The 127,365-nt window shown below is 45.7% G+C and overlaps 3 protein-coding genes across 7 annotated transcripts; all 3 read right to left on the reverse strand.

Annotated features, from left to right (window-relative positions):
• Positions 1-2,542: 2,542 nt before the first annotated feature.
• LOC140716084 (folliculin-like) lies at positions 2,543-38,619 on the reverse strand. Its single transcript, XM_073028780.1, has 12 exons — positions 38,119-38,619; positions 31,857-32,294; positions 31,205-31,351; positions 30,521-30,742; positions 30,029-30,195; positions 25,026-25,117; positions 23,838-24,031; positions 23,015-23,128; positions 17,088-17,211; positions 8,274-8,396; positions 4,337-4,439; positions 2,543-3,379 (listed from the first exon to the last, which is right to left on the reverse strand). The coding sequence occupies exons 2-12, from the start codon at positions 32,094-32,096 to the stop codon at positions 3,172-3,174; spliced, it is 1,734 nt and encodes a 577-aa protein (XP_072884881.1). The 5' UTR covers positions 32,097-32,294; positions 38,119-38,619; the 3' UTR covers positions 2,543-3,171.
• Positions 38,620-52,116: 13,497 nt separating this feature from the next.
• Positions 52,117-60,970, reverse strand: LOC140715636 (G-protein coupled receptor family C group 5 member C-like). Of its 5 annotated transcripts, none has more exons than XM_073028002.1 (4): positions 60,846-60,970; positions 53,807-54,804; positions 52,554-52,651; positions 52,117-52,303 (listed from the first exon to the last, which is right to left on the reverse strand). In XM_073028002.1, exons 2-4 carry the CDS (start codon positions 54,771-54,773, stop codon positions 52,274-52,276), a joined length of 1,095 nt encoding a protein of 364 aa, XP_072884103.1. In that variant the 5' UTR covers positions 54,774-54,804; positions 60,846-60,970; the 3' UTR covers positions 52,117-52,273. The 5 variants fall into 5 exon arrangements, with proteins under 5 accessions (XP_072884103.1, XP_072884101.1, XP_072884099.1 ...); XM_073028000.1 differs by lacking the exon at positions 60,846-60,970 and adding an exon at positions 58,697-59,065 and having other exon boundaries at positions 53,807-54,807; XM_073027998.1 differs by lacking the exon at positions 60,846-60,970 and adding an exon at positions 58,697-59,064.
• Positions 60,971-71,614: 10,644 nt separating this feature from the next.
• On the reverse strand, positions 71,615-121,420 carry LOC140716089 (uncharacterized). Its single transcript, XM_073028791.1, has 9 exons — positions 121,299-121,420; positions 119,304-119,404; positions 118,530-118,640; positions 106,903-106,933; positions 105,887-105,913; positions 94,191-94,217; positions 93,460-93,535; positions 93,207-93,363; positions 71,615-72,108 (listed from the first exon to the last, which is right to left on the reverse strand). The coding sequence occupies exons 1-8, from the start codon at positions 121,372-121,374 to the stop codon at positions 93,207-93,209; spliced, it is 606 nt and encodes a 201-aa protein (XP_072884892.1). The 5' UTR covers positions 121,375-121,420; the 3' UTR covers positions 71,615-72,108.
• Between the last annotated feature and the right edge of the window lie 5,945 nt (positions 121,421-127,365).

Genomic DNA, 127,365 nt, shown 5'->3' on the forward strand with positions numbered 1-127,365 from the left:
GCAGGAGACTGGGACTGAGAGGCAGATTGTATCAGACATGATGAAATGGCGGCGCAGACTCGATGAGCCAAATGGCCCAATTCAGTTTCTTTATGTTATGGCATTATGGTCTCATCTCTGGACGCCTCACGTTTCTGTCTGTGGCGCTTCCGCATATCTCAGTCCTGCTGATTCTCTACCATAATGAAGCTTAAATTGCTCAATCGACGGTGTCGCTAAGCTACTGAGCCCAATGCGCTGGAATCTCATTTGCGTTCCATGGAGCTTCCCTTCCACGGTTGCGAACAACCTAGAATATAAAATCACTTACCGCAAAGCTTTAGAAAACCTGATACTTCTGGTCTTCGAACGAGTGTTTTCCTTTCCATTTTTCTAGTTTTTCCATCTCCTGGATTCTGTAGACAAGAGATTCTGTAGGTGCTGGAAACCTGGAGTAACACACACACGCACAAACAGTTTTTTTTCCCTGGAGGAACTCCTCAAACCAGGCAGAATCCGTGGAGAGAAATAAACAGTCTACTTTTCGGGCCAATTCCAACCACTGTGCATATTTGCACATAGGGTCACGCGGTATCGTAACGGTTAGAAGAACACTTTACTCCACTAGCAGTAGAATTGATCAGGGTTCAGTTACGCTGCTGTCTGTAAGGAGTCTGTGCGTCCTCCCCATGGCCGCGTCAATTTCCTCTGGGTGCTCTGATTTCACCCACAATCCAAAAACGTCCAGGTTAATGTTAGCAAGTTGTGGGCATGCTATATTAGCGCTGGAAAGTTGGCAACGCTTGCCTGGCATTGGACTATGTTGGTCATTACCACAAACTGACGCATTTTACTGTATGTTTGATGTACATCCAAAGTTCAAACGAAGTTCATCCAAATCTTATTTCTAAAAAAAACTTAACTTTGACCTGACTATTGCAAACTCCGCCCTGACCACCAGAGGGTGCGCGTAGCCCGTAGCTCGTTTTAGACTACCAGTGCGAAAAGGAAGCAAACTTTAATGAACCATTGAACACGGCCTCGGTACCGTTTTGAACGACTTATTCAATGGCATATATTAATGTTATTTAGTATCTTATCTAGTATTATACTATATAATTCAATATAATATACTAAATGATTTAATATATTATACTATACATAGATGAGTTATTAACTTCAAACTTTCTGCATAATCACTCAAAGAGTTGACCTGCATGTGCATGTAACCAGAGCTGTATAACTCATCTCCTTCTACCTTAGGCCACAAACTTACCAATCACCCACCTGTGGACGCTTTCTGGAGGTCCAAGTTGTGTATGCTCCATGACCTCTGCACTAAGTGTGTAAATGTATTAGGGGACTATGTTGAAAAATAAACTTGCTCAGTTTTTTAAAATTGACTCCTTTACTACCTTAGGCCACGAACTTATCAATCACCCCTCGTAAGATGATGGAGCTGGCTGAGTCTACAATGGTCTGCCGTCTTCTGCAAGACCTGGAGTTCGGGTTCCATCATCTGTCAGTCCTTGGGGTCAATACCAACTGTCAAAACCCAATGGTCAAAGGCCAAAGTTGGTGAGTTCAGAGTCGAGGCCTTATGGTCAAAACCCTGTGTCAGCATGTACAAGTCTGTCTGATGTCCACAAGCCCTCGGAAGGCCCAGAAGCTGCTGTTCTGAGGTTGGGGACCTGTCTTTGTATTTGAACGGGGGAGGGGGGGGTCAGTGGGAGGGAGGAAAGGGGCATATCTGGCTGTCGTTGACAAGAGAGATTCTGCAGAAACTGTAAATCCAAAGTGACATGCACAAAACGCTGAAGGAACTCAGCTGGTCAGGCAGCATCTATGGAGAGGATAAACAGTTGACCTTCCAAGTGGAGATGCTTCAGTAGGACTGATTTATTATTTAGGATATATTTACTGATTTGCTGTTGTTTGTTGTTCCGCTAAGCACTGTGGTGTCAGAATGTGCAATAACACATTCTTACAAGAGGCTGGTTGCACATGCAAAACAATGCATTTTGCTCTGTGTTTACATACGTAAGACGTAGCAGTCTGCGCAGCACTTGGAGTGGCGGAGTTCGGCGTTCAATTCCAACATCCTCTAAGATGTTTAACATCACTCCACAGTCTGAGCATGGGTTTCTGCTGGTCTCCTCTAATGTACCGGTTGGTAGGATAACTTGGTCATTGTAAATTCTCCTGTGATTAAGGCTAGGGATGAAATTGCTGGGTGGTAAGGCTCGGTTGCGCTGCATCTAATAAATAATTTTTTTTTAAATAAAATGTAATAAATAAATAAATCTGAATGTGATTTTGATGCTCAGATCCCCTGTTGCCTTGTCTTTTCTTCCGGATGTTGCAGGAGTGATCTCCATTCACTCAGGGGATGGTGAGTGTGGAACCAGCTGTCAGCACAAGTGAACTTTGGACAGGTACTTAGATGGAAGGGGTATGAAGGCCCCAGTGCAGGGCAATGGGAGTAGGCAGTTTAAATGGTTCAGCACAGACTAGATGGGTCGAAGGACCCATTTCTGAGCTGTGATTTTCGATGACTAGCAGATATAGTAAAACACTGGCTTTAATAATGAAAATATTAAATACACAGTTAAACACACACTTAAAGCAAAATTGGCATTGAAAACACACATCCAAACTCTCAGTCCCTGTGTTAGATTAAAAGGTGCATCATTAGTATCCAGAACCGAAACATCCGACTTCTGCAGAATGGCCTCAGGAGCCAAAGTTTCCCCAGCTCCCTCTCACTGGCCCTCAGTGACTTGCCTTCCTCCGCACCCTGCGTCATTGACGGTATCCTCATTAACATTGATACAGCTCCCTCAATGGACTGTCCCTCTCAGCGCCGTGTCACTGATTGTATCCGGACTGACATTAATCCAGCTCCCTCACATTGTTCCTCGGAGACCCCTCTTCCCCCAGCCCCCATCACTGACTGTATCCCCACTGACGTTAATCCAGCTCCTTCACACAGTCTCTCAGCGAACCCTCTCCTCAGCGTCCTGTCACTGACTGGAACCCCACAGACATTATTCCAGTTCCCTCAGCGACCCCTCTCCCGCAGAGCCCCATGTCATTGACTGTGTCCCCACTGGTGTTAATACAATTCCCTTCCACCACTCCTCGCTCCTCTGCATCCCCCGCCCTCCTCCTTTGCCCCACTGGGTCCACTCGCTAATTGCGGGCCTCAGTCGGGGGCATGGCACCACCCCGGACGCTGGACAGGAGGTGGGACTTGTAGGTCTTGCTGAGCCCAGTGATCCAGAACTTGAGGAGCTTGACGTTGTCCTCGTCGCTGGCTCCCAGGGCGGCCAGGAGCCGCTGCGTGTCCTCCTTGGGGCGGCTATCAACCCGGGAGAACTTGAACAGCACCTTCACCTTACTGGGGGTGGGGGGGGGGTGGTTCAGGGGCAGTGGGAGGAAGGGGGGATGGGTAGATGATGGAGGAGAAGGGGGTGATAAAGCAGAAAGGGAGGTCGGGATCCAGGATTGGGGGTGGGAATGGAAGGCAAAGGGAAGGAGGCAGTGAGAAAGGGAGGGTAAGAAGGAGGAGAGTGGAAGCGAGTGAGGGAAAAGGACAGGAAATGGCAAAACATGGGGGGGATGGAGGGCAAGTGAAGGAGGGCCAAAAAGTGGGGTGGGGGGAACGAGGGAGGGAAGGCCAAAGCATAAGTGGGGGAGAAGAAAGAGGTGGCAAGAGGGAGTAGGGAAGGAAAGGGGAGCCAAATGAGGTTTGGGAGGGGACAAGAGTGAGAGGTGAAGGGGAAGGAAGATGAGGATGTGAGAGCAAAGGGAAAATGGAGGACAGAAGGAGGGTGAGAGATGGAGGGGAGAGGGAGCAGAAGGGGAGGGGAGAGAGGAAGAGAGGGATGGAGAATGGGGACAACGTTAAGAGTCAATCTTCAATATTACCCCAGGCTGCCCATTCCTCCCCAGCCTCCTACAGCACAGTGCTTGGTGTGTTTCCCTGGCCCATGTATACTCAGACTACCAATGCCCTCTGACCATGCAGACACCTCCCTACAGGGAACAGACACCCCAAAGCCCAGCCCAGCACCAAAGGCTGACACCTACCCCTCCTAACCCTGGGACAGACAGCTCCATGTAACCGGGGCTGGTGAAGACAGAGACAGACAGATTGACAGAGCTCATACACAAGGAGCGCGAATGGGTGAGAGACACAGTCAGGGAGGTACCCAAGCTGATGTGTACAGACCCAGAGGTCTGGCTGGTTAACCATTCCCCACACCCTCCATTACTCACCCCCACTCAACACCACTTCGCATTAACCCTAGCCCTCCCCTCCCCTCCCACCCTACCCTGTCCCCTCGGCACTCACTTCATCCACTCCTCCTTGAGGCAGATGAGACACTGATCCACCACCTCCACCGACAAGCTCTCGTTGCTCAAGGCAGCTTCCAGTTTACTCAGGATGGTGGGACCTGTGGGTGGGGTGGGGGAGACACAGCACAGGTGAGGGTCTGAGCTGGAGAGGCACTCAAAGGGGCGCACTGACCCCGAGTGAGAACACACTTCTCCCCATTGTCGAAGGCTGCATCTGATCTGACTGCAGCCCCCTAAACGCAGATGCTGGAAATCTTGAGCAACACACACAAAATGCTGGAGGAACTCAGGGGAATTCTTTCCCCACCCTCCCTCCTCCTCTCTTTCTCCATTCTAGCTCCCCTCTGACCCTTTCTCCGATCCTCGCCCACCATTCAAGTGCCCTCCTCCTCGCTTCCCATGATCTGTCTGGGTAGCCTCAAATCTGATGCCATGATCATCAATTTCTCCAACTTCTAGTTATTTCTCCTCCTCCCCTTTGGTTTCCTTCCATTCCCCACTCTGGTCCCCCTCTTACCTCTTCACTTTCCCTCACCTGCCCATCACCTCCCTCCGGTGCCCCTCTTACTTCCTTTTCTTCCACAGTCCACAGCCTTCTCCTATTATTTTCCCCCTTCTTCTGCCCTTGACCTCTTCCATCTATCCTCTCCCAGCTGTTCACATCAAACCCCCCCACCACCCTCCACATCACCTTGTTTCATCAATCACTGATCATTAATTCATTTACTTTTATTAACTTCTTAGAGTCCACATGGAATAGGCTCTTGCTGCCTTCAAGCCACATCGCCCAGCAATCCCCCAATTTAATCTGAACCTAATCATGGGACAATTTACAATGACCAATTAACCTACCAACCGGAACGCAATTGAACCGTGGGAGGAAACCCACGCGGTCACAGGGAGAGCGTGCACGCTCCTTACAGGCGGCAGTGGGGATTGAACCTGGGTCGCTGGTACTGTAAAGCGACAAGAGTCTGATCACTCCGCTACCGTGACACATTGCACAGGCGCAATGGAAAACTCCCTTGCAGCAGCGTCACAGGCACGGAGAACCACAGACGCAACATTCACACAGAAAGAAAAAAAATCATTAATCACAACCAACACTCACAAAATGCTGGAGGAACTCAGCAGCCCAGGCAGCATCTATGGTTAAAAGTACAGTCGACGTTTTGGGCCGAGACCCTTCAGCAGGACTGGAGAAAAAAAACTGAGTAGATTTAAAAGGTGGTGAGAGGGGAGGGAGAAACACAAGTTGATAGGTGAAACTGGTAGAGCTGGGAAGTTGTTTCGTGAAAGAGATACAGGGCTGGAGAAGGGCGAGTCCGATAGAAGAGGACAGACAGCAATGGAAGATAGATAAGGGGAGAGGAGCACCAGAGGAAGGCATGGCCAGGCAAGAAATAAGGTGAGAGATGGAAGAAGGGATGGAGAAAGATGAAGGGGGTACTACAGAAAGTTTAAGAAATCCATGTTCATGCCATCAGGTTGGAGGCTACCCAGACATAATGCAAGTTGCTGTTCCTCCAAGTGTGATGTCCACACGACAGCAGAGGAGGCCATGGATTGACGCATCTGTTTGGGAATGGGAAGTGGAATTAAAATGGATGGCTACTGGCAGACTCGGTGAAGCGGTCGCCCAATCTGCATCGGGTTTCACCGATATACAGGAGGTCACACTGTGAGTACCGGACACGGGTGAAGTGTCGCCTCACCTGGTAAGTTGGGGCACTGAATGGTATTAAGGGGGAAGGCGTAGGGGCAGGTGTAGCACTTGTTCCGCTTGCATGGTTAAGTGCCAGGAGGGAGATCAGTGGGGAGGGACGAATGGGCAAGGGAGTCGCGTAGGGAGCGATCCTGCGGAAAGCAAAAAGAGAGCGGGGGGGGGGGTGAGGGATGTGCTTGATGGTGGGATCCCACTGGAGATGGCTGAAGTTATGGAGAATTATGTGCTGGACAGAGGCTGGTGAGGTGTTAGGAGAGGACAAGAGGAACCCTATCCCTGGTAGGGTGGTAGGAGGATAGGGTGAGAGCAGACGTGTGTGAAATGGAAGAGATGCGGTTGAGAGGAGCATTGATGGTGGAGGAAGGGAAGCCCCTTTCTTTGAAGGAGGATGATATCTCCTTCATTCTGGAATGAAAAGCCTCATCCTGAGAGTAGATGTGTCAGAGGCGGAGGAATTAAGAGAAGGGGATAGCAATTTTACAATTAACAGGGTAGGAGGAGGTATTGTCCAGGTATAGTCCGCCATGTCCAAAGAGATCCCACCACCAAGCACACCTTTCCCTCTCCCCCACTTTCTGCTTTCCACAGGGATCACTCCCTACATGACTCCCTTGTCCATTCATCCCTCCCCCACTGATCTCCCTCCTGGCACTTATCCTTGTGCCACACCTGCCCCTACACCTCCTCCCTCTAAACCATCCAGGGCCCTAAACAGTCCTTCCAGGAGAAGCAACTCTTCACCTGAGAGTCTGTTGGGGTCATATACTGTGTCTGATGCTCCCGATGTGGACTCCTGTATATCGTTGAGACCAGACATAGTATGGGAGACCGTTTTGCCGAGCACCTACACTCCGTCCATTAGAAAAAGCGGAATATCCCAGTGGCTACCCATTTTAATTCCACCTCCCATTCCAATTGCGATACATCAATCCATGGTCTCTTCTACTGTTGTGTGGACACCACATTTAGGTTGGAGGAACACAATATATACTATCTGGGTAGACCCCCCACCCCACCTGATGGCATGAACACTGATTGCTCAAGCCTCCGGTAATGACCCCCCCTCTTTCCCCATCCCTTTTCCCTCCCTCACCTTATCTCCTTGCCCACCCATCACCTCCCTCTGGTGCTTCTCTCCACTTATCTTTCTTTCACGGCCTTCTGTCCTTTTCTTTTGAACTCCCCCTTCTCCAGCCCTGTATCTCTTTCATCAACTTCCCAGCTTTTCACTTCATCCCTTCCCCTCCCAGTTCCACCTCACCTTGTATTTCTCTGTCCCCTCACCCCATCTTTTAAATCTACTCATCTTTTTTTCCTCCAGTCCTGCTGAAAGATCTCAGCCCGAAACGTCAAATGGACTTTTCTTCTATAGATACTACCTGGCCTGCTGAGTTCTTCCAGCATTTTGGGTGCGTTGTTTAGATTTCCAGCATCAGCAGATTTTCTCTTGTTTTTAAATCACATTTTTTTTGGAAGAAGCAACACAGAACTAAGAAAGTAAAGTCCATTGCATGCAAAGTTGTCACAGTGTTGTTGTACTGAGGTCGTGATTAAGGTTGTGCCAGTTGGTTCAAGAACTGAGTGGTTGAAGAGCTGGTGGTGTCAGACTTCAGGCTTCTCTACATCCTGCCCGATGGCACCCTCTCTAAAGTTTCCACATCATGAGGCACAATAATCCAAATGTGGCCCAACCAGAGGTTTAGAGTTGCAACATTGCCTCACGGCTCTTGAAGCCAATTAATAAACGCACTACATACCATCTTAACAACCCTATCAAATTGGGCTTAATGAACATGGACCCCAAGTATGGTTTGATCTAAATTTTATGAAGCTGAAATGTTACCTCATGGCTATTGAGCTCAGTCCCCGAATCGATGAAGGCTACACTCCTCTCCTAACTCTAACCCTAACAGTTCCCCCCACATTCCCAAATGCCCCTTTCTCAACTCCCTGACACTCTCCCTGTTGGGAAACAAGTCCATCTGGGATGCTCGCTCTGTTCAAATTCTATTCCCCATCCTAAGAAACATTCCTTTCATGACACTCCTTCCTTATACCTCTCCCCACCCCTCATTCCATCAAATAGCTCCACCCTGCCCCCTCCCTCGTCCCACCCCTCAGCCCAGACACCTCCTCCTCCTCCCTCCCTCCATCCCTTAGGAAACTCAGGTTCGGGGGTGAGGGGAGAGAATGGAGGAAAATTTACCTCGATCGGTCACCATGGCACTGCTGCTGACGGTGAACTCGTAGTTGCCAAGGGGGTCCTGGTCGCCATGGCTGGTGGGCGATGGGGAGTGGAGGGGCCGGACATCCACCACCACACAGAACTCTGCAAAGCCAGAAGGAGGAGAGGGGTCAGCTTGGCCTGTCACCATCCTATGCCCACCCCTTCCACCTCTCTGTTTCGACTGATGGGGGGGGGGGGGAGGGTGGGAGTGAAGAAGACGAGGTGTTACTGGTGTGAGCAACGCTTGATCCAACTATCTTCCAGCTCCCTGGGGCGGAAGGTCAGTGTGTCAATTTTCTAGCACCTCCCTGGGGTGAAAGGTCAGTGTCCCAACCATCTTCCACCACCCAGGGGTGAAAAGACAATATTATTACCCTCTCTGGGGTGAAATGTCCATGTCACCACCAAGAACTGATAGGCCAGTTCCCGAACAATCTCCCAGAGTCCTGAATTGATACTGCAAGTCAACGTCTCCACTCTATCCCACCACCCAGGCATGACAGGTCAACATCCCCACCCTCGCACAACTCCCTGGGGTAAAAGGTCAACATCTTTACCCCGTCCCTCCACCCAGTGAGGGTGCACAAGAGGTTCACCAGGACGCTGCCTGGATTAGAGGGCATAAGCCAGAAGAGGAGGCTGGACAAACTTGGGTCGTTTTCGCAGGAGCGGCAGAGGCTAAGGCAAGACGTATAAGATTATTAGAGACACAGAGCGAGCAAGCAACGGGATCTTTATCCCCCAGAGTGAAAACAACTAACACTGGACAGTGAAAATTCAAGGTGAGAGAGGTGAAAAGCTCAAAGGAGATGTGCGGGACAAAGTGATTTCAGATAGAGGTCAAGTAGCTGGAATGTGCTGCCTGGGTGGTGGTGCAGGCAGATGCAATAGAGGCATTGCAAGGCTCAGGTAGGAACGTGGACGTGCAGAGAGGGATATGAACGCAGAATAGCTCACTTGGATTGGTATCATAATTGCCAAAGAGCCCGCTTCCCCGCCCCCCACCCACACCATGTTGGACTCCTCTTTCGTCCTATAGTTTTTCTCCAATCCACATTTATTTGACCAATTCCACCCACCCCCCCCCACCCCCTCTCTCCAGTCTGGGGGCAGGGGAGGAGAGAAATGAAACATCAGGTATCCACATCCCCCACAGACCCAATTGCTCACCAGTCAAAAATCAACATTCAACCCCTGGTCCCCACTTGCCTCCAAATGCCATCATTTAGAATTAGGCCATTCAGGCTATCGAGTCTACTCCTCCATTTCATCATGGCTGATTTATTTTCCCCTGTCAACGCCATTCTCCTGCCTTCTCCCCATAACTTTCGATGCCCTGACTAATTAAGAACCTGTCAACTTCTACTTTAAATATACCCAGTGCCTTGGTCTCCACAGCCAACAGTGGCAGTAAATTTCACGGATTCATCACTCTGGCTGAAGGAACTCCTCTTGGTCTCTGTTCTAAAGGGGACATCCTTCCAGTCTGAGGCTGTGCCTTCCGGTCATAGACCCTCCCACTATTGAAAACATCTCTCGTACACTCTATCTAAGCCTTTCAATAATTGATAGGTTTGAATGAGATTTCACCTCCCACCCCCCCCCCCACCACTCTGAACTCCAGTGAGTGCAGACCCAGAGCCAACAAATGTTCCTTATACATTAATGCTTCCATACCATGGTGGCGGGGTCGAGATATGTCTCTACCACAGGAGGTGCAAGGCGCTCCTTCCCTCAGTAAGCCTGCAGGTCACCCTTGGGCAAGGTGTAGCACCTGCTTAGCACACTACCTCCCCCCAACCCCGAACAGGGTCACCTGAAGCCATGGGAGCAGGTGGTGGATGGCCGTATGAGCAGCTGGTGCACATCACAAGTCCTGGTTATGCGACCACTGATGCCGGGCAGACAGTCTCCGAAGGATGTTGATAATGGCTGGGGTCACCCATCTTGTAAAGACACTGCTGCCCAGAAGACAGAAATGGCAAACCACTTCCGCAGAGAAATTCGCCAAGAACAATCCTGGTCTGGAGACCACAATCGCCCACATCATATGACATGGCAGATCATGATGATGATGTTGACCTGGAATCGTTCTCATGAACCTCCTCTGGACCTTCTCCGATACCAGCGCATCCATTCTTCAATACAGGGCCCAAAACTGCTCACAATCCTCCATATATGGTCTGACAATGCCTTTTAAAGCCTCGGCATTACACCTTTGTTTTTCTATTCTCGTCCTCTCGAAATGAACCCCCGTTGGCCTTCCCAACTCAGCCTGCAAGTTAACCTTTAGGGAATCCTGCATGAGGACTCCCAAGTCCCTTTGCACCTTCAATTTCTGAAGCCACTCCCCGTTTGGAAAATAGTCTCATCACCAACATATCCTTGCATTTATATTCTAGTCTTCTTCCTACTGGCTTGGGGTAGCTGAATCTGACCACACACCAATATCTCTTCCTCACCACCCCCAAAAGCCAGATCAGAGGCCTCTCAGCCTCAGGAACGTTGGGACATCCCCTGGAGAAGCCGAAACAAGAAGGGAAATCCTGGGCAATGACAGGCTGAACTCCTGAGGAGTGTTTGATGTCCGTGCGATATTGGTCATCGATAATATGTTAAATGATTTTACTTTATTTCGAGATACAGCACAGAAAAGGCATCCCCAGCCCAACAAGCCGCACCTCCCGGTAATCCCCGGATTTAACCCCAGCCTAATAATGGGACAATTTACAATGAGCAACTAACCTACTAACCAGTTCATCTTCAGACTGTAGGAGGAAACCAGAGCACCCAGAGGAAACCCACGTGGTCACGGGTAGGACGTACAAATCCGGACAGGGCCAGATTTGAGCTCCGAGCGATGCCGAGCTGAAATAGTGTCACACTCACCGCCACAGTGCCAAAGTGCCCTAGATTTGTTTGTGATAATGGACCTGATTCTGGTGTCTCTGGACCCGTACCAAGTGGAATTTAGAAGGTTGGCGGGGGGGGAAGGAGGAGGAGTGGGGAGCAGTGGAATCTCATTGTCAGAGACTGACCTTTCCCCATTCTACGTCCTGGGCCGAGGTATTCTAGCGGCTAAACTATATTCAGAGTTTGGGGAAATTTGGTACACCATCAAACACTCTCGCAAATTTCCACAGATGTATGGCGGAGGGCATTCTGACTGGTTGCACCATCGTCTGGCATGGAGGCTCCAGTGCACAGGATTTCCAGAGAATGTAAAGGTTTGTAGGCCCCACCAGCTCCATTATGGACACAACCCTCCCCACCACCGAGGGCATCTTCAAGGGGTGGTGCCTCAATAAGGCACCATCATTAAGTGCCCTCATCACCCGGAACATGCCCTCTTCTCATTACTACAATCCTGGGAGGTGGCACAGGAGCCTGAAGACCCACATTCAACGGTTTAGGAACAGCCTGTTCCCTACGACCAACAAGCGGTCCATGAAGCCATGAACAGTACCTCTTTTACACTCTTTATGTTTACTCTGGCAAAGTAATTTTATGTCTTGCACAGTAGAGCTGGTGCAAAACAACTAATCTTGACGCCCCCCCCCCCCCCTGGGGTTCAAGTGTATTGTGTACAGAGATAACCATACTATTGTCATTGGCAGAATTTCAGATGGTGACGAGGTGGTGTATAGGAGCGAGGTAAAGCAGCTGGTTGACCGGTGTCACAGCAGCAACCTTGCACTCAACGACAGTAATGACCAGATAGATAGATAGATAGATAGATACTTTATTCATCCCCATGGGGAAATTCAACATTTTTTTCCAATGTCCCATACACTTGTTGTAGCAAAAACTCATTACATACAATACTTAACTCAGTAATAATATGATATGCATCTAAATCACTAACTCAAAAAGCATTAATAATAGCTTTAAAAAAAGTTCTTAAGTCCTGGCAGTTGAATTGTAAAGCCTAATGGCATTGGGGAGTATTGACCTCTTCATCCTGTCTGAGGAGCATTGCATCGACAGTAACCTGTCGCTGAAACTGCTTCTCTGTCTCTGGTTGGTGCTATGTAGTGGATGTTCAGGGTTTTCCATAATTGACCGTAGCCTACTCAGCGCCCTTCGCTCAGCTACCGATGTTAAACTCTCCAGTACTTTGCCCACGACAGAGCCCGCCTTCCTTATCAGCTTATTAAGACGTGAGGCGTCCTTCTTCTTAATGCTTCCTCCCCAACACGCCACCACAAAGAAGAGGGCGCTCTCAACAACTGACCTATAGAACATCTTCAGCATCTCACTGCAGACATTGAATGACGCTAACCTTCTAAGGAAGTACAGTCGACTCTGTGCCTTCCTGCACAAGGCATCTGTGTTGGCAGTCCAGTCTAGCTTCTCGTCCAACTGTACTCCCAGATACTTGTAGGTCTTAACCTGCTCCACACATTCTCCATTAATGATCACTGGCTCCATATGAGGCCTAGATCTCCTAAAGTCCACCACCATCTCCTTGGTCTTGGTGACATTGAGACACAGATAGTTTGAGTTGCACCATATCACAAAGTCCTGTATCAGTTTCCTATACTCCTCCTCCTGTCCATTCCTGACACACCCCACTATGGCCGTGTCATCAGCGAACTTCTGCACATGGCAGGACTCCGAGTTATATTGGAAGTCAGATGTGTACAGGGTGAACAGGATCGGAGAGAGTACGGTTCCCTGTGGCGCTCCTGTGCTGCTGACCACTGTGTCAGACCTACAGACTCCCAACCGCACATACTGAGGTCTATCTGTCAAGTAGTCCACTATCCAATCCACCATGTGAGAGTCTACTCCCATCTCCGTTAGTTTGTGCTTTAAGATCTTGGGCTGGATGGTGTTAAAGGCACTAGAGAAGTCAAGGAATGTAATCCTCACAGCACAACTGACCCCATCTAGGTGAGAGAGTGATTTGTGCAGCAAATACGTGATAGCCAAATACCAATGATTGATTGTGGACTTCAGGAAGGGGAAGGCAAGGGAACACACACCAGTCCTCGTCGAGGGATGGGAAGTGGAAAGAGTGCACTACTTCAAGTTCCTGGGTGTCGACACCTCTGAGGATCTATCCCTGGGCCGTAGGTATCGATGCAGCTACAAAGAAGGCACTGTTACGAATGAAGGGAGCAAAGTCGCCCCCCACCGCCCCTTTTCGAGAATCGCAAAGTCGCTATTATTTCGGGTCTGATACCCAGGAAATGAGAGAGATACACATCATGTCAGTAATGAGAGAGAGAGACGCAGGATCACAGCAAAGGCAGTTGTTATAGACAACGCAGAATACACAAGGTTGAATGTCTCCTAACAAAAGCGGAACGGAACCACTGATTACTGCTATTGTCTCTTGGAGAAGGAATTGTGTATTGAGTACTGTACTATTCATTGAAACCCCTTCGGGGGGCAACCAGAGTGGTCTGGTTGAGGGATTGCATCATCCCAACCTGATTGACATCTGAGACCCCGTGAGTGAGGATAAAAGTCGGGTCTGGGGAACACCCCTCCGACGCACCAGGAGAAACGTACGAGACCGGTGGGGGGCTTGTGTGTGTCCATCCTTGCCTGGGTGGCGAGTCCTCCACGGAACGGTCTAGCTAAAGGACTGATACGGATCAAGATCGGAACAAGGAAAGTCAGCAAGTTTTTCTCTTTCTCTCTCTCTCTCCAACAATTGCAACAAAGCGATCAACAACGGCTGCAGCCTGTACGAACTGAAATGAACTTTAGATTTCCATCGGACAATTCATTATCCCCTAGACAACAATAGAGCTTATTTCTTATTGATTATTATTATACCCGCACTTTTAGGTTTAGTATTGACGATGTATATTATCTGTATATTTGCATTGATATTATTTTTTGTGTATTTTTACTAATAAATACTGTTAAAAATAGTATCATCAGACTTCAACGGCTACTCCTATCTTTGCTGGTAAGACACCCAGTTACGGGGTTCGTAACAGCACGACAGTGGCTATATTTCATTAGGAGTTTGAGGAGATTTGCAATGCACCAAAGACTCTCGCAAGTGTACAGGTATCCCGTGGAGAGCATTCTTATTGGCTGCATCACTGGCTGGTATGAGGTGGTAGGGGACGGGAATTAAATAAATCAAAATGCACCGGATCGATGTACAGTTATACCGTGGAGAGCATTCTTATTGGCTGCATCACTGTCTGGTATGGGGTGTTTGGGGGGGCGGTGTGGGGGGGAAGGAAATCAAAATAAGCTGCAGAAAGTTGTGAACTTAGCCAGCTCCATCATGGGCACTAGCCTCCCCAGCATCAAGGACACCTTCAAGGAAAGATGTCTCAAAAAAAAGGCGGCATCGATTATTAAGGACCCCCACCACCCAGGACATGCCCTCTGATTGCTACCATCAGCGAGGAAGTACAGGAGCTTGAATGCACACACTCAATGATTCAGGAACAGCTTCAAACCCTCTGCCATCAGATTTCTGAATGGACATTGAACTGATGAACACTACCTCACCACTCGTTTGTTGCACTACATTTTAATTTATGTATTATATTTACCGTAATTTACAGATTTTATTACAAATTGAAATGAACTGCTGCTGCATAACAAATTTCACAACCTATGCCAGTGATGTTAAACCTGATTCTAATTTAATTTGCTTGAAATTATAAACCATGTTTTACGTAGTTATGGATATGATAATAGTATATTGATGTGATAGTGTTAGAGTCAGGTTTATTATCACTAACATGTGTTATGAAAGGGCGGCATGGTACGACAGGGTCTTTTAAGAGACTTTTGAATAGGTGCATGGAGCTTAGAAAAATAGAGGGCTATGGGTAAACCTAGTCATTTCTAGGGTAGGGACATGTTCGGCCAAAGGGCCTCTATTGCGCTGAAGGTTTTCTATGTTTCTAAGGTAGTGTAGTGATTAGCACGATGTTTTACATTACCAGGGATGCAGGTTTAATACCTGCCGCTGCCCGTAAGGAGCTGGAACAGTACGCTCCACCCCCACCCCCCTCCCGCGTGACGGCATGAGTTTTGTCCCAGTGTTCTGTTTCCTATCACAGTCCACAGACGCACCGGTTGGTAAGTTTAGCTGGTCATTGTAACGAGTCCCGTGAAAAGGCTACAGGAATTGCTGGGCAGTGCGGCGCAGAGGACTGTAAGAGCTTTGTACCTCAATAAGTAAACAAATGAAACAGTTGTTTGGTGGCAGCAGTACACTACAAGGCACAAAAAAAGTAGAAATTACAATAAATTAATGGTACAAAAAGAGGAAAAATCGTGAGGTGGCGTTCATGGACCATTCAGAAATCTGATGACAGAGGGGAAGAAGCTGTTCATGAATTGTTGGGTGTGGGTTTTCAGGCTCCAATACTACCCTCCCCCCAATGGTAGTAATGAAAAGATGGCGTGTCCCAGACAGTGAGGGTTTTTAATGATGGATGCTGCCTTTTTGAGGCATCGCCTCTTGAATATGCCCTCAGTGGTGAAGAGGGTTATGCCCAGGATGGAGCTGGCTGAATCTATCATACTCTGCTGCCACCTTTGATCCTGTGCACGGGAGCCTCCGCACTAGACAGCAATGTAACCAGTCAGAATGTTCTCCACGGCGCATCTGTAGGAATCATTTGAATAAACATTTGCACGTCAAATAAAACAACAAATTTCAGAACATTTTTCAGTGATTCTGATTCTCTGGGTCTGCTTGCAATGGAGCTCCGAAGGACGAGGGTAGGATCTCATTGAAACCGAATGGATACTGTGAGAGGGCTGTAATACCATGGGCTCTCACGTTGTTAAGCAACCTCATGTGCGGCACCTTGTCAAAGGCCTTCCGAAAATCCAAGTCCACACATCTACCGATTCTCCGTTGTCTATCCTGCTTGTTATTTCCTCAAAGAATTCCAACAGATTTGTCAGGCAAGATTTCCCCTTAATGAAACTTTGCTGACTTTGGCTTGTTTTCTCATGTGCCTCCAAATACCCTGAAACTTCATCCTTAGTAATGGACTCCAACATCTTCCCAACCACTGAAGTCAGGCTAACTGGCCCATAATTTCCTTTCTTCTGCCTCCCTTTCTTAGAGTGGAATGACAATTGCAATTGTCCAGGCCTCCAGAATTCCAGCCTCTGGTGATTCTTGAAAGACCATTACTAATACCTCCATAATCTCTTTCAGAACCCTGGTGTGTAGTCCATCTGGCCCAGGTGAATTATCTAACTTCAGACCTTCCAGCTTCCCAAGTACCTTCTCCTTAGTAATAGCAACTACACTCACTTCTACCCCCTGACACTCTCAGATTTCTAGCATACTGCTGGTCTTTCACAGTGCAGCCTGATGCAAAATACTTATTACTTTTGTTTCCAACTTTTTTGTTCCCCCATGGAGAGGACCAGTCCATGACTTGAGTTGGGGGGGGGGGGGGGCGTGTCAAGGAACCAGGGGTATGTTGCCTCAAAATAAAAGGATGAAAAACCAAACACAGAACTCTACAGCACAACATTGGCCTAATTCAGCTCCTATGACTTGCGCCTCAGAACGTCCCCGAGTTAACTTCCACATCATCACTCCCTCCTATGGAGGGGAATAAACAGTTGATGATTCAGGAAGAGACCCTCCTTCGGGGGAAAAAGAATAATCAGCTGGGAACGAATGGCGTTATTCTGCTCCTGAATTTCACGGCGCCACACCCTCCCCCAAACTCACACCGGGGTGGAGAGGCTGGTGGCCCCCCCCCACCCACACAGCAAATCACCAACCTTCATAAACACCCTCCCTCACGAGGATCCCTCCCCCCCCCCCCCACTCACCGGAGGAGGCGATGTGCGAAGGGATCTGCACCTCGGGTCTCAGTCCCAGGAAATTGCAGCGGTAGGCTTCCTCGTAGCAGTTGCTGTAGGGAACCTTGCGGACACAACCCACCGGAAGCATGGTCTGCTCGGGAAATGGAGGAAGGGTTAGATTCTCTTCCCCCGGAAAGGTGCGTCATGAGGCAGAGGGCTGGGAGGGTGGGAGTGCAGGAGGTTGGTAGGTCACGTTGCAGGGGTATGAGAGGCTGGTGAGGACGCACTTGCACACTGTGCACAAATCTCAAGGAGCGACTTGAACATTTCTGACACCCACTGTGTGTTAAATTTCAATGTACATTGTACGATAGTACAGCACAGGTACAGGCCCTTCAGCCCATAAAGTTTGCACCAAACAAGTTAAATTCGGAATCAAATGCCCAACTACTTGAGGAGGCTGAAGAGAGCTGGCCGATGCACGTACATACTCACGTCATTCTGCAGATGCTCCGCAGAGCACATCCTGACAAGGTGCATCACTGCATGCAACAGGAACTGCACCGCTGCAGAGAGCAAGGCTCTTCAACGGGTAGTCAAAACGGCCCAACAGCACCAGCCTACCCCACCCCCAGCAAAGACTCAAATAGACAGAGCGGCCCCCCCACTGCTCAGTGTCAACCATGGATGTCGCGTTCTGTAGCCAGAACAGTACAGTATGGAGAGCAAGCTGTTACCCAAGTGGAAGGACCCTCTCTCCATACAACTAATGAATCCAAAGGAATGGCAGAGACCAATACAGCTGGGCACCAGCAGCCCTGCCAGAATTTCCAGTCAACATTGAACTCAACATAGAACTGCCTTAGGGACTTCAGCTACAGATATTTCTTCCAGGTTTACTCCTGAAGCCGTCCCCATGAGTGGGTACAAGAGCAAGACAGGAGAGGTTTGAGATCAGAGTTTTCCTTCTCTTAGACGGCTGACGAGACCCATCTGTCCGAAGCGACTGGGTTTAAGACGCCAGTAACTCGCCTTTGCCCCTTCTCCTGTCAGTGGAAACGGTTCCACTGGACTTAGTAGCTAAGGCCAAGAGCTGGACTTGGCTGTAGGAAGCTATCTGAGATGCATGGGATCACTTAATACATAGTGGGAGCTTGTCCCCATTACCACCCCCGGCTACGACAACATTAACCATATAACGGGGCTAGAAAAGGGCCTGTAATATCATGAAGGATCCCACCGACCTTGCTCATGGACTGCTTGTCCCACTCCCATCTGGGAGAACGCTACGTAGCATCCACGCCAGGACCAGCAGACTCTAAAAGTTACTTGCCTCAAGCAGTAAGGCTGATCAACATCTCCTCCCACTAACCCACTTTACCATTTCCTATCAGAGTCACCTTCTGTACAGACACTCCTGTTCCTAACGTCACTTATATACATACAATCTATGTATATAAGCTATCTTGTGTATTTATATTTATTGTGTTTTTTATTATTGTGTTCATTACCTTGGTTTTTTGACCTGCATTGATTCAAGAGTAACATTTATTTCGCTCTCCTTTACACTCATGAATGAGAAATTACATGAAACAATACCGAATCTTGAATTAAATTAATCCCTTCTGCTACACAGCATCGAACTCCCTCCATTCCCCACACATCCACCCGCTTTACCAAGATCCTCTTCTCCGGTCCTGACAAAGGGTCTTGGCCCGAAGCATCGACTTTTCTTTCCCCATTCATAAATGCTGCCTGACTTGCTGAGTTCCTCTTGCATTTTGTGCATCGGCAGTATCTCGTGTCTCTGAGAGCCTCTTTAATGCCTCTATCACCACCCCTAGCAGCGCATTTCAAGCACCTGTCACCCTCTGTGTAAAAAACAAAAACTTGACCCGCACATTTCCATTGAACTTAACCGCCCTCACCTTACATACATGCCCTCTGGTACTGGATATTTCCTCCCTGGGGAAAATATATTGCCTAATCTATGCTTCTCGTAATCTTACGAACCTCTCTCAGGTCTCCAATCAGCTTCCACCACTTCAGAGAAAACAACCCAATCTCTCCTTGTAGCTCACGCCCTCTAATCCATGCAGCGGCCAGGTAAATCTCTTCTGCACCCTCCCCAAAGCCCACACACCCTTTCTGTCATGGGTCAATCAGAAATTAGTGCACAGCAGATAGACCCAAGAGTATTCACCAAAAGCTCTTTTGAAATTTCTCCCACTAAACCTTTGCCCTCTAGTACTTGATATTTTCACACTCGAGGGGTGGATGTGTGACTATATCTACACTAGATATAGATAATCTCATAACATTATAAACTTCTGTCATGTCTCCTCCCAGCCACTGCTATTCCAGAGAAAACATTGCAAGTTTGTCCAACCTATCCCTATGGCCTTCTAATCCAGGCAGGATCCTGGAGAACCCCTCCTGCACTCCCTGCAAAGCCTCCACATCCTCCCTGTTACACACACACAAAATGCTGGAGGAACTCAGCAGCTCACGTTAATCTATGGAGAAGAATAAAGTGCAGATGTTTCAGACCAAGACCTCACATCGGGACTGGAAAGGAAGGGGGAAGAACTGGGGCGGAGGGGGTTAAGAGTACAAGTTGGCAAGTGCTAGGTGAAGCCAGATGAAAGGAAATATAGGTGGGTGGGTGAGGGGCAAAGGAGGATGAGAAGCTGGCAGATAGGATGCAAAACTAGGCTGAGAAGTGGCAGATGGATTTCAGCCCAGATGAGTGTGAAGTGGCTCATTTTGGTAGGTCAAATATGATGACAGAATATAGAATCAATGTTAAGACTCGTGGCAGTGTGGAGGACCAGAGGGATCTTGGGGTCCAAGTCCATAGGACACTCAAAGCAGCTGAACAGGTTGACTCTGTGGTTAAGAAGGTGTATGGTATCTTCATCAATCGGGGAATTGAATTTAGGAGCCGAGAGGTAATGTTGCAGCTATATAGGACCCTGGTCAGATCCCACTTGGAGTACTGTGCTCAGTTCTGGTCGCCTCACTACAGGAAGGATGTGAAAGCCATAGAAAGGGTGCAGAGGAGATTAACAAGGATGTTGCCTGGATTGGGGAGCATGCCTTATGGGAATAGGTTGAGTGAACTCGGCCTTTTCTTCTTGGAGTGACAGAGGTTGACAGGTGACCTGATAGAGATGTATAAGATGATGAGAGGCATTGATCATGTGGATAATCAGAGGCTTTTTTCCCCAGGGCTGAAATGGTGGCCACAAGAGGACACAGGTTTAAGGTGCTGGGGAGTAGGTACAGTGGAGATGTCAGGGGTAAGTTTTTTTACTCAGAGAGTGGTGAGTGTGTGGAATGGGCTGCCAGCAACGGCGGTGGAGGCAGATACAATAGGGTCTTTTAAGAGGCTTTTAGATAGGTACCTGGAGCTTAGTAAAATAGAGGGCTATAGGTAAGCCTAGTAATTTCTAAGGTAAGGACATGTTTGACACAACTTCGTGGGCCAAAGGTCCTGTATTGTGCTGTAGGTTTTCTATGGTTGATAGGTGGAAAAGGTAAGGGCTAAAAAGGGAATCTGATTGAAGAGACCAGTGAACCATGAGAGAAAAGGACAGACGAGGAGCATCAGAGATAGATGATAGGCAAGGGAAGGGAAGGGAAGGGGTAGGGGGAAGCCAAAATGGTGAATGGAAAAGGAGAGATGGGGGGGGTGGGGTAACAGGGTAGAAATTACTGGAAGTTGGTGAAATTGATGCTCGTGCTGTCAGGTTGGAGGCAACCCAGGTGGAATATGAGGTGTTGATTCTCCACCTGATAGTAACCATATTCTGGTAGTACAGAAGGCCATGGACATGTTGGAATGGGAACGGATGGTGGAATTAAAATGGTCGGCAACCGGGAAATCTTACCTATTGCAGACGGGGCAAAGGTACTCGACAAAGCGGACCCCCCCAATCTGCATCAGGTCACACCCAAGAACACCAGATACAGGAGATAACCCCGAAAGACTCGTAGCAGAAATGACTGCTTGGGGCCCGGAATGGAGGTGAGGGAGGAGGCAAATAGGGAGGTGGAGCACTTCTTCCCCTTGCAAGCGAGAAGGGCAAGGAGGGAGACTAGTGGAGACTTCCTGTTCGTAAGCTGGTTTTTTGTTATGTCATTTCCTGCGTGGGTTAATTTGGATTTCGACTAGGCGCAAACACTGTAGAAACACATCCATCACCATCCATTCTTTATTTGTCCTTGAAACAGCAATATCCATCATTTCTTAATATTGGTAGATGTATTATGAAGGAACTATTATGTTTATCATTTATTACTATTAAGCTATGGTTGCACCACAAGTTCCCTCTGGTCAACACAGCATAGTTGATACATGATGCATGTGCGTATCATCTCCATTAACTCTGATCGTGAGAATAATCAATAATATTAGTATATTCAAGCGCTCGACAACTCTGTGTTTAATCTAATATGTGTTTTACCTAACTTTCTGCAGTTTCACAAAGTTCTCTCAGTAAAAACCCTGAAGAAAGTTTCCAGCTCAGGTAATTTTTGAGATTGTTTAACTCCCTGCCTGGCTTTGTACACATCGCGCTGGGAGGGCAGTAGACAGAGGAACAAGTGGACAAAAGAGTCACAGAGAGTGAGAGGCCCCTGCAGAAAGTGGAAAGCAGAGAGTGAAGTCGGCGGATGGGGGAGAAGGATTAGGAAAGTACAACACAGAAACAGGTGCTTCACCCCATCTAGTCCGGGCCAAACCACTTAAAGTACCGCCAACCTGCACTGGGACTACAGGCCCAGCCACGTCGTACCTATCCAAACTTCTCTCAAACATTGAAGTCACGCTCGCATGGACCACTTGTGCTGGTAGCTTGTTCCACACTCCAACAACCCGCTGAGTGAAGAAGTTTCCCCTCATGGTCCCTTTAAACTTTTTACCTTTCAACCTTAACCCAAGTACTCTGGTTGTAGCCCCATCCAACCTCAGTGGAAAGATTTAAAGATGTTCAATTTTCCAACATGAGGAAAGGTGGTTTTGGTGGTGGTCTTGCAAAGGGACAACCAGAACTGAACACAGTACTCTAAGTGCACAGTCTGAACAGAGTATTTTTTTTTTTAAAACACCTACAGTATCTGTCACTCTGCTACAGGAAAGATGGCATTAAATGGCAAAGAGTGCAGGAAAGAATCTCGAAGACGCTGTTGGGAGGAGGGGTTCTGAGTTACAGGAGAGTTTAGACAGGTTAGGTCTTTAATCCTCGGAGGGCAGGAGACCAGGTGGTGACCTTGTAGAGGTGTATAAAGTCCCAAAGGGCATGGATAGTGTGAATGCACACATTCCACACTCAGTGGTCACTTCATTGGATGCACCTGCTCGTTAATGCAAATATCTGACCAGCCAATCACACGGCAGCAATCAAAGCATAAAAGCATGCAGACATGGTCAACAGCTTCAGTTGCATTTCAGTCCAAACATGAGAATTGTGAAGAAATTTGATCTAAATGATTTGTTGGTGCCTGACGGAGTGGACTGAGTCTCTCAGAAACTGATCTCCTGGGATTTTCGTGCACAACAGCCTCTAGAGGTTAACAGAGAATGCTGCAAAAAACAAAAAATATCCAGCGGGTGAAAATACTTTGTTAATGAGAGAGGTCAGAGGAGAATGGCCAGACTGGCTCAAGTTGATAGTCACTCAAATAAACACACATTACAACAGTGGTGTGCAGAAGAGCATCTCTGAACGCACAACACATCAAGCCCTGAAGTGGATGGTCAGGTGCAGGAGGCATCTAATGAAGTGGTCACTGCGTGCACTTCGCTGGGTTGTGGAAGCAGGAACTAGAGGGCACAGGTTTCAGGGATTTAACAAGAACCCGAGGGGCATTTGTTTTTTTTAAATATAAACAGAGGAAAAGAGCTGACAGAGAAAGTTACATGGCTCAGAGCTAGAAGATGGTGTGCTTACCACGAGAACATCGATGGCTGATTCGATCAGCTTGCGGTTGGGACCCCTCCAGATGACCTGGTTCCCCATCAACACGTGCCAGGCAAGAACGTGGAAGGACACTGGGGACAGGACCTGGGGGGCGGGTGGTGGGGACAGTGGTGGAGAGGAGAGTGATAGAGAATGTACAGAACACTTAATATTCAACTGCAGCATTAGGCAACATTCCTTGCTACTCACATGGAATAACGAGGCCAAGATGTGACTCCCTCATCCTTCGCCCCCCCCCTTCTCCCTCACCCGTCACCCCCCCCTTCTCAAATTAACACTACGGCAAATGCAGAGTGCGTGGAGTAACAAGGAGAAATTCTGACGTGTGGCTTCCAGAAAGGCAGATTAGTGACGTGGCGGTGCAGTGTATACAGACTAACGACAGGAAATCCTGAGTTGTGGCTTCGGGGGGGGGGGGGGGGGGGGGGGGGGTTGAGCAATGTGGCGGATGCACGGTTCATGGACTAACAAGGGGAAATCCAGAGTTGTGGCTTTGGGAAGTTGGATTAGCAATGCAGTGGATGCCGAGTAGATGGACTGAATGGAAGTCCTGAGTTGGACCTTCAGGAAGGTGAATCAGTGATGTGACAGATGCAGAGTGCATGGACTAACAGGAAATACTGAGTTGTGGCTTCGGGAAGGAAGATTAGCAATGCAGTGGCTACTGAGTACATGGACTAACAACAACGAAAGACTGATTGACCCGTGCCCTGGGGGACGGGGGAAAGGAGTGAGGGCGCAAGAAGGTTGTCACTGGTCGCCAAGACACTGACCACCCCTTGCACCGACCTACCTGCCTCATGTGGCGTAGGGAGCGGAAGACTGGAGATGGCCCAGGGCATAAGGCCCGGCCGTTGCCCCAGGCACACTCAGCGGGGTGACCCAGCTGCGAAGAGCCCAGCGTCCCCTCGTGGGGGCCAACTGCTTCATCGATGGGGCGGGGCGGGCGTTCCGAGTCCTCCCAGGAAAGGGAGTCTTCCTCTAATTCTGTGGGGTAGGGGAGAAGCAATGGGTGAGAGAGGGAAGGGGAGTGGAGGCATGGGTGGGGCAGAAGGAGGGTGGGGAGGTGATGGGTGGGGGAGAAGGAGGGAGGAGAGACGATGGTTGGGAGAGAAGGCGGCAGGTGAGAGAGGGAGGGGGAGGGAGGCAACAGGTGAGGTAGAAGATGGAGGGGAGGCAATGGGTAAGGGAGAACACAGAGGGGAGGTGGTGGGTGAGGGGGAGAGGGAGGGGAGGCAACGTGCATGAGGGACGGTGAGGGAGGTAGCAGAAGTGACGTGTGAGGAAAAGTGGGAGAGGGAGGGGAGACAACGTGGGTGAGGGTCAGTGGGGGGGAGGGCAGCAGAGGCAACGTGTGTGAGAGAGTGTGCAAGAGGGAGTGGAGGGGGCAGGGAGAGAGAGAGGACGAAGGGGAGAGAAGGAAGGTGGTAAGAGATGAAAGAAAGGGAAAGGGAAAGAAAAATGACATGAGGAAAGGGGAAAGAGGGGTGGCGGAATAAGGAGATTGGATGAGCGAGAAAAGGACAGAGAATTAGGGGAGATAATTGTGGGGAGGGGAGGCAGAATGTTTAAGGCAATGGAGGGTAGGGTAGGGTAGGAGTGAGAGGGGGTGGGAAGAAAGAGATACCGTTAGTCACATAACATAAAAACCCCTGTCCATGGTTCTTCAGATATGACCATCTGTACAGGAAGATCCCACTCATTACTCGCATTAGGAGCCAAAGTCCATACTGGGGAGGGGTGGGGAGAGAATTGGGAGAGACATACCCGGATTCTGGCATCCCAGTCCTCGGATAATCCCATCCCAGGGCACTGTTGTCCCACTAGACTGACAGTGGTCGGGCTGGCCACCAGATAAAGAAATCACTGTAGTGGCAGGCAGAATGGCCTTTTGCTGCCTCCCCCAGGTCTGTTCAGCCCCAAATGGACCGCTGGGGAGTCGCGGCATCCCCCCCCCCCCCACTTCTTCGATGCTTCGCACCTGCTTGCTTTTCCCTCTGGACCAGGGTATCCTCAGTGGGGGCACCTTCCAGAAGCTTCTCGGTCAGACGACTTCCGCAGGATTTCAGCAGCCTGGGCAGATGGGGGGGAGATAAGGGGTATTGGTCTCCAGAGTAAACACAGCATATTGACAGGCCATTCAGCCCAAACATCCCTGCTGACCAGGAATCCCTGTCTGAGCTGGTCCCAATCATATGCCTTTGGCCCATATCTAAATCTTTCAAATTTCAAAGTTTAAGTTATTCTCAAAGTACACACACATCACCATATACAACCCTGAGATTTGTTTTCTTGTGAGCCCCACAGTAAATCCAAGAAATATAATAGAATCAGTGAAAGACAGCACCCAACGGGACAGACAACCATGACCAAAAGACAACTGCTAACAGAAAAGAGAGGAAAAATAACAACAGTAATAAATAAATAAATAAGCAATTAATATCAAGAACACGAGATGAAGAGTCCTTGAAAGTGAGTCCATAGGTTGTGGGAACAGTAGTGCTGGGGTGAGTGAAGTTACCCCCTCTGGCTCAGGAGCCTGATGGTTGAGGGGTAATACCTGTTCCTGAACCTGGTGGGTCAGGACGCACCTGGCTGTTGCAGGTACAGAAGAGAGCGTGTCCTGGGTGGTGAGGGTCCCTGATAATGGATGCTGTTTTCCTGCAAGACTGCACAGTGTAGATATGTTCAATGGTAGGGAGGGATTTACCTGTGATGGATTTTGCATGATTTTGTATCCAGGTACCTGTCTGAATCAATTTGAAACATTGTAGTTATACTTGTGGTTCCTTAAGGTTTTTACAGCCAGGGATGGGAATGGGGATAAGCTCCAACTACCTATTAAACGCTCCCAATGACGTGCATCTCAAATAGTCTCCGAGAACCAAGTACAGCTCCTGGCCTTCATTTGCGGCTTAGCTACCAGACCCAGCAGAACCGTTACCACTGACAGGAGGAGGGGCAAAGGCGGGTTGCTGGCCCTTAAAACCAATCGCTTTGGCCAGCTGAGACTCACCAGCCGTGGTTGGCAGCTCATCAAGGAGCAGGGAAACTCTGATCTCAAACCTCCGCTGCCTTGTGACTGTACCCGCTCACGGGGAAGGCTTCAGGAGTAAACCCCAAGGAGGAGTCCGGAGCCAGGGAACCCGAGGCTGTTCCACGTTGAGTTCAACACTGACTGGCAACTGCTGCGACAGCGCAGGTGCCAGACTGTATCGGTTTCTACGGTTCCTTTGGATTCATCGACTGCGTGGAGAGGGGGAGCCTGCTGTGTGGGCAACCGCTTGCTCTCCATATCATACTGCCCTGGCTTGCACATAAGACACCCAGGATGCAACATCCATGGCTGACCCCGACCACAAGATGACAAGACAAAGGAGCAGAAGTAGGCCATTCAGCCCATCGAGTCTGCTCTGCCACTCCACCATGAGCTAAACTATTCTCTCGTCTAGTTCCAATTTCCGGCTTTTTTCCCCATATCCCTTGATACCCTGACTAATGAGATACCGGTCAATCTCCTCCTTAAAAACCTTAAATGATTGGGCCTCCACAGCTGTATGTGGCAACGAATTCCTTAAATCCACTACCCTCTGGTTTAAAAAATTTCTCCTCATCTCTGTTTTAAATGGGTACCCTCTAATTCTAAGACTGTGACCTCTTGTCCTGGACTCACCCACCAAGGGAAACAGACCAACAGAGGCTATCTGTTGTACCTGCCGTTGCTGTAGCTTAAACACTAGTTCTACCTGCCTTTACCCCTTCCTCTGGCAGCTCAATCCATAGACACAGGAAATCAACTGGGTTCTTAAAAGGTCCAAAGGAAAAACCAGCAAACCTGGTTAGAATCTGTCGCTACCACCTGTCTTTCCTATAGTTCCACGGTTTCTGGAAGGATTACCAGGATCCTGAAGAGATACCAGATTAATCCCATCCACAAACCCGTAAGGAAGCTCACATCACAGTTTATCCAGGTCAGAGATGACCTGGGCTCAGGACGGCTGGCTTTTACAGGACTCCCTGTGAATGTTGTTACACCTGTGCCCCCTCCTTTTTGAGAATCGCAAGATCGCTATTAATTCAGGTCAGGAGACCCAGGAAATGAGAGAAAGACGTTTGGAATGTTTGGCCCCTCGGCGGTACAAAGCCAAGGGAAACGACCATTGTCTCTTGGAGACCGAATTGTGTATTGAATACTGTGCTCCATGGAAGCCCTCGGGCAACGTGGGCTGGTTGGGGGATAGCATCATTCCACCCTGATTGACATCTGAGACCCCGTGAGTGGGGATAAAAGAGGGTCTGTGGGAACAGCCCCTCAGACGCACCAGAAGAAATGATAGAAATCCTGTAACAGCGTAATAGCGAAAGCCGGTGGAAAGCCACGTGCGTCCTTTTCCATTTGCCTCGGAATTGGTGGGCCTTGCCACAGAAGAACGGCTTTCGCTAACAACAAAGGCAACAAAGGAGAAATCAGCCCCAACGACTCTCGAAGGATCGACATCATAAAAGGAATGGGCAAGTTTTAATCCGTCTCTCTCTCCAACCAAAAGCTGCAGCTTGAATGAACTTGAGTGACTTTTATATTTCCATTGGACAATACATTATCCCCTAGACGACGATAGTTATTTCTTATTGATTATTATTATACCATGCTTTTAGATTTAGTATTGACGACTTATATTATCTGTATGGTGGCATTGAATTTATTTTTGTGTATTTTTACCAATAAATACTGTTAAAAATAGTACCATCAGACTTCAACGGACCTCTCTATCTTTGCTGGTACGTGACCCAGTTACGGGGTACATAACAATGTGGAGCAGTGTATATCAGACAGACTGGACGCACGGTGGAAACCCACATCAAGGAGCACAGGATGTGTATCTGTTTGGGTTACCCAGAGAAATCAGCGGTAGCAGAACATTGCACTCGCAATCGCCACAGGACTGACTTTGACGGCACAAAACTAGCGTGCCGCACCTTTGGCTTTTGGGACTGCCTCGTGAAGGAAGCCATTGAAATAAAGCTAGAGGAAAATAATTTTATCAAAGACTAAGGTCTCACTCTGAGTAAGAACTGGAATTTGATTGTAAACTGGATGAGGACTAACCAAACAGGAGGACGGATGACAGGGGTATAAATACTACCAGACTAAACCTGCCCAGGCATCATCCCTGATGAAGATGGCTGAGTTTGTCATCCAAATGGCGGTTAAAATCGATACCTGTACCCGGCTGGAAGCACAAAAAGAGTTTATTCGTTATATATGCCGGGAAAGCACTAGATCCTTTTGAGCTTGTCGCATTTGCCTGCCTTGGGCCCATATCCCTCTAGGGCAGAGGTTCCCAACCCGGGAGTCATGGACCCCTCGGTTAATGGTATTGGTCCAAGGCATGAAATAGTATAGGAACCCCTGCTCTAAAAATTCCCTATCCATATACCTGTCTAAGACTTGGACAGATTAGGAGGATGGGCAAAGACGTGACAGATGGAATACCGTGTCAGAAGTGGACAGTCATGCACTTTGGTAGAAATAAAAGTGTAGACTATATTCAATGTCTGTAGTGAGATGCTGAACATGTTCTATAGGTCAGTTGTGGAGAGCGCCCTCTTCTTTGTGGTGGCGTGTTGGGGAGGAAGCATTAAGAAGAGGGACGCCTCACGTCTTAATAAGCTGGTAAGGAAGGCGGGCTCTGTCGTGGTCAAAGTACTCGAGAGTTTAACATCGGTAGCTGAGCGAAGGGCGCTGAGTAGGCTACGGTCAATTATGGATAACTCTGAACATCCTCTACATAGCACCATCCAGAGACAGAGAAGCAGTTTCAGCGACAGGTTACTATCGATGCAATGCTCCTCAGACAGGATGAAGAGGTCAATACTCCCCAATGCTATTAGGCTTTACAATTCTACCGCCAGGACTTAAGAACTTTTTAAAAGCTATTAATGCTTTTTGAGATAGTGATTTAGATGCATATCATATTTTTTACTGAGTTAAGTATTGTATGTAATTAGTTTTGCTACAACAAGTGTATGGGACATTGGAAAAAAAGTTGAATTTCCCCATGGGGATGAATAAAGTATCTATCTATCTATCTATCCTAAACAGGATTCAGAAATCAGAAATGCAAAGGGACTTGGAAGTCCTCGAGCAGGATTCCCTAGCTTTCAGGTCGATTCTGTGGTGAGGAAGGCAAGTGGGCCTTCACTTTGAGAAGATGAGAATATAGAAGCAAGCATGTATTACTGAGGCCACACAAGGACACATTCAGAATTTTGTGATCAGTTCCGAGGCCTAAGAAAGACCACAAGTCCCCTTCCCTTAAGTCTTTATGAATATTTAAGTCAGAGATTGATAGATTCTTGATTGGTCAGGGAATGAAGGGATACAGAGAGAAGGCAGGAGATTGGGGCTGAGGGGGAAAATGGATCAGCCATGATGAAATGGCAGAGCAGACTTGATGGGCCAAATGGCCTAATTCTGCTCCAATATCTTATGGTCTTATGAAATGTATCGAATATTGAAAGGCCCATTTAGAGCGGATGTGGAGAGGAAATCTAGGCACAGCCTCGGAATATGACGTTTCTTTACAACAGAGATGAAAAGTAATTTCTATAGCCAGAGGGTGGTGAATCTGTGGAATTCATAGCCATAGATGTGGAGCCCACATCTCTCGTACCCCCTCTCCCCCTCCCAATTACCCCCTCAGCGGGGAGCTAGCATGGAGGAAGGCCTGGAATTGGAAGAACAAGGACCAAACCACACTTCTATTCTCCCCTGCTCCCTGTAAGCCCTACTCACCCCTCTCCTTATCTCCTTTCCCTCCTTTCTCAACCCTCCCCTCTGCTACACTCACCAGCCCACTTTCCTCCTCTATCCCGTCTGTCCCCTCCCAATCATCCTTTCCCTCCCCTCCCACCCATCCACCTCTCTCTCCTTCCCTACCCCCTCTCTGTTCCTCCCCCTTTCCCCTCCCCGTTCCCCCTCACCAGGCAAAGCTGGTGTGCAGAGAGGCCCAGAGGTTGCCGGCGTTGGTGAGCGACGGCAGAGACCGTGCCGCACTCCCGTTGCGCTGGTGCAGGAAGGCGCCGGGGGTGAAGGCCGTGTTCATCCGGTGGGCCCGCTGGGGGCAGCCATACTGTTCTCCCTCAAACACCTGGTGGAGGAGGGAAGAGGAAAGCGGGGAGAGATGGGAGAGAGCAAAAGAGACGCACGATTAACTCCCCCAACTCATTCCTCCTCCAGACCCCACCACTCACCGCTCTTTCGAACATCCATCCCCTCCCTCCCCCTTTCTCACTCCTCTACACCCTCCGTCCTTCCCTCCCTCATAACCCTCGTAACACGCTACTCCATCCTTCCTCACCCCTCCTCCTCCCGTCATTCACCTCCCACCCCCTCCCTTGCCTCCTCCATCTCCCATCCCAACCCCCCCCCACAACCCACGGGCTAGGTGGGGGTGCCCCCACCGCAGTTCCTACCCTCAGCGCGCTGGCCTGCAGCTGTCCGATGATGGCGCGGACGGCGGCGAAGAGGAAGGGCCACGAGTTGATGAGGTAGAGCCGGTCGGTCATCACCACGATGATGCTGTACCAGCGCTGGAAGCCCCGAGCCAGGCTGTCCTTGATGAAGAACGTGTGGCTGAAGACAAAGCCGTGCTGCTCGTCCCCGAAGAAGATGGGCCCCTCCCGGCCTGGGCACACCTGGGGAGGGGGGCCAAACGTCGAGAGAGCCGGTCACGGGGGAATAGATGTCCCCCTTGGTCAGCAGAAAAGGGGCAGAGAGAGGAGTGCAGATGGCAGGAGACAGCACGGAGGGTGGTGAGACGACAGATAGGGAGAGGGGAGGGTGAGGGGGGAGGTGAGAAGTGAGGAGAGGTCAGAGAAAAGGGAGGGGTGGGGAGGGGAGTTCGGTTTAGGATAGAGTGGCAAGGTTAATTAGAAGGAAGGGTCTGGAGAAGGAGGATGGGAACAGCAAGTATGGGACTGGGGAGGGGTGCGTGTGCAAGGTCCCAGTGCAAATGAAACGCTTCCACTGAAACCACCGCCGCCCCCCCCCATCCCGCCACTGCTGGTACCCCCTAGGTTTTACCTGACCCCTCCCCACCACTGCACACCACCCCCCCCAGCCCCCAACGGCCTGCAGCCCCCTCCTCATGGACCCACCTCACAGCTGAGGCTGCGGACGCAGGCCTGCCGGACGATGCTGAAGAGCTGTGGGCGGGTGGGGTGCTGGTGGCTGACGTACTTGACGGAGGCCTCCTGGTCCAGGCTGACGTAACCCGGGTGGCCGAGAGAGAAGGAGCGGCAGCCCTGGAACACAACAAGGAGAGTCAGAGGAGACAGGGGGGGAGGGGGGGGAGATCGCGAGGGGGGAGATCGCGAGAGAGCAAAAGATAAATAGATAGACATTAGTGAGAGGGGAGAGGCATGTTCCAGGGAGAGGGGGAAGAGGGGCACAGAGAGGAGGCAGAAAACGAGGGGCTGGGGCAAGGGAGAGAACTGGGGGTGTCGGAGAGAGAGGCAGTATAGCGGATTGTATTCATACAGGAGAACAAGGAGTGTACAGTTCTGAGGGTGTTACACATAAGGAGGGGATAAGGAAGGGGTTCAAACAGGAGGATGGGAAGTGTAGGGGTTACAGAGATACAAAGGGAGTGATGAAGGGGTTTTAATAGGAGGACAGGGAAGGGTTGAGGGAAGGGTTTGAAAGAGGAAGGCAGGGCATTAGGGGAGTTACAGAGAGGAGGGTACAGATGTCAGGCGGAGGATGCGGTGGTGAGGGGGAAGGGAGTAGCATGCAGTGAAGCCCATCTACCTCACACATTTCGGCCCTCCTAAGTCCGGGGCTCCCTGAGGCTTCGCTGCCCCCGTCAGCCGGGCTGCGTGCCTGTGCCCCCATCTGGATGCCCCCTTCCTCGTCATCAGCAGCACCACACACCCCCGACTCCCCTCCCATGCCTCCCAGCGGCAGGGCCGAGTGCAGAGCCTGGGTGCAGAACAGGGTCCGGGGACCGTGCAGCTCGCAGAAGTGGCACAGAGCCACGATGGCATTCATCGTCACACCCCTCCTCCTCCTGGCCGGCGAATTATTTTCCTCCTCGTCTTCCCGTCCTCGTTGCTGGGAATGGCCGAGACCCTCTTCCTCCTCAAAGGCAGAGGGAGGGACCCTCCTCCTCGGCTCCTCCTTGCTGAGAGTGGGAGAGGCCCTCCCTCCTCCAATGCTCCTCGGAACGGACGCTCAGAGTGACGGACCCTGGAAGAGGAGGGTGAGACGTAGGGGTCAATGGGAAGGGACAGGCCCTGCTGCCCGCATGGTTCATCTGGACGGATAAGCTAGCTCCCCACCTGCCGCGGAAACTGATGCCCCTCCAACCCCACTGCACCCCCACCCACCCCACCTGCATCTCATTTCCAAACCAGTCAAAGGGGCCAAGTTTGAAACCCCTACCCCTTGTCCTCTGCCTTTCTTACCATCCCTCTCTACACTTTCGTTCTCTCTTTTCTTCTCCACCTCTCTCATCCTTTTCTCCTCTCTGGACCCTCTCTGCCCCTTTATTTTGCTCCCTCCATGAACCAGTCCTTAGAGGTGGAAAGGGTTAACATCTAACTGTTACTATTTCAGAAGACCTTTCCTGGGCCCAGCATGTAAATGCAATAAAGAAGAAAGTGTGGCAGCACCTGTACTTCCTTGGAAGTTGCAGAGATTCAACATGACAGCTAAAACTTTGATAAACCTCTATAGTTGTGAGGTGAAGAATATATTACCTGGTTGCATCACAGCCTGGTATGAAAACACCAATGCCATTGAATGGAAAATCCTACAAAAAGTAATAGATTCGGCCCAGTCTCTCACAGGTAAACATTTCCCAACCACTGAGCGTATCTACACAAAACGTCGCAGGAAAGCAGCATCCACCATTAGAGATCTTCACCACCCAGGACGTGCTCTCTTCTCGCTGTTGCCATCAGGAAGGTGGTGGAGAAGCCTCAGGACCCACACCACCAGGTTCAGGAACAGTTATTACAACAGGTTCATGAAATAAAGGGGACAACTTCACTTGCCCCATCATTGAAATGTTTCCACCTCTTTTCCCCTCTCTCTTTTCATTCCCTCCTCTTTTTTCTCACTCCCTTTTCTCTCTCATCTCCCTTTCATTCCACTTTCTCTCACCATTTCCCTCACTCCCTTTTCTTTCCCTCCTTCTTTCAAACTCCTCTTTTCTTTCACTCTCCCCCTCCCTCTTTCCTTTCATTCTCATTTTCTTTCTCTTCCCATTTCCCCCTTTCTATCCCTTCCCTTTCCTTCTTTCCTTTTGTACTCATTTTTTCTCTCACCTCTTCCCTCACTCCCTTTTCTCTCGTTCGCTTTCCTCTCTCTCCCCTTCTTTCATTCCCATCTCTCTTATCTTTTTCCTCTCCCCGCCCCCTTTTCTCTTCTTCCCTTCCCTCTGCTTTCTCCAGTGCCCTTTCCCCTCCTCTCCCGTCTCTTGAAGTCTTCCGCTCTCCCACCCTCACTTCTCTCTCATCCCCTCTTATCTTCTTACCTCTCCTCTCTCTTTTCTATCGTCCCCTTTTCTTTCTCTCTCCCCTAACATCTCCCTTTTCCCTCACTCCCCTTTCCATTGCTCCTGTGCAGACCTGGATTTTTGCTAGAAATCTACAGTGGCACATAAAATGCTGGAGGAACTCAACAGGTCAGGCAGCTCAACGGAGTGGAATAAGCAGTCAACTATGTGCCTATCTATTGAGATACAGTGCGGAATACATCCTTTGAGCTGCGTCAGCCAGCAACCCCAATTTGAACCAAGCCTAATCACAGGACAATTTACAATGACCAATTATCCTATCGAACAGTACGTCTTTGGAAATCGGAGCACCCAGAGGAAATCCACGCATTCACGGGTAGAACATACGACCTCCTTACTGACAGCAACAAGAATTGAGCTCAGGCCGTTGACACTGTAAAGCGTTGTGCTGACCACCACACTACCATGCCGCCCTTTGGGCCAAGACCCTTCTGCAGGTCTGAAAAGGAAGGGGAAAGAAGCCCAGTGGAACGCGACACACCAACATCCATTTCTCTAATTTCCAGTAATTTCTTCTTCCTCCTCCTCTTTCTTTTTTTCCGTTTCCCTTTTGGCTCCCCCCTTCTCTACTCCTCACCTCCCTCTGGTCTCCCTCATCATTCCCTTTCCCTCATGGTCTACCCTCCTTTCCTATCAGATTCTACCTTCTGCAGCCCTTTACCTCTTCCATCTATCACCTCCCAGCTCGTTACTTCACCTGCTCCCCCATGCACTTACCTTCACCTGTCAGTGTACACCATCCTCCTCCCCCCCAATTTGTTATTCTGACTTCCTCTGAAGACCTGGTGGAGGGACTCGGATTGAAATGTCATCTCTTAAAATTTGCTGTTTCTTCCCTACTCTGATGTTTGGTCTGAACAACACGTGAACCACTCGACCATACTTGCATGCTTTTAGGCACTGGGTTGCTGCCACATGATTGGCTGATTAAATATTTGCATTAACGAGGTGTACAGGTGAACCAAATAAAGTGCAAGAATAAGGAAGAACAAATTTTAAGAGATAACATTTCAATACCTGAAGCATGTGTCTTCAGACTCCTCCCTGATGGTAGTAATGAGAAGCGGGTATGTCCTGCCCAGGGGTGGGGGTTCTGAGCAAGGGATGCCGCTTTTATAGAGGCATCTCCTCTGGAGGGTGTCCTCAATGGTGGGAGCGTTGTGCCCGTGACAGAGCTGACTTGAATCTACAATACCCCGCAGCACCTTAAAATCCTCCATGTTGGGAGACTCCCTACCACACAGCGATGCAACCAGGCAGAACGCTCTCCATCATACATCAGTAGAAATTTGCAAGTCTTTGGTAATGTACCAAATCTCCTCAAACTCCTAACGAGGTAGATCTGCTGGCCTGCCTCCTTTGTGATTCCATCGATGCATTGGGCTCAAGATGGACTCGCTGAGATGCTGACACCAAAGTTCCACCTTCTCACTACAACAACGTAAAGCTGAAGCTTTATAAGGCATTGGTCGGACCGCCCTTGGAGTATTGTGAGCATTTTTCAGCCCCGTATCCAAGAAAGGATGTGCTGGAATTGGAGAGGGTCCAGAGGAGGTTCACAAGATTTAAAGGTTTACTTATGAGGAGAGTTTCATGGCACTGAGCTGTACTCGCTGGAGTTTAGAAGGATGAAAGGGGATCCCATTGAAACCTATCGAAGACTGGAGGGCCTAGATAGGATGTGGAGAGGATGATTCATATAGTGGGGAAGTTCTGACACAGCCTCAGAATTGAGAAATGAGGAAAAGTTTCTTTAGCTAGAGCGTGGTGAATCAGGTGGCTGTGGAGGCTAAGTATTGGGTATACGTCAGGCAGTGGTTGACAGGATGTTGATTAATCAGAGCATCAAATGTTATGCGGACAAGGCAAGAGAATGGGGATGAGCGGGATAATAAATCAGCCATGATGGAATGGTGGAGCAAACTCAATGGGCCAACTGGCCTAATTCTGCTCCTTGTCTTATGGTCTTATGATTTTCTCCTCCAATGGCACATTCCAGACATCACATCTCTGTCTACACTTCTCACTGCCTCAATAATTCAGCCAGCATAATCAAAGACCCCATCCACCCCTAACAGTTTCTTGTCTCTCCCATCCCGTCAAGTAGAAGATACAAACGCCAGAAAGCATGTCCCAACAAGGCTTCTACCCTGATGTAATAAAGCTATTGAAAGATTCCGCAGTACAACATAGTAGACTCATAACCTCACAATCCAGGTGGTGGGATAGTCATATGAGCAGCTGGTCAATATTAAAAGTCCTGCATATGCGACCACTGACGCCAGGCAGACAATCTCTGAAAAGTATTGATAAATGCTGGGGTCACCCATCTTGGAAAGACACTGCCCAAAAAGCGGCCAAGGCAAACCACTTCTGTAGAAAAATTTGTGAAGTCCAATTGACATGGAAAGACCATAATCGTCCACGTCATTCTGTATGGCACATAAACGAACAAACTCACAAACCATCTCGATACAATTGCGCACCTTATAATGCAATTATAAGGTGCAACAATTATGGTGCAACAACAACGGACAAGCAAAGTCAACGTATACCCAAAGAAAGGGCATATAATAACACAAACATTAGTGGGATTTTAGAGGATGGAGAAGCTTTCAAAAACCAACAGAAAGCAACTAAAAAAGTCATAAAGAGAGTGTCAGAGGGCAGAAATTTGTGAAGTTGTCATTACTAGAGAGAAGGTGCTTAGGAAACCAAAGGTAGATGAGTCACCTGGACCAGATGGACTACACCGCAGGTTCTGAACGGGGTAGTTGAAAAGACTAGTAATGATCTTTCAATAATCAATGGATTCTGGCACGGTTCTGGAAGACTGGAGAAGAAAGGAAATTATAGGCCAGTTAGCCTGACCTCAGTGGTTGACAAGATATTGGAGTTAATTGTTGAGGATGTGGTTTCAGGGTATTTGGAGGCACATGATAAAAATGGTTTCCTCAAAGGAAAATCTTGCCTGACAAATCCATTGGAATTATTTGAAGTAACAAGCAGGATAGACAAAGGAGAATCGTTTGATGTGTACTTGGATTTTCAGAAAGCCTTAGACACAATGCAGCACGTGAGGCTGTTTAACAAGTTAAGAGCCTGAGAGTGGTATTACAGGAAAGATACTCAGATAGATAGAGCATTGGCTGATTGGCAGGAGGCAAAGTATGGAACGAAAGGGAGCCTTTTCTGGTTGGCTGCTAGTGACCAGTGCTGTTCCACGGGGGTCTGTGTTGGGACCACTTCTTTTTACGTTATATATCAATGATTTGGATGGTGAAATTGATGGTTTTGTGCAGATGTTAGTAAGATACGTGGAGGGGCAGTGGTGTTGAGGAAGTAGAGAGGTTACAGAAGGACAGGCAAATTAGAAGAATGGGCACAGAAGTGGCAAATGGAATACAGCATCGGGAAGTGTATGGTCTCACACTTTGGTAGAAGAAATAAAAGCATAGACTATTTTCTAAATGGAGAGAAAGCTCAAAAATCCAAAGGACAAAGGGACTTAAAAATCCTTGTGCAGGATTTTATGAAGGTTAATTTGCAAGTTGAGTCGGGGGTGGGTGAGGAAGGCAAATGCAATGTCAGCATTCATTTCAAGAGGATCAGAATATAAAAACAAGAATGTAACGTTGGGCCTTTATAAGGCACTGGTGAAGCCTCACTTGAGTTTTGTGAGCAGTTTTGGGCCCCTTATCCAAGAAAGGATGTGCTGACATTGTAAAGGGTTCAGAGGAGTTTCACAAGAACGACTCCAGGAGTGAAAGGGCTACCATATGATGATTAATGCCTCTGGGCCTGTACTCACTGGAATTCATAAGAATGGGGGGGGGGGGGTCGCACTGATACCTGTCAAATGCTGAAAAGCCTCGATACAGTGGATGTGGAGAGGATGTTTCCTATAGTGGGGGAGTCTAGAACCAGGGGGCACAGGCTAAGGATAGAGGGACATCCATTTACAACAGCAATTAAGAGGAATTTCTTTAGACAGAGAGTGGTGAATCTGTGGAATTCATTGCCACAGGCGGCTGTGGAGGCCAAGGCACCAGGTATACTTAAACCAGAGGTTGATAGGTTCTAGATTAGTCAGGGTGTGAAAGATTGCGAGGGAAGGCGGGAGACTGGCGCTGAAAGGGAAATGGATCAGTCATGATGAAATGGCAGATCAGTCTCGATGGGTCAACTCACCTACTTCTGCCCCTATACTGTATCTTACGGTCTTAATGTCTACCTGGACTGCACTTCTCTGTAAATGTAACACCTTACACTGTGTAATTATCTGACCTGTATGAACAGTATGCAAGATAAGCTTTTTTACTACATCTCGGTACACGTGACAAAAATAAACCAATTCTAGTTTAAACTCTGATACTGTTTTCCATTGAACTACCCCCGGTGTATGATCAGTATGAACGAGCACGCAAGACATGTTCTCACTGTACCTGTCAATAATAAACAAATTTACCAAAGTTCTGTGTTTAAACTTACCCGTCAGTTCAACGTTAAAGCCTCCCAGTTCTCCGGGGAAGCGCCGGCCTTTTCGAGAGCCAGCCGCACTGTATTGAAGGAGCCCCTCACACCGTCAGATGACTGTGCCTCAGTGCGTGAACTCTTGTTGCTGAACAGGGCATTAAACCGATGACTTGAGACCTCGCTTTTGCAATATAGCTAACTATTAAAGGTCTACGTCCTCTCGCTCTCTTCTGCTCCCGACCCCTTCTCTATCTCTCGCCCGCTCTTCTCGCTACCTTTCCGCTCCCCAACTCCATGTTGTGGAGTCGTTCTCTGCACTTGGCCCAGCTGAGTTGAATCATGTGACGTATGCCGTCACCTCCCGGACTCAGTCACGCACTCGTGACGCGTCTCAGCGTCGCAAACAGAAGAAAACCATTTTAAAAAGAAATGGCTGTTTCTGGTTAATGCTTTTATATTATTTGGGAACGAAAACGTCACCTAGAGCAACGGCCCACTCGGAGAGGCGGCCGCTGATGGGGCGTTCACGACCGGATTCCGCCCCCTATCGGCTGGGTGCAGTGGGCGATCCTCCGGTCATCTCCCTGAACCTCTCGCTGGGCAGGAAATGCCCGTCCGGGTCATTCTCGCGACCGTGTTGCATTTTCAGCCCGTGTTGTAATTTCAGGCATTGTGACGTCAGGCGAAACTAGCGTCCCACCCCGAACCCCCTATCTCCATCACCCCATTTCCCCTCCCGCGGCCCCAACCATCCACCCTCCACTACCCCTCCCCCACCAACATCTTCCCCCACTGTACCATGTTACTGTGAAATGCATGCTTTGCATACTGTTCTTACAGATCAAATCCTTACACAGCACAAGCTAAAACAAAAGAATGCAGAATAAAGTGCTACAGAGAAAGTACAGATAAACAATAAGATGCAAGGGCCACGACAAGGTAGCTTGTGAGATCTGGAGTCCTTATCATACTAGGTTCAATAGTCTGACAATAACAGGGTAGAAACTGTCCTTGAGCCGGCTGGTAGATGCTTTTAGGCATTCAGCAGCCCTCCTTCCCCCCACCAACGCCCTTCTTTCCGTAATCCTTAACCCCCTTATCTATCAATCTCTGGTTTAAACACACCCACCACCACCTTCTGTAGCAACAGATTCCACAGACTCATCACCCTTATCTGAGTTTTTAGGGACAACCCTTTATTCTGAGGCCGTGCCATCTGATCCTGACTAGTGGAAACATCCTATCCACATCTGCTGTGATGGGAAGTGTGCTGACTGGCCGTATCACAGCATGGTATGGGAACACCAATGCTTCTGAGCACAAAAGGTAGTGAATTCGGCCCAGTACATCACAGGCAAACCCCCAACCATTAAGTACATCTACATGAAACCTTGCTGTAGAAAAGCAGCCTCCATTATCAAACATCCTCACAACCCAGGCCATGCTGTTTTCCCGCTGTTACCATCAGGTAGAAGATACAGGAGCCTCAGGGATCATATCAACAGGTTAAAGAACAGTTACCACCAGAGTCTTGAACAAAAGGGGATAACTACACTCATTTAAGGACCCTTTTATCTTGTTATATTGTGCTTGTTATTTATTGCATATTTATTTATATTTGCGATTGCAGTTTGTTGTCCATTGATCCTGTTTACAGTTACTGTTCTATACATTTGCTAAGTATGCCCACAGGAAAAGAATCTCAGGTTTGTTTATAGTGACATGTATGTACTGCAATCTGATAATAAATTTTACTTTGACTTTGACTACCCAGCCCTTTCAGTTTGCAGCAGGTTTCAGTGAGATTTCTGCAAATCCACATCCTTCTGAACTCCATACAGTACAGATGTAGAGATGTCATATGTTTTTCAAATGATTCATTCATGGGATTGGTCTTGTAAATCTCCTCTCGATGCCCTTTAGGGCCAGCACATCTTTCCTTAGATATAGGGCCCAAAACTGCTCATGCTGTTCCAAATGCAGTCTGGCCAACGGCTCACAAGGAGTACACCCCCCCCCCCCCATGACCTCTAGAAATGACGGAGGGTCTCGGCCCGAAATGTCGACTGTGCTTCTCCCTGTAGATGCTGCCTGGCCTGCTGTGTTCCACCAGCATTTTGTGTGTGTTGTTTGAATTTCCAGCATCTGCAGATTTCCTTGTGTTTGCTCTTATTTTCAAAGTACAGACATGTCACCATGCACAACCCTGAGAGATGTGTTCTTTTGCAGGCATGCACGGTAAGTATCAAAACCATAATAGAATTTAATTAAAGGCCACATCCAACAGGATGGATAACCAATGTGCAAAAGACAATAAACTGGGCAAATACAAGGCAGAGAGATAATAGAAATACATGAATGAATAAATCAGTAAGCAAGTATCAAGATCATGAGATGAAGAGACCTTGGAAGTGAGTCCATTGGCTGTAGGAACTGTTCAGTGATGAAGGTGAGTGAAACTGAGTGAAGTTATCCCTGGTGGTTCAAGAGCTTGATGGTTGAGGGGTAATAACTGTTCCTGAACCTGGTGGTGTGGGTCTGGAAGCTCCTGTAACTTCTTCCTGATGGTTGAGGGGTAATAACTGTTCCTGAACATGGTGGTGTGCATCTGGAGGCTCCTGTATCTCCTTCCTGATGGTTGAGGGGTAATAACTGTTCCTGAATCTGGTGGTGTGGGTCTGGAGGCTCCTGTATCTCCTTCCTGATGGTTGAGGGGTAATAACTGTTCCTGAACCTGGTGGAGTGGGTTTTGAGGCTGCTGTACCTTTCGCCTGATGGCAGTGGTGAGAAGAGAGCATGACTTGGGTAGTGGCAGTCCCTGATGATGGATGCTGCTTTCCTGCGTCAGCATTCCATGTAGATATGCTCAGTGGTGGAGAGGGCTTTACCCGTGATGGACTGGGAAGTATCCATTACTTTTTGTAGGATTCTCCTGCAAAACTGTTCAAGTTTATTGTCATCTGAAGGCACATATATACAACCAAATGAAACAACATTCCTCACCCACAAAACATATATCACACGCAGCACGTAAACAAAATATTCCAATAAATAAGTTAAGAAAATGTAATTCAAAAATGCACATAGTGCACAGAGCAGGTAAACAGTAATGGTAGTGTAGTGGTTAGCATGACGCTATTACAGCTCGGGGCATCGGAGTTCAATCCCAGTGTCCTCTGTAAGGAGTGTGTACATCCTCCTGTGGAATGTATGTATTTTCTCCAGGGTGCTCTGGTTTCCTCCCACAGTCCAAAGACCTACTGGTCAGTAAATTAATTGGTCATTGACAATTCCTGTGATTAGGCTAGGGTGGGTTGCTGGGTGGCGCTGCTTGAAGGGTCAGAAAGCCCAATTCTGTATTGCATCTCAATAAATAAATTAGGCATTGAACAAATCACTATCCTCGTGGTGAGACCTTGGTGGTAGCAGGGTATTCATTAGTCCCAGCTGTTATGCAGTCTGGCAGGCCTAGTCCTGATGCTCCTGTACCTCCCTCCTGATGGTAGTGGGTCAAAGAGATTGTGGGATGGTTGGTCGGGATCATTAACAATGCTTTGGGCCCTTTGTCTACAAATGTCTTAAATGGGAGGAAGACCCCGGTGATCCACTCGGTAATTTTTACTGTCATCTGTAGGGTCTTGCGGTCTAATGCCTTGAAGCCAGACAGGACATTACTGTAGAAAGTTGATAGAATGGGAGTGGGGAGCCTTGAATGCCTCACTCTCTTCAGAAAATGTAGTTGATGCTGTGCCTGCTTGACTAATGAGGAGGTGAGGTGGGTCCAGGTTATGAATCATGACAATCTTATTTGCCTTCTTTACTACAGACTTACCCTTAAAGTTCAAAGTAAATTTTATTGTCAAAGTACATATATGTCACCATATATAACCATGTGATTCATTTTCTTGCGGCAAATTCAATAAATCTATAGAACCATAACCATAACAGAATCAACAGACTGCCCAACTAAGGCATTCAACCAGAGTGAAGAAGACAATAAATGGTCCAAATACAAAAATACGAAACAATTAATTAATAGGTACATAAATAAACAGGTATAACATGAAATTAAGAATTCTTGAAAACGAGTCCATTGGTTATGGGAACATTTCAATGATGGGGCAAGTGAAGTTGAGTGAAGTTATCCACTTTAGTTCAAGAGATTCTTGAGGGGTAATAACTGTTCCTGAACCTAGTGGTGTGAGTCCTGAGGTTCCTGTACCTTCTTCCTGATGGCAGCAGTGAGAAGAGAGCATGTCCTGGTGGTGGGAGTCCCTGATGATGGATGCTGCTTTTGTGTGACAATGTTTCATGTAGATAAGCTCAATGGTTGGGAGGTTTTTAACCTGCAAGTTCATCTTTTAAAAAATCCTGAACCAGGACTCACAAGTCCCTTTGCACCTTTGAGTTCTGAATCTCCTCCCCATTTAGAAAATAGTCTACAGAATAGACAATGAATTAAATAAAGTCAAGGAGGAGGAAGACACAGTGGATTTCAGTTAATTGGAACACATTGGGACCAGCACATTTAGGCCCAATTAAGCAGCAGCCCTAACTACTGGATGTTTCATCTACTGTAAATAGTTACAAGGGTATTGGAAAAGGACAAACTACTATTTAACTGAGTAACAAATTATGTATGTAAACAATTTACAAAACAAATTAGGACACTACCAATTCTACAGGACTATAAAACTGTGTACTAGTTCCTAATAGTTTTCAACGGAGCAACTCAGCCAGAGTACACTGTCAGGTGCAGATAGTGGGCTGCCTTCGTACAATGCTTTCAATGTTTGCATCCTCCAAATCTTCATTGTTTTTGTAACATTCAAGCCGATTGTGGGGTGTGTCAGGAATGGACAGGAGGAGTATAGGAAACTGATACAGGACTTTGTGATATGGTGCAACTCAAACTACCTGCGTCTCAATATCACCAAGACCAAGGAGATGGTGGTGGACTTTAGGAGATCTAGGCCTCATATGGAGCCAGTGATCATTAATGGAGAATGTGTGGAGCAGGTTAAGACCTACAAGTATCTGGGAGTACAGTTAGACGAGAAGCTAGACTGGACTGCCAACACAGATGCCTTGTGCAGGAAGGCACAGAGTCGACTGTACTTCCTAAGAAGGTTGGCGTCATTCAATGTCTGTAGTGAGATGCTGAAGATGTTCTATAGGTCAGTTGTGGAGAGCGCCCTCTTCTTTGTGGTGGCGTGTTGGGGAGAAAGCATTAAGAAGAGGGATGCCTCACGTCTTAATAAGCTGGTAAGGAAGGCGGGCTCTGTCGTGGGCAAAGTACTGGAGAGTTTAACATCGGTAGCTGAGCGAAGGGCGCTGAGTAGGCTACGGTCAATTATGGATAACTCTAAACATCCTCTACATAGCACCATCCAGAGACAGAGAAGCAGTTTCAGCGACAGGTTACTATCGATGCAATGCTCCTCAGACAGGATGAAGAGGTCAATACTCCCCAATGCCATTAGGCTTTACAATTCTACCGCCAGGACTTAAGAACTTTTTAAAAGCTATTATTAATGCTTTTTGAGATAGTGATTTAGATGCATATCATATTTTTTACTGAGTTAAGTATTGTATGTAATTAGTTTTGCTACAACAAGTGTATGGGACATTGGAAAAAAAGTTGAATTTCCCCATGGGGATGAATAAAGTATCTATCTATCTATCTATCTGATTGTCAATACCTTCAAATTCTTTGTTCCTAACGTGCTGAAGTAGTAAAATCATTCTGATACAATTCTGAATTGTCTTTTGCTTATTTCTCACTAACTTTCAATTAACAGTAGAGGAATTCACCCAGTACAGCACATTCTTTACATAGACTATAAGTGAGCAAAATCTGTGCAGACACTTAGTGCAGATAATGGACTTCCTTCAATGCCTTCCTGCATGAAGTAGTGTCAAAACAATATTATCAAAAATCACTGCTTTTTGAATTGGTGTCTATCGGTCCAAAAGAATAAAATAATACAACTACACACAACCGATGCTATTTAACAACTGTTTGCTCTAAGTATAGTGTTGCACCTAGTGGACACGTGACTGACTCTTCCTTTTCCCAATTAAGTGGTGTAGTGTCCCAAATAAGAGAAGGGAATCAATTTTCTCAATTAGGTTTGTGTTCTTTAGGAATTCTCCCAAATAAGCAGGTTCCCCAATTAACTGAGGGTCCAGTTAACCAGAATCCCACTGTATATTTGAACACTTCACATAGCAGTTTATTGAAGGACACCCTTTACTCTGAGGCTGTGCTCTTTGATCTTAGACACTCCGCTGATGGAAACATTGTCTCTACATCCACTCTATCCAGTGCTTTCTGTCCTGAAGAAGCATCTTGGCCTGAAACATCAACTGCTCTTTCCTTTCTATAGATGCTGCCTGACTTGCTGAGCTCCTCCAGCACTTCGTGTGTGTTGCTTTGGATTTCCAGCAGGTGAATAATTTCTTGTGTTTATAACTTTCACTGAGGTCCCTCTAGTCCTTCTGAACTCTATTTGAGAACGGGACCAGAGTCTTATACACAAGCAAAAGACTTCCTACAAGGCTCTTGTCTCTGAGCCACTGCCTCTTCCATAAGGAAACACAGAGGGGTATGGGTTTACAGCAACCCTAGATACAGTGATCCCTCACCACCCTTTCTCATCACCCTTCCCACAGCACTCCCTCCTCATGCCCTCGCACAGCTCTCCCTAGTCACCCCCTCCCACAGCACTTGCTCCTCAGCCCACTCCCACTGTGCTCTCTTGTCTACCCCACCCACAGCACAGCACAATACAATGCTCCCTCACCACCCTTCCCATAGTGCTCCCTGCCACAATGCCCTCTCCATCAGCACTCCCTCCTCACAGTCGCTCCCAAATATGGCGCTCCCTCCTCACCACCCCTCCCTCAATTTTCAAACATTCAGAGACTACTGCAGAACATTCCCCACCCCGCAAAGAAAGAATCTCGATCTCCATATTCTGGTGGTTACAGCTGAAAAATAACTCCAGGAGCGGGCAGGAATTTTAATGTTTGATTTCTTGTCAGTGAAGAGATGCTTTTAAAATTCATAAGCCTTCAGAAATCTTCCAGCGTTGTCCTGGGGTCATGATGCAGAAGCCAAAGGGTCACCTTCCTTACATGTCCTGGAAGCTGCCTTATTGGAAATGTATGTGTTTAAGAGGCTGGTTGTCGAGATGAAATGTGGGGAGTTGGATTCACAGCACAACCATTAAAAAATAACAAGTTTTTCAGACAAAAACAACAGGAGATTTGGAAGCTCGGGTCTCAGGTCTCCGGATTTGGAAGACCGGTCTCTGGTCTCCGGATCTCAGGTCACTTCTGGACTTGGTGGGGAGGGTCTCACCCTGACCAGCATATAGGCCCGAAACCCCATAGGACATGGAGGACTTGAACTCCTGGAGCCTCAGGGTCAGATGCACCACCATCAGGACCTGGGGAAATGAAAGGGATGGTTAGGAAGGGGCAAGCAAAAGAGACGGCAGATGCTTTGAGCCTGGATCTACAGCGGTGAAAGCAGAGCCTTCGAGACCTTTTCACAGAGCACGACAGCACAAAAAAGGACCATTCGGCCCGTTGAATCCATACCTTCCTGGTCTTCTGCCTAGTCCCATCGACCTGCACCCAGAACTTATCCTCCATATCCCTCCCATCTGTGCACCAATCCAAAACATCTCTTAAATGTCAGAATCAAACCTGCATCCCCCACTTCCACTGGCAGCTGCTCTACACTTGCACAACCCTCTGAATGAAGAAGCTCCCCCTCAGGTGCCCCTTAAATATTTCACCTTTCACCCTTATCATATGACCTCTATTTCTGGTCTCACCCAACCTTAGTGGAAAAAGTCTGTGTGTATCTACCATACCTATGTTCGAGGGAACATTGTATCCAACCTTTCCCTATAACTCAGGTCCTCAAGTCCTGGCAACATCCTTATAAATTTTCTCTGCACTCTTTCAAGAATGTTATCCCTATATGTTGATATCTTTCCTGTACATTCACAAGAATGATCCCAGGAATAACAAGGTTAATGTATGAGGAGCTCTGGGCCTGTACTTGCCAGAGTATTGAAGAATAATGGGGTGGAGGGGGGGGGGGGGTATTCATTGAAACCTATCGAATATTGAAAGGCCTAGATCAGGGGTGTCAAACTCATTTTAGGTCACGTGCTGGATTGAGCAAAATGCAGGATCAGTCGGACGCGTGCGAACGCAGCTTTCGTTGCCTCTGTTTTTTCAGCCTGCTCTCATGTGTCTCAGTCTCTGCTATAACTACAAAGTGTTTCACTTTACAAATTCCGTTTCTTATGAAGAAGACTGCTGAATAAACACTAAAAACCCTGAAAACCTGGTACCTGAATAAACTCAGCATTAGCCATATCATACGCCATAGGCGCTTCGATTACTGGGGCCAGCTTTAATAGTAATTAGATATTATCTCGCGGGCCAAAGATAATTCCACCGCGGGCCGGATTTGGCCCGCGGGCCTTGAGTTTGACATATATGGCCTAGATGGAGTGGACATGGGGAGTTCCCTAAAGGTTAACTTGCAGGTTGCGTCGGTGGTGAGAAGGGCAAATGCAATGTTAGCATTCATTTTGAGAGGACTAGACCAAAAGGGCAAGGTTGCAATACTGACAATTTATAATGCATTGGTCAGACTGCACTTGGGCCCCTTATCTAAGAAAAGATGTGCTGTCATTGGAGAGATGTTCACAAAAATGATTCCAGAAATGAAAGTTTATAACAACAGGGGGGCAGGGATCTCATTGAAACCTTTCAAATATTGAATGGCCTAGATAAGGTAGAAGTTGAGCAGATGTTTCCTATAGAGGGGGAGTCTAGGATCAGAGGGCACAGCCTCTGAATGCAAGTATGTCCCTTTAAAACAGAGATGCAGAAGAATTTCTTCAGCCAGAGGGTGGTGAATCCGTGGAATTTATTGCCACAGACATCTGTGGAGGCAAAGTCATTGGGTATATTTAAAGCGGAGGTTGATAAATTCTTGATTAGTAAGGGCGTCAAAGGTTATGCGGAGAAGGCAGGAGAATAGGGTTAAGGGGACTAACATATCAGCCACAACAAAATGGCAGAGCAGATTCATTGGGCCGAATGGCCTAATTGTGCTTCTATGTCTTATGGTCTAGGGAGGTGACCAGAACTGCACACAATACTCCAAATACAGCCTTGCCAATGTCTTGTACAAAGTAGCATCCTAACTCCTGTACTCAGTGCTCTGATATCCGAAGGCCAATGTGCCGGAAGTATTATTTATGTACTGCTGCCACAAAATAACAAATTTCACACCATAAGTCTGTGATACTAGTCCTGATTCTAATTCTGATTATGGAGTCTTAAAGGTCCAAAACATCACAACAGAGAAGCAGGCGCTTCAGCCCATCTAGTCTGTGACCTGGTCTTTTACCTCATTCCATCTACCTGCAGCCAGAGCATATCCATCCAGACCCCTCAAATTCATGCACTTAGAGTATCTAGTCTCCCTTAATTGTTACAATCAAACCTGTATCCATCACTTTCAATGGCAGCTCATTCCACACTCACACCATCCTCTGAGTGATAAATTTCTCCCTCATATCCCCACACTTCCGCTGGCAGCCTTTCTCTCACTGTGAATGACCATTCCACCGTCTCAATGCCACCTGTCCCAGCCTCACCCCCTGAGATGGTTCTGCCCTTCTCTCTCTCCCCTTACTGGCCCCAACCTCACTAGCAGACTTGCAGACGAAGGCATACAGCATCCCTCCCTCCCTCCCTCCTTGACCTGCTGTGTTCACTGGGCATCCTGCCGGAGTTCAGGAGGCATGGGCTGAGGCAGAGTGACCAGCTGCAGCTGCAGTCCTTCTCTTGAGGTCACTGCCAACTGGGAAAGGGGAAGGAAGGCTGATCAATGGGGGAAGAACAGTCTCTGACAGCTTCTAAGGAGAATTGGGATGGGACAAGTATAGGAAGCGATGGGCCAAGGGCTGGGAGTGGGAACAAACATGGAGGGGAACACCGCCAGCAGCATTTGCAGTCTCTCATCCATCCCAGATCAGCAGCCATTTGCAGTGCAGCAACAGACCCAGACCAGCAGACATTCATAGGGTCCTAACCATCCAAGAACAGTGGCTTTTGGCAATGTCCCATCAGTATCAGACCAACGGCCATTTTGTCCCATTGGTCCCAGACCAGCAGCCATTTGCAGCGTACCATCAGTCACAGACCAGTGGGCATTATTGGTGTCCCATCTGTCTCAGACCAGCAAACACTTGCAATGTCCCATCAAAGACCTGAGACCATTTGTAGTGACCCATCAGTCCCAGGCTCTTGGCCATTTGCAGTGGCCCTCAGTCCAAAGCCGATGGCCATTTGCATTGTCACACTAACATCCAGGCTGGCCACCATATGCAGTGTCCCACGAGTACTAAACAGGCAGCTATTTACAGTGTCCCATCGCTCCCAGATTGTCAGATAGTTGTAGCACCCCATCATGCCCAGAGCAACGGCCATTTCCCACGTCCAACTACTTACCCAGCAGCCAGCTCCAGCTAAGGCAATGATGATGATGGTGCGAGTGCTGTGGACGTTAGCCGAGGATGGCTCCGAATGGATCCACTGCTCCATGATGAACATGCTGAGCAGAGCCCAGACAAATAGCCAGATCACTGTAGGAAGGAAAGAGAGGAGGTGGCATGTCAGAGAGGGAAGGGCGGAGTGGGGGGAGATGCCGGGCATCTGTGGAGGTAGCTTCATTCTGGGCCTGACCCCTGGAGCGTGTGATAGGACAGTGTGGAGGGAGCTTCACTAGACTCTAGAATACTACAGCACAGTACAGGCCCTTCAGCCCTCCATTTTGAGCCTACCCATATATTCCTTCAAAAAAAATTACTAAACCCACACTACCCCGTAACCCTCTATTTTTCTTTCATCCATGTGCCTGTCCAAGAGGCTCTTAAATACCCCTAATGTTTAAGCCTCCACCACCATCCCTGGCAAGTCATTCCAGGCACCCACAACCCTCTGTGTAAAAAAACTTACCCTGATGTCTCCCCTAAACTTCCCTCCCTTAACTTTGTACATATGCCCTCTTGTGTTTGCTATTCGTGCCCTGGGAAACAGGTACTGGCTATCCACCCTATCTATGCCTCTCATAATCTTGTAGACCTCTATCAAGTCCCCTCTCATCCATCTATGCGCCACAGAGAAAAGTCCCAGCTCTGCTAACCTTGCCTCATAAGACTTGTTTTCCAATCCAGGCAACATCCTGGTAAATCTCCTTTGCACCCTCTCCATAGCTTCCACATCCTTCCTATAATGAGGTGACTAGAACTGAACACAATACTGTAAGTGTGGTCTCACCAGAGATTTGTAGAGTTGCAAGAGTAGACCTCTCTTCTCTTGAACTCAATCCCCCATTAATGAAGCCTAGCATCCCATAGGCCTTCTTAACTACCCTATCAACCTGTGCAGCGACCTTGAGAGGATGTATGCATTTGAACCCCAAGGTCCTGCTGTTCATCCACACTCTTAAGTAACCTACCATTAACCCTGTACTCAGCCTTCTGGTTTGTCCTTGTCTGACCCTGGGAGTGTATGATGGGGTGATATGGAGGGAGCCTTACTCTGTCTGACCCCAGCAATATGGGCCAGATGGAGAGCGCCTCCCTTTTTGCCTGAGACGCAGACGCCTTGCCTTTCCTCAGCCGGCCACCCATGAGGCCTAATGCCCCCTTACCTGCTGTCGCCAGCTCTGCCAGACAGATGAGGTGCAGGTACTTTGGCACCTTTATGTATGGCAGGTAGGGATCCAGACACAGGAAGGTGAGGTTGGTGATCATCGTCACAAAGGTACAGAAGAAGAGGAGGCGGCAGATGAAGTTCCTGCCATTGAAGATGCAGACGTGCTCCCCTGGCCTCTCACTCCAGTACCCATAGAGGGCCACCAGGATGAACATAATCAGCGACGACACCTGCCCAGGGGAATTAGGTATTGGTATTGGAATTGGTGTTATTATTGGTATTTGAATTGTATTGAAATGGATTTGGAATTGGTGTTGGTATCGGCATTGAAAATAGAATTTGAATCGGTGTTGGTATTGGATTGGAATTTGTATTGATATTAACATTGATATTCATATTGGTTTTGTACTGGAACTGGAATAGATATTGGCATTGTATTGGAATTGAACTTTGAATTGGTATTGATATTAGTATTGATTGATACTGGTATTCGTATTAGTACTGGTATTGATATATTATTAGTATTGGAAATATTGTCAATATTTGTATTGATATTATTAATAGCATTGATATCGGTATTGGAAACTGAATTGGTATAGATATTGGTATTGATATTGTTGGTATTGGAAATTATATTATTATTGATGTTACAATTGTTTTGATATTGGTTTTAGTAATGGTAATACTCAGCAGAGCCTTGAGATGATCGTGGTTGGTCTGTTTCATTGCTTTATTGGTGCGGCGAGTTTGCAACACTACAATGCTCCATGCGGCCAGTCTAAAATGAGAGTGTCCGCGACGGGACGGTACTTCTGCACCGTGACAGTGTTACGGACGGTGTGTTCACTGTAGGATAATGTTCCAGATGGTGTGTGATGGACGTAACGGGGAACCAGTAGTTTGAGTTCGGTTGGGGGGGGGGGGTGCCTGGCGTCCTATTTCTAATGGGACAATGTTGCAAATGGTGTGCGTGGGACGCAACAGTGCCACAGTCGGTCCCCCAGACTGTGTCTCCTACCAGCAGGAAGAGGCGCCCCTGATTCAGGCGGTCGTGTATCCAGAGCCAGGCCCAGAGCATCTTCTCCTTGGCCCACATTCCTCTCTCGTCCGGTGTCACGCCCGGCTCCTCCCGTCCCGGCCCCATTTTCTGGCTCCCGTCGGCTGGACGAATAACGTGGCCACAGATCCCTCGGGGGAAGTTCCTGGAGTCGAGGAGGTGGGGTAGGATGGGCTCCCACACTTTAAACCCTTTCTCCATCCTCACCTTAGGCTCCTGCTGACGTCAGCGGAGATGGTAACAGAGGCCTGTCGACGTCACGAAGCAGCCCCCGCCCTCCTCCACCGCATCATTGCTCCTCCACTTCTCCCGCCTCAGTTAACCCTCCCCTCTTTCCCCCCTCCTCTCTCTGTTACCACACCCTTATTCCTGCACCTCATCTTCACCCCTTCTCTCTCCCCTCTTCCTCCCCTCATTTATCCCTACACTCCCCTCTTCCTGCCCTCATCTATCCCTACACTCCCACTCCCCTCATCTAACTCCACATCGCCGCCCTCCTCCTGGTCCCTTCACCCACCTCTCCTCTCCCGAACCCTCCACCCTCTCCTGCTCTCCTCTTTATTCCCCTCCATCTTCCTTCCGAACCCTTCCCCCTCCTCGTCCCTCACCATTTCCTGGTCTAACTCTTCCCGCTCACCGATCCCTCGCCCCACCTCCTCGCCACTGCAACTACCTCTCTCCTCTGCCTGTTCGTCCCACTCCTTCTCCTCACCGGCCCATCCCGTTCTGCCCTCCTCTCTTTCTCCCGTTCTGCCCTCCTCTCTTTCTCACCCTCCCTTCACCTGCCCATTACCTCCTCCCCTTCCTCATCGCTTCACCTACCCGCCCGCTCTGCGCCTCCTCCCTCTCCTCAGCATATCGTACACCCATCGATCTAACTCCCACCCCCACTCGTCCCTTCCTCATCCTTCGGCCGCTCACATATCCAGCCCTATGCCTCCCTCTCCTCTCTATGGGAGGCGCTGCCTCAAGGAGTAATATCACAGATTCCCACCGTTCGGGCCGTGCCATCTCTTTGCAGCTCCCATCGGACAAGCGGTGCAGAAACCTGAAGTCCCACACCACTCGGTTCAGGAACAGCTACTCCCCTTCAACCATTCGGTTCTTGAACCAACCTACACAAACCTAAACACTACCTCAGTACAGTGACACTTGGACTGCAATGGACTTGTTTTTTTAAAAACTTTTATTCTGATTGTGTTCTAGCTTGTAAAAGATCGTGTAGAATTTACATTTAGGACATTTTTCTTCTTGTGAACGTTGTGAATCTGATGCTCTGTTCCTGTGCTGCTGCTGCTGCGAGTTTCAGCGCGCAGCGGGTTCCTGAGGCCGAACGTGCTGGCACCGGTTCGCTCACAGGAAGTGCATCCGGTACTGGGGGTTCTGGGGAGGCAAAAGAAGAGAGAGGGTGACTGAAAGGGGGTAGCCGGGATTTATGAAAGGAGGTGCACAGAGAGGGAGAGAGATATGGGGGAGGGAGAGTTGGGGTGGGACAGGAGGGAGAGGGAGAGGTAGATGGAGAGGGGGAGATTGATAGGACAATGGAGGCATGTTGAAGACCCCGTAGCCCTCTCAGGAGTGTGGGGAGGGTATTCTAGGACCGATGACAGCAGAGTGAGGATGGGATACTCACAGAAACGGTGGACAACCGCTGTTCCTGCCGCCGGGGTATGGACTCCAGCTTCAGCATCGCCATCGGCTGGACGTCCTCAAAGCGGGATTTCAATTTCCCTGGAGGTGGATGAATGCAGAACAGCTTCAGGCTTTAGTCCTACTTTATCTTCAGAGCACAATGCACCCTCTACCTCCATCCTCACCTGCCAATCTCACTCTATCTCCCTCCCCCATCCATTCCTCCTCAACACCAATCCCTCTTCCACCCTTCATATCCCACCATCTTCACGGGCCTCTCCTTACCTGTCTTCTTAAAACCTCTCTTCCTCTCCGACCTTCAGCTCACCAACACCACTCCCTCCCCTCTCCTCAATCTCTCCCTGAATATACTCACCCCTCCCCTCAATGCCTCCCTCTCCAAGAGAACCTTCCTCTATCCCCATCCATCCACAGACATCCCCCACTCCACATAGTCTGTACTCCTCCTCAAAACTCCTCTCCCTCTCCAACCCTCACCTGAATCCCTCACACCATCCGTCCCTCCCTATCCTTCTCTCTCCCACCCCACGATCCATCGCCTGACCTCTCCAGCCCTGCATACCTCCTCAAAACCTCTCTTCCTCTCCACCTATCCAACACCACTCCCTCCCCTTCCACCCTCCATCTCTCTCATCATCCATCGACAGCCCTCCTCCAATCCGCATACTCTCTACCCATCTCCTCAGCTTCTCTCTCTTCCTCTCTCTGTCCTAACCATCTCCAATCCCTCTGACCTCACCCTCCCCTCCCTAAACACATTCGCTCTCACTCCCCACCCCTCTACTTCCTGCAGACCCTCCCTCCCTCTCAACACAGCCCTCCTAGCTGACTCCACCCATCCCTCCCATTTAACTCTTCCCCAAACTTCCTCCCCCTACAACACCTCACCATCCTTTTTCAATCCCTCCCCCTCTCCATTTAATCCTTCCTTCTCACTCTCCCTGCCCATCTAACTCCTTCCTCTCTCCCCATTTCTTCCCATCTTCCTCCCTCCCTATCCTTTTCCGCTCCCCTTTCCTTCTCTCCCAGTCCTTATCTAACCCCTCCTCTTCACCTCTTCCTTTTCTTCCCTTTCCCTCGTATCAACCCTTTTCCTTAACTCTGTCTAACCTCTCTCCTATCCCACTCATAACCCCATCTCTCCGCCCTCTCTTCCCCCACTGTCCCATTCCCTTTAATTCCAGCCCACGTCCCTCCCCGAAACTTCTATCTCTCTCTCTCGGAGACGCTTACCTGCCTCGGGCTGGAATGACTTGTTGTCCGCAGACCCGACCTCGGACACGCCCAGGCTCTCCCGCCCCTCGTTGTCCGTCTCGTCCTCATCCTCCTCGCCTCTTCTCCAGACCCTCCACGCCTCCAGCACCCAGGGTAGGAGGCAGCAAGCCAGCAGCGCCCAGCCGTTTGCCAGTAACAGGGCGGCGAGCGGTGAATCGTCCCAGGCGTCGCGGTAGGGAATCCAGGATGGTCGGCGCTCGCCGCGCAGGTAGGCGGCCAGGCAGGAGACCCAGACGGCGGCAGAGAGGGCAGCGGCTACCAGCAGATAGCCGGCCTCCCTCCTCCGCCGGCGGGGGCCCCGCCGGAGCAGCCTGAGGAGAGCGGCCAGCGACAGCACCAGCCCGGTCGCCAAGAGCACCATCACATAGACCAGAGAACCCACGAGGTCGCTCTTGGCCACCGAACAGGGGTTCTGCCCTGGCACGGACTTCAGTGGCCGCGCCCGGACAGTCGACGTGATCAGCCACACCGCCTTGATCAGACACTCCACCAGGAAGAGGGTGAGGGCGGCTAGCAGGCAAAGCGGGGACGTTGTGCCGCCGCCCCGCCGCAGCAGGAGCCCTGCCTGGACGCATAGGCTGGCGAAACAGAGGGCGGGCACGGCACCGAGGAGGAAGCGCCGGGCCGCACAATTGTCGGCATGCGGCTTCACCACGAAAGCGAAGCTGAGCGCCAGACAACCCCAGGCGCCGGCCGCCAACATCACCCGCAACGCCGGTAGCGACAACGCCTTCCACCGTGCAGCCGAGCTGCGGCCCCGCGAGCAGAGGGTCAGCGCCAGAAGGGCCACCGTCAGTCCGGCGCCCAGTGCCAACCCCGCCACTGCTAGCGCCTCGACCAGGATACCCCAACCTTCCTTTAGGTTACACAGGCTGTGGTAGATCCAGTTCAGGTCCCGGCGGCAGCCGGCCGGAGCTCTAGCCATGGGGAGTGTGGTGGACAGGGGTTCGCGGAACCTGCTGGGTGACAGAGAAGGGGATCAGATTATGGAGGCAGACAGACGGGAGGTGTTCCCCTGTCCCACTAAGAATCCACATGCAGACGCACGCTGTGACTCGTCACTGATTACACCTCGACATTAGCAATAATGCGTCTTAGTTATGGCGGGACACCAAAGGCAAGTCTGTCTTAAGTTTCACCCGAACAAAAGCTACGCCCCCGTTATAGTCTGTCGCATTACACCCTAATGCAAGCTACGCTCCATCGCAAATTACACCCCGACAGAAGCTAGTTAAGAGGCACAAAATTGCTCACTATACCCCAAGTGAGACCTCAACAGTGCTTTATAAACCCTCAACATCACACCCTTGCTTTTATGTTCTAGTCATAGTCGGTTGTAAATTACATCCAGGCTCAAACAACAGTCGATAAGACAGGAAGAGGATTAGGCCGTTCGACCCATCGAGTCTAGTCCGCCACTGCATCATGGCTGATTTATAATCCCTCTCAACCACATTCTCCTGGCAACTGTCCGTAACCCTCGCCACCCTTACTTGGGCGCAAAACCATCAACTCCGTCATCCAAGTCATTGACATACAACGTGGAAAGAAACAGGCCAACACGGACCCCTGCAGAACACCACTGGTCACCAGCAGACAACCAGAAAAGGCTTGTTGTCTCCTGCCAATCTTCCTCTAAGACAGTACCTTTCCTGCCATACCATGGGCTCTTGTTAAGCAGCCTCGTGTACAGCACTTTGTCAAAGTCCTTCTGAAAATTCAAATTAAGAACATCTCTTGACACTCTTTTGTCTACCCTAATTGTTATTTTCCTGTTCTCCTGCTTTTCCCCTCTAAAATTTGATGTCCCGAAAACAGTCTGTGCCTTTATTCCTTCTGCCGATGTGCATGACCGAGCACTTACCTCCATTAGTCCGCAAACTTGGCCGCAAAGCCGGCAATTGCTTCATCCAGATCACTGAACACATAACGTATAACGAAGCTGTCCAAACACGGGCCCCTGGGGAGCACCACTAGTCATTGAGAGCTAACCAGAAAAAGGCCCCTTATTCCCAATGTTTGACTTCTACCAGTCAACCAATTATTTATCCATGGTAGTATCTTTCCTGTAATACCATGGGCTATTTAGTAAAGCAGACTCATGTGCAGCACCTTTTCAAATGCATTCTGAAACTCCAAGTAAACAACATCTACTAACTCTCCTTTGTCGGTCCTGCCAGTTATTTCCTTAAACAATGCCAACTGATTTGTCAGCCAAGATTACAGCACACTATGCTGTAATCCATCCAATCCAGGTGATTTATCTGCCTTCAGACTTTTCAACTTCCCAAACATCTTCTCCTTAATAATAGCAACTACACTCACTTCTGCCTCCGGACACTCAAACTTTTGGCACTCTGCTGACGCAGAATACTTAGAGTTCATCCGCCATTTCTTTGTCTCCTCCCCCACCCATTACTACCCCTCCAGCGTCATTTTCCAGTGGCCCAATATCTACTCTCGCCTCTATTTTGTTCTCTATGTATCTGGGGGAGGGGGTCTTCTGCTATCCTCTTTGGGATTGTTGGCTAGCTTACCCCCATATTTCATCTTTTCTCCCCTTACAGCTTTTTTAGTTGCCTTCTGTTGGTTTTTTGAAAGTTTCCCAAATCCTCGAACTTCTCACTATTTTATATTCTAGTATAAAAAATTATGTTCTAGAGAGAGGGAGAGTTGTGAACGGTCTTAACTCTTTCATTTCCACAGATTAACTCCTTCATCCCCAGCCCCACTACTTCTGGTTACACGAGGCAGGACCATAATTGGATTAACCCCATCATTCCCAGCCCCACTGCCCCTAGTTACGCTGGGCAGACTGCAATTGGATTAACTCCTTCAGTCCCACTGTCACTTCGAGAGACTGACGGACGAGAGAGAAAGGGAGAAGGGGCAATGGGTGGGAGGAAGGGAGAGTATGAAAGAAGTGAGGGGGTAAAAGCGAAAGAGAGACACACACAGGGTGGACAGTGGGAGAAATAAAATGTGACAGCTGGGGAGAGACAGAGAGTGGGATAGAGTGGTGGGGTTAGAAGAGAAAAGGGGGGAGAAAATGAGTGAGGGTGAGACAGAAAAAGTGGAAGAGAGAGAGGAAGAGTGAGTAATGGAACGGGAAAGAGAAAAACAGGAAAGGAGAAATTGTGGGAGAGAGAGGGTGGAAGAGACTGAGTCAAAGTGGGAGAGAGGGGAAACTGTTTAGAATCGGTTAGAAAGAGAAGGAGAGAATAAATTGAAGAAAATGAGGCTGGGAAAGAGATTGTGGGAGAGATTGGGGCAAAGTGGGAGAGAGCTGGGGAGAGCAATCAATAAAGAGGGAGAGTCAAAGAGAGGAGGCATTATGGGAGAGAGGTGAGTGGAGAGAGTCAGAAAGCAAGAGACAGGAGGAGAGAGCAAGAAAGTGGGAGTGAGAGAGAGAGAAAGGAGACAGGCACTGTGAGTGGGAGAAACGGGAAGTGAAAGAGTGAGCGTGGAAAGAGAGACTGGGAGTGTGGGGTTGAGAAAGGGAATGAGAGAAGTGGAGAGATAGCTAGAGTATGGGTGATTGGGGAGGGAGAGTGGCAGAGAGTCAGCTAGAGAGGGAGTTTGACACTGGGGGGTTGTTGGAAAAGAAGTTTGTTGGAGGAAGTATGCGGGAGGAATGATGGGTGATTGAGGGCGAAATGGAGAGGAGGTGTGACAGCGTAACAATGGAGATGGCATTTCAGAGAGAGAGGAGATTGGAAAGAGAGCTTGAGAGCGATGGATGAAACACTTGGACAGAGGGAAAGATGGTTTGGTGGGGGAGACTGGGGGGAAGAGGAGCAGATGGGCTTAGTCTGACTTTTGGCAAGAGAGGGGTTGAGAGAAAGCGTGAAAAAGAGTGAGAGTTTGACGGAAAGAGAGTTTAATAGGGAGCGAGATTACAGAGGGAAAGAGAGAGTTTGGCTTAGTTTGACATTTGCTAAAGTGTGCCGAGAGAGCGAGAGAAAGACTGCTTCACAGAGAGACAGGAAAATGAAAAGATAGATAGTTTGACAGAGGGAAAGTATGATGAGTGTTTTAGGCAGGAAAAAGCAGAGGGGGACTATTTAAACACGGCAGGGACGGAGGACAACAAATGTGTGTGAGATGGTTTGATGTTTGACAGAGAGAGAAGGAGGGGAAGAGCGAGATTGGGTTTGAGAAGCCATTTGACAGAGGTGGCTTGATGTTGATGCAGAGAGAGAAGGGGGAAAGTTTGTGGTTTGACAGAGGGTCAGAGAGTAATGGGGAAGATGGGTGACAGAAACGGAAAGGACAGAAAGAGAGTGGGAGAGACACTGACAGAGAGAACAGAAAGAAATGGGGGAGGGAGCAAGAGAAAAAGGGAAAGAGAGAGAGAGACACAGGGGAACATGGAGAAGGATACAGAGAGAGAGAAAAAGTGCGATGGTGATAGTTGACGGGAAAGGGATGTCAGGGAGTGATAGGGAGAAATGGGAGAGAGTGACAGAGAGGGATAGGGAGAAAACGGGAATTTATGACACAGGAGTTTATAGAGGAAAAGAGTAGGGCTCGGTTTGACAGAGATAGAGGGAGAAAATGAGTTAGTTTGAAAGAGGGAGAGGGGAAAAAGATTTAGCTTGAGAGAGGGAGGGTGTGACAGAATAGGTGAGTTTCAGATGGGGAGAGAAATAGAGAGTTTTATGTTTGAGAGAGCAAGAGATAGATCGACAGTGTGACAGAACAATTTAGTTTGATGGTTTGACAAGAGGGAGAGAAGCGACTGTGTGAAGCTGTCAGAAGAAGTGTAAGCGAGAGGGGAGATAGGGAAAAGGGAAGGGAAGGGAGAAGAAGGGTGAGCGGAGGGTCGGAGGTTATGTGTGTACTCACGGACTATGCGCTCTCTCTCTCTCTTTCTCTCTGCCTCACACAGGCTCCCAGCCGCCGCTCCGAGATACTGACAACTCCCAGCCCAGGAAGAACTGGGATTGAATGGGGGGGGGGGAGGAGCAGAGAAGGCGGGTGTGGCGGGGTGGAGGTGCAATCTCCTGTTTCCCCTCCACTCCCCCACACACACGTCCCGAGGCACCCAGATACAGACAGCTGGACGGCCCACAGCTGGAGAGGCAGTCTCGGCCTGGAGAGAATCCTGGCCCTCCCTCATCTCCCCTCCATCCCTCTCCACACCCTCTTCCTCACTCCTTTATCCCCATCTCCCTCATCCGTTCGTCCTTTCCTCATTCCTCTCTCGCTCATCTCTCCCTCAACGCTCTTCCAGCTCTCTCTTGCTCATTCCTCTTTTAATACTCTCTCTGGAATCTCCCCTCCCTTCTTCGTACCCTTCGTCAACCCTCTCCCTCATACCTCCTTCCTTGTCTCTCCATCATCCCTCTCTTCCTATCCCTCCCACCCTCCCTCATCCTCTCATCCGTCCCTCTCTCTCCGCCTCTCGTCCCTCTCTGCTCTCACCCTCACCCCTCCCTCCACCCCTCCTGATCCCTCTCTCCTTCATTGCTACCCCATCCTTCTCACCCCGAAACGCCCCTCCCCCCACGTCCTACACTCTCGTCCCGTCCACTCCCAGAGCACATGGACCGAGACTGCAATAGGTGGGAACCTGTGTCACCGCTCCAGAGGTGGCTTGCTGCCCGCCGCAGGAATCCGGGAGATTGTTCCCGCAAGGCGCGGTGTCTCATCGACGACATCAGGCCCGCCTTAAACTGTCTCCTCTTAACCACTAACCCTCGATTATGTTTAATTGCTGGCGTGCGCGTCAGAGGCGTGGCTCAGAACTAAAATTATTTAACTGCGTGGGCAGAAGGTGTTAATTTAATTTAATGGTTCAGTTTATAGGCCGAATGGGCTGTTCTATGTTCTAATAACCTTTCGAAATACATTAGTTCAAAGTTGAAAGTCATTTTTTATATCAAAGTACCATATACAGCTTGAGAAACATTTCCTTACCAGCAAGGGGAAAAGTAAATACTGTACAAGAAAACTTTACGGAAAACTATACGTAAACAAATATTGAAAATTAACTAATGTGCAAAAGAAGACAAACTGTAGAAATAAAAATAATGACGAGAAAATCTGCAGATGCTGGAAATCGAAGCAACACATACAAAGTGCTGGAGGAACTCAGCAGGCCAGGCAGCATCTATGGAAAGGAGTAAACAGTCGACGGTTCAGGCCGAGACCCTAGATGCTGCTTAGCCTGCTGAGCCTCTCCAGCGTTCTGTGTGTGTTAAGTAAAAAAAATAATAATACTGAGAACATGAGTTGTAAAGAGCCCTTGAGGGTGAGTCTGTAGGTTGTAGAATCAGTTCAGAGCTGACGTTAATGAAGTTACCCACGTCGGTACAAGAGCCTGATAGTTGAGGTGTAATAACCTGGCGGTCTACGGTAGCGCAGCGGTTGGCGCGATGCGAGTACAGCTCGGAGCGTTTCGGAGTTCGATTCCGGCTCCGTTCAGTGAGGCGTCTCTCCCTGTGCGTCCACCGCGTGGAATGTGTGGATTTTCCCCGGGCACCTTCCAAAGGCGCGCCGGAAATGTGATAGTATTTCCAGGGGTCCCGGGGAGCTTGTTAATATGTACAGGGGTCTCTGGGAGTATGTTATATATTTACAGAGGGACGCAGGGAGTATGTTAATATTTATAGGGGGACAGGAGAGTGTGCTAATATTTACAGGGGTCTCCGGGAGTGGGTTAATAATGCAAGAGACGATTAGGCAGGTAACTTTCATGGATAAGTGGACCATAAACTTTCAGAAACCTGATGGCGGTGGGGAAGAAACTTTGAGCCTCCTGTACCTAGTCCCGGATGGTAGTAATGAGGAGGGGGTATGTCCCGGATGGTAGTAATAAGGAGGGGGTATGACCAGGATGGTGAGGGATGCCGCCTTCTTGATGCACCTGTCCGGCTGGGAGACCAGACCTAACACCTTATCCCCAGGTGCGGATTCTGCGGCTCTTTAAAAAAGAGGATCAAAAAGTCCTGACCCGCTCGCTCGGTCTTCTTACAATCTAAAAGGTAAGTACCTTTGGCTTCCCCAGTCGCTAGCGGAGTCTTCGCCCACAGTGATTTAACGCCCCCTCGGGCATGGGTTTCGCAAAAGTGCGGAGTTTTATTGAGAGACTTGCGATTTCCCCCAATACACCGACACTCCCTCATCAAGAGCCACAGGCAGTCGCAGACAAAACACCCAGACGCTGGAGGTTAGGGGATAACCCAGACGGGAGGGAATGTTTGGCAGATCAGGTGATGCCTGTGGGGTTGGGGGGGGCGAGGGGTTGTGAAGACAGAGGCAGAGAGAGAAGAAAAAAAGAGAGACAAGCAGATAGAAAGAGAGAGAGAGAGGGACACATAGATAGAGTCAGAGACAGAGAGAAAGAGAAGGAAGGAGGGAGACAGAGACAAAGAGAGAAAAACGGGCAAACAGACGAACAACGGGGGACCCAGCAAGGTAAGCAGCGTGTGTGTGTGTGTGTGTGTGTGTGTGTGTGTGTGTGTGTGTGTGTGTGTGTGTGTGTGTGTGTGTGTGTGTGTGTGTGTGAGAGAGAGAGAGAGAGAGAGAGAGAGAGAGAGAGAGAGAGAGAGAGAGAGAGAGAGAATAAGAGAGTGGGAGGGAGGTTGAAAGAGGGAGAGGGGAAGATTTACAGAGAGAGATTGAGAGGGAGGGAACAACGCACACAAAATGTAGAGGAACTCAGCAAGCTAGGCAGTCGACGTTTCCGGCAGAAGCTGTTCCTGAATCGTTGAATATGTGTCTTCATCCTCCTGTACCTCCTCCCTGATGGTAGCAATAAGAGGGCATGTCCAGTGTGATGGGGGTCCTAAATGATGGATATTGCCTTCTTGAGGTGTCGCTACTTAAAGATGTCCTGGGAGGTGAAGCTGACTGAGTTCACAATTTTCCCTCTGCTCCTCCTCCTTTACCCCTTCTCCTCTCCCTCTTCTCCCCCACCCATTTCTCTCCCACTCCTTATCTCCCTCATTACCCTCCCTGCCACTGAGGACATTTTCAATACACTGTGTCTCAAGAACGCAGCATCCATCACAAAGGACTTGAACCATCCGGGGCATGCCCGCTTCTCATTAACTAGCATCAGGGAGGAGGTACGGGAGCCTAAGCAGCCACCCTCAAACGCTTCAGGAAACCTTCATCCCATCCACCATCAGATTTCATCAGAGGAACCTCACTGTTCCTCCTGAAACTACTAATTAATATTTATAACGTATAATGATTTTTATGTCTTGTACTGTACTCTTGCCACAAATAGCAAATTTCACGACGTATGTCAGTGATAATAGACCTGATGTTTATTCTCTCTCTATTTCACATCTCTTAATCTCTCTCTCTCTCTCTCTCTCTCTCTCTCTCTCTAAAACTCGCTCTTAATCTCTTGCTCTCAATCTCTCCCTCTCTCTTTTAGCAACATGTGCATGCTGAATGTAAACCCGAAGGTATTCTAAGGATAGTAAACTATGAAATCCAATTTGTTGTTCATTATTTAAAAGAAATAAAATAATGCACAATAAATAGTTTATTTCTCATATACTATGCGACAGCATGTAATAATATCAATATTTTCACATGTTATTAACGTTGTTTGAAATGGTCAATCATTACAAAGCTAGATGACAAAAGATCCAGATAGGTATTTTAACACGTCTCTGTTTGCGATCGGAAGATTTGTTTTTCAGAATGATTATTTGGTGGTTTCATTCTGCCTTCTCGACTCTCATATAGTGGAAGGCAGGGTTTTATTTTGACAGATATTCATCAAGACAAAATAATGTCACTTAACTGGGATGCAACAGCCCGGTACATCTTGACAGAAAAATGGCATATCCTGGCGTTAAAAAAGTATAGCCTTGGGCTTCGGGCTTAACGATTTCCACATCCCTGCATGGTGGCAGCTGAGAACATGCCAGACCTGTTACCAGCTGCAGAGAGTATATTATATGAAATGAAAGTAGATTAGGTGATGCAATCTGGTTAATTTGTTGAAACTTGAAATATAACTTTAAGATGTTGAAATATACTTAACATGCCAACGTGAAGGGTGACAACCTTTTGTGCATAGTTTAAATTCCTTTGTGCTCTAGTAGCCAAAGATGTGAACATTGCTCAATCTCTCTCTCTCTCAAACAAGAGAAAATCTGCAGATGCTGGAAATTGGAGCAACACACACAAAATGCTGGAGGAACTCAGCAAGCCAGGCAGCACCTAGGAAAAGAGTACAGTCGACATTTCGGGTTGTGGAAATCGTTTAGCCCCTCTTAGCGGCAAGTAAGAAATCAATCACCAGAAAGTGGCTAAATGCGTTAGAAGATTGGCATGAAATTATTTTGGAAATATTTAAAATGGAAAAAATGACCTACTCTTTGAGAATTCAAAAAGAAAAATTTAATCAAATTTGGAATAAATGGATTGAATTTATAACCCCAAAGCGAGCAGACTCTGGTTGACTCTCCTAATGATTTATACTGCTTTTCTCATCAACACAGTAATATTGCTAATGTAAGCACCCTTGGTTCGATTGTTTACTGTTTTTTTTGAAAATAGGGAATTAACACAAGTAAAGGAAAAGATTTGGGAAAGGGGAAAAATATGAAAAAATTAAGTAAATCAGTACATAGGGATTGGATAATTATGTTTCGGGGTGGAGCAAACATGAACGAGTTAGGATATAAAATCCTACAATGGTAGTTACATAAGGTTACATATAATATTTTGGACCAGAAGTAATGGTTCAGAAGAGATACATGGAAATTATTATTAATCCACTATTATTACTATTTTTCTTAACAATTATTGTCATTGCTTAGTCTAATAGGGTGGAATTACAACTGCACATAATTATCTATTTAAGTGCCTTATTACTTTTATATTATCTCAATATGTACTTATGAATGTATAAAAAATTATAGATTAAAATTAAATTTTTTTAAAAATAGGGAAAAAAGGAAATCATTTAGCCCGAAGGCCCAAGGCTATCCTTTTTTAATGCCAGGATATGCCATTTTCTGTCTAGACGTACTGGGCTTTATTTATTGTGCATTATTTTATTTTTTATAAACAATGAACAACAAATTGGATTTGGTAGTTTACCATCCTTAGAATAACTTCGGGCTTACATTCAGTGCACACATGTTGCTAAAAGCGAGAGAGGGAGAGATTGAGAGCAAGAGATTAAAAGTGAGTTTTAGAGAGAGAGAGAGATTAAGAGATGTGAAATAGAGAGAGAATAAACATCAGGTCTATTATCACTGACATACGTCATGAAATTTGCTATTTGTGGCAACAGTACAGTACAAGACATAAAAAATCATTATACGTTATAAATATTAATTAGTAGTTCCAGGAGGAACAGTGAGGTAGAGTTCATGGGTTCATGGTCCACTCAATAATCTGATGGTGGATGGGATGAAGGTTTCCTGAAGTGTTTGAGGGTGGGTGTTTAGGCTCCCGTACCTCCTCCCTGATGGTAGTTAATGAGAAGTAGGCATGCCCCCGATGCCACGTTCTTCAGACACAGTTTTTTGAAAAATGTCCTCAATGGCAGGGAGGGTAATGAGGGAGATAAGGAGTGGGAGAGGAATGGGTGGGGGGAGAAGAGGGAGAGGAGAAGGGGTAAAGGAGGAGAGGCAGAGGGAATGTTGTGAACTCAGTTAACTTCATCATGTGACCTAGCCTCCACACCACCCAGGACATCTTCGAGAAGCGATGCCTCAAAAAGGCAACATCCATCATTTAGGATCCCCATCACCCAGGATATGGCCTCTTATTGCTACCATCAGGGAGGAGGTACAGGAGCCTGAAAACACATATTCAACGATTCAGGAACAGCTTCTTCCCCTCAGCCCACAGAGTTCTGAATAGATATTGAACCCATGAACACTACTTCACTACTTTTTTGTACTACTCATTTAACTATTGTGTGTGTTGCGTCACGATGGTTGTTGCATTGTGTCTTGTGGGTAGTGCTCGTTGCTCTCACTTTCAGCTTCCACCACTGGCTAGCAGTATTGTGAAAAGGGCAGCCGAGTGTGTAAGACTCTCCCTGCCAATGCATAGCTTCTCCAACAGCAAGCTCCATGTACTGCCTCCTCGCTGGCGACAAATGGAATCTGAACTCCTTTTGGACTCAAGCTGAACTACGGAGGATGGGTAGGAGGTCTGGCCCACCGGCCTGTGGACACGCCCTGGTACTCGTGAACCAGATCCCCAGCTAAGTAGCTTGCCTTGGGAGAGGCGAAGGCTAAGGGAGTAAACCCAGACAGCAATTCCCGAGTGGCGCCCCTAAGGCAGTTGGACATCATTGAACATCCTTCAGCCAAACTGGTGCCAAATGTATTGCTTCATAAGCTTTCCTTTGGACCACACTGGTATGGCCGAGAGGAGAATCTTGACAACTGGGTATCTCAGGATCAGCATACCTTCCCATTTCCCATTGGGAAAGAGGAGGGGGAAGGGGGAGGGAGAGGACGAAAGAGTGAGGAGGAAAAGCTGAGTGAGTATAGGAAAGGAGGGGTTGAGGAGATAATGGGAGAGTCTGAAGGGGTAAGCAGAGGGAGGGGAGTGAGTGAGGAGAGAAAATGTGGGGAGGGAGGGAGAGTTGTGAGAGTTGAAGGGGAATGGAGAGAGAGTATCAGAGGGGAAGAAGAGAGAGGGACAGGATGTGAAATGGAATAAAGAGAGAAGAGAGATATTTTGTGCCCCTTCCTCAAGATTTCCAGCATTTCCAGACTGTCTTGTGGATACAATAGATGAATGTTCCTAGTATTAGCACATTGTTAAAGATGCATCCCTGTCACTTAATGTGCAGGTCAGAAGAGATCTTTTTATGTCATTTAACCCTCTGGTTAGTTGTATTGTATATTCATGGATCCTTCCCTCAAGACTGACAAAAGGGGCACACTTCGAATAACGCACACAAAATGGTGGCTGACCTCGGCAGGTCAGGTAGCATCCATGGAGAGGAATAAATAGTAGATATTTTGGGTTGAGACCCTTCATCAGAAAAGTCGACTCTTTACTTCTCTTCATAGATGTTGCCTGGCGGGCTGAGTTCCTCCAGGCATTGTGTGTGTGTGTGCGTGCGTGCGTGTGTGTCTCGATTTCCAGCATCTGCTGATTCTCTTGTGTTATCTTTTGCGTGTCTGCTGCAGTTTGTCCTCAAGGGGCTCTACAAGTTGGGGTGTGCTACCATGGTAAATATGCAATTCTGTAAATTTACCTGACTACATTAAAATGCTAAAGTTAAGTAGGTGATTCTAGCAATTGAAATTGTACATATTGCATAGAACAATACAGCACAGGAACAGCCCCTACGGCCCTCAATGTTGTGCTGAACCAGCAAAAATGTACATTTAAGACCCCCCAACCTACACAATGTCCATATCCCTCCACCTTCCTCACATTAATGTGCCTTGCCAAATGTCTCTTAAAGTCCTCTTACCTGAGTATTTGCCTCTACCACCATACCAGGCAGCACATTCCAGGCAAACACCATTCTCTGAGTAAAAAACTTAACCCCTCACATCCCCCTTTGAACCTACTCCCTCTTACCTTCAATGCATGCCCTCAGGTATTAGAGCTTTCTACCCTGGGAAACAGATATTGTACTCCCTGTCTACACTACTGTATAATCTCATAGACCATTCTCAGATCTCCCCTCAGCCTCCACCACGCCAAAGAAAACAACCCAAGTTCATCCAGCCTCTCACGATAGCACATGCCCTCTAAACCAGGCAGCATCCCAGTAAATGTCTTCTGCACCCTCTCCAGCATCCTTCCTACAGTGCCATGACCAGACTGTATAGACCAGCACAGCAGAGGAACAGGCCCTTCGAACCACAATGTATTTAATCATGCATTGTTATCTTTGTACTGAGAAAATATAAAACAGTGAGATTGTTCTGGACTCACTCCCTCCCCCAAAGATCCCCTGAATAAAAGCATTTATATTTAGTTTCAGTCAGTCACAACATTGTTCTTGGGGCCAAAGACCACTTGGAAATCCAATGGCGGTGGGGACAAAGCCATTCTTCAATCATTGAGTCTGTTTCTTCAGGAACCTGTACCTCCTCGCCGAAGGTAGTAATAAGAGGAGGGCAATATCCTGGATGGTGACCAATTGTTTGCAGTTTTTCTGAGGTATTAACTCTTGAAGATGTCCTCGATGGTGGGGAGGATTGTGCCCATGATGGAGCTGGCCGAGTCTACGACCCTCTGCAGCCTCTTGTGATCCTGCGCATTGGAGCCTCCATACTGGGCGGCTTTGCAGCCAGGCAGAATGCTCTCCACTCTACATCTGCGGTTATCTATTTATTTCTTTATTTTATTTCGACACACTGCATGGAATAGGCCCCTGTGGCCCTTTGACCGGAATCCACGACAACCCTGATTTAACCCTAACCTATGCACGGGACAATTTACAATGACCGATTAACCTACTCGGTGCATCTTTGATCTGTGGAAGGAAACTGGAGAAAGCCAACAGAGAGGACATACAGAGACACCTGACACTGGCATTGAACTGCAAAATTTGCTAGGGTCTTTGGTGATCTCTCAAATTCCTATTGAAGTAGAGCTGCCAGTGTTTCTTCTTTGTGACTGCCTCAGCTTGTTGAGCTCAAGATAGATCGTCCAAGATGCCGACGCTCAGGAACTGAGACTGCCAGGAGAAGCGTAGCTGGTCCCAGTGAGTTTATGGTCTGTTGTGCTCTCCTACTGGGTGGCAGATGACAGTGGTGCAAGAGCCCTTCAGTGTCTAAGCCTGATGGACAGAGTCCCCCTGTTTGAAGACAGTCACTTGCGAAAGAAGAATGTAGAGAGGGAAGAGCAAGATGAAGAACATGTAGAAGTTGTAGCTGAGATATGGGGAGTGTAGAGAGTAGGGTTGGGGGAACGAAGCAACTGAGGAGGTGAGAAGGGGAGCAGGGCACTCAGGGAGGGAAGGGCAGAAGGGTATGTGGGAGAGTAAGAGAATTCAGCTCAGAGATGGTAGACCACCCCTAACAAGTCCCTAAATAACTGCTCGACCCCCTTCCCTCAGCCCCTACGCTAGACTGGGCTCTGAACACAGCAGACTGACTGTAGAGTGATCATCTGTGTTTAATGACAGAATCACCACGGGGTACCACCGGATTTTACAGCAGCAGACTCTCAGACAGAATGAAGTTAACACAACGGGTTGTGTGCGACCTAACACACACACACACGTACTAAAGGGCAGAATGGTAGCTTAGTGGTTAGAATCACACTGGTTCAAATTCCAGTAACGAGTTTCTCCTCCAGGTGCTCTGTTTCCTCCCACATTCCAAAGGCCATAAAACATAGGGGAATTAGACAATAGACAATAGGTGCAGAAGTAGACCATTCGACCCTTCGAGCCCAACAAGTCTGCTTCAGCATTTCATCATGGCTGATCTATTTCACTCTCAACCCCATTCTCTGGTCTTCTCCCTCATAACCTTTTCACGTCCTGACTTATCAAACTCTCCCTTAAATGCACCCAGTGACCTGGCCTGCACAGTTACCTGTGGCAACAAATTCCAGAGATTCACCACCTTCTGGCTAAAGAAATTCCTCCTCATCTCTATTCTAAATGGACGTCCATCTATTCTGAGGCAGTGCCCTCTAGTCCTAGACTTCACCACAGGAAACATCCTCTCCACATCCACTCTACTGAAGCCTTTCAACATTCGATAGGTTTCAATGAGGTCCCTCCTCACTCTTCTAATTTCCAGCAAGCACAGACCAAGGAGCATCAAATGCTCCTCAAATGATAGGCCTTTCATTCCAGGAATCTTTTTCATGAACTTTCTTTCTTTATCAATCTTTTTATTAGTTAAATAAAAACTACATATATATAAACAAGAATAAACAAGAGGAGAATTATCACAAATATCTATATCAATAACAGTTCGAATAAAAGGAAAAATAAACATTATCAAGATCAAACAAAGTATTAATCTACTGGTGTATAATAAAGAGAAAGGCAATTGATTCTCCTATTATCCATAAAAGAAAAAAATATAAAGAAACTTTTATAAATTGAAATGTACAGGAAAAAAACCCAAAACACAAATAAAAACAAAAAAAAAAAGAAAGAAGAACTGGGCAGCTCAAACTGAGAGTGAAAGCAAAAAAAAACAAGGAAACACTTTCTGATGAAATCCAAAACTTCAAAAAGGTAACTAGAAGGGCCATAAGTCAGAGCATATGAAAATATTGAATAAAAAGGTCGCCAAGTTTTGTTAAGTTTAGAGTATATATCAAATGTCTGACTTCTTATTTTCTCTAAACTTAAACAGGACGTAATGGAGGTAAGCCAATAAATAACTAGGTGGATTAGAATCCTTCCATTTAAGCAAAATGGCTCTCCTTGCCAATAAAGTTGTAAAAGCTATCATCCATTGAATGTAACACAGGAAAAACAGAAATATCTCCTGCTTCTGATGGAATAATCCCAAAAATTGCTGTAAGTAAATTTGGTTGTAGATCCAAATTCAGAACCTTTGATAAAGTTTTAAAGACTTCTTTCCAAAACTTATCTAACGATGCAAGACCAGAACATATGTGTTAAAGTAGCCACCTCAATATTACATCTATCACAAATAAGATTAATATTAGAAAAAATATGGGCTAATTTTTCCTTTGACCTACGTGCCCGATTCACTACCTTGTACTGTATCAAGGAAGGACGGGCACAAGTTGAAGAAGTATTTACCAAATGAAAAATTTATCCTATTGATTATCTGAAAGTGACTTTTGAAACTCCAATTCCCACGCAGATTTAATTTTATCATTTAGATAACATATGCAAATTCAATAACCATTTATAAATTATAGCTATCAGTCCTTTTTGAAATGGTTTGACCTGAAAAAGGGTATCAATAATATTGGGTGAAAAAGCCAAGGGAAACTCTGGCAGTAAATTGTGTAGAAAATTCCTAATTTGTAAATATCTAAAGAAGTGTACATTAGATAGGTCATATTTATCCACTAACTGAGAGAAAGACATTAGACAATTAACAATGAACAAATCTAAAATAGTTACTATTCATCCGGTTTTCTAAATTGAAAAGGTCTGATCAAAAATTGAAGGTTTAAAAAAAATTAAGATGGATTTTACTAGAAAGAACAAAGTTATTAAAGTCAAAGGATCTACAAAATTGAAAACAAATTCTTAATGTATGTTTAATAATAGGGTTAAAATCTCAGCTACCGATCTTAAGAAACAAAAAAGGAAGAGGAGCTCCCAATAAAGAGGCCAAAGAATACCCCTTCACCAAGTTTTCATGAACTACCTCTGAGCCCTCTCCAATGCCAGCACCTCCTTTCCAGCCATTGTTGTAATGCCGATATCTCTGCTGGTGTCCCCTTTCAATCAACCTGGGCCACCTCCACTCTCTCATACCTCTGTAATTCCCTTTACTCCACTGTAATACTGATACATCTGACTTTAGCTTCTCCTTTCAAACTGCAGGGTGAAATATGATGAATGGGTTAGTAGGTTCATACGTCACATGGGTAGAATTGGGTGACACGGGATCGTTCAAAATAAATTTATTAACAAAATGTGTGTTCAATATTCCCTGAGATTCAGAAAGTTTGACATTAATATCACCGGGGTGATTGATAAGTTTGTGGCCTAAGGTAGAAGGAGATGAGTTATTAACTTAAAACTTTCTGAATAATCACAAAGAGTTGACCTGCATGTGCATGTAATGAGAGCTGTATAACCCATCTTCCTCTGCCTTAGGCCACAAACTTATCAAGCACCCATCTGTGGACACTTTCTGGAGGTCCAAGATCCATATGCTTCACGACCGCTGGACTAAGTGTGTAAATGTAGGAGGAGACTATGTTGAAAAATAAATGTGCTAGGTTTTCTAAAATTGAATCCTTCTACCTTAGGCCATGAACTTATCAATCACCCTTCGTACAATGCGCAAGGAATTCACTCCATTGGATAGAGACACTTATGTAACAAAATAATTTCATGTCAGAAATTCTCCCAGAGTTTTCTTTAGGACAGCACCTGGGGCATCAACGGATGGCCCGCATCAATGTGGAATCCTGTCATTCCACGTAACTCCTCTCCACACCATCAGCAATTCGCTAAGTCCATCATGAGAGGGTTCGCTGTCAGTAAAGCAGGCAGCCGAAGGTGTTGTAGGGACCCAGGGAGAGAGAAGAGTCTCTCAATGTTGTCGGGTTGGGAAAATTAGCCAGAAGAAAGAAAGTGATTTCATTGGCTATCGAATGTTCTAAACACGAGCTGCGGAAAAGAACACTCAGGGGTTAAGCATTGTCAGTAAGAATTCAACATATTTGTCTGATCTATTCGTGAAGGTAGGATGGGGTCAGTCGGGTGACACAGTAGATGTGGTATACAGTGGATTCTGGTTAACGGGGCCATCAGTTCATCAGGGCAGCCACTTACTTGCAGCAACTGTTAAAGAACAAAAACTAATCGAGAAAATAACTGGTATTCCCTTAATCTATGCTGCTTAACTGAAGCAGGACACTGCTGCCAAACAGTTTCTAACTAGTGTCAGTCACATACACTTACGTGGCCGTTAGACACACTTTGACAATCGACAATCACTTTGAATGTTACAATAAAAGGGGGGGGGGGGGTTGTTGCTCACTGCCGTTTATGCATGGGAGGCAGGGGAACTGGGGGGGGGACTTTTGGGTTCTTACTATTATGAAATGTAATGTTTTAGAAACAAACCAGCAGCAAGAGATTTCACACTGAGTCAGGTTTTAATGTTAAAACCACTAGCTTTATTAATAACCGCTTATAAAATAGTAACTTAACCAAGATAAACTAAAGTTAACAGCGCTATGTGTATATATGTGTATAAATATGGCTCCCAAACTATTGAGCTTGGGAGAACAAGGCTTAGAGTCCTGAAATGGTAAAGTAGGAAAGTTCCGTCATTCAGGTAATAAATGATGGGAGAGAGGTATTTGTAATCCACGTTGTAATGAAGAGAGAAGGTAAGTACGAAGTTGTCCGCAGTTCCCACGTAGGTAAACAAGGTAATAGTCACTGAAGATCTTGTTCGTCAAGTCTTTCCAAATCCACATACGAATTATCACCAAAAGCAACCTGTCACAGGAATATCATCTTCGTGTGGTTACCACACAACATACCCAAGCAAGGGTTAACACACAAGTGGTCCTGTAGGATATCTCAAAAATCCACTCCTGAGGATTATACGATGTGACAGGGGTGCAGTGCTGCCAGAGCTCACCGGAGCGCCGCTCCGACACCTCTGTAAAAAAAAAAGTCAAAATAAACAAGCAGGGAATGATGCACCATCAATAACTCACGCCGAGACTTAGGAAGTAAGATATCGGCTTTTATTGACTGAAGAACAACACTACATCCTGGGGAAAATGAGGGAGAGCAGCAGGCCACAGTCGCCTTTATACAGGGGTCTGTGGGAGGAGCCACAGGGGTAGTCAGCAGGGTCTTGGGAGGAGCCACAGGAGCAGTCAGACAGGTATATCTAGTTCACCACATTCACCCCCCCTTTGTTTAAAAAAATTCCCAAGCATATTTACAGGTTAAGTCGATCAGGTGGTCGAATCGTTCGCTGCGATCTACGTAGCTCCGGCTGCAATTGCACAGGAGCCGGAGGTGATGACGGCACAGGTGCCGGAGGTGGTGTGTGCTCCGAAGGCGGAGAGTGGGTTAATTCTGTCCCAACAGGAGGTGTCAGGGACCCCTCGCGTGTGAGCGAGGGCCCTGGAACAGACGCATACGGAGTCTGTGTGGGGCACGGTGCGTGCGGAGTCACCTCGGGTACAGGGTGCATAGTTACCGTGGACTGCTCGGGGTAGTGGTCTGCTGCCCCGGCGGGCGCCAGGTCGCGGACAGAGACCGTGTCCTCCCGCCCATCAGGCAAGACCACGTAGGCATACTGGGGATTAGCATGCAGGAGGTGAACCTTCTCGACCAGTGGTGAGTACTTATTACTCCTCGCATGTTTACGCAGCAGCACTGGCCCCGGGGACGTCAGCCAAACTGGCAGGGTGGTCCCAGTGACAGACTTCCTGGGAAAAGAGAATAAGCGTTCGTGAGGGGTGGCATTAGTGGACGTACACAACAGGGAGCGGATAGAGTGGAGTGCCTCAGGGAGGACCTCCTGCCATCGGGAGACCGGCAACCCTTGTGACTTAAGGGCTAAAAGTATGGCCTTCCACACTGTGGCATTCTCCCTCTCCACCTGGCCATTCCCCCGGGGATTATAACTCGTGGTGCGACTAGTAGCTATGCCCCTAGCAAGCAGGAACCGGCGCAACTCGTCACTCATAAAGGAGGACCCTCTATCACTGTGGACATAGCAGGGATATCCGAACAGTGTGAAGAGCTGGCGCAGGACTTTGATGACCGACGTGGTAGTAGTGTCGGGGCAGGGAACGGCAAAGGGGAATCGCGAGTACTCGTCAATAATACTGAGAAAGTAGACATTGCGGTCGGTGGAGGGAAGGGGGCCCTTAAAGTCAATACTCAGTCGCTCAAAAGGGCGGGTGGCCTTGACAAGCTGCGCAGTGTCAGGACGGTAGAAGTGCGGTTTGCACTCAGCGCAGATCTGGCAGTCCCTGGTCATCGTCCTGATGTCCTCCAGGGAGTACGGCAGGTTCCGGGCTTTAATGAAGTGATAAAACCGGGTGACCCCCGGGTGGCAAAGTTGGGCATGAAGGGCATACAGCTGGTCGAGCTGGGCACTAGCACACGGTCCCCGGGATAGGGCATCAGACGGTTCATTGAGCCTGCCAGGCCGGTACAGGATATCGTAAGTATAGGTGGAGAGTTCCATTCTCCATCGCAAAATTTTATCATTTTTGATTTTGCCCCGCTGTTGGCTGCTGAACATGAACGCAACCGAGCGCTGGTCGGTCAGCAAGGTGAACCTTCTGCCGGCGAGATAGTGCCTCCAGTGCCGAATAGCTTCCACTATGGCTTGGGCTTCTTTCTCCACCGTGGAGTGCCGAAGTTCAGAGCCTTGAAGGGTACGAGAAAAAAACGCCACTGGCCTGCCTTCCTGATTGAGGGTAGCAGCCAGCGCGACGTCAGAGGCGTCACTCTCTACTTGGAAGGGAATGGTCTCGTCAACCGCATGCATCGTTGCTTTGGCAATGTCCCCTTTAATGCAGCTGAAGGCCGCGCGGGCCTCGGCAGAGAGGGGAAAGGTGGTAGACTTGACCAGGGGGCGGGCCTTGTCTGCGTAATGGGGAACACATTGGGCGTAATAGGAAAAAAAACCCAGGCACCGCCGGAGGGCCTTGAGAGTAGTGGGAAGAGGGAGTTCTAACAGGGGGCGCATACGGTCGGGGTCAGGGCCAATGACCCCGTTCTCCACGACATACCCAAGGATAGCGAGCCGTGTGGTTCTGAACACACACTTGTCCTTGTTATAAGTGAGGTTCAAAGCATCGGCCACCTGGAAAAAACGTTGGAGGTTGGCGTCATGGTCCGACCAGTCGCGACCACAGATGGTGATGTTATCTAGATAGGGAAATGTGGCCGTCAGTTTGTACTGGTCCACCATCCGGTCCATCTCCCTCTGGAAGACCGAGACCCCATTTGTGACACCAAACGGGACGCGCAGAAAGTGATAGAGCCTGCCACCCGCCTCGAAGGCGGTGTAGGGGCGGTCCTCTGGGCGGATGGGGAGCTGGTGATAAGCGGATTTCAGATCAATTGTCGAGTACACCTTGTACTGAGCTATCTGGTTGACCATATCCGCGATGCGGGGTAGGGGGTACGCGTCAAGCTGCGTGAATCTATTGATGGTCTGGCTGTAGTCCACAACCATCCTATTTTTCTGCCCAGTCCGAACAACGACCACCTGGGACCGCCATGGGCTCGTGCTTGGCTCAATGATCCCCTCCCTGAGCAGCCGCTGCACCTCTGAATGAATAAAGTCCCTGTCCCCCGCACTGTACCTCCGACTTTTAGTTGCCACAGGTTTACAGTCGGGGGTCAGGTTGGTGAACAGCGATGGGGGAGGGATCTTGAGGGTGGAGAGGTTGCAAATAGTGTCAGCAGCACAGCTATCGACATGGTGCTGGGCGGGATGCGGGGTTCGGGGTGTATGTGCGTGTGGTAACGGAGTATATGGCGAAGTCCCACCAAACTGAGGATTCCTGACAGTGAGTGGTGGGAGGGGCCCGTCATATGCCATAGTCACACTTTCGAGATGGCTCTGGAAGTCCAGCCCCAATAGCACAGGTGCGCACAGCCGAGGCATGACCAGGAACGCAAAGTTCCGATATTCTGTGCCCTGCACCACCAATGTCGCTACACAACCCACCCGGATGTCTGTGGAATGCGACCCAGAAGCCAAGGTGATCCTGTGACGTACCGGCCGTGTCACGAGTCCACAGCGTTTCACTGTGGCCGGGTCAATAAAACTCTCAGTGCTGCCCGTGTCAAACAGGCAGCTAGTCCTGTGCCCCTCCACCAGGATGTCCATCATCGACCTTGCGAGCTGGTGCGGGGCGCTTTGATCGAGGGTCACGGAAGCCAGCGTTGAACGGGGCGAGTCGCCTCTATCGAATCGGCCGTCTCTATCGCGGAGCGTAAGGTAAGATCAGCTTTTTCCAGCAGCCGCTGGCGGATACACACTGACCGAACCCCAGTCACAAAAGCGTCTCGGACCAAGAGTTCCTTATGCTGTTCCGCAGTGAGCGCTTTGCAGTCACAGGCCCGCGCGAGTATCAGTAACTCGCGAAGAAATTCAGCAGTCGACTCCGTAGGCCGCTGTTTTCGCGTGGCCAAGCGGTGCCGTGCATAAACTGGATTTACTGGCCGCAGGTACTGTCTTCGGAGGGCGGCAAGCGCCTCCTCGTAGGTGGATATGTCCCTGATGAACGAATAAACTTTTGGGGCGACCCTCGAGAAGAGAAGTTTGAGCCGAACAGCCGAGTCGGTGGCACGAACCTCCTCTAAGTACGATTGGAAGCACACCAGCCAGTGTTCAAAGGCAAGAGCTGCTCCAGGGTCTCGGGGGTCCAAGTCTAGGCGTTCTGGGCGTAAAGCGGTTTCCATGTTGTAACTTTCAGTCAATAAAATTGATGCACCATCAATAACTCACGCCGAGACTTAGGAAGTGAGATATCGGCTTTTATTGACTGAAGAACAACACTACATCCTGGGGAAAATGAGGGAGAGCAGCAGGCCACAGTCGCCTTTATACAGGGGTCTGTGGGAGGAGCCACAGGGGTAGTCAGCAGGGTCTTGGGAGGAGCCACAGGAGCAGTCAGACAGGTATATCTAGTTCACCACAGGGAATTTAACAGCGGCCACATATTAAATAGAGGGAATTTTACGGAAGCGGGGGTTGGGGAAAGGGGTTGGTGGCTGGTGGGGAAAATACCACTAATAACATTAGGATAGGATATTTGATTGTTTTTGGTGAAATCCTTGAACTGTGACTGTTTTTTATTTAGATATTTGTGAAACTCGTCTTCGCTCGACCTGTTGTTTTCCCAGCATACCCTGCTGTAGCCTCCCGCCATTTCACAGATCCTCAGTCTCTCTCCAGCCGAGAGATTACTGTTCACAAGTGTGAGCATTATTCCGCTCTTTCCAATGGGTATCATTGGATTCCAGGTAGGAGCTATATTAAGCAAGGAATGAACATTGAAACCTAAGGTTAAAAGTCAAAAATAATGGAAAAGAAATTCACTGCTTGCTTATCTTCGCCCTGACTTTGGTTAAATATTCAAGGTAATCATCCAAAATCCTCTTCTACACCTGGATAAAGTGAATTTAGTTTTTTTTTACAAGCCAAATGGAAAAAAAATTCTAGGCTATAAGCTACAAACACTTGTAGTTTTACGACATTTCAGCTGTCATTAATAGCGGATCAACCCCTTGGCCTAGCTTCACCAACTACAGCTGATTGGAAAGAGGCTCTTTTCATCTTTGTGTTGATAGGAAAAAGAGTAATTTAGTGAGGCAATGAACGAGATGAAATGCATTTCCAAACCTCCCAAATGGTTGCTGTCCTGCCCTGTTAACATTTGTCACTTCCAAAATATCATATTTTTTATTCGTATAGATACAATAATAATTTATGTAAAGATTCAAGCTTCTTTAACTTTTTATATATTTAAAGACTAAACAGGATCTGTATTGGTCTAACCATGTAACACCCGATGTGTGAGGATATTGTGAGTATCGACACTCTCAGGTACACCTACTGTCTAACCATTTCTGCGAGAGAAACGGTATGAGGCAGAGTTGCCAACCTACCACTTTTCATACTAATATTCAGCAATATTCGTGGCTTTAGCAATAGACGTTCTTTTTTCATAATTGATTACTTTGTTCCAATTTAGGTGACTAAAAGTGTAAAAAGCTTATTTGTTTTATTTCTGTTATTTTTATACCTGCTTAGGAACACTACTAAACGCGGTCTGCTCTGCCTCAGTCGTATTAGTAAGGCTACATTTGTGGTGGTCCGTGGATTACTCGCTAATACAAAGTAATTTTTTCTCATTAACAACCCTATGGCTTCTAAGCAAACAATGTTAACCTCTTTCTTTTGTAAACAAGCTGAGGAGTGTAACAAGAATAACGTACAAGAGACTGATAAAAATAAAGGTGACAAAAGCTGTGTTTCGCCTGCTTCTAGTGTAAACTTAAATTTGCCGGACCAAGTAACTACACCACACTCAAGCCTTTATTTAACCTTTCACCCATTAATTTGTTCGAACTCAGCCAGCGAGAAAGGACTCGGAGCTGATCATCAGGAAGACAGACTATCTCTCTCTCTCTCTCCCTGGCGGTTTGCAATGAGTTTTCTGTCTAACACTCAGAAACATGGCAATTTATAGAACTGGCGAAACAAAGAACAGTCAGTTTCATGAATATTCCCACCAAGTCAGTTACAGCAAAATTTAATTAATTAGATAAGAGAGTACACTAAATCATGGGTTTTAATTGCAGACAAGATCTTGCCTTATCAGTAAAACTTGAATAGATAAAGGTGGGAACATAGATCAGTGATGTGACATCGTGGGGAATGATGTAGGCAACCTATGTGAACACAGCCCACAGAACACTCTCAAAGGGACAGCTGTGAGTTGTTAACCTAAACAAACTGAAAGCAGCATTTTCAATCAAGGACAGTCCCTGTAACTTTTCACAGAACAGAGCATACACAAGCTGGTACTTAATTTTAACTCGCTATTTACCAGAATCAGAGAATCATTTCTTATGTCCCCCAATTCCCTTAAAATTTCATCACCAGTTGAAATTTTCTAACCGGGTCCAAATGCAGCTCTGAAAGTAATGGTCCTTCGAATTTAGGCTTGTATCCCTGTTCAGATGTTTGGACTGAAGAAATGTGGAAGAAGGAAACCTATCCCTGGTTAGACTTCAAGGATGATAAACTTGGGTGTAAAGTATGAGCAACTGTGAACAAAAGCAATCTGACACTTCACTTCTAAGGGTTTGAGGATGTCAAATGAATGGCAGATGTACTAAGTATCCTATTATGGAGCTTATCCAAGTACACTTTTGAAGTCTTTCAGAAAAAAAATTGTTGATCACAAACTATCAAGAGCTCGTACTGCTGCTCTAAGTGTTGAAAATACAGCTAGTGAAGATGCTCTTGGAAAATTATGTGACACCATGAATGCTTCGCATCTAAAGGCAACTTGTTCAATTTTTCATCTCTGCATATTACTTAGCTCAGAATGACAGACCAAACACTGGTCACTTTGGCTTATTGGAACTTCAAAAAATTAATGGTATTGACATTGGAATTGAACTGCATTCCCTCACTACTGCTAGAGATAATTGATCACACAGCCATTAATATGAAAAAGAAAATTTGCCAGCATATCAAGCAGATAAATGGCAAACTTTCTGTACCCATTGATGAATCAACAAGCCTGAGCATTAAGACCGCCCTAATAGTTTATTTGATATATGAGTGATAAGGAAGATGATCCCAGTTTTATGTTTTTAGATCTAATTGAACTGCCTGATCAGAAAGCTGAAACTATTACTAGGCATCTATTGAACTGTCTCAATAACAGTGGGTTTGATGACTCTTACTTGAAACAGAACCTTGTAGCATTTGCCAGTGATGGGGCAAGCATAATGCTTGGTGTCAACTCTGGTGTTGCTACAATTCTCAAGGAACATTACCCTGATATGATAATTTGGCACTGTCTTAATCACAGATTAGAACTCGCAGTAGGTGATTTGGTGAGAGAAGTTCATGGAATAAATCATTTTCAATCATTTATAGACAAATTGTATTCTGTTTACAATAGATCACCTCTGAATCAAAAGGAACTCTTTGAATGTGCCTCTCAACTAGAACAACAAATTTGCAAAATAGGCCATGTTCTGGGCACCAGGTGGGTAGTTAGCTCGTTTTGAACAGTTTCAGCAGTGTGGCAAAATTATGAAGCACTGTGTTTTCATTTTGAAAAAGCAATGAAGGATGAAACAAGATCTGAGAGTGACAGAAAAACCTATGAAGGTCTGTGGAAAAGACTCTCTTCAGAACAGTTTCTATTGGACTTAGCTCTAATGTATGACGTGTTGCATGAATTTGGTTTACTGTCAGAGAGTTTACAGAAATGCACTACTATGATTGTTTATGCAGACAAACTGATCTAACGGAGTATAAGATCACTGCATGGTCTGAAAGAGGAACCTGGTACAAAAACTCTAGAAGCTCAAGAGGAAGTTGAAAATGAGAAGTTTGGAGATATTACCTTAACAAACAACAACAAAATTGTCTCCATTAATCATCTACAGTTTCTTAGTAGTCTTATAAACAATTTGCAGCACTGTATGTTCACAGCAACATCCTTGACAGGTTCTCAAACTTCTAAACCTCAAAGTATGTACAAATCCCTGCTAAATGAAATGTGTGTCCTTGATAAAGATAACAGGCCTGCTGATACACTGCCTAATTATGGAGAAGCTGCAATATCATCTCTCTGTAAGAGGTATAAGTCTTCTTCCTCTGTAATAAATGCCTTCAGAGATTATGAGGAGGATTGTGGATGCCACATCCACCAAGATTTAAGCCCATTACTGAGTTGTTCACATTATTCCTATTAGTTCTGCTGAGTGTGACAGGGGATTCAGTCACATGAACTTGATAATAACAAGAACACGCACAAGAGTTCTCATAGATCATGTATCAGTGCTTATATTTGTTAAGCTACACGGACCTCCTCTAGTTCAGTGGAATCCTGAGCTGTATGTCACTTCATGGCTGCGGTACCACAGATCAGCAGACGACACCAGGACAAGAGTTGCTTCAGATCCCCAAACACATATTACGCCTGACCCTTTGCGGAAATTATTGTGAAACTTCTCATTGGTGGTACTTGGTAAGTATGTAATTACTTTTAAATTGGTGAAGTGCACAATTACCATCTTTTTCTTTACTTCCTTGATAATTATATTTTATGATACAGTAATTAGTGAGTGCAACCATGCAATACTTTGTCATATTATTAAGTATTATATATTTTATTGTACCAGTTATACACTGAAATGTGTGTGTGTGTGTGTGTGTGTGTGTGTGTGTGTGTGTGTGTGTGTGTGTGTGTGCGTGTATATATATACATGTCACACCCAATTTGAGTATTTGTGTACTTGCTCATTACATGAATGGGGCAAGGAAGTTGCCCAGTACATGAAATGAGCAGGTATGCAAATAGGGTGACTGATAAGTTCATGGCCTAAGGGGGAGGTAGACAATTTTAGAAAACCTATCAATTTTCAATCATCTGAAACAGAAATACCACAAAAGTTATTAACTTCAAACTTTCTGCATAATCACAGTTGAACTGCACGAGCATGTAATGAGAGCTGTATAACCTTAGGCCGCGAACTTATCAATCACCCCTCGTACAGCGCCAGCACCTAAAAAATTGGCACTGCAACCGTGGTGACAATCACTTATCTGTTATGCACTGCGTGCTGATGATCAAACCCACCCTTGTGGACATACGAGAGTTCCAAGCCTCAGATGCGACAAACTGAAGCTACCGACTTCCTCAGTCTCTCTTACTCTCCCTCCCTTTCTCTGTTTAAGTGCACAGTCAGCAGTGTCAGCCTGTGACTGACGTCATAGCCCCGCCTCTCTCAGGCGCTCTTAAAAAAACAGTCTCAGTAAACAACTGCAGGCTCATAACTCATCCCCCTGAAAAATGAAAACTTTGATCTAAAAGAGCAAAATTTTTACTGCAAACTACAGTATGTGAAACAATACATGTATGGTTATCATATAGCATAGTACAGACTAATACAACACATCACAGAAGCAAGTACATAAAAATAAATTCCACACCACTCTTAAAATACATTGCAAGCTTAACATCTGTAAAGGCAATTACATTATCTTTGCCTTTAATATGAGTTTTCATAATATCATATTTCTGCAGATTCAAACTCCAATTTGACAACTGTCTGTTTTTGTCCTTCACATTACTCAAAAGCACCAATAGATTATGATCTGTTTAAACCACGTGGTTTCTGAGCTGGGCAAACATAAATATCAAAATGCTGCAAAGCCAAGATAAGTGACAACAATTCTTACTCTATGGTGGAATAATTCCTTTGATGCTCATTGAATTTCTTCAAAAAGTAAGCCACAGGATGGTCAACACCATCATCATCCTTTTGTAATAATACTGCTCCTGCAGCTACATCACTGGCATATTGATTGGCACTCCCATACTGTTAAAGGTCTAGACAGTTTTCCACATATTGATTGGCACTCCCATACTGTTAAAGGTCTAGACAGTTTTCCACATATTGATTGGCACTCCCATACTGTTAAAGGTCTAGACAGTTTTCCACATATTGATTGGGATTCCCATACTGTTTAAGGTCTAGACGGATTAGAGTTTGTAAAATGTGTTCAGGAAAGTTTTTGAAATCATTATACAGAGATACCAACCAGAGAGGATGCAATATTAGATCTCCTATTAGAAAACAAGTTAGGACAGGTGACAAAAGTGTGTGTAGGGGAACACTGGAGAAGTTTTGAGAGTGCAGAGTTTGTATGTTCCTGGCAGGATTAAAGGCAAAGTGAATAACAATAAAGAACCTTGGTTCTCAAGGGATATTGGCACTCTGATAAAGAAGAAGAGAGCGATGTATGACATATATAGGAGACAGGGAGCAAGTAAGGTGCTTGAGGAGTATAAAAAGTGCAAAAAAAACTTAAGAAAGAAATCCAGAGGGCTAAAAGAAGTCATGAGGTTGCTTTGGCAGTCAAGGTGAAGAATAATCCAAAGAGCTACTACAGGTATATTAAGAGCAAAAGGATAGTAAGGGATAAAATGGGTCCTCTTGAAGATCAGAGTGGTTGGCTATGTATGGAACCAAAAGAAATGGGAGAGATCTTAAACGGGCTTTTTGCATCTGTATTTACTAAGGAAACTAGCATGGAGTTAATGGAAATAAGGCAAACAGGTAGTGAGGTCATGGAACCTATACAGATTGAAGAGGTGGAGGTGGTTGCTATCTTGAGGCAAATAAGAGTAGATAAATCCCCAGGACCTGACAGGGTATTCCCTTGGGCCTTGAAGAAGACGGGTGTTGAAATTGCAGGGGCCCTGGCAGATGTATTTAAAATGTCGGTGTCCATGGGTGAGGTGTCAGAGGATTGGTGTCTGTTGTTTAAAAGGCTCTAAAAGTAATCTGGGAAATTATAGGCTGGTAAGTTTGACGTCAGTACTAAGTAAATTATTGGAAGGAGTACTAAGAGATAGGATCTACAAGTATTTGGATAGACAGGGACTTATTAGGGAGAGTCAACATGGCTTTGTGTGTGGTAGGTCATGCTTAACAAATCTATTAGAGTTTTTCGAGGAGGTTACCAGGAAAGTGGATGAAGGGAAAGCAGCGGATGTTGTCTACATGGACTTCAGTAAGGCCTTTGACAAGGTCCCTCATGGCAGGTTAGGTAGGAAGATTCAGTCGCTAGGTATACATGGTGAGGTAGTAAATTGGATTAGACATTGGCTCAATGGGAGAAGCCAGAGAGTGGTAGTGGAGGATTGCTTCTCTGAGTGGAGGCCTGTGACTAGTGGTGTGCCACAGGGATCAGTGCTGGGTCCATTGTTATTTGTCATCTATATCAATGATCTGGATGATAATGTTGTAAATTGGATCAGCAAATTTGCTGATGATACAAAGATTGAAGGTGTAGTGGACCATGAGGAAGGTTTTCAAAGCTTGCAGAGGGATTTGGACCAGTTGGAAAGATGGGTTGAAAAATGGCAAATACAGACAAGTGTGAGGTATTGCACTTTGGAAGGACAAACCGGGGTAGAACATACAAGGTAAATGGTAGGGCACTGAGGAGTGCAGTAGAACAGGGGTATCTGGGAATACAGATACAAAATTCCCTAAAAGTGGCGTCACAGGTAGTTAGGGTAGTAAGGAGACCTTTTTGTACATTGGCCTTTATAAATCAAAGTATTAAGAGTTGGAATGTTATGGTGAGGTTGTATAAGGCATTGATGAGGCCAAATTTGGAGTATTGTGTGCAGTTTTGGTCACCAAATTACAGGAAGGATATTAATAAGGCTGAAAGAGTGTAGAGAAGGTTTACAATGATGTTGCCAGGACTTGAGAAACTGAGTTACAAAGAAAGGTTGAATAGGTTAGGACTTTATTCCCTGGAGCGTAGAAGAATGAGGGAAGATTTGATAGAGGTATATAAAATTATGATGGGTATAGATAGAGTGAATACAAGCAGGCTTTTTCCACTGAGGCTAGGGGAGAAAAACAACAGGAGACATGGGTTAAGGGTGAAGGGTGAAAAGTTTAAAGGGAAAATTAGGGGGGGGGGCTTCTTCACACAGAGAGTGGTGGGAGTGTGGAATGAGCTGCCAGATGAAGTGGTAAATGCTGGCTCACTTTTAACATTTAAGAAAAACTTGTATAGGTACATGGATGAGAGGTGTATGGAGAGATATGGTCCAGGTGCAGGTTAGTGGGACAAGGCAGAAAAATGGTTCAGCACAGCCAAGAAGGGCCAAAAGGCCTGTTTCTGTGCTGTAATGTTCTATGGTTCTATGGCATCTACAGCTATAGAGAATGGCTTTGCAAAGTCAGGTGACTTGAGTACAGGTTGGTGACATAAAATAGCTTTCAATTTATCAAATGCTTCCTGACAAGGTTCTGTCCAAACAAACATGTCACCTCTTTTCAGGAGGTTGGTCAATGGGAGGGTAATATCAGCAAAGTTCTTACAGAACTTGCGATAATAGCGGGCTATTCCCAAGAATCTTCTGAGAGCCTCTTTACCAGTTGGAATGGGAACTTCAGAAATTGCCTGAACAGGAGCCAGTTTGCCTTGACCTACAACATAGCCAAGATCGGTCACAGTGACATGGGCAAATTCACTCTTAGCTAAGTTAACTATAAGGTTGGCCTTTGAGAGCCTTTCAAACAACTCTTCCACTACAGAGATCTGTGTTTCCCATGTGCCACTCCCTGTGACTAAATCATTAATATAGGCATCTGTATGTTTTAACCCTTGAATTGCAGAATGAATCATTCTCTGGAATGTTCCTGGAGCATTTTTCATTGCAAATGGCAAAACATTGTATTCATACAACCCAGGTGTTACAAATGCAGAAATTTCTCTACCTCTATCCAGTAATGGAACACACTAATACCCTTTTAACAGATTTGTAAGAAACTTAGCTTTTCCAACCTTGTCTGTACAATCATCCACCCTGGGGATAGGATAAGCATCTGCTTTTATTACAGCATTTACCTTTCTATAATCCATGCAAAACCTAACACTACCATCTGGTTTAGGCACAATAACACAAGGTGAGCTCCAATCTGATGTTGAAGGCCTAATAATATCATTTTCTAGCATTTTTCTCAATTTCTTGTTCAGCGAGTTTACATTTTTCTATATTCATGCTATAAGGATGCTGTTTAATCAGTTTAGCATCCCTGACATCAACATCATGGGAGGCTATTATCGTTCGCTTCGGGACATCAGTAAATAAATCCTTAAATTTCATAATTAACTGTTTCATCTCCAGTCGCTGCTGCAGCTGTAAGTGGGGCAATTTCTGATCAATCAAATTCAAAATACTCGAGTTAGTCATACTTCAAGTTACTGCACGGGAGGGATAAAGGTCAGAATCCATCTTTACATCATCAGTGTTTGGCTTAGCTGTCACATACACTGCAGGAACAACTTTACCACCTGCTAGGTCACTTCCTAACAACAGAGCAACACCTTCCACCAGTAAACTGGGTCGTAGTCCTATTTTAACAGGTTCCCGAAACCAACCCTGACTGTAAAGTTACCTTGTGCAGTGGCACAGGAACAATGCCCAATGCCTTTAATAAAATTTACCTCCCCAGTGGCAGTCTCATCACTAAATTTTAGAACACTGCCCAATATAAGTGACTGAGAAGGTCCCATTATCTCGAAGAATCTTCACTGGTACCGGGGTTGTCACTTCATTCATTGACGCAAACCCATCTGACATAAAATGATCAAATCCCTTCCTAAATCAGTCAGACCTCTCAGCCCCTGACAGAGCTTCATCAGTATGTTCAGAAACCTATGGGTTTATAGGTGTTTTAACACGCCGGACACAGGCATCTGGAACTGCCTCCTTTTCCTTCTTCAGAAGGAAACAGTTAGCCATAACATGGCCAGCTTTCCTAGAATAGTGACACGTAAGACCAAAATATTTCTCCTTCACTTGCTTCCCTTCATCCTTACCTTTGTCACTAGACCTAGATTTAATTTCTGGTTTACCCTGACTACACATGCTACTCATTTGGAAGGTCTTACTCAGGATAAACTTAGCCCTGTGGGTGAGGGCAAATTCATCTGCTAATCCAGCAGATTCTTGCAATGTGGCAGCATCCTTCCCATCCAAATATGTCCTAATGTCATTAGGGACACATCTTTTAAATTCCTCAATTAGAACCAACTCTTTCAAGTTGTTAAAATCACATTTTTAGATGTACACCATCGCTCGAAACATACAGACTTTTCATAATTAAATTCCACATAAGTCTGGTTCACAGCTTTCCTCAAATTTCTAAACCTTTGTCTATAGGCTTCTGGAACCAATTTAAGTACAGCCTGTTTCACAATGTCATAAGTAGCTGCATCTTCAATTGGCAGGGCAGAATAAGCCTGTTGAGCCTTAACTTTAATTACACTCTGTAAAAGAAGAGGCCAACCTCCTTTTGGCCACTGCAGGTTCTGAGCAACCTTCTCAAAATGCTGGAAGTATTTATCAACCTCAGCCTCATCAAATAGAGGGACCAGTCCAACTTCCTGACTGGCAACAAACAGCACAACCGGTTCCCTAGAACCAGAAGCTTGACTCTCGAGCATCATCTTTTGCAACTCAAACTGCCTCTGTTTTTCTGCCTCTTCTCTCTGTTTTTCACTTTACTTCCCTCTATTTTTCTGCTTCTCTGGCATCAGACAGCCTCTGTCTTTCTTTATTCTCAGCCTCTAATTTAAGTCTTCCAGACATAACTGGATCTCCTCTCTACTTACAGGAAACTTCTTTAACAACTCCTCATCAAACTCCTTCATAAATAACAGTTCAAAGATTATGAAAATATCTCAGAAAGGTTCCCCATAACATTAGAAAATCATGTTTAGAATCAGAAATCGAACAACGAATCTTCTCTAGATCAAGGCACAACATAACTTCAGATAGCCATTGAACGTGAGTGGGTGGGGCATCCTCCCACCTGAGCAAGATTGCCCTCCTGGCCATAAGAGACATAAAGGCCAATACCCGCAAATTAGATGGCTTCAGTTTTGTAATACTATCCTCAACAATACCAAAAATGGCAGTCAAGGGATTGGGCTTAAAACTAACATTGAAAAGTACAGAAAAAGTTTGAAATACATCTTTCCAAAAATTTTCAAGGCTCTGACATGTCTAAAACATATGAATTAGTGTGGCCACTCCATTGGTACATCTATCACAGTAGGGGAAAATATCTGTGTAGAAATGAGAGAGCTTGTCTTTAGACATATGAACTCTATGTATCACTTTGAATTGTAATAAAGAATGACGAGCACATAATGATGAAGAATTAATCAATTTTAAAATAATCTATCAGTTCTCTTCAGATATAAAAATCTGTAAATCCTTTTCCCAGTCTCCTTTAATTTTATCTAAAGAGGCCTTTTTCAGTCCCAACAGCAGACCATAAATGTGAGATATTGAACTGTTGTCAAAGGGTTTCAGATTAAAAATTGTATCTATTATATTCTTATCTGGACTTGTAGGAAATGTATGTAGTTAAGATCTTAAAAAATCTCTAATCTGTAAAAATCAAAAAAAGTGAGAATTGGAAAGGTTAAATTTTGTTGAAAGTTGCACAAAAGAAGAGAGATTCCCTCCATCAAACTAATCCTGAAATCACTTAATACCCAATCTATCCCATTCTTTAAAAGATAGGTCCATTAAAGATGCTTTAAAAAAAACAATTAGAAAAGATGGGACTCGAGAGGGAGAATCTCAATAAACCAAAATGTTTTCTAAACTGTAACCAAATCCTCAAAGTATGTTTGACCACCACATTGTCAGTTAGTTTATTTAAAGATAGTGAAAGCTAGGATCCAAGTAAAGAAGTAATGGAAAATTTCATAACAGAATTGACTTCCAAAGAAACCCATATAGGGCAATTCTCATGGTTTAGAATTCTGAAGATTAGGAAGAACCCTAGTGGAGAGAAATAAATAAAGTAATTTAATACAATGAATAAAATTAGGTCCAAAATTAAATTTTTCTAAGAATGTAAAAAGATAATTCCATTCAACTCTGTCAAAGGCCTTCTCTGCATCCAAAGATATCACACATTCCAATATTTCCTTAGATGGAGAATGCATAACATTTAACAAACACCGTATATTAAAATGGGAATATCAATTTTTTAATAAATCCTGTCTAATCATTGTCACGTACCCCATGACGGGTTAAAGAACCAGCAGAAATGGAAACACTTCAGAGTCTGGTATTACAGTTAACTAGTAGTATTTATTAGTAACTATGCAATCCAATAAATATAAATGCAGATATATCAACGAGGTTAACAATGATTATATATGTATATAAGTGAGGAAATAGAAAATCAGGCTTTTTCAAAACTAGGGGTAAATGGATACAGTCTTACGACAATGAAGAAAGTTCAGTTCAGTTTGTGGTATTTAGTTGAGTTGAGTTGGAGAGAGAAAGAGGTGTAGGTCTTCAGGTGAGCTGGTGCCATCGATCTTCCCATTGTCCTCTGAAATCCTTTTGTTAAAAGTCACCAACTGTGACCAAAGGTGACCGTTCTTCTGTGGTGGAATTATCAACCTAGGCAAAGGTTGGACACACAAATAACTCCACACCGGTCACACCTTCTCTGTACTGCAAGAGCCACTGATAGATTCTCCCGATCGATCCTCCAAAACCCACCTTCCTGTGGGCACAACAAAGTTCGTGCAGTGTCCAGAACCATGTGTGTCTCTAAATCTATCAGCGGACCTGCTATATATCTCAGCATGCTGAACACCAGCTCCACAATTCTCTCTCTGTAAGAACTTACAAGCAAGCAGTGTCCTTGTATATTCAAAACAAGCTTGCAAAGAAACCATAACACCATCTCCAACAGTCTTTGTCTCTCTCTCTCTTAATAATAAAGTCTCTGCGTTGGACACCTCCCTCTCACTCTTTCTTGTTAAGAGCACAGTTCATAGGTTCAACTCAGGACCCCGTCACATCATCCAAAACTATAGAAAATATAATATTTTCAAGTCTGCAAGCCAATATGAAGAACATTCAGTAGAATTCTTATTCTTTTTGAGAATTAGTGAAATGGAAGTTTCGTGAAAAGACTGCCTTGAAAGAATCTGTAAGGGTAAAACATAAGTGTGGTATAAACAAGGAGGAAAAAGCCTTATAAAACTCTCCAGAGAATCCATCAGGTCCTGGGGATTTCCCAGAATGCAATTCTCAAATATCCTGAGCAATTTCCTCCTGAGAAATGGGTTGATCTAATTGCCTATGGTCATCTATTGAAAGATTAGGAATAATTAATTGATCTAAAAAATTATTCACTGCAATATTATCATTAACAGAGTCAGAACTATACCATTGGGAATAAAATTCCCTAAAAGTGTCATTAATTTCAAAGTGGTCAGTTGTCATATCCCCATTAATTTTATGTATTTCTTTAATTTGCCACTTGGCTATAAATGGCTTCAATTGATTATCCAGCAGCTTACCAGTTTTATCTCTGTGAATATAAAATTGACTTCTATCTTTTAGAAGATATCTAGCTGGCTTTCAACTCGATAGGTTAAAAGGAGATCATATTTAGTTTTGGTTTCAATACGTCTCTTATATGTTTCAGGATCAGGTACCAAAGCATATTTACGATCCAGTTGTTTTAACTGATTAGCTAGTTCGTTTCTCTCTTTGTTAGCTTTTTTAATGATGTTTGCAGTATAAGTAATAATTTGACCCCGGATATATGCTTTAAAAGTATCCCATATAATAAGACTGGACGTCTCTTCCAACGTATTTTCTTCAAAAAAAAGTGTAATTTGATTCTTCATAAATTTTAAAAAGTCCTCATCAGACTACAGAGTTAAATTACATCACCAAAATCTACTCAAAGGGATAGGACCAGGAAGATTTAGAGATAGAAGTACAGGAGAATGGTCAGAAGTAGCAATCTCTTTATAGTCGATCAATGGAATCATTTGACTGTTAATAAAAAAATAATCAATCCTGGTATAAGAATGATGGACATGAGAGAAAAACAGTACTTCAGATGAAGAAAACGCCAAGCATCAACTATACCACATTTAGTTAGAAAGGATTGGATAAACAAAGCTGATTTATTAAGTGCGGCTGGTTTGACAGATGAGCGATCTAATACTGGTTCTAACCAGCAGTTAAAATCTCCACCAATTACAAGAGAGTAAGTACACAAGTCTGGCAGAAACGAAAATAGACTTTCAAAAAATCCTGGATCGTCTACGTTGGGGGCATATACATTAGCAAAAACAATCAATTTACTGTCTAAACTCCCTGATACAATAACAAATCGACCATTAGGATCCGAAACAACTTTATGCTGAACAAAGGAAACTGTATTATCTACAAAAATCAAAACTCCACGAGATATTGCATTAAACAAAGAATGGAATTGCATACCCTTCCACTGAGTAAAAAAACATAAGCTATCACCGCTGTGTATGTGCGTTTCTTGTAAAAAAAAAATGGGTGCTTTTAATTTTTTAATATATGCAAACACTTCGGTCTGTTTAATGGGATGATTCAGCCCTTTCACATTCAAACTAAATAAGTTAATATTTCGAACTATTTTAAATACAAATCTGGCCATAAGTTATTAAAACTGGAATGCAAATCGTACGGTAAGGTAGTCAAACAGACAATCATATAATCAACCCAACACAGCTCCCAGAAAGAAATAGACCCTAGCCTCTCCCCCACCCAAAGCCAGAAGGCTAACCAATAGGTAGTCAGCGAGCTAAGAACTAAGTTCCCTTCCCAAAAAATCCTGTTGACAGAAACTCCGGTCCTTCAAGGTCAAATATGTCCCTACCAAGACAGAACGTAGAAAGAAAAATAACTCAGTATTCAAAAATATAAAAGGGTCAATTTAAACAAATTCAAAGAAAGCTATATTAAAATAAAGCCTCAAAAAGGGATATAATAAAAAAGTATCAAAAATATAATAAAAGACAGTATATGAACAGCCAAAACGTAAGCTTATTGAAACCTTATTTCAGATTCATATTAACAGAAGAAAAAAATTGATCAAATATGAAATATGTTTTAGACTTTCGCCTTCAGGAACTCTTCTGCGTCTTCAAACAACTTTATCCTTCTTTGCAATCCATTCTTCAAAACAATATTCAGACAGGCTGGAAACCGAAGGGATGGTTTAAATCCTTTGTCATAAAGTTCCAACGTGACTTCTTTGTATTTCATACAATCAGCCATGACATCAGGCAAATAGTCCTCCACAAATCTGACCTTGTAAACATGGAAATCAGTCACTCTTAGTCAATGGGTATGGCGAATTAAAAGGTCCTTAATACGAAATTCATGAAAACTTAGAATGACCGACCTTGGTCTCGCTGCCGATGACAATGGCTTCGAAGTTGGCGAGCGATATGCTCCATCAAGCTTCGGCTCAGAAGTGAATAAAACAGGGAATAACTGTTTCAGAAAATTTGCAAAGAACTTCGTAGGGTCAGCGCCTTCGATTGATTATTCAAGACTTAGAATTCACAAATTATTTCTCCAGTTTCTATTTTCTAGACTGATAATCCTTTTCATCATTTTTTCATTGGATAAGGATAACTCTGTAGAGTTTAATTGTATCTTCAACATCCTCTTCAAGTGTTGCCAGTTTTGCAGTATTTTCCTGGATTCAATTCTCAGGCTCAGTTAAAGTTTGTTGGGTTGTATCCAATTTGCCATTAAGTCGTTGAAACACCTCAGAAAATTCTGATTGTTGCTGTTTAAGGAAGTTGCTGATTGAATCTAAAGTGACTGGAGATTCATCTTCTGTTTCTCTTACTTTTGTTTTTTTCCCACCCATAGTAGAGCAAAATTAAAATATTATAATGTTTCAAAACAAAAACTGGTAGGAGACAATAAAGTAAGTAGGGTAGAAGCAATCTAAGGATGTTACTCCATCGGCTGCCAACAGGGCATTGATAGATTTCTCTGACATTAAATTGGACCTTTGAACTGTTGAACCTTTGAAATGAAAATTTGGTATATGCAATCACTGATATCATCATATGAAGGCAGTCCACTATCTGCACTCAGTGTCTGTCCTGAATTTGCTCATTCACAGTCAAAAGAATGCAATGGAGATGAAGTCCTCTGTTGATTGTTATTAGGAACTAATAGTTTTATAGTACTGTATAAGTAGTAACTTGTTCTGTATTTCATTTAAATACAAAATCTGTTACTCAGTTTATCTTTTTTATACATTTTTTAACTATTTCCGTGAAACTTCAACTAAATGCGGCAGCCGTTTAGTTGCGCCAAAAAGTACTGGTCCCAATGTGTCCCAATTAACTGGAATTCACTGTATTGAGATTTTTGGAATGTGTTCAGTAGATTTCAACACAGAGAGGCCACACACTTTGAAGGGGGGTGGGATGAGAAGGCATATGGCATGCTTGCCTTAATTTGTCAAGGCATTGAGTCGAAGGGTCAGGAAGTTATATTACAAGTCAGGCTCGAGGAAAGCTTTTACTGAGCTGTTATAAGACTATTGAATGGACTGTGAGAATGTGGCTTTGACCTCACCATCTACTTCATTGTTGCCCTTGCACCTTATTGTCTGTCTGCACTGCACGTCCTCTTTAACTGTAACCCTTTATTCTGCAATTTGCTGTGGTGTTCCCGTAGTCCACTGTTGCAATGGAATGATTGGTACAGATGGCATGCACCACAGGAAGCATCCTATCATGGCTTGGTAGAGCAACTGCTCTACCTGTGACCGCAAAAGAACTGCAGACAGTTGTGGACAGAGTTCAGCACGTCATGCAAAGCAGCCTCCCCTCCATGGTCTCTGTCCACACTTCTTGCCTGCCGAGTAAAGCAGCCAGCCTAATCAAAGACCCCACTCTCCCTGGACATTCTTTCTTCACCACTCTTCCATCAGGCAGAAGATACAGAAGCCTGAAGGCGCAAACCAGCAGGCTCAAGGACAGCTTCTATCGTGCCGCTGTCAAAATGTAGACAAACTGATCAAGGACCTCCTCCCACTCCGGATGCAGTCCTACCGGGCAGAAGATACAAAAGCATGAAAACATGTACCACCAGGACTTCGGACAGCTTCTACCCCGCTGCCGTCAGCTATCGAACAGTCCCCTAGTACGACAAGATGGTCTCTTGACCTCACAATCTACCTCGCCATGGCCCTTGCAGTCTGCCTACACCGCACTTTCTCTGTAACTGTAACACATTGTCCTGCATTCTGTTATTGTTTTACCCTGCTTACCTTAATGCACTGTGTATTGATCAGATCTGTACGGACAGCATTTAAAACAAAGTTTTTCACTGCAACTTAGTAAGTGCGACAATAATAAACCATCTTAGTAATTATTTACTGTTGTTAGCATGAGCCAGGCAGGGGTGGAATGTGGGCAATGGGTCAGTAAACCGGTGGGGGGGGGGGTGATGGAGGGAGATGGAGACAGTTGGGGTGAGAGAGGGAGAGGGCTGGTGGACAGAGATCAAAGTGATGCTTCTTGAAGTGGGATCACGGGGGTGGGGAAGGGGGATGCAGCAGGGGGTAAATTGTTCAGCAGACCTATCTGGGATTAGGTGTCCCGCCCGTCTGCTGCTCCGACTGCAGGGTTTCCTGGGATTCACAAAGGCTCTTTGTCGCAGCGGGGTCTTCGATGGGGTCCTTCATTCGGGATTCACAGCAGAAGGGCAAATGGTGTTTATTCCGGTGACGTACTTTCCTGTGCGGAGAGGGAGAGAGACAGTCAGGCACTGGATGTCCAAGGAGTGCAACAGCTAAGTGTGGGTGGGGGCCAAAGGGAGAGGTTGTGATTTACCTGCAGTAAACGAGTCCCGGGATCAGAAATACCAGGAACAGAAATCCCGTGATGGCTACCGCGGTGATCCAATTTCCTGCAGGGAACAAGGTCAGTCACATTCGGTTCACTGCCCCCTGTCCCAAGGGAGGGACTGAAGGATAGCGCATGAGAGGGGCACAGGAGGCGAGAGAGGTGTGAAGAGGGGTCACATGAGAGATGGATGAGGGTGGTGAGGGAGAGATGGAGGAGGCAAGGGAGGTGTGGAGAGAGGGGTGGTCCTAGGGAAGGAGGGAGCATGGAATATCTGAAAAGAGGGATGGTGCGAGGGACAGATGGGGCGGCGATGAAAAGACAGAGGGGGCAAGACAGGTGTGAAGAGGGATGGTGCGAGAGACAGATGGGGGGAAGTTGAGGGAGAGAGAGTGGGGGCAAGGGAAATGTTGAGAGAGGGGAAGTGCAAGGGGGACAGAGGGGTGCCGCGAGTTAGTGAGGAAGGTGTGGAGAAAGCGGTGACATGTCAGGGGGATGGTTGGAGGGGGTGAGGGAGCAATAAGGGAGGGGGAAAATGAGGAATGAGGGTTGGTGTAAGTGAGTGATGATGCAGAAATGGAAATAGAACAGATGAAGGTGGGGCAGGCCAGTGATGAAAAATGGAGGGAGGGAGCAGTGAATAATGAGACGGGGAATGCTGGATGAGAGAGCAAGAGATGACAGAGGCAGGCAGAGATTGAAGAATGAGGATCACTCACTATTGCCGTCTCCACTCTCTTCCTTCACTGCAAACAAAAACAGTGAAATGACTATTAGTGGGGTATCTCCAATCTCCCTTTACTTCAACCCCTCCCTCCCCAACTCTTCCCTACCTCCCTCCAGCACGCCCTAAATTAGTTGTGGCCTCCACATCACACTGTCTGTGGCCCCCGCATCTGTCCCTTATGAAGTGCCGTCTTCTCACACATCCCATCGAGGGAGGAGGTACAGAAACCTGAGGTCACACGGCACCAGGCTCAGCAACAGCTACTTCCCTTTAACAATGTGGTCCTGAAACAACGGACACAAACCCAATCACCAAGCTTTGAAAACCAGAATCAGGTTTCATTTTACTGGCACATGCCGAGAAACCTGATTACTTGTGACAGCAGTACAGTGTAATAAATAATATTAAAACTATAATTTGCAGTAACAATCAAATTAAATAAGTAGTGCAAAAAGAGAGGTGGTGTTCATGGGTTCTTTGCCCATTCAGAAATCTGACGGTGGAGGGAAAGAAGCTGTTCCTAAAACGTTGTCTTGCTGAGTTCCTCCAGCATTTCATGCATATTGCTTAAGATTTCCAGCCTCTGCAGAATCTTACGTGGTTAAACACAAATTGTCCACAATTTTTACAAGAAAGAACCCAATTAGAACAAAAAGAAATTCCCCACCCGTAGTGCAAACTGTTTATTGACTTATTTATTTATTGAGATACAGCACAGAACAGGCCCTTCTGGTCCTTTGAGACGTGCCGTTCAGCAACCCTCAATTTAATCCTAGCCCAGTTATGGGACAGTTGATGACCAATTAACCTACCAACCAGAAGGTCTTTGGACTGTGGGAGGAAACCAGAGCACCCAGACGAAGCCCACGTGGTCACAGGGAGAATGTGCAAACTCCTTATAGGCAGCAGCAGGAATTGAACCCGGGTTGCCGGTACTGTAAAGTGTTGCGCTAACCACTACAATACTGTGCCATGTCGATCACCCACCATCTGGGCCATGCCATCTTCTCACACCTACCATCAGGCAGAAGCTGCAGAAGCCTTAAGTCCCACACCACCAGGTTCACGAACAGCTACTGCCCTTCAACTATTCAGATTTTGAACTGTCACCCAATGTGCAGAGAAAAGAACAAACAAATCATGCAAACGACAGCCGCAAGCAAATAGTGTTCTGAACTGAAATCCACAAAGAGAGTCGGAGACGCATCATTCAGTGCAGAGCCGAGTAAATGTCTACAGCAACATCTGAACCAACCTGTACCTTGCCTTGGGCCCCAACATCCTGACCTTCTCAATCTGGCACAGCGGCTAGATCGATGTCCAAACAGTGGTTCAGTGGTCTCAATTAGCTCCAGGGTCCAGACCCTGCCACCTCAATGTGGCTTCTACACAACCTTTATGGCACTTAAATTTGGAGAAGGAAGTCTGAGAATCGGAATGGGAGAGCTGCGGGAGCCATTTTGATTTTTTCTTCTCATCAGGGTTAAGAGAGGCGGGACTGCACAGGCGTGTGACATCGGGCAGTGAAGCGCGGAAGATTTAAAAGGACAGAAATCCTGATTCGGGTTTAATTTGAAGAATGAAGTCTGAGAATCGGAACAGGAGAGCTGCGGGAGCCATTTTGATTTTTTCTTCTCATCAGGGTTAAGATAGGTGGGACTGCGCAGGCATGTGATGTCAGGCAGTGAAGCGCAGAAGATTTAAAAGGAACACAGTCTTATACAGCGGGCAGCGGAGTGAAGGCTTAAGGGCTTTGGCTCAATGGGCTTAGGCGGAAACGGGCGAGGCAAGGTAGGTTTGGTTTTCAGTTTTTCCTGTATTTGAGGAAAGGGGGAATTATGAGTGTGAGGGCAGCTTACTGTTCTCGGTGTCAGATGTGGGAGGTCTTGGAGTCTCCTAGCCTCCCGGACATCCATATCTGCACCAGGTGCTCCGAGCTGCAACTCTAAGGGACCGTGTTAGGGAACTGGAGCTGCAGTCAGGGAGAGTGAGGAGTCGATAGGAGTTACAGGCAGGTGGTCACACCAGGACCACGAGAGGCAGACAAGTAGGTCGTGGTTAGGAGAGGGAAGGGGAAGCGTCAGGTACTAGACAGTACCCCAGTGGCTGTACCCCTTCACAATAAGTACTCCTGTTTGAGTACATCTGGGGGTGGGACAGCCTACCTAGCGGAAGCAACAGTGGTCGTGCCTCCGGCACAGAGTCCGGCCCAATAGCTCAGAAGGGTAGGGAAAGGAAGAGGAAGGCAGTAGTAATAGGGGACTCGATAGTCAGGGGGTCAGATAGGCGATTCTGTGGACACAGTCAGGAGACCCGGATGGTAGTTTGCCTCCCTGGTGCCAGGGTCCGGGATGTTTCTGATTGCGTCCAAGATATCCTGAAGTGGGAGGGTGAAGAGCCAGAGGTCGTGGTACATATTGGTACCAATGATATAGGTAGGAAAAGGGAAGAGGTCCTGAAAGGTGAATATAGGGAGTTCGGAAGGGAGTTGAGAAGAAGGACTGCAAAGGTAGTAATCTCGGGATTAACCTACCAACCGGAAGGTCTTTGGACTGTGGGAGGAAACCAGAGCACCCAGACGAAGCCCATGTGGTCACAGGGAGAACGTTCAAACTCCTTATAGGCAGCAGCAGGAATTGAACCCGGGTTGCTGGTACTGTAAAGTTTTGCCATGCGACAGTGAGAGTAAGAATAGAGTGAGGTGGAGGATAAATGCATGGCTGAGGGATTGGAGCAGGGGCAGGGATTCAAGTTTCTGGATCATTGGGACTTCTTTTGGGGCAGGTGTGACCTGTACAAAAAGGAAGGGTTGCACTTGAATCCTAAGAGGACGAATATCCTGGCGGAGAGATTTGCTGGGGCTACTGGGGAGACTTTAAACTAGAATGGTTGGGGGGTGGGAATCAAATTGAAGAGAACAGGAGAGAGGAGGCTAGTTCATAAATAGAGAAAGCTTGTAGACAGTGTGTAAGGGAAGATAGGCAGGTGATAGAGAAGGGGAGCGCTCAGACTGAAGATGCAGGGGAGAATGAAGAAAAAGAAGATAGTAAAGTTGTTTGCACCGTTAGGGATAAACAGAGAGTAAGAGGTGGAGAATTTCTTAAATGCATTTATTTTAATGCTTGGAGCATTGTAAGAAAGGTGAATGAGCTTAGAGCATGGATTGATACCTGGAAATATGATGTTGTAGCTATTAGTGAAACATGGTTGCAGGAGGGGTGTGATTGGCAACTAAATATTCCTGGATTTCATTGTTTCAGGTGTGATAGAATCAGAGGGGCAAGAGGGGGAGGTGTTGCGTTGCTTGTCAGAGAAAATATTACAGCAGTGCTTTGGCAGGACAGATTAGAGGGTTCATCAAGGGAGGCTACTTGGGCGGAATTGAGGAATGGGAAAGGTGTAGTAACACTTATAGGGGTGTATTATAGACCACCTAATGGGGAGCGAGAATTAGAGGAGCAAATTTGTAAGGAGATAGCAGATATTTATAGTAAGCACAAGGTTGTGATTGTGGGAGATTTTAATTTTCCACACATAGACTGGGAAGCCCATTCTGTAAAAGGGCTGGATGGTTTGGAGTTTGTAAAATGTGTGCAGGATAGCTTTTTTTACAGCAATACATAGAGATACCAACTAGAGAAGGGGCAGTGTTGGATCTCCTGTTAGGAAATGAGATAGGTCAGGTGACGGAGGTATGTGTTGGGGAGCACTTCGGGTCCAGTGATCACAATGCCATTAGTTTCAATATAATTATGGAGAAGGATAGGTCTGGACCCAGGGCTGAGATTTTTGATTGGAGAAAGGCTAACTTTGAAGAGATGTGAAAGCATTTAGAAGGAGTGGATTGGGACAATTTGTTTTATGGGAAGGATGTAATAGAGAAATGGAGGTCATTTAAAGGTGAAATTTTGAAGGTACAGAATCTTTATGTTCCTGTTAGGTTGAAAGGAAAGGTTAAAAGTCTGAGGGAGCCATGGTTTTCAAGGGATATTGGAAACTTGGTTCGGAAAAAGAGAGATATCTACAATAAATATAGGCAGCATGGAGTATATGAGGTGCTCAAGGAATATAAAGAATATAAGAAGAATCTTAAGAAAGAAATTAGAAAAGCTAAAAGATATGAGGTTGCTTTGGCAAGTAAGGTGAAAATACATCCAAAGGGTTTCTACAATTATACTAGTAGCAAAAGGATAGTGAGGGATAAAATTGGTCCCTTAGAGAATCAGAGTGGACAGCTATGTGTGGAGCCAAAAGAGATGGGGGAGATTTTGAAGAATTTCTTTTCTTCGGTATTCACTAAAGAGAAGGATATTGAATTGTGTAAGGTAAGGGAAACAAGTAGGGTAGTTATGGAAACTATGACTAAAGAAAAGAAAGTACTGGCACTTTTAAAGAATATAAAAGTGGATAAGTCTTCGGGTCCTGACAGGATTCCCAAGGACCTTGAGGGAAATTAGTGTAGAAACAGCAGGGGCTCTGACAGAAATATTTCAAATGTCATTAGAAACGGGGATGGTGCTGGAGGATTGGCGTATTGCTCATGTGGTTCCATTGTTTAAAAAGGGTTCTAAGAGTAAACCTAGCAATTATCGGCCTGTAAGTTTGATGTCAGTGGTGGGTAAAGTAATGGAAAGTATTCTTAGAGATGGTATATATAATTATCTGGATAGACAGGGTCTGATTAAGAACAGTCAATATGGATTTGTGTGTGGAAGGTCATGTTTGACAAATCTTATGGAATTTTTTGAAGAGGTTACTAGGAAAGTTGACGAGGGTAAAGCACTGGATGTTGTCTATATGGACTTCAGTAAGGCCTTTGACAAGGTTCCACATATAACCATATAACCATATAACAATCACAGCACGGAAACAGGCCATTCCGGCCCTCCTAGTCCATGCCGAACTCTTAATCTCACCTAGTCCCACATACCCGCACTCAGCCCATAACCCTCCACTCCTTTCCTGTCCATATACCTATCCAATTTTACCTTAAATGACACAACTGAACTGGCCTCTACTACTTCTACAGGAAGCTCATTCCACACAGCTATCACTCTCTGAGTAAAGAAATACCCCCTCGTGTTTCCCTTAAACTTTTGCCCCCTAACTCTCAAATCATGTCCTCTCGTTTGAATCTCCCCTACTCTCAATGGAAACAGCCTATTCACATCAACTCTATCTATCCCTCTCAACATTTTAAATACCTCGATCAAATCCCCCCTCAACCTTCTACGCTCCAATGAATAGAGACCTAACTTGTTCAACCTTTCTCTGTAACTTAAGTGCTGAAACCCAGGTAACATCCTAGTAAATCGTCTCTGCACTGTCTCTAATTTATTGATATCTTTCCTATAATTCGGTGACCAGAACTGTACACAATATTCCAAATTTGGCCTTACCAATGCCTTGTACAATTTTAACATCACATCCCAACTTCTGTACTCAATGCTCTGATTTATAAAGGCCAGCATTCCAAAAGCCTTCTTCACCACCCTATCTACATGAGACTCCACCTTCAGGCAACTATGCACTGTTATTCCTAGATCTCTCTGTTCCACTGCATTCCTCAATGCCCTACCATTTACCCTGTATGTTCTATTTGGATTATTCCTGCCAAAATGTAGAACCTCACACTTCTCAGCATTAAACTCCATCTGCCAACGTTCAGCCCATTCTTCTAACCGGCATAAATCTCCCTGCAAGCTTTGAAAACCCACCTCATTATCCACAACACCTCCTACCTTAGTATCATCAGCATACTTACTAATCCAATTTACCACCCCATCATCCAGATCATTTATGTATATTACAAATAACATTGGGCCCAAAACAGATCCCTGAGGCACCCCGCTAGTCACCGGCCTCCGTCCCGATAAACAATTATCCACCACTACTCTCTGGCATCTCCCATCTAGCCACTGTTGAATCCATTTTATTACTCCAGCATTAATACCTAACGACTGAACCTTCTTAACTAACCTTCCATGTGGAACTTTGTCAAAGGCCTTGCTGAAGTCCATATAGACTACATCCACTGCCTTACCCTCGTCAACATTCCTCGTAACTACTTGAAAAAATTCAGTAAGGTTTGTCAAACATGACCTTCCACGCACAAATCCATGCTGGCTACTCCTAATCAGATCCTGTCTATCCAGATAATTATAAATACTATCTCTAAGAATACTTTCCATTAATTTACCCACCACTGATGTCAAACTGACAGGTCTATAATTGCCAGGCTTACTTCTAGAACCCTTTTTAAACAATGGAACCACATGAGCAATACGCCAATCCTCCGGCACAATCACCGTTTCTAATGACATCTGAAAGATCTCCGTCAGAGCTCCTGCTATCTCTACACAAAATTCCCTCAAGGTCCTGGGGAATATCCGGTCAGGACCCGGAGATTTATCCACTTTTAAATTTCTTAAAAGCGCCAGTACTTCCACCTCTTTAATTGTCATAGGTTCCATAACTTCCTTACTTGTTTCCCACACCTTACACCATTCAATATCCTTCTCCTTAGTGAATACCGAAGAGAAGAAATCGTTCAAAATCTCTCCCATCTCCCTCAGCTCCACACATAGCTGACCACCCTGATTCTCTAAGGGACCAATTTTATCCCTCACTATCCTCTTGCTTTTAATATAACTGTAGAAGCCTTTCAGATTTACTTCCACCTTATTTGCCAAACCAAACTCGTAACTTCTTTTAGCTTTTCTAATCTCTTTCTTAAGTTTCCTTTTACATTCTTTATATTCCTCGAGCAATTCCTTTACTCCATGCTGCCTATATCTATTGTAGACATCCCTCTTTTTTCGAACCAAGTTTCTAATATCCCTTGAAAACCATGGCGCTTTCAAACCTTTAACCTTTCCTTTCAACCGAACAGGAACATAAAGATTCTGTACCCTCATAATTTCACCCTTAAATGACCTCCATTTCTCTATTACATCCTTCCCATAAAACAACTTGACCCAATCCACTCTCTCTAAATCCCTGCGCATCTCCTCAAAGTTAGCCTTTCTCCAATCAAAAATCTCAACTCTAGGTCCAGTCCTGTCCTTCTCCATAATTATATTGAAGCTAATGCTATTGTGATCACTGGACCCGAAGTGCTCCCCAACACATACATCTGTCAGCTGACCTATCGCATTCCCTAACAGGAGATCCAACACTGCCCCATCTCTAGTCGGTACTTCTATGTATTGTTGCAAAAAGCTATCCTGCACACATTTCACAAACTCTAAACCATCCAGCCCTTTTACAGAATGAGCTTCCCAATCTATGTGTGGAAAATTAAAATCTCCCACAATCACCACCTTGTGTTTACTACAAATATCTGCTATCTCCTTACACATTTGCTCTTCCAACTCACGCTCCCCATTAGGTGGCCTATAATACACTCCTATCAGTGTTACTACACCTTTCCCAATCCTCAATTCCACCCAAATAGCCTCCCTAGAGGAGCTCTCTAATCTATCCTTCCAAAGCACCGCCATAAGATTTTCTCGGACAAGCAATGCAACACCTCCTCCTCTGGCCCCTCCTACTCTATCACACCTGAAGCAACTAAATCCAGGAATATTTAGTTGCCAATCACACCCTTCCTGCAACCATGTTTCACTAATAGCTACAACATCATAATTCCAGGTATCAATCCACACTTTAAGCTCATCCACCTTTCTTACAATGCTCCTAGCATTAAAATAGATACATTTAAGATACTCTCCACCTCCTCCTCTCTTTTCATCCCTAGCAATGCATTCAAATTTATTACCCTTTTCTTTCTTCTCCCCTACAACTTCAGGCTGAGCGCATCCCTTCTCCATCACCTGCCTTTCCTCCCTCACACACTGTCTACTTACTTGCTCTACTGGTGAACTAACCTCCTCTCCCATAGTTTCCTCAAATTGATTTCCGCCCCCCCATCTTACTAGTTTAAAGTCTGCCCTGTAGCCCTAGCAAACCTCCCCACTAGGATATTGGTCCCCCCAGGATTCAAGTGTAACCCGTCCTTCTTGAACAGGTCACGCCTACCCCAGAAGAGGTCCCAATGATCCAGAAACTTGAATCCCTGCCCCCTGCTCCAATCCCTCAACCACGCATTCATCCTCCACCTAATTCCATTCCTACTCTCACTGTCGCGTGGCACAAGCAGTAATCCCGAGATTACTACCTTTGCGGTCCTTCTTCTTAACTGCCTTCCTAACTCCCTATACTCTCGTTTCAGGACCTCTTCCCCTTTCCTACCTATGTCATTGGTACCTACATGTACCACGACCTCTGGCTCCTCACCCTCCCACTTCAGGATATCTTGGACGCGATCAGAAATGTCCCGGACCCTGGCACCAGGGAGGCAAACTACCATCCGGGACTCCCGATCACCTCCACAGAACCGCCTGTCTGAACCCCTGACTATCGAGTCCCCTATTACTATGGTCCTCTTTCTTCTATCCCTACCCTTCTGAGCTACAGGGCCGTCCTCTGTGCCGGAGGCCCGGCCACTGTCACTTCCTCCAGGTAGGCTGTCCCCCCCAACAGTACTCAAACATGAGTACTTATTGTCAAGGGGTACAGCCACTGGGGTACTCTCTAGTACCTGCCCCTTCCCCTTCCTGACCGTGACCCACCTATCTGCCTCCCGTGGCCCCGGAGTGACCACCTGCCTGTAACTCCTCTCTGTCACCTCCTCACTCTCCCTGACCAGGCGAAGGTCATCGAGCTGCAGCTCCAGTTCCCTAACTCGGTCCCTCAGGAGCTGCAATTCGACACACCTGGCGCAGATGTGGACGTCCGGGAGGCTCGGAGACTCCAGGACCTCCCACATCCGACACCGAGAACAACAAGCTGCCCTCACACTCATACTTCCCGAATAATTGAAAATAACAAGGAGAACTAAAAGATAAGCCTGCTGTGCCCTCTTCCGCCTAAGCCCTACACTCTGCTCCCGGCTCACTCCGCTGCCCGCAAACGAAGCTGCCCGCTGCTTAAGGCTGTGTTCTTTTTATATCTTCCCTCCTTCCCAGGCCTCCTTCACGCGCCTGCGCAGTCCTGCCTCTCAGAACTCCGATCTGAGAAGCAATTTGAAAATGGCCGCCGCCGCACTTCTTCTCAAAGCCTCGCTGTCCTCTTCCAAAAGAGGACATGGAAGGTTAGTTAGGAAGGTTCAATCGTTAGGTATTAATATTGAAGTAGTAAAATGGATTCATCAGTGGCTGGATGGGAGATGCCAGAGGGTAGTGGTGGATAACTGTTTGTCAGGCTGGAGGCCAGTGACTAGTGGTGTGCCTCAGGGATCTGTACTGGGTCCAATGTTGTTTGTCATATACATTAATGATCTGGATGATGGGGTGGTAAATTGGATTAGTAAGTATGCAGATGATACTAAGATAGGTGGCGTTGTGGATAATGAAGTAGGTTTTCAAAGCTTGCAGAGGGATTTAGGTCAGTTAGAAGAGTGGGCTGAAAGATGGCAGATGGAGTTTAATGCTGATAAGTGTGAGGTGATTTGTAGGATTAATCAAAATAGGACATACATGGTAAATGGTAGGGCATTGAAGAATGCAGTAGAACAGAGTGATCTAGGAGTGGTGTATTGTTCCCAGAAGGTGGAATCTCATATGGATAGGGTGGTGAAGAAAGCTTTTGGTATGCTGGCCTTTATAAATCAGAGCATTGAGTATAGGAGTTGGGATATAATGTTAAAATTTTACAAGGCATTGGTGAGGCCAAATTTCAAGTATTGTGTATAGTTCTGATCACCAAATTATAGGAAAGATGTCAACAAAATAGAGAGAGTAAAGAGGAGATTTACTAGAATGTTACCTGGGTTTCAACACCTAAGTTACAGAGAAAGGTTGAACAAGTTAGGTCTTTATTCTTTGGAGTGTAGAAGGTTGAGGGGGGACAATAGAGGTATTAAAATTATGAGGGGGATAGATAGAGTTGACGTGGATAAGCTTTTTCCATTGAGAGTAGGGGAGATTCAAATAAGAGGACATGAGTTGAGAGTTAGGGGGCAAAAGTTTAGGGGTAACACGAGGGGGAACTTCTTTACTCAGAGAGTGGTAGCTGTGTGGAATGAGTTTCCAGTAGAAGTGGTAGAGGCAGGTTCGATATTGTCATTTTTTAAAAAATGGATAGGTATATGTACAGGAAAGGAATGGAGGGTTACGGGCTGAGTGCAGGTCGGTGGGACGAGGTGAGAGTAAGTGTTCGGCACGGACTAGAAGGGCTGAGATGGCCTGTTTCTGTGTTGTAATTGTTATATGGTTAAATCGCTCTCGGTGACAGCCGCCACCATGAATTGCCTCCGACTCCAAAGGGAGTTTACATTCTATCGCTTGCGATGATTGTTAATCACACTTTTTCTGGCAAACAAAGAGTTTAGTTGTTTTCCCTGCTTCCTCGGCCACCAGCCAGGCGTCGCTGAGCTTCACCACCACCACCTGAGCCGGAACTGGTCCCTGATTTGTGTCTTCGTTGCCTGTGTGTTGTCTAAATCTACATTGCCAGTGATGCTGCTGCAAGCTAGACTTTCATTGTCTCGGAGCCTCACTGTACCAGTGCACAGGGCACTGAGTTCAAATTCCCTTCCATCTACATCCTACTCCTCTTCCCTCCATCTCTGTACACCCCCCCCATCCCTCTCCCTCCTATCCCCTTCCCACTATTACACCCACCCTGACATTGTCTCCTCTCCCCTCTCCCTCAGGTACAAGAAAGGCTGAAAGCACCTACCACTAGGCTCAGGAACAGCTTCTACCTGGCTGTTATCAGATTATTGAACAGTGTCCTAGGATGTCAAGATGGACTCTTCACCTCGTAATCCATCCTGTTATGGTCCTGTTTATTGTCTGCCTGCACTGCACTATGTTACAATTTAATCTGCATTCTGTTATTGTTTTCCCTTATTCTACCCCAATGCACTGTGTAATGATATCATCTGTATGAACAGTTGCAAGATTTTCACTGTACTTTGGTACATCTAACAATAAAAAAAATGACTGCCACAGCTCAGCATATCATGGAAACCAGCCTCTCTGTCCACACTTCCTGCTGACTTGATAAAACGGCCAGCAAAATCAAAGACCCCTCTCACACTGGACACTATCTCTTCTCCCCTCTCCCATCGGGCAGAAGGTACTAAAGCCCAAAAACATGTCCCACCAGGCTCAAGGACAGCTTCTACCCCACTGTTATCAGACTATTAAATAGATCTCTAGTGTATGTAATTGGAGTCCTGCCCTCACAATCTATGTCGTTATGATCTTCCACCTCGTTGTCTGCCTGCACTGCACTTTCTCTATAAGACTTTATTCTGTATTCTGTTATTGTTTTACCTTGTTCTACCTTAATGTCCTGTGTAATGACCTGATCTGTATGAATAGTGTACAAGACAAGATTTTCACTGTATCTCAGAATACATGACAATAATAACCATACCAGTGATTACAGGCTACGAACAGTGGGAGCAAGGGAGGAACATGGGAGGGGTGAGGAATATAGGAGGGGATGAGAGATGAGGGAAAGGGTAGGGAGCAACTGAGGATTAGAGGGAGGGAGTGATCATGCAGGGGAGGTTGGGATGATGGAGGGGAAAGAGTGAACATGAGGGGAGTGAGGGAGGGGGGCAGGGGAGAGGAATGAGGGACAATGGAGGGTCACCCTCGGCGATCCACTCACCTTTATTACTTTTGGCATCCTCCATCCCTGGGAAAAGCAGCAACCATAACATTAGTGGGACAGATCCAACCTCCATCCCTCTCTCCCCACTCCTGATCACCACCCATCACCTCACTCATTCTCCATCCACCCCCTCCATCCATCCCTCTCCCCTCCACCCCCTTCTCTCCGTTCCACCACTCTCCCCAACTCCCTCTGTACCTTTCTGTCCCACTCCTTCCCTCCATCCCCATCCCTACTCCCTCCCTCCGTCACACAGTCACACTCAGTCCCTGCATTTCACCCTTCCTCATCGACTCCCTTTTCCTCCCTCCTACTCTCGCTCCCCTCCCCTCCACCGGACACCCTCCAGACATCACAAGACTCTGCTGCTCAAAGCATATCCCTGCATTTTATACCGCCTCATGTGACCTGCCGCAAGACGCGGGTTCCTGTCGGGGCCAAAGCCCCATGGACCTCACTTCCCCGTCCTCTCTACCTCCCTGTTAAATCTACCCCCACCCCCCAAGTGTACAGTTCTCACTGCCTCAGTAAAGCAGCCTGCAGAATCAATGACCCGACCCACTCCATATATTCTCTCTTCTCCCTCCCATCAAGCAGAAGATACAAAAGCCTGAAAGCACGCCCCACCAGGCCCAAGAACCGCTTCTACCCCACTGCTATCAGACTATTAAATAGATCTCTAGTGTATGAAATTGAGCTCGTGCCCTTACAATCTATGTCGTATGATGTTACACCTTATTGTCTGCCTGCACTACACTTTCTCTGTAACTGTAACACTTTATTCTGTATTCTGTTCTTGTTTTCCCTTGCTCTACCTCAATTCACTGTGTAATGATCTGATCTGTAAGAACAGTGTGCAAGACAAGATCTTCACTGAACCTGGGTACCTGGGATAATAATAAGATAATTTTCCCATGATCCTGGTGTAATCTGTGTGTAATTTGTGTTCTATGTGCTGTCTGCTATCTGTCAGTGATTAAACGTTGATTGCAATACAGGAAGACCAGACTGACCTTGAGCTTTATAATGCGTCTCTACGCCATCCTGTAAGAGAAAGAGGAGAGAGTGGCAGGGATCACTCACATGTGAGTTGGTACAACTGCTCAACACAGTACATTGGGAAGGAAGGGGTTGTAGAGTCGCAGTAGTGTGTTACAGCTGAATGCCAGAGGGTCGGGGTAGCAGACGCCGAAACATAGAGACATAGAAAATAGGTGCAGGAGTAGGCCATTCGGCCCTTCGAGCCTGCACTGCCATTCAGTATGATCATGCCTGATCATCCAACTCAGAACCCTGTACCTGCTTTCTCTCCATACCCCCTGAACCCTTTAGCCACAAGGGCCATATCTAACTTCCTCTTAAATATAGCCAATGAACCGGCCTCAACTGTTTCTTGTGGCAGAGAATTCCACAGATTCACCACTCTCTGTACGAAGAAGTTTTTCCTCATCTCGGTCCTAAAAGGCTTCCCCTTTATCCTTAAACTGTGACCCCTCGTTCTGGACTTCCCCAACATCAGAAACAATCTTCCTGCATCTAGCCTGTCCAATCCCTTTAGAATTTTATACGTTTCAATAAGATCCCCCCTCAGTCTTCTAAATTCCAGTGAGTATAAGCCTAGTCGATCCAGTCTTTCTTCATATGAAAGTCCTGCCATCCCAGAAATCAATCTGGTGAACCTTCTCTGTACTCTCTCTATGGCAAGAATGTCTTTCCTCAGATTAGGGGACCAAAACTGCACACAATACTCTAGGTGCAGTCTCACCAAGGCCTTGTACAACTGCAGTAGAACCTCCCTGCTCCTGTACTCAAATCCTTTTGCTATGAATGCCATCATACCATTTGCCTTTTTCACCGCCTGCTGTACCTGCATGCCCACATTCAATGACTGGTGTACAATGACACCCAGGTGTCGTTGCACCTCCCCTTTTCCTAATCGGCCACCGTTCAGATAATAATCTGTTTTCCTGTTCTTGCAACCAAAGTGGATAACCTCACATTTTTCCACATTAAATTGCATCTGCCATGAATTTGCTCACTCACTTAACCTATCCAAGTCATCCTGCATCCTCTTAGCATCCTCCTCACAGTTAACACCGCCGCCCAGCTTCGTGTCATCCGCAAACTTGGAGATGCTGCATTTAATTCCCTCGTCTAAATCATTAATATATATTGTAAACAACTGGAGTCCCAGCACTGAGCCTTGCAGTACCCCACTAGTCAATGCCTGCCATTCTGAAAAGGTCCTGTTTACTCCCACTCTTTGCTTCCTGTTTGCCAACCAATTCTCCTTCTTTTTCAATCTCTTTATTATTATTAATAATATTATGAACAAAATACAATTGATATATTAATAAAGGGATTACAAACATACAAATTCCCATTACACATGAAAGAATACATAAGCAATGATTACAGTATAAATGAGTTTTCCCAAAACATGGACTATATAGTATATGTATGAACAAGGTAAATCTAGGTATTTCATAATATATGATATAAAAAAAACAGAAAAAAGAAAAAAAAATGATTGCAAAATTGACTAAAATACTAATCTAATAACTAATGAAGAAGCAAAAAGAAGCAAAAAAAGAAAAAAAAAGAAAAACTAAAAAGGAAAAAAAAGGGCTGTTTATAATATCTCACAAGAATACATAATCATCAGTGTCATCAACTCCGATCCTCTCAACATAAATAAGATTAAAGCTGGAAAATCCAATAAGCTTGGAACAGGGTCATATTACATCATATGAAAATATTGAATAAATGGTCTCCATATCTCTTCTAATTTAATAGAGGTATCGAATACACCACTTCTAATTTTTTCTAAATTTAAACATAAAATAGTTTGAGAAAGCCAATGAAATACAGTGGGAGGATTAATTTCCTTCCAATTCAACAAAATAGATCTTCTAGCCATCAAAGTGAGAAATGCAATCATTCGACAGGCGGAAGAAGATAAATGAAGTGAGTCCATCATTGGTAAACCGAAAATTGCGGTAATAGGATGGGGTTGTAAATCGATGTTCAATACCGCAGAGATAATATCAAAAATATCTTTCCAATATTTTTTCAAAAGCGGACATGACCAAAACATATGAGTTAAAGACGCGATTTCAATTTGACATCTATCACAAATAGGGTTTATATAAGAATAAAAATGAGCTAATTTATCCTTGGACATATGGGCCCTATGTACGACCTTAAATTGTATTAATGAATGTTTGGCACATATAGATGATGTATTAACTAATTGAAGAATTCTATCCCAATTCTCAATAGGAATAATAAGATTAAGCTCTCTTTCCCAATCATTTTTTGTTTTATAAAGGGGCCCTGAATGTATCTTCATAATTATATTATAAAGTTTTGATATAAACTCTTTTTGAAAAGGGTTTAATTCGAACAAACTCTCCAAAATATCTGAAGAGACAAAATTTGGAAACGTAGGAAGTACCGTACTTAAAAAATGCCTAACCTGTAAATATCTAAAAAAATGAAATCTAGGCAAATTATATTTATTAGATAATTGCTCAAAAGACATAAAGCAATTGTCCAAAAATAAATCAGAAAATCTTAGTAAACCCTTAGTTTTCCAAGCCAAAAAAGCTTGATCTATAATTGAAGGGTGGAAAAAACAATTAGATACAATAGGAATATTTAAAACGAATTGAGTCATCCCGAAAAATTTCCGAAACTGAAACCATATACGTAAGGAATATTTAACTATCGGGTTGTCAATTCGTTTCGGCAATTTAGAAAGAGCAAAAGGGAGAGAAGTCCCTAAAATAGAACCCAGAGCATAACCTGGTACTGATTTAATTTCCAAACTCACCCAATGAGGGCCAAAAGAACCATCCCAGTCTTTCAACCAACATAACAAATATCTAATATTAACTGCCCAATAATAAAATCTGAAATTAGGTAATGCCAACCCACCTTTCTTCTTTGTCTTCTGTAAGTATATTTTACCTAATCTGGGATTTTTATTCTGCCATATATATGAGGAAATTTTTGAATCAACATTAGTAAAAAAAGATTTCGGAATAAAAATTGGTACTGCTTGAAAAATATATAAAAACTTAGGTAAAATAACCATCTTAATAGCATTAATCCTACCTATCAGAGATAAAGATAATGGTGACCACTTAGTAAACAAGCCTTTAATCTGATCAATTAAGGGTAAAAAATTAAACCTAAATAATTCTTTATGGTTTTTTGTGATTTTAATCCCTAAGTAAGTAAAAGAGTCATTAATTAATTTAAAAGGTAAATTTCCATAACTTGGGACCTGTCTATTCAAAGGAAACAATTCACTCTTATTAAGATTTAACTTATACCCAGAGAACTCACTAAATTGAGCCAACAATGATAGAACTGCTGGAATAGATTTCTCAGGGTTAGAAATGAATAATAATAAATCATCTGCATACAAAGATACCTTATGAATATCTGTCCCACGATTAATACCCAAAATATCCTGTGATTCTCTGATAGCAATTGCCAAAGGTTCTAAAGCAATATTAAATAGTAAAGGGCTAAGAGGACAACCTTGTCTAGTGCCCCGAAATAAACGAAAAAAGGGAGATCTTTGATTATTAGTAAACACCGAGGCTACTGGAGTGTGATAAATCAGTTTAATCCAAGAAATGAATGTCGGACTAAAATTAAACTTCTCCAACACATAAAATAAGTAAGGCCATTCAACTCTATCAAATGCTTTCTCCGCATCTAATGAAATAACACATTCTGAAGTGCTATGTGAAGGAGTATAAACAATATTCAGTAATCTCCTAACATTGAAAAAAGAATAGCGATTTTTAATAAAACCGGTTTGATCTTCCGAAATAATTTGGGGTAATACCTTCTCCAGCCTGGAAGCCAGTAACTTGGAAAAGATCTTGGAGTCCACATTCAATAAAGATATTGGTCTATAGGATGCAGTCAGTAGGGTCTTTATCTTTCTTCAGTATTAAAGAAATGGAAGCTCTATAAAAAGATTGTGGCAAATTCCCCAATCTAATTGCTTCTTCAAAAACCCTGCATAACCAAGGTGACAGAGTAGCGGAAAAACATTTTAAAAATTCTACTGTATACCCATCTGGACCTGGTGCTTTCCCAGAATTCATTGAGGAAATAACCCCTTTAATTTCTGCATCCGTAATCGAAGTATCTAATATTGAAAGATCATCGGATGATAATTTTGGAAAATTCAATTTCTCAAGGAAATCACACATGGTATTATGATCCTGAGGGAATTCCGATTGATACAGGGAGGTATAAAAGTCTTGAAATGACTTATTTATCTCATCAAGGTTAACTGTCAAATCCCCATTCTGCTGACGAATCTTAGTGATTTGACGTTTAACCAAAACATTCTTCAACTGACTAGCTAACAGTTTACCTGATTTATCACTATGTATATAAAAATCAGATCTGGTTTTCATTAATTGATTTTCAATTGGAGATGTAAGTAATAAACTATGTTCCATTTGAAGTTCAACCCTTTGTTTGTAAAGCTCCTTACTAGGAGTGATCGAATATTTCTTGTCAATCTCTTTAATTTTATCAACCAATAAAAGAGTTTCCTTCTTAATGCGTTTTCTCAGACCAACAGAGTAAGAGATAATCTGTCCACATATATACGCTTTAAAAGTATCCCAAAGTGTTCCGCAAGAAATATCATCCGTGGAATTAGTTGAAAAGAAGAAATCGATCTGCTCCTTCATAAATTTAATAAAGTCCAGATCTTGCAATAAGGTAGAGTCAAATCGCCATTGTCTAACATTAGAAGCTGTATCCATAAATTTAATAGAAAGTTTTAATGGAGCATGGTCAGAGATAGCTATAATATCATAATTACAACCAATTACCGAAGGAATAAAACAAGAGTCAATAAAAAAATAATCAATTCTCGAATAGGAATGATAAACATGTGAGAAAAAAGAAAACTCTTTGTCGTTAGGATGCTGAAATCTCCAAATATCAAAAATTCCATTATCAGTCAAAAAGGAGTTAATACAAGTGGCCAACTTATTGGGTAAAGTCTGAATAGATATAGATTTGTCCATCAAAGGATTTAAACAACAATTAAAGTCACCACCCATTATTAACTTATATTCATTTAGATTAGGTAAAGAAGTAAATAAGGACTTTAAAAAATCAGGACAATCCACATTTGGAGCATAAACATTAACCATAGCAACCTTTTTATTACAAAGTAAACCCGTAATTAACAAAAATCTACCATTCGGATCCGAAAGGATATTGTGTTGAACAAATGCAATAGAGGAGTCAATAACAATTGAAACTCCCTTAACTTTGGCATTCGAATTCGAATGATACTGTTGACCCCGCCAAGACCTAAAAAAGCGATATTTGTCCTCCTTCCTCACATGAGTTTCTTGTACAAAAATGATATGAGCATTAAGTCTTTGGAATACTTTGAAAATCTTCTTTCGTTTAATCAGATGGTTTAAACCATTAGTATTACAAGACACAAAATTAATGGTCTGAGTCATGCTTCTGAAGTCAACCCTTTGGTATAGAAAAGGTTAACCAAATTATAAACTCATGCACCCGGAAGAGGAACAAAAATAAAGAGCGGACCCGGAAGTGACGACATCGTAGACATATTTGTAGTTCAGAAACAGCCCAAATAAAAAAAACTAAAACAAACTGGTAAAAGAAAAATAAAATTAGAAAACAGACCATCCCCCACCCCCACAAGAAAAAGAAAAGCCAAAATATAGCTAGAAAAAGGAAAAAATGAGACTAATTCTACCCCCATATCAGCGGAAGACCACTCAGTATATAAAGGATATATATTTTAAAAAACCACCCCGACTTTAAAATTAAACTAAACTAAAAACCATGCTTCTTAATATACTTAGTTGTAAAAAAAAGAATATAATCACTAAAAGCTTATAAATCGGGTTATAACCCAAACAAATCAAGAAATATTTAAACTATGATAAGCGATGCATTATAGGAAGAAGACGAGAAAAGAAAAAATAATACCATCTTAAACAAAACCAAGAATATTTTTCCAAAAAACCACCATCTTAATAAAAAAGAATTTCCCTTCGAAAGGTTAAAAATATACCTTTGAGGGAACAAAAATAATAGTCAAAAATATAGTATAATGGTTAAAGTGTATAAAACAGAGCGATTAATAAAACGAAAACACACTTTAACTTAAATATTAAGTATAGGATAAACCTACACCAATAACCAGAGACTAACTCTGGTTTAAGAAATCGAAAACCATCTTACACGATCAGAATCACTCATTTATTAGAGATTAGTGTCTGTGGCAGTAGGGAAGTTCTCCTCCAGATACTTTCTCGCTTCAGATGTAGAAAGGAAAACCTGGCATGGAGCATTCGACGGAGAGATTCTAAACTTCGCAGGGTATAAGAGCGCAGGTTTTAGATCTTTCTCATAACATTCAGACATCAGAGGTTTAAAAAGAAGCCTTTTCTTCATAACTTCAGGACTAAAATCTTCAACCAAACGGAAGTGGTACTCTTGAAATTTAATCATTCCAGCCCGCCGAGCCACACGAATAAGTTGTTCTTTGTCATGTACATAGTGAAACCGGACAATTACCACCGGGGGTTTAGCTGAAGCACTCGATGAACGACGCCAAATTCTATGTGCTCGATCAAGTAACGGGGGATTCTCTGGGAAAACCGACGGGAACAAATCTTTTAAAAGTTGAGCAAAATATTTCGAAGGATCGCCTTTTTCTATGCCATCTGGGAGACCAAGTATACGTAGGTTCTGTCTTCTGGACCGATTCTCAAAGTCGACACTCTTGGCTTTAAGTGTTTCCACCAGTTTAATGGTCGAAATTAAATCCTGTTGCAATTTTTCAATTGTCAAATCTCGTTTCCGAGCTTCTTCTTGCAGAGACGCAATAAGAACCTGCTGCTGGTTAATTACTGAATCCGTCTTAACCATATAATCTTGAAAAGTCTTTATATCTTGTTTAAAAACTTGTTGTAGTTCATCAAATTTTTTATCCAAAACCTCCATAAACAGTTCATAAGTTAATTCAGTGCGTTGCGGATGAGCTTGCTTCTTTCCATTACCGTTCGGGTTGCGCCCCGGTTCTCATCCTTTAGATCTAAGAGCCATTTCTGTTTGCATATCTTCAAAAATTCACAATAAACTCTTAACGATAAGCCCAAGAAGATAGCAAAAATCTTTTGGTGTAGGTAAAAATAAGTTGGATAAGGGTGATCAAAGATTAAAAAAAGTAAAGGTTATGGAGCGAATCTAAAACAGTACTCACTCCATGAGCATGTCCCACTGACCCCCCCCCCCCTCACCAACCAATTCTCTATCCACATCAATACCATACCCCCAATACTGTATGCTTTAAGTTTGCACACTAATCTCCTGTGTGGGACCTTGTCAAAAGCCTTTTGAAAATCTAAATATACCACATCCACTGGCTCTCCCCTATCCACTCTACTAGTTACATCTTCAAAAAATTCTATCAGATTCGTCATACATGATTTTCCTTTCACAAATCCATGCTGACTTTGTCCGATGATTTCACCTCTTTCCAAATGTGCTGTTATCACATCTTTGATAACCGACTCTAGCATTTTCCCCACCACCGATGTCAGACTAACCGATCTATAATTCCCCGGTTTCTCTTTCCCTCCTTTTTTAAAAAGTGGGGTTACATTAGCCACCCTCCAATCCTCAGGAACTAATCCAGAATCTAAAGAGTTTTGAAAAATTATCACTAATGCATGCACTATTTCTTGGGCTACTTCCTTAAGCACTCTGCGATGCAGACCATCTGGCCCTGGGGATTTATCTGCCTTTAATCCCTTCAATTTACCGTAGATTCCGGACTACAGAGCGCACCTGATTAAAAGCCGCTGGCTCTAATTTTAGAAAGAAAATCAATTTTTTACTTGTACAGGCCGCACCGGATTTTAGGCCGCACCGGATTTTCGGCCGCACCGGATTTTCGGCCGCAGGTGTCCCACGTTGTAATATGAGATATTTACACAGAAAGATATTACACGTGAGGATTTTTTAACTTTTAGTTAAATCCATATGGTAACATAAACAAATACATATTGCAAATGCTTTTTTTCGAACCGTGCCTGTAACGCGGCTACTTTTAAATATACGTTGCGTATACTTTTTTACTGAACAACATTCCAATATCTCCTAACAACTGGTAAAAAATATATATACTGCAGCCTACCAGGAAAAGTTATTGATCACCTTTAACTTAAAAGCAGCGTTCGCTCAGATCCAATGCCGCTCGCGTAATGCCGCTCGCCCCCCCGCCTTCCCGTTTATCGCAAACTGGCATTTTTCCCACAAGATGCGGCGAAACCGGGTGTGACGTCATAGCATCCCGCGATGTAGTACAGAAAACCAATATAGTTAAAACACTTCTAACTTTAACTAGAAAATGAATTACTAAGCGAAAATATTATAAACTAAATAACTGCCATAAAGGCAGCACAATGCTTTTCTTCGAGTGTTTTCCATGTTGATGAGGGTGAGTACAAATGACTGATTTACAATATTTTAATTGTGAAAGTGCGCTTGATTTATCGTACAATTTCATTGGACCTCTGTGAACTACTCATCAATTTTATTGGTCTACTGTTACGAGGCAAAATGTTTTTGGCGGCATGAAAAAAATCATGCATTAGCCGCACCGTATTAAAGGCCGCAGAGTTCAAAGTTGTTCAAAATGTGGGAAAAAAGTAGCGGCTTATAATCCGACATCTACGGTACCTAACACCACTTCCCTACTAATATGTATTTCCCTCAGTTCCTCCATCTCACTAGACCCTCGGTCCCCTACTATTTCCAGAAGATTGTTTATGTCCTCCTTAGTGAAGACAGAACCAAAGTAGTTATTCAATTGGTCTGCCATGTCCTTGTTCCCTATGATCAATTCACCTGTTTCTGACTGTAAGGGACCTACATTTGTCTTGACCAATCTTTTTCTTTTCACATATCTATAAAAGCTTTTACAGTCAGTTTTTAAGTTCCCTGCCAGCTTTCTCTCATAATCTTTTTTCCCTTTCCTAATTAAGCCCTTTGTCCTCCTCTGCTGGTTTCTGAATTTCTCCCAGTCCTCAGGTGTGCCGCTTGTTTTTTGCTAATTTATATGTTTCTTCTTTGGACTTGATACTATCCCTAATTTCCCTTGTCAGCCACGGGTGCACTACCTTCCCTGGTTTATTCTTTTGCCAAACTGGGATGAACAATTGTTGTAGTTCATCCATGCGATCTTTAAATGCTTGCCATTGCATATCCACCGTCAACCCTTTAAGTATCATTTGCCAGTCCATCTTAGCTAATTCATGTTTCATACCTTCAAAGTTACCCTTCTTTAAGTTCAGAACCTTTGTTCCTGAATTAACTATGTCACTCTCCATCTTAATGAAGAATTCCACCATATTATGGTCACACTTACCCAAGGGGCCTTGCACGACAAGATTGCTAACTAACCCTTCCTCATTGCTCAATACCCAATCTAGAATGGCCTGCTCTCTAGTTGGTTCCTCGACATGTTGGTTCAGAAAACCATCCTGCATCCATTCCAAGAAATCCTCTTCCTCAGCACCCTTACCAACTTGGTTCACCCAATCTATATGTAGATTGAAGTCACCCATTATAACTACTGTTCCTTTATTGCACGCATTTCGAATTTCCTGTTTAATGCCATCCCCAACCTTACTACTATTGTTAGGTGGCCTGTACACAACTCCCACCAGCGTTTTCTGCCCCTTAGTGTTATGCAGCTCTACCCATATCGATTCCACATCCTCCAGGCTAATGTCCTTCCTTTCTATTGTGTTAATCTCCTCTCTAACCAGCAATGCTACCCCACCTCCTTTTCTTTCCAGTCTATCCCTCCTGAATATTGAATATCCCTGGATGTTGAGCTCCCATCCTTGGTCACCCTGGAGCCATGTCTCTGTGATCCCAACTATATCATATTCATTAATAACTATCTGCACATTCAATTCATCCACCTTGTTACGAACGCTCCTCGCATTGACACACAAAGCCTTCAGGCTTGTTTTTACAACACTCTTAGCCCTTATACAATTATGTTGAAAAGTGGCCCTTTTTGCTTTTTGCCCTGGATTTGCCTGCCTGCCACTTTTACTTCTCACCTTACTACTTTTTGCTTCTACCCTCATTTTACACCCCTCTGTCTCTCTGCACTTGTTCCCATCCCCCTACCTCATTAGTTTAAATCCCCCTGAACAGCAGTAGCAAACGCTCCCCCTAGGACATTGGTTCCAGTCCAGCCTAGGTGCAGACCGTCCTGTTTATACCAGTCCCATCTCCCCCAGAACTGGTTCCAATGCCCCAGAAATTTGAATCCCTCCCCCTTGCACCATTTTTCAAGCCACGTATTCATCTGAAATATCCTCCTATTTCTACTCTGACTAGCATGTGGCACTGGTAGTAATCCAGAGATTATTACCTTTGTGGTCCTTTTTAGTTTATCTCCTAACTCCCTAAATTCAACTTGTAGGACCTCATCCCATTTTTCACCTATATCGTTGGTACCTATGTGCACCACAACCACTGGCTGTTCACCCTCCAATTCCAGAATGGCCTGCAGCCGCTCAGAGACTTCCTTGACCCTTGCACCAGGGAGGCAACATACCATCCTGGAGTCTCATTTGCAGCCGCAGAAACGCCTATCTATTCCCCTTACAATCGAATCCCCGATCACTATAGCTCTCCCATGCCTTTTCCTTCCCTCCTGTGCTGCAGAGCCACCCATGGTGCCATGAACTCGGCTGCGGCTGCCTTCCCCTGATGAGACATCTCCCCCAACAGTATCCAAAACAGTTTATCTGTTTAGGAGGGAGATGACCTCAGGGGACTCCTGCACTACCTGCCTACTGCTACACTGTCTAGTGGTCACCCTTTCCCTTTCTGCCTGTGTAGCCTTTACCTGCGGTGTGGCCAACTCACTGAAAGTGCTATTCACGACTTTCTCAGCATCGCGGATGCTCCAGTATGAATCCAATCGCAGCTCCAAACGCTCAATGCGGTCTGCCAGAAGCTGCAGTTGGATACACTTCCTGCACACATAGTCGTCAGGGACACTGGAAGTATCCCTGATTTCCCACATGCTGCAGGATGAACAAACCACGGGGCCGATCTCAGCTGCCATGACCTACCCAATACTTGCGTCAACTTTTGAAACTTTCTCCTTTTAAAGGAACTGACCCGACCTTACCTCACTTGGAGTGAAGCTCGTCCTCAGCCTCTGCTCGCCAAAGCTTCACGAGACAAAGCCTTCCTACTCTGTCTCCCACTACTTCGTCACCCGCTACAACGTCGCCCGCTCCGTCTAACTGTTCTCTTTAAATACTCCCACTGCCTCACAGTCCGACTTACATGCGCTTGCGCAGTTGTGCCCCCGAAGAAAATGAAGGGACGGGGCAGGGGGTCGGATGCCGAGGGGGTGGAGTGGGAGTAGGTGGGGGTTACAGAAGCAGAGGGGATGGAGGAAGGAAGGACAGGGCAAGAGAGGGGTGAAAAAGAAAGGGAGAGAGGCAAAAAGATGGCAAGAAATTAAGCAAGAGGGAGATGGAGCTTGGATTGAGGTGATTCTCACCTTGTAACATCTCACCAATGTGGTTTGGCAGCCGTCCACCTTGAATCCCTCAGACCTATTGAGTTTGGTTATGGGCCAATGAAAGACGTCGCCATCAGCAACTGCTGTCCCCTGTAGGAGTGAAAACCCGGGTAGGGAATCAGGGTTGTGGGGAGGAGAAGGGAACAACACAGTTCTCAACAACATCAACTCTGCCCTCTTGCTTGTATACACCCCTCTCACCCCCAACATGCTCATGACACCATCGGGACAAACACTTTGACCATCTACCCTATCCTGTGTAGTGTAGGATGGGGAACTTGATTTACTTATTTAGAGCTGCAGTGCAGAACAGTCCTTTCTGGCCCAACAAGCCACACTGCCCAGCAACCCACCCATCTAACCCATTTAAAAGCCATCTAGACAACTTCATGGATAGGCAAGGTTTACAGGGCAATGGGTTAATCGCAGGCAGATGGGACCGTCTCTCTAGGCAAGACCACAGTCAATTCTTTGGTCTTACTGACGTGGAATGCAAAGTGGCTGCTGCAACACATTCAACAGCGGATCCATCTCACTCCCGTATGCCTCCTCGTCAAGACTCTTCAGGCTTTCTGAGTATGGACCATTTGGGGGAGAAGGGTCTGCTGAGGTGCTGTATATCTCAGTGATTCAAGTGTACCCAGCGCAGTCTAATCCTCCCTGAGAGCGTCGCCCGAGATGGACGCAGTGATCTGAAAGATTCACACCGTCACCCACCACCCTTAGTGCCCACCGGTTCTGAAGGATACTTACATTAATGGAAAGATGTATATAGCTACAGGAAATATTGTAATGTTTGAAATCCAATGAGCAATCTGATGAATAAGTTACATTTTTCACTCTGATGACATTATCTGTGAAAAAAGAACACATACAAATTAATCACCGCTGCATATCCAGCACACAATACAAACCCCAACGCTGAGCGGGCGGTCTCAGAGTTTGTGAAATAGGAGAAATAGACCATTCAGCCCATCTAGTCTTCTCCTGTCAGGTAGTGGGTATACCCAGCCACAAATCAAGAATGGCCCAGGCTCTGTCCCCGGATTGTGTCACTCCCATGGGTACCAAGGAATGAGATACAGGATGGGGTCTAATCCAGGGTTCAGTGCCTGTAAACAGTATTCAGCCCTAATAGAAATTTTCATGCTTTATTGTTTTACACCATTGAATCACAGTGGATTTCATTTGACTCTTTTGACATTGATCAACAGAAAAAGACTCTTCTGTGTCAAAGTGAAAACAGATCTAGACAAAGTGATCTAAATGTAATGCAAATATAAAACACAAAATAATTGATTGCATAAGTATTCACCCCCCCCCCCTTAATATGACACAGCAAATCATCACTGGCACAGCCAGTTGATTTTAGAAGAAACATAATTAGTTAAATGGAGATCACTGTGTGCAGTCAAAGTGTTTCATTTGATTGTAGTGAAAATACACCTGTATCTGGAAGGTCCAATTGCTGGTGGGGCAGTATCTTGGCAAAAAGTACACCATAAAGACAAAAGAACACTATAAGCAACTCCGTAAAAAGGTTATTAAAAAGCACAAAAAAAAATCCAAGTCACCTAATATCCATTGGAGTACAGTTCAGTCAATCATCAAGAAATGGATAGAATATCACACACACACACACACACACACACACACACACACACACACACACACACACACACACACACACACACACACACACACACCGCCCCCCCCACCGTCGTCCAATCTATTCAAAGTTCAAAATACATTTGTGATCAATATATGTATAACTTTTCTTGCATTCATAGAAGAAAAAAAATACAATAGAAATTGATGAAAAACTATGCATAAACAGTCAAAAGCTGACAAACAACCAATGTGCAATAACGAGAGAAGCAATAATGAAAACAATACTGAGAACGAGAATTGTAAAGAGCCCTTGAAAGTGAGTCAGTAGGTAATAGGATAGGTTCAGAGTCGTAGTGAATGAAGTTATCCACTCCAGTTCAAAAACTACTAGTTGTGGAGAAATAACTGTTTCTGAACCTGGTCGTGTTGCGACCCAAGGCTCCCCTAGCCCTTGCCCTATGGGAGTGATGAGAAGAGGGCATGATCACTCACTCAGTGTCAGCAAACCCATACTCTTCCGTCCGTAATATCAACAGTAACGCACACAAAATGCCGGAGTAGCTCAGCAGTTCAGATGGAAAGGAATTCAGAGTTGACGTTTTAGGCCAGGCCGAGACCTTTCATCAGGACCCCGCTCAGTTCATCGAGCATTTCATCTCCTCTCATCAAGGAGGAGGTACAAGTATCTTAGGACAACATACTCAACGTTTTAGAAGCAGCTTCTTCGCCACCGCCATCCAATTTACGAATGGACACATTTTCCGACATGCGCCCTTGATATGAAAGCTGACAGGTTCTTGATTAATCGGCAACGGGAACCAGGCAGGAGAACAGAAACGAAGGTGATAATAAATCAGCCTTGATCGAATGCGGCGCAGCCTTGACTAAATTATGTTGCAATACAGTATCTGAAGGCATCTAAAGACTGCGGGCGGGGAAGAAATCCTTCATCCAAAACTCGAAACCCTACCCCTCTCTTTTCCCCACCGACCTTCCAAAAAAAAAGGGCCTCTCATGCAGCCGAGGTGTAGCTCGGACCGGACATCCCCGGCACACGGGAATAAGGGCGGCTGGAGGGGGTCGTGTGCTCACATGGGAAGGGTCCGGATCCACCCCCCACCGACGGCAGCTCCTCACCTTCAACAAACACCGGAGTGTATAGCCAGACGAAAATTAGTTGTAAAATCACAAGCAAATGCCTAAAGAGCTCCATATTCCTGTGTGTATGTTGCTATGAATGAAGACTTCCGCGTTGTGCTGTTCTACAAGATGATGCAATAATACACATAGCCGGCCAGGCAGCAACTACAGGAAGGAGGACAGTCGGCGTTACGGGCCGAGACCCTTTGTCAGGATTATCCGAAAGAAGAGATAGTAAGAGTTTTGAAAGTGGGAGGGGGAGATCCGAAATGACAGGAGAAGACAGGAGGGGGAGGGGTGAGGCTAAGAGCTGGAAAGTTGATTGGCAAAAGGGATACAGAGCTAGAGCAGGGAGAGGATCAGGAGACAGGAGGCCTGGGGAGAGCGAAAGGGGAAGGGGAGCACCAGAGGAAGATGGAGATCATGCCATCAGGTTGGAGGCTTACTAATTAATAACTCTTAATAATTTCTCATTTGGCTCCTCCCATTTCCTCCAAACTGAAGGTGTAGCTACGGGTCCCAGCTCTGCCTGCCTTTTTGTTGGCTTTGTGGAACAGTCCATGTTCCAAGCCAATACGGGTATCCGTGCCCCACTTCTCCTCCGCTACATCGACGACTGCATGCATGCTGAGCTCGTTGACTTCATTGGCTTTGCCTCCAACTTTCACCCTGCCCTCAAATTTACCTGGTCCATTTCCAACAGCCCCCTCCACTTTCTTGATCTTTCTGTCTCTATCTCTGGAGACAGCTTATCTACTGATGTCTACTATAAGCCTACGGACTGTCACAGCTACCTGGACTATTCCTCTTCCCACCCTGTCTCTTGCAAAAATGCCATCCCCTTCTCACAATTCCTCCATCTCCGCCTCATCTCAGGATGAGGCTTTTCATTGCAGGACGAAGGAGATGTCTTCCTTTTTTAAAGAAAGGGGCTTCCCACCCTCCACCATCAACTCTGCTCTCAAACACATCTCTGCCATTTCCCGCACATTTGCCCTCACACCATCCTCCCACCACCCCCGGGATAGGGTTTCCCTTGTCCAGACCTACCACCCCACCAGCCTCCGGGTATTACTTCCGCCACCTCGGGATCCCACTACCAAGCATATCTCCCCCCCCCCCTTTTTGCTTTCCACAGGGATCGCTCCTTACGCAACTCCCTTGTCCATTTGTCCACCCCCCATCCCCTCCCACCAATCTCCCTCCTGGCACTTATCCTTGTAAGCAGAATAAGTGCTACACCTGCCCTTACACTTCCTCCCTCACCAGCATTCAGGGCCCCAGACAGTCCTTCCAGGTGCGGTGTCAATTCACCTGAGTCGGCTGGTGTGATATTCTGTGCCTGGTTCTCCCGGTGCAGCTTTCTGTATATTGGTGAGACCTGACGCAGACTGGGAGAGTGTTTCGCTGAACACCTATGCTCTGTCCACCAGAGAAAGCAGGATCTCCCAGTGGCCACACATTTTAATTCCACGTCCCATTCCCATTCTGATATCTCAATCCATGGCCTCTTCTACTGTCAAGATGAAGCAACCCTCAGGTTGGAGGAACAATTCCTTATATTCCGTCTGGGTAGCCTCCAACCTGATGGCATGAACATCGATTTCTCTGACTTCTGTTAATGTCCCTCCTCCCCTTCTTACCCCATCCCTTATTTATTTATTGTTTTCCCCTTTTTTTCTCTCTCTGTCCATCTCACAATCACTCCTTGCCTGCTCTCCATCTTCCTCTGGTGATTCCCTCCCCCTTTTTTCTCCCTAGGCCTCCCGTCCCATGATCCTCTCCCTTCTCCAGCTCTTCATCCCTTCTGCCAATCACCTTCCCAGCTCTTAGCTTCATCCCTCCCTCTCCGGTCTTCTCCTATCATTTCGGATCTCCCCATCCCCCTCCCACTTTCAAATCTCTTACTATCTCTTCTTTCAGTTAGTCCTGACGAAGGGTCTCGGGCCGAAAAGTCGACTGTACTTCCTCCTATAGATGCTGCCTGGCCTGCTGCATTCCCAGCATTTTGTGTGTGCTGCTTGAATTTCAGCATCTGCAGATTTCCTCATTTTTGCGATTTTAAAAAATCTGCAGGTGCTCGATCTAAGCAACACACACAAAATACTGCAGGCCAGGCAAGGGAGAAAGGAGTCCAAGGGAATAGGTGGTAGGTGAAACCGAGGGGGGGGGGGGGGAATGATAGGGATGAAGTAGTGAGCTGGAAAGTCGACTGGTGAAGGAGATACAGGGCTGGAGAGGGGGAATCCAAAGGTCATGGAAGAAAGAGAAGGGGGAGGAGCACTAGAGGGAGGTGATAGGCAGGTAAGGAGATAAGATGAGAGAGGGAAATGAGAAAGGGGAATGGTGAAGGAGAGGGGGGGACTTTACTGGCTCAAGAAATTGATGTTCATACCGTCAGGTTGCAGGCTACACAGACGGAATACAAAGTGTTGCTCATCCAACCTGACTGTGGCCTCATCTCGACAGTAGAGTCCATGGATTGAGATGTTGGAATGGGAATGGGAAGTGGAATTAAAATGGGTGGCCACTGGGAGATCTCAGTTTTTCTGATGGATGAGGGTAGGTGCTCAGCAAAGCTTTCTCCCGTTCTACATTGACTCTCACTGATACACAGAAGCACCTGATACAGTGGATGGCCACACCAGGAGCACCTGATACAGTAGATTACCCCAACAGTCTGCAGGTGAAGTGTCGCCTCGTCGGGAAGGACTGTTTGAATCCATGAACGGTAGCGAGGGAGCAGGTGTAGGGGCAGGTCTAGCACTTGTTCCACTTGCAAGGATGAGTGCCAGGAGGGAGATCAGTGGGGAGGGATGAATGAACAAGAAAGTCGCATAGGGACAGTGCACAGACTTTTATGTATATTTTTATCTTCTCTTCTTAAGTGAATATGTTTTTTTTTCTAATTATTCATTATCATCCATCAGCTTTTTTCTTTGGTAGTTGGTAGGGGGTTGACATTTTTTATATAAAAAAATTCTTTTATGATGTATGACCTATCTTTAAATTTTTGATTACAGAGTGGTATACCTTTATGTGATATGCTATAACATTTTGATCAATTTTATTACAATATATGAATGCACACAATTTATGTTGAGATGTATCTGTGTTGCACTCTGTAAATCTTGTTTTTTCTTCTGAATAAAAATATGAAAGAAAGAAAGAAAGAAAGGAAGGAGAACATCTCCTTAGTTCTGGAATGAAAAGCCTCATCCTGAGAGCAGATGAGACAGAGTCAAAGGAATTGAGAGAAGGAGCATTTCTACAAGAAAACAGGGTGCGAAGAGGTGCAGTCCAGGTAGCTGTGAGTGTCAGTGGGTTTATAAAAGACATCTGTAGATAAGCTGCTATCCAGAGATAGAGAATGAGAGGTTGAGAAAGGGGAAGGGGTGTCAGAAATGGACCAGGTAATTTTGAGGGCAGGGTGAAAGTTGGGGGCAAAGTTGATGAAGTTGTTGAGCTCCACCTGCATTCAGGAAGCAGCACCAATGCAGTCGTCAATGTAGCACAGGAAAGGTTGTAGAGTGATACAAGCATAGGCTTAGAACGTGGACTGTTCCATGTAGCTGACAAAAGGCAGGCATGGCTGGGACCCATGCGAGTGCCCATGGCTACATCTTTTGTTTGAAGGAAGTGGGAGGAGATGAAAGGACCAGCTCCGCCAGATGGAGGAGAGCAGTGTTGGAGGGTAACTGGTTGGGTCTAGTGTCCAGAAGGAAATGGAGAGTTTTGAGGCCTTCCTGGTGGGGGTTGGAGGTATATAGGGACTGGATATTCATAGTGAAAATAAGATGATCAGAGCCAGGGAACTTGAACTCATTGAAAAGATCAAGAGCGTGTGAAGTGTCATGGAAAGGACTGAACCGGGGGGGATAAAACTGAGTTGAGGTATACAGATATGTCCAGTGGGGCAGGAACAAGCAGAAATAATGGGTCTACCTGGACAGGCAGGTTAACGGATCTTGGGAAGGAGATAGAAATGGGAGGAACTATGAGGTTGGTGGCAGCGGATAGGAGATCCCCAGTTAATGGTTAGTGATAATGTGGGAGACAATGGCCTGATGCTTCTTAGTGGGGTCCTGTTCAAGGGGTAAGTAAGAGGAGGAGTCTAACAGTTGTCACTTGGCCTCAGCAAGGTAGAGGTCAGTCTGCCAGACTACTACAGGACCCCCCTTATCTGTGAGTTTCACAGGACCCGTGATGGGGATCAGACCTCACCTCCCAAACCTGATTTGATTAAAATGTTCACCAGGGCCCTACAAGGATGAAATGTCCCTGCCTCAGGTGCCAGGATGTCTTGAAAACTAGGCACCCCAGATCTACCCAATAATTGCTTAACACCTTCTTATTCTTCTTCTCTTGACTTTCATGGCAGTTGGCAGTCCAGCAAAGATACAATATCGCCACCAACTAGACTGGAGTATGCTGTGGGAATGGGTAGGGGGAGGACGCAGGGGAAACCCTTACTACTTTTCTTTTCCTCCAAGACGATCACAATCTTGTCATTGGGTTTAGAGCCTTCTGTTCCTCAGTGACCCAGAGAGCTATGTTGGCTCGAGTCAAGGCATTATGCTGTGGCTCGTGGTAGGGTCACCCATGCCAAACAGGTCAAAGGGTGGAGGCACACTGGTCTACCAGGTTCAGGGGCTCAGCTCAGGGTTAACAAGCCTGACTGGTAAAACAAAATTGTTATGAAAACAGCAATGAAGAAGTGTTTTATATCTGAGTTCAATGGTAATCCTGAGTCTCCACCTGGGACTTGCATGACTCAGTAGTGAAAACCGAGGGGAAGCTACTGACACGATGAAGGAAGCCCTGAACACCACCGGAGATGGAGGACCTTCCTTTCTGTCCTAAACGCCTTGTATGCTTCACGGTGTAATTTTGTATATGTTCAGCTGTTTCATAATAATGCAAAACCTACACAACCCAGAATGATGTCTTCCAACAAGATATACTTCTCTCAGAGGGTCATGAAAGTGCAGAATGAGCTGCCAGCTCAAGTGGTGCATGTGAGCACCAAATGAAGTTTGGATAGGTACATGGATGACTAGGATATGGAAGGCTATGGTCCTGGCATAGGTTGATGGAAGTAGGCAGCTTAAATTGTTCAGCATGGGCTGGATGGACCAAATGGCCTATTTCTGTGCTGTATTTTTCTATGACGCTGTAAGGAATAATTAGGCATTGTATGGCCAATCTAACTAATGTCAAAATAATTCTTTCCCTTCCTGTTTCATCCCCTTCTCCCAAAAACCCAACAGTTCTATGTATTCTATAAAGGTGTATCCCCTTATGCCCATTATCCCACTAGTCTTGCCTTAACACCCTGATTCTTAACCTTACCAAGCCCTTAGCTTCTGATTTGCTAAGTGGAAGGTTTATATCCACTGCTGAACTTTTAACAGCTTTCTTAGCTAAACAATCAACCTGCTCATTCTCCTCAATGCCTCTATTTGTTGGGATCAATATGAAGGCAACATATAAACCAATACTTTGTAGGCGAAACAATATTTGATGAGCTTCCATCAGTAAATCTGACCTACTGCTAGAATGACCTGTTTTAAGACTCATCAAAACTGCAAAGGAATCTGGACAAATTACAACTTTACATGGACAAATTTCCTCCACCCACTGTAAGCCTAAAATGACGGCAACCAGTTCTGCTGTATATACTGGTAAATAATCAACAACAATATTTAACTCCCAGCACTGTCTGTAAAGAGTTTGTCGTCCCCGTGACCACATGGGTTTCCGCCGGGTGTTCTGGTTTCCTCCAACGGTCCAAAGGCAATAAGACCATCAGACATAGGACCAGAATTAGGCCATTCAGCCCTTCAATTATGCTTTAGCATGTGATCATGCTGATACAATTCCCTCCCAACCCCATTTTCCTGCCTTCACCCCATAATCTTTCACGCCCAGACATCAAGAATCTATCAACTTCCACCTTAACTGCACCCAGTGACCTGGCCTTCACAGCCGCCTGAGGCAATAAATTTCACAGATTCATCACCCTCCTATTCACTGTTCTAAATGGACATCCCTCTATTCTGAC

This window comes from Hemitrygon akajei, chromosome 24 (genome assembly GCF_048418815.1).
Source record: "Hemitrygon akajei chromosome 24, sHemAka1.3, whole genome shotgun sequence".
Taxonomy (NCBI): Eukaryota; Metazoa; Chordata; class Chondrichthyes; order Myliobatiformes; family Dasyatidae; genus Hemitrygon; species Hemitrygon akajei.

What these genes read in the sequence shown, in the direction of transcription:
- LOC140716084 (XM_073028780.1), bottom strand. Translation starts at nt 32,096, where the DNA reads ATGAATGCCATCGTGGCTCTGTGCCACTTCTGCGAGCTGCACGGTCCC. An exon ending in GGAGGGCCGAAATGTGTGAG is followed by an intron (nt 31,352 to 31,856) that starts GTAGATGGGCTT and finishes GTTGTGTTCCAG; the next exon opens with GGCTGCCGCTCCTTCTCTCT. An exon ending in TCCGCAGCCTCAGCTGTGAG is followed by an intron (nt 30,743 to 31,204) that starts GTGGGTCCATGA and finishes CCCCCTCCCCAG; the next exon opens with GTGTGCCCAGGCCGGGAGGG.
- LOC140715636 (XM_073028002.1), bottom strand. Translation starts at nt 54,773, where the DNA reads ATGGCTAGAGCTCCGGCCGGCTGCCGCCGGGACCTGAACTGGATCTAC. An exon ending in GTCATTCCAGCCCGAGGCAG is followed by an intron (nt 52,652 to 53,806) that starts GTAAGCGTCTCC and finishes ATCCACCTCCAG; the next exon opens with GGAAATTGAAATCCCGCTTT. An exon ending in AGCGGTTGTCCACCGTTTCT is followed by an intron (nt 52,304 to 52,553) that starts GTGAGTATCCCA and finishes TTGCCTCCCCAG; the next exon opens with AACCCCCAGTACCGGATGCA.
- LOC140716089 (XM_073028791.1), bottom strand. Translation starts at nt 121,374, where the DNA reads ATGGAGCTCTTTAGGCATTTGCTTGTGATTTTACAACTAATTTTCGTC. An exon ending in CATTGGTGAGATGTTACAAG is followed by an intron (nt 106,934 to 118,529) that starts GTGAGAATCACC and finishes TTTCTCTTACAG; the next exon opens with GATGGCGTAGAGACGCATTA. An exon ending in CCGGGACTCGTTTACTGCAG is followed by an intron (nt 93,364 to 93,459) that starts GTAAATCACAAC and finishes CTCTCCGCACAG; the next exon opens with GAAAGTACGTCACCGGAATA.